The sequence below is a fragment of the Balaenoptera acutorostrata genome, chromosome 15 (genome assembly GCF_949987535.1).
Source record: "Balaenoptera acutorostrata chromosome 15, mBalAcu1.1, whole genome shotgun sequence".
Classification (NCBI taxonomy): Eukaryota; Metazoa; Chordata; class Mammalia; order Artiodactyla; family Balaenopteridae; genus Balaenoptera; species Balaenoptera acutorostrata.
The window spans coordinates 86736131-86880309 of record NC_080078.1 but is presented as its reverse complement, the minus strand read 5'-3'; the positions used below and the strand labels follow the sequence as shown (position 1 = coordinate 86880309).

At 46.5% G+C, this 144179-nt stretch overlaps 1 protein-coding gene across 1 annotated transcript; it reads left to right on the top strand.

The window, feature by feature from the left end:
• The first annotated feature begins 83417 nt into the window (after window positions 1-83417).
• Window positions 83418-143507, top strand: CDH26 (cadherin 26). The gene is given in 17 exon segments (XM_057529731.1): window positions 83418-83619; window positions 118701-118821; window positions 120373-120538; window positions 120736-120861; window positions 122451-122635; window positions 124228-124326; window positions 124328-124495; window positions 129209-129341; window positions 129343-129352; window positions 130631-130729; window positions 130732-130869; window positions 132146-132367; window positions 132950-132988; window positions 132991-133079; window positions 135952-136029; window positions 142270-142344; window positions 143274-143507. Coding segments are annotated over 17 exon segments (2184 nt in total).
• The last annotated feature ends 672 nt before the right edge of the window (window positions 143508-144179 follow it).

Below are 144179 nucleotides of genomic sequence, written 5' to 3'. Positions count from 1 at the left end.
TCACAATTTTTAAAGGTTATACTCCATTTATAGTTTGAAATATTGGCTATATTCCCCATGTTGTACAATATATCCTTTTAGCTTATTTTATACCTAATAGTTTGTACCACTTAATTCCCTACCCCTTATTACCCCTCCCCCTTCCCTCTCCCCACTGGTAACCACTAGTTTGTTCTCTGTATCTGTGTCTGCTTCTTTTTTGTTATATTCACTAATTTGCTGTATTTTTTAGATTCCACATATAAGTGACAGCATATAGTATTTTTCCCTCTCTGTCTCACTTATTTCACTCAGCATAATGCCCTCCAGATTCATCCATGTTGTTGCAAATGGCAGATTTTCATTCTTTTTTATGGCTGAGGAGTATCCCTTTGTGTATATACACTACATCTTCTTCATCCATTCATCTGTTGGTGGACACTTAGGTTGATTCCATATCTTGGAAATTGTAACTAATAACTACTATGAACATTGGAGTGCATGTATCTTTTCAAATTAGTGGGGGTTTTTTTTTTCAGGTATATATCCAAGGTAGAATTGCTGAAACATGGTAGTTCTATTTTTAGTTTTTTGAGAAACCTCCATACTCTTCTCCACAGTGGCTGCACCAATTTATCGATACGTTCCCACCAACAGTATAAGAGGGTTCCCTTTTATCCACATCCTTGCCAGTATTTGTTATTTGTGTTCTTTTTGATGACAGCCATTCTGACAGGTGTGAGGTGATACCTCATTGTGGGTTTGATTTGTCTTTCCCTGATGGTTAGCGATGTTGAGCATCTTTTCATGTGCCTGTTGGCCATCTGCATTTCCTCTCTGGAAAAATGTCTATTCAGTCTTTTGCCCATTTTTTAATCAGGTTGTTTGTTTCTTTGATGTTGAGTCTTATGAGCTACTTATGTATGTTGGATATTAACCCCTTATTGGTCATATCATTGGCAAATATTTTCTCCCATTCAGTAGGTTGTCTTTTGTCGATGTTTCCTTGGCTGTGCAAAAGCTTTTAAGTTTAATTAGGTCCCGTTTCTTTATTTTTGCTTTTATTTCCTTTGCTTTAGGAGACAGATCCAAAAAAACATTCCTGCGATTTATGTCAAAGAGTGTTCTGCCTATGTTTTCCTCTAGGAGTTTTATAGTATCTGGTCTTACATTTAGGTCTTTAATCCATTTTGAGTTTATTTTTATATACAGTGTTAGAGAATGTTCTAATCTCATTCTTTTATGTGTAGCTGTCCAGTTTTTAAAGGGCTAAGAACAACTAATAAATAACATCTTCTCAACCTAGAGTGTTCTGTACAGTTAAAACATACTTCAAAATTAAGAAACGTAAATACTTTTTTAGACAGACAAAAACAGAGAATTCATATCCAACAGATATTCACTATCAAAAAAATGCCAAAGGACATTGTTCAGGCTTATAGGAAATGATACCCACCCTTAGCTGTTTAAAACACAAATAATAAAGTATTGAAGGGTTTATAACATACATAGAAGTAAAATATATGACAATGCAAGCATGGAGTGTTGTGGGAATAGATGGAATTACATGGTTATAAGATATTCACATTGTTCATGAAGTAAAATATTGTTTGAAGTTGTCTGTGCTAACTTTAAGATGAATATTGTAATATCTAAAGCAACAGCTAAAATAAATACAAAAGATATAGCCAAAAAAAGAAAGGATAAAAAGAATACTATAAAAATATTCAGTTAAACCAAGAGAAGATAGGAAAGTAGTAAGAGAACAACAAAGAATAAATGCAGCAAATAGAAAAAAAAATGACGGAATAGTCAGCTTAAATCCAGCTATATTGACAACTGTATTAAAAGTTAGTAGACTAAACATTCTATGTAGAAGACAGAGATTGTCAAATTTCAGGGGAAAAAAATCAAGACACAACTGTATGCTGTTTACTAGAAACATTCAAAATGTAGACAAGTTGAAAGTAAATAGGTGGGAAAAAAAAAGGCAAAAAAATAACTTAAGAAAATTACATTAATATCTTTAAGACAAGTAATATTGTCTTTAAGAAAAAAATACTTTAAGACAAGTGATATTGCTGGAGACAATGAGGGCTATTTTATAATTATTCAAGTATCATTCATGAAGTAGATATAGCTATTCTAAATGTTATGCAAATAACAAGAGATTGAGAAAATGTAAGTAAAAATTGTCAGAGAGATGAGAGAAATCAACAAATCCAGTCTTAGTTGGAGATTATAACATTTCTCTCTCAGTAATTACTAGAAAAGTGAAGAACAAACCTATAAGAACATAAAACATTCACTCAACACTACCAATCACCTGGAGTATTCAGGTATACCTTGAGCGTTCACCAAGGTGAGCACCGATGGGCCATAAAAGCAAGTCGCATAAATTTCAAAGGACTGAAGCATACAGAATGTGTTCTCTGACCAAAATAGTGTGAGCTAATAAAACAATGACATCTAGAAAGTCCCAAAATGGTTGGACGTTAAGCAGAAGACCCCCAAATAATGCACGAGTCAAAGAATAAATCGTAGGGGAAAATAGAAAGCAGATTAATGGAATGATAAGGAAAACAAGCACCAAAATTATATGAATATAACACACATCAGTGGAGTAGAATGAAGGTCCAGAAATAGACCACTCTGTTGATTTTTTGAGAAAGGTACCAAGGCAATTCAGTGAGGAAAGGAAAGTGTTTTCAGTAAGTAATGCTGAAACAACTGTAGAGCTGTGTGTGGGGTGGAGTGGGGGAAAAATGAACCCTTGACCCCACCTTGTTCCATATGATGATAATAATAATAATAATAATACATTCTAGACCTAAAGGTAAAAGCCAGAACCATATAGCTTCTAGAAGAAACAATACTTTCACAACCGTGAGGTAGGTCAAGATTTTTAGGTAAAACAAAATGTGTAAAAAGCAAAAATTAAAAATAAAATAAATATTAAAAAGACAAATACACCAATTAAAATAGTGGGGAAATGACTTGAACAGACAATTCACAAAAGAGAATAAGTAAATGGCTAATAAGCACATGAAAGATGTTTAACATCATTAGTCATTAAGAAAATTCAGATTAAAACAAGATACAATTTCACATCCACTAGTAAGACTGAAGTTAAAATGACTGACAGTGCTCAATGTTGGCAAAAATGTGGAGCCACTGGAATGCTCATCCATTGCTTGTAGGCATGTAGAATAGTACTTTGAAGCACTTTTTGGCAGTTTTGTATAAAGTTAAATATACAACTCCTCTATAAGCCAGCAATTCTGCCCCTAGGTATTTACCCAAGAAAAGTGAAAATATGTGTCTAGAAAAAGACTTGTACAAGAATGTTCACAATGGCCTTAGTTATAATAGCCCATAACTGGAAACAATGCAAATGTTCATTAACAGCTGAATGGATGAACAAATAGCAGTATATTCAAAAAATGAAATGCTAATTGTCAGTAAAAAGGAATGAACTACTGCTAGTACAAAACAACACCAATGAATCACAAAAAAGTCAGACACAAAAAAATACATACTGTTTCCATTTATATGAGATCTAAGAATAAAGCTAAGCTAATCTATATTGACAGAAATCAGAAAGTTCTTGCCTTTTTTTTTTAAGTTTTTGTTTTTGATGTGGACCATTTTTAAAGTCTTTATTGAATTTGTTACAATACTGCTTCTGTTTTATGGTTTGGTTTTATGGCCAGCAGGCATGTGGGATCTTAGCTTCCCGACCAGGGATCAAACCCTCGCCCCCTGCATTGGAAGGCAAAGTCTTAACCACTGGACCACCAGGGAAGTCCCTGAAAGTTCTTGCCTTTTAAGGGATCAACTGGAGGTGATGAAAATGTTCCACATCATGTTTTGGGTGACGATTACATGAATGTATACGACTGACAAAATCATTGAGCTTAAGCTCTGTGCATATTATATTTATAAAGTAATCCTTGATTACAAAAATATTTTAAAATGTCTATCCCCTAGGTGCTAAGTGGAGAAAATTTAAGACAGATCGCAGAATTGATGGGAGGAGACAAGGTAGGAGACTGCTACAGTGGTTCAAACCATTCAGTAATGCAAACTCTGTGATACTCAGCTTTTCATCCTACTTACCACTGGGGATAAGTTCAACCTCTCTGATGAAAGCAAAGGAAAGGAAGTCCATCACTGCTAAAAAAGCAACCCTTCAAAAATTGAGGTCCACCTCTTTTCAGCCCCTTCCCAGGCAGTGATGCTCTAAGTGTGGCCACACCCTGTACTCCCTTTTTTCACATTACAACTGTTTGCTTAGCTTATCCCACTTGTGATCACTAGAACGTGCCCATCCTGCAATCCCCTCTTTGTAATTTTTTTCTTCTTCCAATGTCTTCCTTGAATTTGACAACTTACCATTCATTCTCTTTATACTCGTGAAACATAATGTATTTCCCACCTCTACTTTGGAGGGAGAGAGGAGGAGTGGTGAGGTCCCTGTCTCTGGGAGTTTTCAAGCAGAGACTGGATAATGATATGCCCAGGGAGTTAAAAACAGGGAGAGTGAGGCACTTAACAGGAGTCTAGACCAGCCAGCAGGGTCCTCATATGATCTATAATTCTAGGATAAGTCCTTGTTAAATGTTAACACAGCCTAGTAAATAAAAAATATGGGTTAATTTATACTTAATTTAATTAGCTAAATTTAATTTTACCCTGTATGCATTTTGTAGGACTAGAGGATAGAATTTCATGCATGTTCATTCTGTGCAAAAAATTCTACAATTTTCTTTGATCGTCTGCTAATTTTGCTGCTGTAACAATTAGCTGTTGCTCAGCTGTCCTAGCTTCCAGGCAGAATCTGATGCTGATTTTAATTACTTAATCCAAAACCAAGGCAAAGTGAAATACCCACTGAGTCCTATTCCAATTTGAGTTCATTTCGTGTGAAATCTATTGCTTACAGATTGGACTTTGCTCTTGGAATTAAGCATCACGCATTGTGGGGCATTTAAATATTAGTTTCCTTTTTTCTTCAATACTCCACTCACAGCCTTTCACAATTGTCATGATTAATTAGTTCAGCAATCACAGCATACTCTCTAACATCGTGGTCCCAGTGACCCTCTCCAATGGTCCTCTCGCGTAAGCCACACTACCCCCAGTGTGGGTTTCTAAGGACAGTTCGGTTCAGCTGAAAGTCCCTTTCAGTCCTCAAAACAAAGGCATCTGGGGCTCTTGGCTCTATCTTGTCAAGACAGCATGGTGGATGGTTCTTGCTTTATATCTTCCATCTTAGGTCCACTGTCTAACGCCACTTAAAGGATTGTTTTTAATCTTCTCAGGTAATTTAGATTAATGTAGACGTGAGAAGCAGAAACCAGACTTTATTTTACTTTTCGTTCTACCTACAGCCAAATCTAATGACCATGGGTGATGGTCTTGACTGGAGTTCAATACTAATCTGGCTTAATGGTTTTCTTTCATTTGCTTCACTTTTTAATTCAAGCTCTGGTTTAAAAATCAGAAAGAAAGTTTAGATGGCTTGATGCCATGGAGTTGCAGCATCATTCCGTCCCTGTCAGGAAAGAGAGTCTGTTTTCGCTTTGTTTTCCTTCCTGCTGGCCACATTATGCCAAGTGGGAGCCAATCATCAGACTCATTTCCTGAGCAAATTATGGCTAACAGGGAATAGGCGGCATGGAGAATTTTCGAAGATGTTCTGTTTTTGGATAACTTGCAAATATGCCCAAAGAAAGAGAGATCAAATTCTCCTCATTTTTTAAAACAAAAAGAAGTGGGAACACACATGGGTGATCTCATAATAAGTGTTTATACTGGTTTAGGAATCAAAGTGTCCTCCTAATTAATGTCAGAAGGATTGCCTTGATGTCAATTATCCAGATCATTGGAATCCCCCTAGAAGTCTACTTTTGGACTATGGCGGCTTTACAAAATTATTACCCTGGAAAGTCAAGCTAAGGGAAGAGAATGGATGTTTTCACTGTTCATGAAGTGAAGTCATACATCTAGTCAGTGAGTGCGCGTGCCTGCACCCACTGAATATTAAACATTTAGGGAGCCTGTTTAATCTCCATGATTGGGCACATCGTCCAGTGAAGCCAGGTAGAAAGTATTTGTCGACAATGGAGAGAGTGACTGAAACACATGCAATGGGTGTGTAAACGGGAGGATGTCCTGCAGCTCACCACAGCTTCTGAATGTCTGTTTTCAGTCTGTGAGTGAGCTGGGCGAACAGGGCCAAGTGTCTCAGCTCCCACACACAGGAGGCCAACTGATTTGGAGCATCTTCTCCCCAGAGCTGGCCACTGTGCTAAGAGAAAGCTGTTTAATTCAGAATTATCCTTGTGGTCATGAAGTTCAGGGCCTGGGGCGTGGCACCAGTTGGCCATTCTATAAACATTAAGTGCTTACATAATGTCCAGCCCAAGGAGAAGATGTGACCAAGGCCATAGTCCCCAGACCATCATTGCAGCAGAGTGAACAACTGTGGAGACTGCCGTCAGAGGTTGTGCTCTGGTTGATGCCCCAGACATTCTGGTATAAGGGGCCCGGTCCCCACTCCCTCCCATAGCAGGTTTCTGAACTTCCCACGCCACTTCCACTAAGAGCCTCACTCTCCAGCCCGATCTCTACCTCTCTGCTAGTTGCCATCTGGATTTTGTATGTTTTACCTCACTTCGTCCACACATCTTTCCTTTTCTTTCCTCTTGCTCATTGTATCTTTACCTGTTTCTTTCTCTCTAACTGTTTTTCTCTTTCTTTGTCTATTAATCATGAAACAGACCCTCAAAGCTCCCTCTTCACACAGAAAACTGAGAGTTTGAGCTGATTTGAATGTTCTCCTCCCAAAATGAGACAGAACTGTGGATGCCCTGATGCCCCGCCTACCGTTTCAGAGGGCTTCTGAGAAGATCTACCGAGATCATGTGGGCATTTGGAATATTGTCCAACCTTATGCAAATAAGGAAGTATTAACATTAAAATGATCTAAACTGGATTGACATTCTCAAATTATTATTTTTTTCAATAAGCATGTATTGCTCCCTATTTTAGCCTAGCACTGCTCTCCAGGGGCAGGGGAGGGGTCCTAGGAGATGAATGAAGCCAGGAAGAGCCACTGTCCTTGCCCTCCTGAGACCGATCTAGTCAGACCATAAGCAGAATACCCCGAGATTGTGATGGATGCCGTAAAGGAAGACACGAGGTGCTAGGATGAGGAAGATAGTGGGTACTTCATATCAGGTGGTCTCTTAGTCCACTCGGCTGCCATTCAAAATACCATAGACTGGGTGGCTTAAACAAAGCAAATTTATTTTCTCCTAGTTCTGGAGGTTTGAAGTCCAAGATCAGGGTGCCAGCGGGGTTGGTTCCTGGGTAGATCTCTCTTCCTGGCTCGTAGACAACCTCCTTCTCCCTGTATGTTCATGTGGCATTTCTTCGGTTTATGTGCATGGAGAGAGAAAGAGAGAAATCTCTCTTCCTCTTCTAAGGCCACCAGTCCTATCAGATTAGGACCCCATCCTTAAGACCTTATTTAACCTGAATCACTGAATTAGTCAGGATAAGAGTCAATAAGAGATAGATAAATAGATGCCCTAGTATATACAGATATGTAAAGAGATTTATGATAAGGAATTGACTCACATGATTACGGAGGCTGAGAAGTCCTGTAATCTTTCATCAGCAAGCTGGAGACCCAGGAGAGCCAGTGGTTAGTCCCAGTCCAAGTCCGATGGCCTGAGAATCCGTGGAGCCAGTGGTTTAAGTCCCAGTCTGAGTCCACGGGAGGGGGAAGACGATCTCCCAGCCCACTCAGAGAGAGCAAATTCTCCCTTTGTTTACAACAGTCCATAGCAGGTGGTCAAGAAAAGACTGTATGAGCAGGTGATATTTATGGTGAGACTTGGAGAATGGAAGGGACACTGTCATTTGAAACTCTGGGGAAAGCCCACTGCAGAGAGAGAAACAGTAGGCAAGCAGATGGAGAAAATGCTGGAGAAATTGGTTGTAGGGATTAACATCCAGTGATCTATTTCGGGTGTGAATTTGAGCTTCACGTGACATCCAAATGTATAGATCAGTTGAACAGTTAAACAGTTGAATAAAAGAGCAGAAAATTCAATTGTACGTCAAATTGTTTATTCCCTCCCAAAGCACATTCATCACAGATATCCAAGATAAATGTATGTGGCTTTCTCTGGCTGCCCCATCTGGGTCATTGCCATAATGCTTGGCTGGTGTAGAACAAGCCACCTTGGTGTGGGGGCAACATGGAGAACAAGCTGGCAGGCACACCTGGGCAACCAGGTGGAATGTCGGCACCAACGTTTGGGATTTTTTTTCAAGGCCGTGCACTTCACGTGGCTTACCAGAGGACATGTGTTTGGGGTTTCATTAGAGAACACAGTCAAAACAAAGTCTTCCTGTCTGGGAAGCCAGAGTCCTGGACAGGTGCTTCCTGGGCATCCCCAGTGGCCAGTTGTGCATCAGAAAATACTGCTGTCACCATCTGAGTCTGTTTCACTAAGTCCACAACACCTGGAATTGCCTCCTTTTTCTTCCTCAGACACCAGGTTTTTCATACCCTGTAATCCAGTCTGCCTCCTTACTGCACATAGCTGCTTAGGTAAATTAGCTGAAGACTCATCCCTCCCAGAGCATGATTCAGGGAGACCGGAGGGGAGGCTTCCAAACTCTATTAACGGTCTCACCCCTCACCTGGAGCAGGGGTTTCAGGAAGGGTCCGCCCCTTTCCTCTCTCAGTGTTGGACAGCCCCATGTTGAGGAAGCACCGATGTTGTGACAATAGATGGAATATAAACAGAACTCATCCAGATTTTAATTGCTTTATTCCTCTCAACCAAACAAAACATGCCTAAGCCTTAGCAGGCTGATAAGGGCCTCCAGGCACTGTCTTACAACTTGCACAACTTGTCAATTGTGGATTGCAGGCATTGGTGATCTTATGACTGTTCACGGCAAAGTCTCTATTATAGATCCAGGGATGAGGTTGCCATGAGGGGAAGGGAATGGGGAGGAGTGGAAAAAAATCCTTAGTATGTTCTTGATAATGTATCTTAATCTCCGTGTGTTGAGGAAATACACCAATTTTCAAACGTGTTTGCATCAATGTGTTTTAATACAGCATCTCTGGGAAGATGGAAACTAGTAGCTAGAAATACATCATTTAAATATATGGAAGTATCTGGGGCCTTTTTCATTACAGTGTTTCAAATATTTGACCCAGCAAGAAGTGATTTCCCCAGCTTCCTATGACCCTTGTCCCTTAATGCTCCCCACTAGTCTATTATGAATTAATTCCATCTCTCATTCACTATGCAAGTAATGGAGAAGTCATGCAGTGTTTTCTGGGAGAAAACCAGGAGTCTCTAGGTATTTGAAAAATGCTAAAAATTGGATATCTCTGAGCACATGGAATTATCATCTGAAAGAGATGATGGTTGATATATTTTGAGATACTCATGAAAGTGGGAATTTGCCCTTTAATTATAAAGAAGAGGGCTTCCCTGGTGGCGCAGTGGTTGAGAATCTGCCTGCCAATGCAGGGGACACAGGTTCGAGCCCTGGTCTGGGAAGATCCCACATGCCACGGAGCGGCTGGGCCCGTGAGCCACAATTGCTGAGCCTGCGTGTCTGGAGCCTGTGCTCCGCAACAAGAGAGGCCGCGATAGTGAGAGGCCCGCGCACCGCGATGAGAATGGCCCCCACTTGCCGCAACTGGAGAAAGCCCTCGCACAGAAACAAAGACCCAACACAGCCATAAATAAATAAATAAATAAATAAAATATTTTTTAAAAAAATGAAAAAAAAATTATAAAGAAGAGACTTCTCAAGTTTTTACATATAAAGACTTTGGAAGTCATCGCTTCAATCCTTCCAACAAGAAAAGATCTGGACAAACTGAAAATTAATGACTTTTCTTGGACCTGTCAGAGAACTGAGTTCCCAGGGTAAACCAGTGGTGGGGTTCGGGACACACCACCCAGAATCGGAATACAGCACCTTAGCATATTGAATATTTAAAGCTAAATGAATTTGAAGAAATGGCAGAAGCAGGAAGGTCACTCGGACCCCCTCCCTGCCTCGCCCTTCTCCCCTGGATCAGGTCAAAAAACCTTCATGAGTTCCCTCCCTATACCTGAGGAAAGGAGCATCCTTATCTCCAAAGACTAAGGACTTCGAGATGAATCCCAACAAACAGGCCTTGCTAAGTTTCCCCATTCCCTTACCTCATACCCCTTGACCCTTCAAATCCCTCCACAGCTGTCTGCCCTTCATCACACCTAGCACAAAGCTTCACAGGTCTGACTGTTTTTAGGGTCTTCATTTCCTTATGAAGGCTCCTATGTCATGAAAACATATATGAAATAAATGTGTATACTTGTCTCCTGTCAATCTTCCTTGATCAGTTTAATTTTCAGACTCAGTTGGGGACCCCAAGAGGGTCAAGGGTCTTCTTTTTCTTCTCCCACACCACCAGCCTGAAATCTGAAAAGGCAGATGAATCCTGAGAGACTCAGCTGAGCTCTGCTCACTGGGAGGCACACTTAAATGGCAATTTTGACAAATTGCTGTTAGCTGAATGTGTGCTAGCTTGAGAGTGAGAAACTCCTGGGTCTGCAGTCTCTGGTGGACTTTATCTCCAGGAACACTCCCTGCCAGGTTCTCATGGTGTAAATCCTAAAAAGGTCCCCTCCCAGTTCTCGCAGGGGGAGGGGAAGAATAATCCATGAAATACCCGAGGGTCATAACAAAGGTCCACTCTACAAGGGAAAGACACTGCCCCAGACTTATCCCCACTCGGATAAGCCCTTCTACCTTCCAGTGTCACCTGATAGAGAAGAAACAGGCACAGGGGCAGGCTTCAAGGAAGGGGTTGGGAATGCTGTAGCCAGAGAAGAAAGTACAGTAGAAACACTTCCTGAAGGTTACAGGCCAGACACACAGACCCACTAAAAGACTGGGATTTACCTGAAGACTGTAGGACACTCCCACCAGCCCCACATCTCCACAGTGCCAACAGGGCTCCAGTGTAATAGCTGGGTTACAGCTTCAGGAGCCACAAGACACAGGCGGTCCTTAAGGAGGATGACTTAGAGAAATTCAAAATCAAGAGAGCAGACAAAAATAAGGACAGTTAGAGAAATTTGCAGCCTTCCACATCTATGGCTACTGCAGACGTGAAACAACCTGACTGAGCCAGATGACATTAATCCTCACCCTAAAGCCTGTTTACCTGACTTCCTACTCCCAGTCTCTCTTACCTCAGATTATCAGGCCAGGAATTTAAAACAACTCTGGTTAATATGTTACAGTCTCTAACAGAAAAAGTAGACACCATGCAAGAGCAGATTGGCAATGTAAGCAGAGAGATGGAAACACTAAGAGAGGATCAAAAGGAAATACTAGAAATTTTAAAACTAAAAAAAAAAAAAGAAAAAAATGGAGAATGCCTTTGATGGATAGACCTGAGGAAGGAATCAGGGAACTTGAAAATACATTGATAGAAACTTCCCACACTGAAAAGAAAAAAAGAATGAACAAAAAAACCCCAGAATAGCTAAGAACTGTGGGAAAACATCAAAAGTTTTGACATATGCATTATTGGAATACCTGGAAAAGAGAACAGAGCAGAAGAATTTGAAGTAATAATGGCTAAGAACTTTCCAAAATAAATGACAAACACCAAACTGAGATACAGAGAATTGATAAATACCAAAAAATCCCTACACCTAGCCATAGACAAACAGAAAGTCTTGAAACAAAACAGAGCAGTAAGAGGAGGGAAAACAAGACAAAACCCTTACGTATAAAAGAGCAAGAGTAAGAGTCACAGTGGACTTCTCATCAGAAACCATGCTGGAAGAGAATGAAATGAAATGTCTAGTGTTAAAAGAAAAAGAAAAAACTTTCTATATCCAGAAAAATTGTCCTTCGGAAATAAAGGAGAAATAAGTCTCCCACAAACAAGAACGGAGTAAATCTGTCACCAATAGACCAGCCCCACAAGTAATGTTAAAAGTTATTCAGACAGAAGGAAGATGGAAGAGATCAGAAACGTGAATCTATGTGAAGAAAGGAAAAGCATCAAGAAGGAATCAATGAAAGTAAAATGTTCTATCTTTTTATTACATTGATCTGCAAAAGATGACTGTTAAAAGCAATAATGTGAACAGCGTGCTGGGTGATTGTGGCCCCTGGGGAAGTGAAGTGAATGCCAGGGATGATGTCACCGGAGTGTGAGGGAGGAACCGGACATAAGGAATCTGTGCTGTCTGTGGAGCGGGGCAGTGTCATTTGAAGGTGGACTTGGATTCAATAATTATCAAGGACAAGGGTTCCTGATGCTGTGAGTGGATGAACCAAGAAGGCAGAGTTATTCAGAGCTCAGCTCTGGAGCCAACGACACGTGAGTTCCCACCCCACTGTGCTACTCATCAACCACACCAGCTTAAAGAAGTTTTTACCCTCTTTTACCCTCAGATGCCTCATGTCAGAAATTTAGCTATCAATAGCTCCTTTATAAGGTTGCTCTGAAGACTGAGATAATGCAGGCTAAGTGGTTAGCAGAACACCTGGCACATGGTAAATTTTCTATGGATAGAAGCAGCAGCACTTCTCAAGTTGTGGTCCCCAGACCAGCAGCATCAGCATCACCTGGGAACATGTTAGAAATGCAAATTCTCAGCCCTCACCCCAGACCAAATGAATCAGAAACTCTGGGGGTGGGCCCAGTAATCTGTGGCTTAACAAGTTGTGCAGGTGATGCTGATTCTTGCTAAAGTACAAGAACCACTGCCTTAGAGGACTGAGAAATTACTAGTGATGCCAAACACTGACAAGGGCTTCCTAGCTTGGAAACCCTGATCCACGGACTTCCTTCAAATCAAGCTCTAACATCTCCAGGTAGTTCAGACAATAGTATTTTGAAACATGTGTGTTCTGGTCATTCTTGATCACCCTTTACTTTCTCAGATGCAGCTCAAAGTTTGGCACATAGTAGATTCCTAACAACTGCCTATCAAATGAGTGAATCAGTTAATATAATGAACACTGTACAGGCATCCCCAAGGATCACAGCTCCTTCCATCCACTTTGCTGACCCAGCAAGGAAGGGAGGGGATCCAGAGGCATCCTGTTTCAACCTACTCTGTGTGATGTCTCCTTCCTATGAACCTAGTGATGAGGATCATTGGTTTGACTCCCCAGCACAGGGCTGAGGGGATTTGACCCAGTCTCCTGTTTCAAACCAGGACTGAAAGGCCATGTGATTCACTTCGTTGATGATTCAGGGACAGAAGAAAACTAGAACTAAGTTTCCAGTTTTTCAGTTCTTGGTTCCACTCACAAGCTTCCAAATGTTGAGGTCTCATGATGGAATTATTTCCTCAATTCATAATTCTAGTTTATTCATTTCTGGTTTTGTCATAAAGTTCGATTGGGCCTCTGCTGTGTGCACGGTGCTGTGCTGGACAGTGTCAGGGGTTAAGAGAGAGCCTCTTCATCCCCATGCCCCTCCCCAGAGCTGGGTCTCTGGCAAGGGCAGAGAAAGGGCATAGGCAGCCTCGTGACGAAGCGGAGTGTGGAACAAATGTCTCCGGACAAAGGCACATGCGTGATGCTGGGACTGATTCACAGACAGGAAGGCTGTTCCAACAGCAGGAGGCCAGGGGCAGCTTCCTGCAGGAGCTGGGGAGGAGAGCAGCTGCCATGGGGGGTCTCCCTGGAGATACGATGCTTCTGCCCTCTTCAGGGGACTGGAATGTACCACCTGACTGTTCCACAAAGGAATGGAAGTTAAAGCAGGCAGCAGGTCCCTTTTGCCTATTAAACTAACATTAAAATGTATTTAGTGGAAATACCTAGTGCTGGCAACAGTGTAATGAAATTGGCATTCTTGTATATCTCTGGAAGCATCTGGTAAACCAGCAAATGGGAATAATAATAATAAATAATAATAATAATGAATTGGAAAGTATCAGTTAACACACCTGAGGAGCTATTATAAATTTTTGTATCATTGGGCTCTGCAATCAGACATGTGGAAATCTGTCCTAACGGATGTTGGTTTAAATAGAAAGGGAATGATATTCACCACTGCATTCGTCTGCAAACAAGTGGAATCAAAATAGATGTCAAATGGTTATGTAAATTGATTCTAATGATGCAGTGGTTAGTGGCCTTAAAAATATTTTTGCTAAAGAAATTCAGCCACCTGCAAATAAAAATCTTAAGATATGTTAAGTTAAAAATCATGACTCAAGGGCTTCCCTGGTGGCGCAGTGGTTGAGAGTCTGCCTGCCGATGCGGGGGACACGGGTTCGAGCCCTGGTCTGGGAAGATCCCACATGCCGCGGAGCAGCTGGGCCCGTGAGCCACAATTACTGAGCCTGCATATCTGGAGCCTGTGCTCCACGGCAAGAGAGGCCGTGATAGTTAGAGGCCCGTGCACCGCGATGAAGAGTGGCCCCCACTTGCCACAACTGGAGAAAGCCCTTGCACAGAAACGAAGACCCAACACAGCCAAAAATAAAATTAATTAAAAATCATGACTCAAATTTTACTAAGTATGTTTGCAAATATCTAATAAATAATAAACATTGGGGAAAAAATACCAGAAGGAATTACAGCAAAATAACAGTGCTCTCATTAAGATGGAGGATCGTGGCTGTTTATTCTTTATTTTCTCTAGTTTCTAAATGCTCTAAGATTTTATTATATATAATACTTAACAGAATAGGAAATACTAGAGCAAGAAAGAGGAGAGTGGAAGATCACCTTCTGGTTGAAGGGGGAATACAAATAGTCACAGGGTTTTCTCATTCCCAATTGCATTAGCCATTTTGAGACTATTTTCCTTCTTCCTTTTCTTGTGCTGAAAAATAGTCTCCAAGGGAACTGAAGCAGGGGGTATGGGTGAGGGGGGACTGTTTGACCAGATGTCAGTAAAGAAAAAAAAGTAACGGGACGGATTTCTGAAGTTTGCGCTTGAGACTGAATTGTAGCAAACAGAAACCTGGGCGTGTGGGTGGTGGGGCAGGGAAGCGCTCGCCCTGGGTTCACGCTTTTCCGGCCGCGTTCTGTTGAGCCCTCAACGTCTGACACTGTTGGAAGGGATGCCCCAATCTTCCCATTTCCATTTCAAACAGAAAAGCTCTTTTTATTTTCTGTACTCATGGTTTTTCCTTCCTCATATAATTTTGGTTGCTCAAAGCTTAGAGATATTCGAAAATGTCTACTTAATTTTATAACTAAACATAATATTCTCATTTACTTAGTAAGTATTTTAATATTTATTTTCCACTTACTTTAATAACTATTGTAATAAGAAATTATAGCTTGGAGTTAGATTAAGCAGTTTCTTTCTCTGTTAACTATCAGTATGTCATTAAAAGCTAGCTATACCTCACCACAGATTATAAGATCTAAGCACCTGCCATCCCATGAGCCTCCAGGCTCCACAATGCCAGGGACTCTCTCTGCCTTGGTCCCTGCTCTATGCCCAGAGTATCTTGCACATAGTAGGTGTTGAACAAAGTGTACTTTTGAAAGAGTGAATGCTGCCACCTGGTGGCAGCGTACCCACGTTTCATGCTTAGCATTTTGATTACTTAATGAAATTCATGAAAAATTGAATCAGAAAACCTAAGACATGAATCTTGGTGATAAGCATCTCATTTTCCTCATTTTGCTCTTTTGTTTCCCTGCTCAGCACAGACTGGAGACATGTAAGTTCACTCTGCTCCACACCTGCTCGCGCCGGTCCTCATGGCACACAGGTGCTGCTGCTCAGTGGGCAACAGGGCTTGGCCCTCTGGAGGAAAGACTCTTTTCTGCCGTCTTAGAACTCACTAGAGCACTGCATTCAGCAAATCCTGGTCCCGCCTGTCCCCAGGGCACTTGAGAGGTTATGTCTGTGACCATCAACTCCTCAGCGACTGCTGGTCTCCCCTCGCGCCGTCCCCCGTGTTTCTGCCCTGGCACCAGGTACCTGCAGGCACACTGGGCAGCGCCACTGAGTTAGCCTAGTCGGGGGGAAGGAGCATTCTCAAACGCGAGAGACAGCTGTTTGCTCGTGAACCAGAGAAGTGTTCAGTTGTTTAGGGCTGAGCAGTAGAGGATGCGGTCCTACGCTCTGTTGTGCCGCCTGATTGGTAGATTCGTGTGACGTCGCGCTGGGTTATGCAGCCACGGTGCTCTGGTTGGTAACGCTATGCTATCTTAATTCAGTTTATGTAATTATTTAAGTTTAATTTTTAGGGCTGCTGTCAAATATTAACATTGTGTTAGGTAGAGGACATAACTAATTGGGGCGCACATGCCCACACACGCCGAGGGCCTTGATTGCTTGTACAGTGCAGGGCAATTATTGTAACGAGAGCAGCGCTTAGTCTGGCAGGTACAGGTGACTCTGTCCCTGTGAAACCCGTTAAAGTGACAGTTGCTGGACTCTGAGCTCCTCAGGGATGTGGCCGTGCCGCCTTCACAGGCGTGACTCATTGATGGTGCTCAGTCAGTGCGGGTTGACTTGACTTGGAGCAGAACGGGGACAAAGGGAAGTCCAGGGTCTGAGAGATCACGTTTGCTGGGGTCCTAGCTCTTTCATTGCACTGCACCTCCCAGGCTGACCTCATGCACCAAGGAGAGGGTGTCTGCCTGCTTTGAGCACTGGGATTGCCTGCCTCCCAGGTCCCTCTCCAGGTGACTGCCACCTCCTGAGATCTCCATTCTTCTTCTGTGCAGTGGGGCTGCCGAGTCTGTTCTGCTGGGTTCAGAAGCCACTGAGGATAAAACATGTGAAGTGCCCGATGCCGTGTCTGGCAAACAGCAGACCCCCCGCACAGGCATATGGGCATTATCGTTTTCATCACTACAGTGAGAGCCAGGCTTATCTGCCACTTCTGGACGCAAACTCCACTCCATGTGCTAGACTGGGGGTCTCATTAAAGTTGTCCCTGGAGACTCGCGGCCCACACACTAACCCCTCACCCCAGAAAAGCCTCCCACTGTGTCTGTAAATTGTGACCACCCACCCACGCACTCTTCCATCCAGCCAATGTAGACCAGTGCCTACTGCCTATGAGGCACAGCAATCTAGTGAGAAAGGAAATGCACCTGCAAAATAAGTCTCTGTTCTAGATTCTTTAAGGAGGTTAAATAACCAAACATGCTGGGAGTTCAGTACAGAGAGAACCCGGAACCATGCCAACCATCACACTGTGTGTTAAAGGGAGAGTGCCAGACTCTGACCCCAAGTTTCTTTTTTTTTTTAAATATTGGATATACTCACTGTGCTATACAATATATCCTTGTTGCTTATTTATTTATTTGGCCATGCTGCGCAGCTTGTGGGATCTTAGTTCCCCGACCAGCGATCAAACCCAGGCCCACGGCAGTGAAAGTGCCGAGTCTTAACAACTGGACCATCAGGGAATTCCCCCGACCCCAAGTTTCTGATCCAGAAGGTCTGAGGTGCAGCCTGGAACATGCTGCATGTTCACAAGCAACTCAGCTATTTCTGATTCAGGTGTTCTGAGGACCAGGGCACGACTGTGAGCTCCTCATGAGCTGAAGCCACCCTAGAACTGATTCCATCACCCCACAAAGCAAGTGTGTGTACACAGCAGGTGCTCAACCTTTGATTTGTGGGATGGAGAGAAGGCATCATGAGGAAGCCTGGAAGGATGGAGCAGCTTCTGGAAGAGGAGTGGGGTGAGAGTGAGGAGCAGGGGAGAAACACGGGGCGTGGGCATTCCTGCTGGAAAAAGTTGGAGAGGGCTCAGAAATGCTGTCTCTGCTATGAAGAAGGATCCTTCAGAGGAAGCCAGGATTATAATGATCTCATTACTGGATTGGAACTTCCCAACCAATAAACCCGCCTCGGCCCCTGAGGACAAGGAGCACTACAGCTAACAGCTCTTATTGCACATTAAATATTAAACAAGATTTCCTCTTGGGCAATCATTTGTGGTCATTACCCTGCTCTGTCTACCACATCACAAAAACCCTCAAGCAAGCGAGAAACCTGGGTCTGGGAAAGAGCCTCTCAAGTTAAGCTCAGGGACACCTCCGCTCACCAGTGGCCAAACCCCAAATGAAGTTGGATCCAGGGTGTCTTCTGCAGTCTGGATGTCCTGCCTGAATTACTCCATGAGACCAGGGCCAGAGGAAATGACATCTGTGGACCCCAGGAAAGTAGTTGTCCCACTTTTGCCTCTAAAAAAAGCCCCAATGTCTTTTTCCCCAGGAGGGTGGGCTGGCCTCTGATTCCTCAGTGTCAGCATCGTCCAGCCCCTCATCCCCATCAGCAGGCATGCAGGCTCTCTGCCCTTCCTCCCTTGCTTGCTGGCTTCCTTGCTTCCTTCCTCTCACTCCTGGAGGCTGGGCATTCCTTTCTGTTCTGGCCACTTGACCCAGCTACAGATGCTTCCCACCTGGACAAGGGAAAGAGCCTCACTCGTGTGATGACCCCCAAGCCAACCCCCCACTCGCTTACCTTGCCCAAAGCAGTGCTTTGCCAACGAGTTGCCCTCAGCTGCCCAGGGGGCTCCATCCAGGGGTCCTAGGGGCCTCCGTTGACTCTGAACTCAGTGTGTCCCCTTTGTCACAGGGTACTCGTTGTTAGGTTTCAGATTGTTTTCCACTATTTTTTTGTAAAGTTCTATTTGAAGGCAGAACTCGGGGGCCAGCCTTTGAAAACTACCAGGATAAAACTCAACCCCCCTCACCTGGCAGTTAGAACCCCCAGAGCCTCACCACAACCCCCCACATGATCTGCCTCAGGATCAGCTGGTCACGCCATCCCCCAGCACACCTTGGCTCTCGTCCTACTGTGCCGGTACTCACATGACCCCATTCATCTGGTCCAAGTGACCTTTTGAAATGATGTGACAGACCAGGTCACCTCCCATACTAAATCACTCCAATATTTGGCCAGGTGACCAAGGTTCACATCATCAGTGATCAAGTCATGTTGACAGCATGCACCCTGTGATGAGAAGTGCACTTCATCGCTGCAGTTTTCTCCCCCAAAACTCATAACTTCAGTCCAACTATGAGAAAAATATCAGACAAATCCAAACTGAAGGACGTCCTACAAAACACCTAGCCACTGCTCCAAGAAACTGTCCAGGTCATCAAAAACAGGGGAAGTCTGTGACACCATCACAGCCCAGAAGAGCCTCGAGAGATGTGAGGCCTCCAAGTGCTCTGGTGTCCTGGATGGGGTCCCGTACCAGGAAAAGGACAATAGTGCAAAAGCAGTGATGAAATCTCAGTCAGACTTGAGTTTAACTGACAGCAATACTCCATGTTAGTTTCTTAATTGTAACAAATGCACCGGAGAAATGTAAGATGTTAGCAAAAGGCAAACCTGGGAAAGAGATATGAAGGAACTCTCTTTTATGTAAATTGAAGACATGTCTGTAAATCTAGAACTATTTATTCTACCCTGAGTAAAGGGTAGAATTAAGAGTTTATTTTAAAAGCCCTGCGATACCTTCCCAAGGCCCCTGGAACAAAGTTTAGCTCTTCACTGTGCCTTCTAAGCCCCACATCATTGCATCCTGCTCCGTCCCCCATCCTGGCACCTCGCCTGCCTTTTCTCTGCTCCTGGGCCCTGAGGCTCCTTTCTGCCTCGGGGCTTTGAAACATGCCCTCCTGGTGGGAAAGCACCACTCCTAGTCATCCCACCTGGCTTGACTCCTGCCTGGCTTTGGATGTTCCCTCTCTTGCAGTGACCTCACATTCTCTTTCATGACCTGATAATTTCCTCACGTGCTCCCCTCTCTGCTGACCTCTTTATTCTCTATCTGCCCTCACTGGAAGCCGAGACTAGGGCTCCCCAGTTCATAACTGCTTCCCCAAGTGCAAAGAACAACATCCAGCATAGGCAGGCAGCCTATGCTGCCTTCCTGAGTTAACAAAATCAGTTTATTTTATTTGCTCAACAAATATTTGGGAGTGGCAGGTATTGGCCAGGTACAGGGAACCTGGAGATGAATGAGGGAATGTTCCCTGCCTTCCAGGAGCTCATGGTCAAGCCCTTCTTCATGGCCTCAATGAATGTCCAGCGTTTAGGACCAAATGCCAACCCCATCTTTTCAACGGTGCCCTCCTGATTACCCATGCTTCATCCTTCCTGCTAGATGTTAGCGGCATGGCTCATTCTATATCAAAACTACTTTGTCTTTCTTAATCAGACCTAGAATAATTGTGGCCATTTTTATTCAGATTTCCCATGAATTAAATTATATCTATTAAAAATGGAGGGCTTCCCTGGTGGCGCAGTGGTTGAGAATCTGCCTGCTAATGCAGGGGACACGGGTTCGAGCCCTGGTCTGGGAAGATCCCACATGCCACGGAGCAGCTGGGCCCGTGAGCCACAGTTGCTGAGCCTGCGCGTCTGGAGCCTGTGCCCCGCAATGGGAGGGGCCGCGATAGAGAAAGGCCCGCGCACCGCGATGAAGAGTGGCCCCCGCTTGCCGCAACTGGAGAAAGCCCTCGCACGAACCGAAGACCCAATACAGACAAAAATAATAAATAAATAAATAAATAAATAAATAAGAAAATCCTTTAAAAAAAAAAATGGAAAATATACATGATAAAATTTAAATTTCTCATAATGTGATAACTCAGGAGACTTTATTATTTTTATGTATATAAGTAATCATTATGGAAAATAATTACAAATGCCCAAAGGGATAAGTGCTTTTAAACATATAATTAGCTGAGCTATTCCCACACACAGATTAGCACAGTTAAGCTTTGGGTCTTTTCCATTCCAGATGATGCCCTGCTTGTGTGTTATGTGATCCTCCACACAGAGCCTTGGTATTTTATAAATAAGCATGGATTCCTGCAGGATGCTGGTGTGAAACCCATGACGTCAGCGTAATGTACCTGGCAGAGTTTCCCACTGTAGTAAATGTAGACCCACAGCATCATTTTGAATGGCTAGATCCTGTCCAATTGTTTCAAACTGTGCAACATCACAGTTTATTTAAACAGTCTTTTTTTGTTGTTTTGGACATTTTGCTTGTTTCTGTTTGTTCACTATTATAAATAATACTTTAGTTAATGATCTTGCACATGTCTTTGCACACTTATCCAATTATTTTCTTAGGGTGAATTCATAAAAGTTGGATGCTGGACTAAGGAGTTTTTATTGTTGTGTTACGTCTTTTTTTGATTTATGTTGCTGCGTTACCTCCCAAGAAAACTATATAAATTTATATCCCCACTAGCCACACTATTATTTTCATACAAACGTTTTTTATTAAAATATCTAAGTAAGAAATGCAAACCATAAGATAATGCATTAAGGTAGCAGGATATAAAATTATCATATAATAACTTCATACATACAATTAATTCTTTACCTTTAACCTTTTATAAATGTTTTTATTTTGTCAAAATAACTTAAATTTAAATTATTTTAAATTTAAAATTCAGGCAGACCAACCAAGATCCCTCTGCAAGCAAGGTCATCAGATTGACTCAGGCACACATTGCGCAGGGTAGGTGCAAGCATGCCATGATTATTCATTCACCCGTCAAACAAATATCTACTGAAACCTTGATTCTGCTCAAGGAACTTGTTTTACAGCAGGAGAAATGAGTCATTGGGGCCTCTCTGGAGGTTTACTGTTTTTACTGCTTCCTCACCATATTTTCCTTATTAAACTTTTTCTTTGGAGATAATCGTAGATTTACATGCAGTTGTAAGAAATAATGCAGAGAGATCCCATGTAGCCTTTATTCATTTCCTCCAGGGGTAGATCTTGCAAAACTAAAGTGCAGTGTCACAGCCAGGAAATTGACACTGATACAATCCACCCACTTCATTCAGATCTCATCAGTTTCCTTGTACTTGTGAGTGTGTGTGTGTGTGTGTGTGTGTGTGTGTGTGTGTGTGGTTCTATACAGTGTTATCACACGTGCAGGTTCATGTATCCACCACCACAGTCAAGACAGAAAACAGATCTATCACAAGGATCCCTAGTGCTACTCTTCTGTAGCAAAACCTACCTCTCACCCCCAGTCCCTTCCCTAACACCTGGGAATCACTGATCTATTTCTATAACTTTGTCATTTCAAGAATGTTGTATAAATGGAATCACATGTACAAAAGTCTATAACCTTCGGGGATTGGCTTTTTTCACTTGTACATACAAGTTTGCGTGTATCCATGGTTTGTTCTTCTAGTTGCTGAGCAGTACTTCGTGGTTTGATGTACCAGAGTATGCTTAACCCTTCACCCACTAAAGGACACATGGGTTGCCTCCAGCTTGGGATTATTATGAATAAAGCTGCTATAAACATTCATGTGCAGGTTTTTGTATGAACATAAGTCTTCATTTTTCTGAGATGAATGCCCAAGAGAGCAACTGGTAGGTTGTAAGGTAATTGAACATTGAGTTGTTTTTTTTTTTAACAGCTTTATTGAGGTATAATTGATATATGATAAACTGTGCATATTTAAAGGGTATACCTTGACAAATAAATAAATATTCATGAAATCATTACCCCAGTCAAGATAATATCTATGACCCTCAAATGTTTTCTCATGTCCCTTTGTAATTGCACCCCAACCCACTTTTACCTTCAGGTAACCAATGATCTGCTCTCTGTCACAATAGTCTGCCTTTTTTTAGCATTTTATATAAACGAATCATACAGTATATAATCTTTTCTATTTGGCTTCTTTAACTCAACTTTGTGGTTTTAAGATTCATCTGTATTATAGTATATATCAAGAGTTTATGTATTTTGCTGCTGAGTAGTATTCTGTTGTATGAATATACCACTAACTGTGTTTGTTTAACCATTTAATCACCCTGTTTAACTCTATTGATAACATTTTGACCGTTTCCAGCTTAGAACTGTTACAAATAAAATTGCTATGAACATTTATGTAAAATACTTTGTATGGACATATGCCTTCATTTCTCTCCCTGGAAACGACATGGCTAGATCATATGGTATGCTAATGTGTAACTTTTCAAGAAATTGCCAAAATATTTTTCCAAAGTTATTGTAACCTTTCACATTCCCACTAATAGTACATTAGGGTACCAGTTCCTCCACATTCTCACAAACACTTGGTAGAGTCATTTTAATTCTTGGCCATTCTAATAGGTGTGCAGTGGTATCACATTGTAGGTTTTTTTTTTTTTTAACATCTCTACTGGAGTATAATTGCTTTACAATGTTATGTTAGATTCTGCTGTATAACAAAGCAGCTATATGTATACATATAAACCCATATCCTCTCCCTCTTGAATCTCCCTCCCACCCTCCCTATCCTACCCCTCTAGGTGGTCACAAAGCACCAACCTGATCTCCCTGTGCTATGCAGCTGCTTCCCACTAGCTATCTACTTTACATTTGGTAGTGTATATATGTCAGTGCTACTCTCTCACTTCGTCCCAGCTTACCCTTCCCCCTCCCTGTGTCCTCAAATCCATTCTCTACATCTGTGTCTTTATTCCTGTCCTGCCCCTAGGTTCATCAGAACCATTTTTTTTTACATTCCATATATATGCGTTAGCATATGGTATTTGTTTTTCTCTTTCTGACTTACTTCACTCTGTATGACAGACTCTAGGTCCATCCACCTCACTACAAATAACTCAATTTCATTTCTTTTTATGACTGAGTACTATTCCATTGTATATATGTGCCACATCTTCTTTATCCATTCATCTGTCGACGGACACGTAGGTTGCTTCCATGTCCTGGCTATTGTAAATAGAGCTGCAGTGAACATTGTGGTACGTGGCTCTTTTTGAATTATGGTTTTCTCCGGGTTTATGCCCAGTAGAGGGATTGCTGGGTCATATGGTAGCTCTAATTTTAGTTTTTTAAGGAACCTCCATAGTGTTCTCCATAGTGGCTATATCAATTTAAATTCCCACCAACAGTGCAAGAGGGTTCCATTTTCTCCACACCCTCTCCAGCATTTATTGTTTGCAGATTTTTTGATGATGGCCATTCTGACCCGTGTGAGGTGATACCTTATTGTGGTTTTGATTTGCATTTCTCTAATGATCAGTGATGTTGAGCATCCTTTCATGTGTTTGTTGGCAATCTGTATATCTTCTTTGGAGAAATGTCTGTTTAGGTCTTCTGCCCATTTTTGGATTGGGTTGCTTGTTTCTTTGATATTGAGCTGCATGAGCTGCTGGTATATTTTGGAGATTAATCCTTTGTCCGTTGATTCGTTAGCAAATATTTTCTCCCATTCTGAGGGTTGCCTTTTCGTCTTGTTTATGGTTTTCTTTGCTGTGCAAAAAACTTTTAAGTTTCATTAGGTGCCATTTGTTTATTTTTGGTTTTATTTCCATTCCTCTAGGAGATGGGTCAAAAAGGATCTTGCTGTGATGTATGTCATAGAGTGTTCTGCCTATGTTTTCCTCTAAGAGTTTTATAGTGTCTGGCCTTACATTTAGGTCTTTAATCCATTTTGAGTTTATTTTTGTGTATGGTGTTAGGAAGTGTTCTAATTTCATTCTTTGGCCTGTAGCTATCCAGTTTTCCCAGCACCACTTATTAAAGAGGCTGTCTTTTCTCCATTGTATATTCTTGCCTCCTTTGTCATAGATTAGGTGACCATAGGTGTGTGGGTTTATCTCTGGGCTTTCTATCCTGTACCATTGATATATATTTCTGTTTTTGTGCCAGTACCATAGTATCTTGATTCCTGTAGCTTTGTAGTATAGTCTGAAGTTAGGGAGCCTGATTCCTCCAGCTCCGTTTTTCTTTCTCAAGATTTCTTTGGCTATTCAGGGCCTTTTGTGTTTCCATACAAATTGTAAACTTTTTTGTTCTGTTCTGTGAAAAATGCCATTGGTGGTTTGAAAGGGAATGCATTGAATCTGTAGATTGCTTTGGGTAGTATAGTCATTTTCAAAATGTTGATTCTTCCAATCCAAGAGCATGGTATATCTCTCCATCTGTTTGTATCATCTTTAATTTCTTTCATCAGTGTCTTATAGTTTTCTGCATACAGGTCTTTTGTCTCCTTAGGTAGGTTTATTCCTAGGTATTTTATTCTTTCTGCTGCAATGGTAAATGGGAGTGTTTCCTTAATTTCTCTTTCAGATTTTTTGTCATTAGTGTATAGGAATGCAAGAGATTTCTGTGCATTAATTTTGTATCCTGCTACTTTCCCAAATTCATTGATTAGCTCTAGGAGTTTTCTGGTAGCATCTTTAGGATTCTCTATGTATAGTATCATGTCATCTGCAAACAGTGACAGTTTTACTTCTTCTTTTCCGATTTGGATTCCTTTTATTTCTTTTTCTTCTCTGATTGCTGTGGCTAAAACTTCCAAAACTATGTTGAATAATAGTGGTGAGAGTGGGCACCCTTGTCTTGTTCCTGATCTTAGAGGAAATGGTTTCAGTTTTTCACCATTGAGAATGATGTTGGCTGTGGGTTTGTCATATATGGCCTTTATTATGTTGAGGTAGGTTCCCTCTATGCCCACTTTCTGGAGAGTTTTTTTAATCATAAGCTGGTGTTGAATTTTGTCAAAAGCTTTTTCTGCATCTATTGAGATTATCATATGGATTTTATCCTTCAATTTGTTAATATGTTGTATCACATTGATTGATTTGCATATGTTGAAGAATCCTTGCATTCCTGGGATAAACCCCACTTGATCATAACATCTATGTTCATCAGTGATATTGACCTGTAGTTTTCTTTTTTTGTGACGTCGTTGTCTGGTTTTGGTATCGGGGTGATGGTGGCCTCGTAGAATGGGTTTGAGCGTGTTCTTTCCTCTGCTATATTTTGGAAGAGTTTGAGAAGGATAGGTGTTAGCTCTTCTCTAAATGTTTGATAGAATTCACCTGTGGAGCCATCTGATCCTGGGGTTTTTTTGTTGGAACATTTTTAATCACAGTTTCAATTTCAGTGCTTGTGATTGGTCTGTTCATATTTTCTATTTCTTCCTGGTTCAGTCTTGGAAGGTTGTACTTTTCTAAGAATTTGTCCATTTCTTCCAGGTTGTCCATTTTATTGGGATATAGTTGCTTGTAGTAGTCTCTCATGATCCTTTGTACTTCTACAGTGTCAGTTGTTACTTCTCCTTTTTCATTTCTAATTCTGTTGATTTGACTCTTCTCCCTCTTTTTCTTGAAGAGTCTCGCTAATGGCTTATCAATTTTGTTTATCTTCTCAAAGAACCAGCTTTTACTTTTATTGATCTTTGCTATGGTTTCCTTCATTTCTTTTTCATTTATTTCTGATCTGATCTTTATGATTTCTTTCCTTCTGCTAACTTTGGGGGTTTTTTGTTGTTGTTGTTGTTCTTCTTTCTCTAGTTGCTTTAGGTGTAAGGTTAGGTTGTTTATCTGAGATTTTTCTTGCTTCTTGAGGTAGGATTGTATTGCTATAAACTTCCCTCTTAGAACTGCTTTTGCTGCATCCCATAGGTTTTGGGTCATCGTGTTTTCATTGTCATTTGTTTCTAAGTATTTTTTGACTTCTTCAGTGATCTCTCAGTTATTTAGTAGCATATTGTTTAGCTTCCATGTGTTTGTATTTTTTACAGTCTTTTTCCTGTGATTTATTTCTAATCTCATAGCGTTGTGGTTGGAAAAGATATTTGATATAATTTCAATTTTCTTAAATTTACTGAGGCTTGATTTGTTACCCAAGATATGATCTATCCTGGAGAAGGTTCCCTGTGCACTTGAGAAGAAAGTGTATTCTGTTGTTTTTGGATGGAATGTCCTATAAATATCAATGAATTCTATCTGGTCTGTTGTGTCTTTTAAAGCTTGTGTTTCCTTATTTATTTTCATTTTGGATGATCTGTCCATTGATGAAAGTGGGGTGTTAAAGTCCCCCACTATTATTGTGTTACTGTCAATTTCCCCTTTCATGGCTGTTAACCATTTGCTTTATGTATTGAGGTTCTCCTATGTTGGGTGCATAAATATTTACAATTGTTATATCTTCTTCTTGGATTGATCCCTTGATCATTATGTAGTGTCCTTCTTTGTCTCTTGTAATAGTCTTTATTTTAAAGTCTATTTTGTCTGATATGAGTATTGCTACTCCATCTTTCTTTTGATTTCCATTTGCATGGAATATCTTTTTCCATCCTAGGTCTGAAGTGAGTCTCTTGTAGACAGCATATATACGGATCTTGTTTTTGTATCCATTCAGCCAGTCTATGTCTTTTGGTTGGAACAGTTAATCCATTTATATTTAAGGTAGTTATCGATATGTATGTTCCTATTACCATTTTCTTATTTGTTTTGGGTTTGTTTTTATAGGTCTTTTCCTTCTCTTATGTTTCCCGCCTAGAGAAGTTTCTTTAGCATTTGTTGTAAAGCTGGTTTGATGGTGCTGAATTCTCGTAACTCTTGCTTGTCTGTAAAGATTTTAATTTCCCCATCGAATCTGAATGAGATCCTTGCTGGGTAGAGTAATTTTGGTTGTAGGTTTTTCCCTTTCATCACTTTAAATATGTCCTGCCACTCCCTTGTGGCTTACAGAGTTTCTGCTGAAAGATCAGCTGTTAACCTTATGGGAATTCCCTTGTATGTTATTTGTTGCTTTTCCCTTGCTGCTTTTAATATTTTTTCTTTGTATTTAATTTTTGATAGTTTGATTAATGTGTGTCTTGACGTGTTTCTCCTTGGATTTATCCTGTATGGGACTCTCTGCGCTTCCTGGACTTGATTGACTATTTCCTTTCCCATGTCAGGGAAGTTTTTGACTATAATCTCTTCACATATTTTCTCAGACCCTTTCTTTTTCTCGTCTTCTTCTGGGACCCCTATAATTCGAACGTTTGTGTGTTTAATGTTGTCCCAGAAGTCTCTGAGACTGTTCTCAATTCTTTTCACTCTTTTTTCTTTATTCCGCTCCCTGGCAGTTATTTCCACTATTCTATCTTCCAGGTCACTTATCCATTCTTCTGCCTCAGTTATTCTGCTATTGATTCCTTCTAGAGTATTTTTAATTTCATTTATTGTGTTGTTCATCATTGTTTGTTTGCTCTTTAATTCTTCTAGGTTCTTGTTAAACGTTTCTTGTATTTTCTCCATTCTATTTCCGAGATTTTCAATCACCTTTACAATCATTACTCTGAATTCTTTTTCAGGTCGACTGCCTATTTCCTTTCATTTGTTTGGTCTGATGGGTTTTTACCTTGCTCCTTCATCTGCTGCGTATTTCTCTCTCTTCTCATTTTGTTTAACTTACTGTGTTTGGGGTCTCCTTTTCGCAGGCTGCAGGTTCGTAGTTCCTGTTATTTTTGGTGTCTGCCCCCAGTGAGTGAGATTGGTTCAGTGGCTTGTGTAGGCCTCCTGGTGTGGGGGACTGGTGCCTGTGTTCTGGTGGGTGAGGCTGGATCTTGTCCTTTTGGTGGGCAGGGCTGCATCCGGTGGTATGTTTTGGCGTGTCTGTGAACTTAGTATGACTTCAGGCAGCCGCTCTGCTAATGGATGGGGTTGTGTTCCTGTCTTGCTAGTTGTTTGGCGTGGGTCGTCCAGCGCTGGAGCTTGCTGGCCGTTGGGTGGAGCTGGGTCTTAGTGTTGAGACGGAGATCTCTGGGAGAGCTCTCGCCAATTGATATTACGTGAGGCCAGGAGGTCTCTGGTGGTCCAGTGTCCTGAACTCAGCTCTGCCACCTCGGAGGCTCAGGCCCGACACCTGGCTGGAGCACCGAGACCCTGCCAGCCACACAGCTCTGAAGAAAAGGAAGAAGAGAAAAACCCAGACAGAACCCTAGGACAAATGGTAAAAGCAAACCTAAACAGACAAAATCACACAAAGAAACATATACACACACCCTCACAAAAAAAAAAAAAGGAAGAGAGCGAAACCAATAATCAAATCAACCAATGATAACAAGCACTAAAAACTAAACTAAGATAAACATAAAACCAAAAACAAATCAGATGCAGAAAGCAAACCCCAAGTCTACAGTTGCTCCCAAAGTCCACCGCCTCAATTTTGGGATGATTCGTTGTCTATTCAGGTTTTCCACAGATGCAGGCTTTGTCAGGTTGATTGCAGGGATTTAATCCGCTGCTCCTGAAGCTGCTGGGAGAGATTTCCCTTTCTCTTCTTTGTTCGCACAGCTCCCGGGGTTCAGCTTTGGATTTGGCCCTGCCTCTGCGTGTAGGTCTCCTGAGGGTGTCTGTTCTTCACTCACACAGGAGGGGGTTAAAGTAGTGGCTGCTTAGGGCTCTCTTGCTCACTCAGGCCGGGGAGGTGGAGGAGTACGGTAGTCATAACTGGAATGCGGGGCAAGCCTGTGGCAGCAGAGGCCAGCATCACATTCCAGCAGCCTGAGGCACGCCATGTGTTCTCCCGGGGAAGTTGTCCCTGGATCACAGGACTCTGGCAGTAGCGGGCTGCACAGGCTTCTGGGGGATGTGGATAGTGACCTGTGCTTGCACACAGGCTTCTTGGTGGCAGCGGCAGCAGCATTAGTGGTCCGTGGCCATCTCTGGGGTGTGAGCTGACAGCCATGGCACATGTCTGTCTCTGGAGCTCACTAAGGCAGTGCTCTGCCATCTGTGGGCACGTGGAACAGGAAGCCCCTCTCCTCGCACACCCCGAAACAATGGTCTCTTTCCTCACCTGCAGGTCCAGACTTTTTCCCGGGCTCCATGCCAGCTAGCTGTGGTGCACTAACCCCCTTCAGGCTGTGTTCACACAGCCAACCCCAGTCCTCTCCCCGGGGTCTGACCTCCAAGTCCTGAGCCTCAGCTCCCAGCCCCTGCCTGCCCCGGTGGGTGAGCAGACAAGCGTCTCAGGCCAGTGAGTGCTGGTCGGCACCGATCCTCTGTGCAGGAATCTCTCTGCTTTGCCCTCCGCACCCCTGTTGCTGCACTTTCCTCCGTGGCTCCAAAGCTTCTCCCCTGCCCACCCCCCATCCCCGCCAGTGAAGGGGCTTCCTAGTGTGTGGAAACATTTCCTCCTTCACAGCTCCCTCCCAGAGGTGCAGGTCCAGTCCCTATTCTTTTGTCTCTGTTTTTTCTTTTTTCTTTTGCCCTACCCAGGTACGTGGGGAGTTTCTTGCCTTTTGGAAGGTCTGAGGTTTTCTGCCAGCGTTCAGTAGGTGTTCTGTAGGAGTTGTTCCACATGTGGATGTATTTTTGATGTATTTGTGGGGAGGAAGGTGATCTCCATGTCTTATTCCTCTGCCATATTGAGGGTCTCTCCCACACATTGAGTTTTATGAGAAACTGCCAAGCTGCTTTCCAGCACAGGTGAACCATTTTATGTTCCTGCCAACAACATAAGAGTGATCCAGTTTCTCTGCATCCTTGCCAGCATTTGGTGTTATCACTATTTTGTTTTTATTTTAGCCATTCTGATAGGTGTGTAGTGATACCTCACTGTGGTTTTAATTTACAGTTTCATTATGATTAATGATGTTGAATATCTTTTCATGTACTTATTTGCCACCTGTATATCCTTTCTGTAAACTATCTCTTCATATCTTTTGCCTGTTTTTGAGATGGACTGTTTGGGATTTTTTTACTGTTGAGTTTTGAGAATTCTTCATATATTCTAGGTACTAATCCTTTATCAGAAATAGAGTTTGTAAATATTTTCTCCCAGTCTGTACCTTGTCTTTTCATCCTTTTTACATGGGCTTTCACAGAGCAAAAGTTTTTTATTTTGATGAGGCCCAACATAACCAATTTTTTCTTTTATCAATTGTCCTTTTGGTGTCAAATCTAAGATCTGTTCACCTAGCCCCAGATGCCAAAGATTTCATTCTGTGGTTTGTTTCTAGAAGTTTTATGGTTTTAGTTTTACAGTAAGTCCGGGATCCATTTTGAGTTAATTTTGGTGCTAGGTGTGAGGTGCAGGTCGAGGTTCATTTTTTTGTGTTTTTCTTTTTTGGGGGGATTGCCTATGAATGCCCAGTTGCTCCACAACTGTTTGTTGAAAGACTGTCCTTCCTCCATTGAATTGCTTTTGTACCTTTGTCAAAAATCATTTGGGCATACTGAGTTCTCTATTCTTTTCCATTGATCTATCTCTCTGCCAGTGCTACTCTGACTGGATTCCTGTTGCTATATGGGAAGTCTTATTATCAGGTACTGTGAGGAATGGCTTTTTGAAGACTCAGTTACGGTGCCAGTGGAGACAGCATCTTGCCAGTTAAGGTCTGCACCTACAAGATGCCATTTAAGCTCTGGACCTGTTACTCATATATGGTGCTATTTCTCGCCTAGCCAGAATACAGGGGTCTGGGAACTAAGGGGCTGAGATACAAGTGGCTCCCCTCACTGACACACCTAACAATGCCCACACAACACCCCTCCCCCACTAGAAGTTGAGATTATGCGGTGATCATCTGAAAACTTCTCATGGTTCCCAAGGCAGAGAAGGGGCTTCCTGTGCTGGCTAAGGTCCCTGGACGGCTTATAGGAGAGCACTACGGCTGCTGCTGCACAGTGGGGCAGGGAGGAGGAGACTTGAAACCCAGGGACTCCCTAGGATACCTCTAGGACTTCCACATAGAAAGCCATGGCAAACTCAAACAGGCAAGACCCCTAAGAGTTCAGTCCCTCAGGAATGAAGTTTGGGGTGGAACTATAGTAGCTGCAGAGATGGCTGAGAACAGCAAGAACATGCAAGGGATGGCAAAGAAGGAATTTATAAATACCAAACAGGGCTTTGTGACCAGTTGTAGACATGAGGACACTGGTACCTATACACATGTTCCTGTTTGCTTTCCTATGTGTGTTTTTATATACATTAACCAATGTCTCTTTCCCTGCTCTCCCCACCCCCTATTATCTATAGAAGATGTACTGATTGTGGCTAAGCTAATAACTCAGACTTTAGGCCATAGTCTCTCTAAGGGTGAGTCTTACTGAACAAGGAGGATGACCATCAGTCAGAGATACATATTGTAACTGATGGGACTGTGGGTCTCTTTCCTTTGGGGTGAAGGTGAGCACTTCTCCTTTTGCATGAGGAAGCATGATGATGTTTTCACAATCGCTGTTTGGAAATTAAATGCAGGTAGAATGTGAGTTTGGATGCTGAGTGCCCACATGCCTGGACTGTGCCAGCTATGGTCTGTTGCCCTTCAGCACCACCCCATTCAGCTGTGCCATGTTATCTCAGGGGCTGGAAGCCTGGGAACTACGTTTTCCAGAATCCCTTTCAAGCAGAAATCCAGTGGAACCTGTGAGAGGGGCTTACTGAGATTTGGAAGACAAAAGATAAGCATCGATCAGTCTTTCTCCTGCATCAGCAGCAGGGGCTTCTAAATCTTCCGCCCCCTCCCCCCCCACACACCAGTCCATTGTCAGCCTCTTGCTCCAGGCTGCAGATTCAAGCAGGTTCCTCCAGTTTCCTGATTTCTGGACAGCAACCCCACCCCATGGCTTCTGCATGTTTCAACTATACCAGCAATGCCTTAAGCACCTAATTTTCCCTTTCTGCTGGAACTGTCTTGACTGGCACATGCCTCATGTGCCGGGCTGAGTGGAGGGGGAGGGACAATTCCAGGATGTTCCTCTCCTCTTGGAAAACCTCGCCTGCTTGGGAAGATGCTCGCATCTGTTTCACAGTCTGAAGTACATCAGGACAGATGCAGGCTGCAGATGTCCTAATGGGCATAGCGCTGGGTGCTAGTCAGTTTCATCACAGTTTTCTCACCCTCTTACAGCACAACAAAAGCAATAGAGCCAAAATGCTCTTAGAACTGTGACAGATGACTTTCAAAAGTGGTCTCACCTCTCCTGGCAGCCATTCGTGCTGCTTATGAACAGAATCTGCTGATTTGTGAAGCCAACACACCTAGCCTCACCTGGGCCGGGATCGCCCCCTGCCCTTTTTGTTCTCTCCCCACGTTTCTTTACTTCATTTTTGCTGGAGGTGGCACAAAGAAGCAGAAAATATTTAAGCTGCTGCTACACTGTTCATGTTTTTAATTTGACAAGAAAAACTTGTGCAATTGCATGGAACATTTATCTTATTTCTGCAGAATTTTGCTTTCCTCCATGAATAACAAATAGGCTCTGAAGGCAGCACCACCCCCAACCCCCAGGATAGAGCCCGGCCTACATGACCCTCATGCATCTGCACCCACAGCCTGTGCTCTTTCTCCTTCATTTTAGGTCGCCCCACGTAGCCCTGGTTGACCATTCACCAGCATGTGGCAGGCGCTGGTACGTCCTGAACCAGCAACCAATATACAGTATTTCTTCCTGGAACTAGGTCTCTCTGCGTCCTGAACACAAATAACTGGAAAGACATGTCAAAATGCAGGGAGAATGGGGACTATGTGACTCCAGAAGCAGTATAAACACACATTTAGACAAATCAGCCATCCTGCACACTAGAGAAATGCAGATGAGAGTATATGCAAATCTACTACCATCTCCCCTGTCTACCACCCATGGGATGAGGTGACTGTAGTCCCCACCTCCTCTGCTTTCTGAGGAATGCCACCCATTCCTCAAGGAGTTCTGTGAACAGCACCTTCTCTAAGGAATAATCTTCCAAATACTCCTGTCCATCCACTGATCGGTCGCCCTCACATCCAGCATTTTGTGGCCCACTTTTTCTTTGCTCTATAGAAGTCGAGTCTTATGTATGTACGTAAAATTACAAATAATCATGACAGCAGAAATAACAATAATGGCAATTTGATTTAGGGCCTGCTTAGGGCTGGGCACGATGCAGGTATGACCCGAAAATTCTCCTCTTCAACCCTCACAACACTGCTATGAGTGTGACGTGGCTACAGTCCCCATCTGACAAATGAAGAAACAGGCACTTGAAGGTCAGCCATGAACAGGGCTTGTAAAGAACTGAAGCAGGATTTGAACTCCTGACTTCAGAGCTCAGCCTTTTTACACTGAGCTAGAAAATGCATAGTAAGCGATGAAATGGGCAACATAAATAAGTAATTCTGTGCACTGAATTTTAGAACCTTTAAAATAAGTGAAACACAGTGTTGGAATCAGCAAGTGGGGCAAAGCATTCACAGTATTCTGCATTCAGCCTGTATCCTGATGAAATGTGCAATTAAAGCAAAGCAGTGATCTATATCAGGTTAAGCAGTGCCCAGAATGAGCTTCTACATTCCCCTACACTCTAACTTTGGAAATTCCAATTCAAGCCTTTCTACACCATAAATATTAAATGTGAGTTCTTAAGTTCCATCGAAAGACTTCTCAAATTCTCATCATTATTCTTCCAAATAACAACCAATGAGTAAGAACATAAAGTGGAGGAAATTTTATTTAGACTCGTTGAGAATGTGACCTATGTTATACAACCAAGCAAAATCTTAAGGAGAAATGTTTTACTGCCCATTTTTTTACTGATGTTTATCTAAGAAAGAATACAAAGATAAAACCTTTCCAATGATAAAACAACCGTGCTCTGAATTATTACTTCACAAAAATTTACCTTATACTCTTTTTTAAAACAAATTCAAGTATAGTTGATTTACAGTGTTGTGTTAGTTTCAGGTGTACAGCAAAGTGATTCAGAATACATATACGTATTTTTAAGATACTTTTCCGTAATAGGTTATTATAAGTTATTGAATATATCAATAGTTCCCTCTGCTATACAATAGGTCCGTATTGTTTATTTTTATTTTATATATAGTAGTGTGTATCTCTTAATCCCAAACCCCTAATTTATCCCTCCTCTTTCCCCTTTGGTAAGCATAAGTTTGTTTTCTATGTCTGCAAGTCTGTTTTTGTTTTGCTAAATAAGTTCATTTGTATCATTTTTCTTAAGTTCCACATATAAGCAATATCATATGATACTTGTCTTTCTGTGTCTTACTTCACTTAGTATGATCATCTCTAGGTCCATCTATGTTGCTGCAAGTGGCATTTCATTCTTTTTTATGGCTGAGTAGTATTCCAGTTGTGTGTGTGTGTGTGTGTGTGTGTGTGTGTGTGTGTATCACATCTTCTTTATCCATTTTCCTGTGGATGGACATTTACCTTATACTCTTTGTGGTTAAACAGTATTGGAACAATGTTGAAAAAGAAAAGAGGCAGTTGCTTAAAACATCTGAAAACTCAGACATTAGATTTATCTGGAGGTGATGCCACAGAAAGGAAAGTATTGGGAATATGTTACAACAACTCAATTTTCATCTAGGTAAACTTTACAGTAAACTTGCAAGCAAGTCTTCAAATTGTACCGACCAGTTAACAGGTTAGAAGTCTAAGAAATAAGCCCTATGACCTACAGCTAACCACCTGTTCCATCACACAGCAAGGGCCCGCCTTCAAACGAAGTGGATTTTAGAACTAGAAAACCAGCTTAGCAGGAAATGTTATGATGTCACACTTAGGGAACATCCAGAATGTGAACATCCATCTCAGGGAGGATGAAGGTGTTCATACTGAGCTGATCCCATTGTCTCTGAAGTTAGCATATAGTATCAGCTCAATATATATTTGCTAAATAAATGAACAGCCCAAGGGAGACGTAGGATGAATGCCAGTTCTGCTATTATTAATTGTGGGCCCTGGGACCGCTTCACCACCCCGAACCTTGGTTTTCTTATGTGTAAAATGATGGAACCAGCGTAACCACGGGTTAGCTGAGATGAGGGCTGCAAAGTGTGCATCGTAGTGCACCGCCTCAGTGCTTGGTAATAGGGAAGTGGTCCGAGCCCCCAATTTAACCAGGAAACAATGCAGTGTGTGTTTCATGTCAGGCTGCTTTACTGGGAAACTACTTAGTTTTCTACTCCTGGTTTCCTTTGTTGGCTTAAATCACTTCCTACCTAGAAGAGTAACACATTAGCCTTTAGAGGTCCAATAACTCAGATTCGTTTATACTCAGTAGGTATTTGAGAGTCTTCTCTGTACCTGGCAGGATGCTGTGCAAAGAAAGACAGCAAAGCAAGTGGAAAGTCCAGGGCGGTGGGGCTAACCACCTGGGTCCAAGTCCCCGATTCATCCTGGAGTCACGTACCCCCTGTGGCCTTAGTCTTCTAAACCACTCAGGAGGATGATGCCTTCTTCAGTGGGAGGACCACAGTGAATGAGGTGATGTCTGTGAGGCACCTTGAGGGGATCTGCCAAGAGCAGATGCTCAAGAAGAGAGAGCGTCTTTGTTATCAGAAGCAGCAGTGACAGGAATGGTGATGATGGTTGTATTCTGGAGAAGACTGCTCTAGGAGAGAAATAAGTGCTCAGCCAACTGAGTCATGAGGCAGGGTACAGCAGGGGCCCCAAGAGAAGTGAAGAGCAATAAGGGGTATCCCAGTGAAGAAGAGATGACATCCAGATGGAGAACCAGGAGGAAATCCACAGGGGCAAGGGGAACTGGAATATGGACCGGGGGTCAGGGCGAGAACTGGGAAGGCAGAGAGAGGACAAGGGCTGTCCAGGAAACGGAACATAAAGGGTAAAGGCAGGGGCATGGGGCCCACCAGCTAGCCTCCCGCTGTGTCACAAACCCAAGCACACTGACAGTTCATCACAGCCACCTCTTTCTCATGATTCTGTGGGCTGATGGATGGCTTGGACACAACTGGGTTTAGCTGGGATGCCTTGACTTCTCCCCCAACATGACACTTCATCCTAGACTTCTTCACAGCACGTTGATTGGTTTCAGGGCTCCAGGGAGAGAAGGGAAGCTGCAGGGTCTCCACCACATTCTGTTGGTCAAAACCAGTCGGGAGGCCAGTCCAGATACAAGGGGGTGATAAACGGGGATGGGCTGCAACACCACAATGCAAAGAGGCATGGATCCACCTGGGAGGAGTGTGTGGTCCTGTGTGGCAGTCGGCTGCCCAAAACACCCCCTACAAGGCCTGTTGTGTGGCACAGTTCAGGGAGCCTTTGAGAGGTGCTGCGTGGGACTGAGCTGGGCTTCCTGCATGTGCCCACGGCATGAGGACTACAGGCTGGGATAGAACGAGGCAAACCCGGTCCAGGCTGCTGCAGGAGTCCAAGCAAAGAATAAGGAGGGAGCCCAGAATTCCACTCTTGGGTATATACCCAACAGAAGTGCATGTGTACTTTCACCAAAAGAAATTTATAAGGATATTCATGCATAGAAGTATTACTCAAACTAGGCAAAATCTGGAGACAATCCAAATGCCCATCAGTAATAAAATGGATAAATAAATTTGGTATTTGCATACAATGCAATACTATATAGCAATTAAAAGGAAAGAAATGCTGCTGTAAGCAACAAGGATGGATCGCACAAACAAAGTGTTGAACAAAAGAAGCCACATGTAAAAGCAAATTTACTGCATTATTTCCTCTATACAAAGTTCAGAAACAGACAAAACTGATCTGGGGTGTTCCATGTTGGATGGGTTATCTTTGGGGAAGAGGGGTCTAGTGACTGGGAGGGGTCATCAGGGGGACTGCCATGTCTAATTCTTGACCCAGATGTGATTACATGCATGTGTTTACTTCATGAAAACTCATCAAGCTGTACAGTTATGGTTTATTTTTCTGAATGTGTACTTCAATTAAAAACCGAAATAAGTTCATTAAAAGATAAAAAGGAATGAGGGGCTAACCTAGGCTAGAAGCAGCAGCAATGCAAAGGAGGGGAGAATGACCTAGAAGGTACGGCCCCATTGCTTAGCATCTATCGCTTGTGTCTGAGAGAGGCGGGGAGTCAGCGAGGACACTGTGGCTTCCGGTAATCCTGGAAGACAGGGCTGGACCAGGCAGAGGAGCAGGAATACCTCAAGGCGCCGTGCCTCTGGGGAGGCTTGCAGAAGGTGACTTGAGAGAAAGGAGTAGTTACTCCAGGAGCATGTTGGGTTTATAGTTCCAGGTGTAGACATGGTAGTGAGCAGAGAGGACATTTTTCAGCCCTCTATGCGTGCACACACACGCGTACACACACACACACCTCACACATATGTGCCAGGTGCACACTCATGCACACACATCCATGTGAACACATTCGTGTCACTTGTACACACTCATGCATTCACACATGCATATACCCTCAAACACATGAGTCATTCAGTTACACACACACACTCATTCTCATACAAGTGTGCATACCCACGCATAAACATTCACATATGCACATATTCATGCATACACTTAAATGCATGCATGCATGTTTACACGAGTGTGTGTGTAAACACAGACACAAGATTGCATATGCACACACATACACACTTGATCATGCACACACAGATGGACACACATACACAAACATGCATATGCATACACTCATGTGCACATACACTCATGCACGTAGAAACACACAAACACACGGGGAGAGCTTGGCCTCTTTTCCAAGACCCTGTCCTGGGAAGTGTGTTAGTAAGTAAGCCCCTGAAACTAGGAAATAGCTCCATCCTGAATATCAAATATAAGGAGAAAACTCGTTGCCCCAGGTAAGCTCTAGCTGCTCTCTCTGGGGTCCTCTTCCTTATGTCCTGTCTCTTGAAACCCCCCCTGGCCTAGCCATTGTGTAGCTGACTTCATGCCCGGCCCCCCCATCCCCCTCATCAGAGTGACAAAGGAAGCCGTCAGCATGTGCTTGTCCTTATAGAGGACCAGGGACAGAAGCCCCTGGCTCATTCATTCATTCAGTGATGCTCCATGAAGACTCACTGGGCGGGACTTCCCTGGCGGCACAGTGGTTGAGAATCTGCCTGCCAGTGCAGGGGACCCAGGTTCGATCCCTGGTCTGGGAAGATCCCACATGCTGTGGAGCAACTAAGCCCATGCACCACAGCTACTGAGCCTGTGCTCTAGAGCCCTCGTGCCACAACTACTGAGCCCACGCGCCACAACTACTGAAGCCCACGCACTCTAGGGCCCGTGCTCCACAACAAGAAGCCATTGCAATGAGAAGCCCGTGCACCACAACAAAGAGCAGCCCCTGCTCACCACAACTAGAGAAAGCCCGCATGGCAACAAAGACCCAACGCAGGCAAAAAAAAAAAAAAAAAAAAACTCACTGGGTGAATGAGTAAACCTCAACAGCTACAAACAGAGCCTTTAAGGGGGATATGGAGAACCCCAGAATCAACTCAGCCCTCCTCAGGGTTCTGCTCTGGGCAGTTGCTGGGGCAACTCTGTGTGCTCCAAAGAGCCCTTTGGAGCTGGTCATCAGCCCGTTAGTTCCGTGAGTGGAAGCCCTCTTTCGGAAGGCAAACCACCTCCCTCTGTAAGCCGAGCTCCTTTTTCCAGCAGCAACCGGAGCAGAGACTCTCTGCTGGCATGTGGGCTGTAACCATGAATTATACATGTGCCTTGGAGCCCGTTTGACAGGGAACGTGGGAACCGCTGCACACAGGTTGCAGGCAGTGGGACTCGGGTGCTAATTACTCCTCACTGTCACTTAGCAGTACCGTCACATCTGCTGGGGGAAAAGGGGGCCTTTGCCTGTCTTCCTTGTGGAAGAGAAGAATGTAGGCAGACAAACAAGCCAGGATTCCACAAATCATGCAAAGCAGCAAGCTGAGCAAGGGAATCTATTTAATCTCAGGGAGGAAATGGTTTTCCAACAAATTGCCTCTAAGGACACTGGACTGACATTGAAAGGCAGGGAATGGGATGCACGGTGAGTGGCTTTGGAGTTAGACCGACTGGCGTTTAGTGCCTTTGGGCAAATGACTCTGGCCATCTAGCCTCACATGCGCATCTGTGAGAGGGTGAGATCAACAGGGCAGATACCCAACGTGCTCGTCACGTGGAGGTTATCTGAGAGAACGCAGTACTCAGAGGGCTCAGTCTTCTGCTGGGGGCTTCTAGCCTGCAGCGCCAGGTGCAGAGGGCACTGTGAATGGTCCACTTAGATCCCCTCTGGTCCCTCACGTCATTTCTGAGCAAGGCCCCTGCTCCCTTCCAGGTTTCGCTTGGCTCCTGAGCCCCATTGCCAGCACTTGCCAAGAGCGCAGGTGCCAGGAGTTCACGGCCATCAGGGCAGCCCTTAGCCGATGACTGACCACTGTGGGATGTGCGAGCCCCAATCTGAAAATCCCCCTACTTCCCCTGAGGGTCACCTCCACGGAACCCATGGGCCCTTGCCTGGCCTCTCCACTCCCCCACTGGAGGCTCCTGGGAGGGCTCCTAGGCACTCACCTGCTCCTGGCATGGGTTCTCACTGGCTTTCAGTAAGCTTGTGTTGCAGGCTTGAATCTTCCCAGTCACCCCTCCCACTTCAATAGGCAGTGAGGATCAGCCCCATGACATAACCACAGAGATAACACCTCTGGCTTGGTTTCCAGATCTTCCAAAGCACGCCCTAAACATCCACAATTTTTCCAATTACAAAGGCTGAGATTAGCTGTAGCCTCTTTGGGGAATGACCTGACCTTTATTACTATTCTGAATCTTTGCTCACCTTCCCCACTGCTCTGTAATCCAGCAGGGGGAAAAGACCAATTCCAGGCTTTTCTTTCAAAAATGTTCGTAGAATTTTACTTCTACTTATGAGCTAGGGAGAAGGGAGGTTTTTTGCTTCTTTTCTTCTCAAATAGTGTCCCAAGATTTCAACAGGAGGGTTCTAGGAATAGTGTTCCAGAAATGACATTAGGGTTATAAGAAATTGTTTTGGGGTTTTTATGAAAGCAAAGAGACAGGTTCAAATTTTTCTACTCTTTTTTTCATATGAGGAATTTATAAAATATTCTCTTCTCATAACAGCTCTCAAAGAAGGGAACCTGTTCCCACTAACCCCGAAGTTGGCATTCCTGGGGAATGAAATGGTAAAAGGGTTAGTTGCTTGCACCTGGATAAGAATAGCTCCACGATAGGCTTTCCATCCTCTGCAGTCATCACATCATCTCCAGCTGGATCTATATGGACCCAGGAAAACCAAGTCTTACAGGGGAAGAGCCATGCATTACCTTGGAACCAAGGTCATTTTTACAGGGTTCTTTGATCAGTGGTGTTATTTCTTAATACTTAATAAGCTTGGGAATGGACCCGGACCCCCTCTGACAGAGGCTGAAAATCTAAAGGTAAAAGAATACAGGCAAACACACCCCTGGAAGCAGCTCCGGGTAAACTCAGTCCTTGGAAAAGTTTGTGTGCATGGCACAGAGCATACTCTCCTCAGAGAATTCATTTAAAACAAAAAAAATGCTCCCGTCTCCCTGAAAACTCTTTCTTCCACTCTGGGAGTATTGAAGATAAAGCTATTTTCACAAGAGCACTGGAACAAAACGGAAAACAAATGTAACATAACTAATGACATTTTCCCAGGAGATGCCTAGTTTGAGTGTATTTCCATTTTAATGTAATTTTAAAGATCTTTATCAAAATTAGCCGCACATACTCTATTTTTAAATACATGTGCATTATTTAAAGTTTCCTTAAGAAGGAGGGAAATCCGCTCTGGTTTTGCTGCCTGTGGCTTTTCTCATCCGCCATTTGGTCGTATCTCATCTTCCCCTAGTCACATCTCCATTCTGCGCTCACGGAGCGTCATCTAGAAAATTTCACACGGGAACACTTTTCAACAGGACTTGGACAAGTTGCTGACTTTGATTCATTCCTTGTTTCCTTTAAAAGCATAATGTTGCTTTGCAATTCACCTCCCCCCTATCAAGGATGATGTTTACCTGAAGGCCTTTGAATGCATCTTGCTGGGATCAAAAGTAATTACTTGGCAAAGTTCATTTCCGACTACAGTGTCTTCTTTGCCACTGGATAAATATTTCATAAGCCTGGAACACAGAGGCTGTTTGTTTCTCATAGTTTTGCAACCTCTTTTTTTAATTAGCCCATATGCCTGTATTCTTTTTTCTTCCCTAGGTTTCTTCATATCTTCTTACAGAATAAGATACTTTTGAAACAAATCTAAGAAATTTCCCTGCAGAATACTAAAGAAGTCATTGCACAGGGGAACAAATGGGGAGCCCAGCATTCACATGGGGTAACACGTGCCGATAATTTATTCAGCATTCGTTCAAACCCACACATCCAAGCCCCGCCTTGGAAAGGCACTGGAAATGAATGTTTGCTCACATTGTTTCTGGGGACTCTGGTTATTAGTTAACGCGGAAACTTTTGAGATCTAAGACCAAGTTTTGGAGCGCATCATTAGAAAGACTCTCAAACTGCCTAAGACGGTAGGATATGCCACTTGCTGCCTGCCTGCCTGCCTGATGACAGGAATATTTGCAGTGGCAACCGATGTTTCTGCAAAATCCTGACTTCAGGTAAACAAGCTGGAGCAGCTGAGCTGGAACTGACGATAAGTTCTTACCCAGCTGGCAGAGGGCGGCGGCTTCAGTAAGAAAACTTGAGGGAGGAGGCAGCGTTGGGCATGCAGGGTGGGCAGGAGGCTCAGGTCACACGAGGCCTGCAAGGGGCATTTAGCATTTGGCTCCGGCGCCTGGATTGACTCGGGGACATCGCTGCCCTCCCTGTGCTCAGGTTTAGTGCATCTCAGTGAAAGTGCTCTGCCTTCCTGCAAGGAACCAGCTGGTGACCCAGACAAAGCTGGAGGGACTCTGGTCAGGAGAGGAAAGCAAACACCAGTGCCTAGCAACTCTTGGCTTGGTGCTGCATCTGAAGGGGCTTCCCTGGTGTTTTTCCTGTGACTAAGCCTGAGTCTCCAGCATTCCTGTCCACTCTATGTACCAGCCACCCAACAGCCTTCCCGGAAACTCCTCTGTTGCTTAAAATAGCAAAGTTGGTTTCTGTTGCTTGCTACCAAAGAACTCGAAATGATCCGGGGCTTATAACGGTCAACAGGAACCCAAGGTGGGAAACCAAGACCTCCCCTCCCCTGCCATGCATTAGCCCGCTTCCTTTGCACATTGAGGCAGGTCCACTGTCCAGACCCTCTGCAGCAGACGCAGCTCACGTGAGCTCTCGTATGACTACCCGTCATCCTCATGGTGCCCCTGGAAGGCATGAGTTCCTCTCCCCACTGACGGTGAGGAGACTGGGACTCGGCTGCATTAAGGTCACGGGACTAGCGAATGGGCGCTGAGGTTGACCAGGGTCTGTTTGACAACAAGGTCCAGCTGCTCCCCGCTCTCCAAGCCTTTCCAGCATTCAAGAGTAAACTGATTTTTTCTTTTGAAATAGTTCACTTCGATCTCTTCATTAACAGTTCCTACTCCTTGGAATTAATGGCAGAGTCATTTTGTCTTTTTCTCCACAGAAATCTTATTTGGAATCTCAAATTACCAAACAGACGAGGAGTGGAGCGGAAGGGCGGGAGCGGGGGCGGGGGGGGGGGGGTGGGGGGGGCGAGTTGCGCTGGTTGCCGTCTCCCTCCCCCGCCGCAGAACCCAGCAGTCAGACACGCAGTGCGGAAACCAGCACTCCGGGCAATTTGGCCTTTTCATTAATTCAAATAGGACCACACTCTCTGACCTCAATCTATTTCTAATCATAGGGTCTTAGGAAGCTTAGAGACACAGCAAACTTCACGAAGCCTCTCGGTGTTTCTCTCCTGTGTCAGCTCAAATACTCAATTTCAAGCTCCTATCTGACCTGTGTTCCTTAACTGAGAGCCGTTCATCTTCATGTTCAGGAAACTGCAAACTCAGTATAAATGTGCCATCCTCTGGTGTCTCTTAAATTCTGTCTGGAAGAATGCCACAGGGAAAAGGCTTTAGCATATCTCCTTAGGCAGGCGTTTGGGAGCTCAGAATTCACACGGAGATTAATGCGCCCGCTGTAAGTCACCATGAGGAGAGCTATAAATAGCGGGGTCTCGATCCACATGGTGGAGGATTTTCGGGTCTAACCACAATACTTTATAACACAGATCCCCACACAAGGGCAAGCATGAAAATGACTGCTCTGAGAGCCGATATTTTATGCATGAACTGGTTTCATTTCTGGAATCTGTAAGCTTTTAAGGCGTAAGAGTCATGGAATATTCCACAATTCATCCGAGTTATACCTAGAGGTTCATTTGGAGCACCCGTTAGCATAGTTCCGGGTCATAAATCCTGCTGGCTTCTGGAAGGCTACTTCCAAAGCACTGGGAGGCTTTGTTTCCTCATAGGTTGCACTTCTATTTGAAAATGAAGTCACTGCTTCTAAGTTGCATCTTCAGTAGGAAACTGAAGCAGCTCACTGGGTCTCTTCTCCTTCCCAAACCCAGGCTGCAACATCCACTCTTGTGTCTCCTCTCTCCCGAAAACACCAAGAGCCTTCTCTGGGCTGCTGTTCACTGCGTTCCCGAACCAAGCAAGGGCTGAGACCAGCCAGCCAGCACCCTGCGTTATCCATAATTTCATTCAGAGCAGACCCGTCACTTTCAGGAACTGAGCAAAGCATGATTCAAAGACAAAAGACAAGGACTGAAAGTCAAGGCTGTGTGTCGTAAGAGGGTTCAGTTAGATCAGGGTTTCTCAGCCGTGTAACCATCAATGTTTTAGACTGGGTCATTCTCTGTGGAGGGCTGTCCTGCATACTGTGGGACATTCAGCAGCACCCCTGGCCCCCACCCACTAGATGCCTGTACCACCCCAAGTATGACAACTGAAATGTCCCCAGACAGATGTCCCTGGGAGGAAATAATTCCTAGTTGAGAATCTCTGAGCCCCATGTTTATTTAGCTCCTAAATGACTGTAATGAAAGTAACCTTTCCTAAGCTGAGTTCCGAGGCCTGATATTCTGAGGACCAGAAGCAATCCTGCCAGCAAGCCTGACTTCCTCTGCAATTTCTTCAGCTCTCACATCTATTGCCCAAACCTAAAGTCCGCGACCAGAGGCATCTCAACCCATTTCTATCCAGAATCCCGCTTCTGGGCATGTATCCAAAAGAATTTGAAATGAGGATCTGAAGAGATATCTGCACCCCCATGTTGATTGCAGCACTGTTCACAGTAGCCAAGCCATGGAAACAACCTAAGGGTCCGTGGATGGACACATAGAGAAAATGTGGGGCATCCACACAATGGAATATTTTTCAGCCTTTAAAAAGAAGATCCTGCGGTATGCAACCACGGGGATGAATATGGAGGACATGATCCTCACTGAAATAAGCCAAAGACTGCATGATCCACTTCCATGAGGAATCTAGAACAGGCAAGACTCATAGAAGCAGAGAGTAGATTGGTGGTTGCCAGGGGCTGGAGCAGGGGAGAAGTGGGGAGTTGACGTTCAAGAGGCGTGAAGCTCAGTTATGCACGACGAGTAAGTTCTAGGGGTCTGCTGAGCAACACTGTGCCTGTGTTAGTACCAGTGGAAAGTCGAAAAGGGTAGATCTCATGGCAGGTATTCTTACCACAGTAATAAGGAAGGAAAGAAAGAGATGAACCATTCTGAGTTCTAGAAGGGGAACTTGACAGTGGAAATGTAGCCCTCAGGAATCGTCAACATCACAACCCCGGTGCCTACATCTCCCTGCCCGACTGTTTCTAAATGCACAGTCAGCTGTCCAGCCCGAAAGAAAAGGTTTATGTTGGGTTGTCACATGGATTCTTATGGCAATAACATTTGGAACCTTTTACTGGGACATAAACTGTAAGCTAAAATGTCACCAGATTTTATTAGACAATCTAAACTTAATTGCAAATAAGTTGATGTACTCGTAAAAGATGATGTAAGACTGCGATTCAGGCAGGCCTGTGGGGACCGGCCAGGAGCACAAGGCGATGACTAAGTGCTGACTTGTCCTCCACTCCAAAAGGCATCACCTGATTTCTGAAGTACAAAGAGGGAAGAATGATGTTGGCAGCAAGCAGCATTATTACTTAATAATAATAACACAGGGAACCAGAGGTTAAAAGAGGTTGGTGCAAACCATGTTCCAAGACCATTTTCTCCGGAATAAAATTTTCATAAAGAGCTCTAAGTCTTTTTTATGGCCAGTGAGAACATCATTGGGAAATTAATGATGGATCCAAATGATGAATCTGCTTTCACATGGAAGGGTTGGTTTTATGTAAATATGCTTTTATACCTCTAAGGCTGTGAATGAGAACAAGACAAGGATATATCCAGAAGGATCATTACTCCAAGCCAGGCCACCTATCCCACTGCCTGATTTCATCAAATTTATTGGAAATAAAAATATACATCAACAAAAACCTATTTTTCATGCAAAGGTTGGTAGTTTTCTATATTTTTTAAGATAAAATACATTTAATATTATGAAGACTCCATGGTTTGGGTCAGAATCTTATGTTTTTACCTTATGGCTTAGAAGGATTCACCCAGGATGATAACTGCGAGAAAGAAATGTCATGAATATCAAAACGCTCATCAATATACCAGGAAGGTCATTTTTCTTAATTATTGATCAATAGTTTAACAATCCGTTTTCAGAATGTGGCCGTGTCGGTCTCCCGTGGCTGCTGTAACCAAACGACTGTAAACCGGGGGCTTAAAACAACAGCATGGGACCCTCTCGCAGTTCTGGAGGTTGCGAGTCTGAAATCAAATGTTGGCAGTACCGCCATGCTCTCTCCAAAGTGCCTGGGAAGAATCCTTCCGTGCCTGTTCCGGCTTCTGGGCGTTGCTGGCGATCCTTGGCGTTGCTCAGCATGTGACTGTGTCTCTCCAGTCTTTGCCTTCGTCATCACAGGGCCTTCTTTCCTGTATGGCTGTCTCTGTGTCCAGATTTTCCTCTAACAAACACAGATGTCATTGTATTAGGATCCACCCTAGTCCAATACAACCTCATCTTAACTAATCATATGTGCAAAGACCCTCCTTCCAAATAGGTCACATTCTGAGGTTCCCAGTGGACATGAATTTCTAGGGGACACTATTCAACCTAGTAGAATGGTAAATAGAATCCCCAGACCCATTGTCACAAAATACTCCTTCACTGGAACATGTGAAGTCAGACCGTCCTTGTGGCCTGATAGGGCCCAGGGTGTCCCACCCTGCACCACCTCCCATGGCCCTGCATCTTTCCTATTAGTTAACATTACCTGATTTACTTAACGTTTTATTTTTTTATTCAACTGACTCACTTTCTTACTGAATGTATTTTTACAAGAAACTTGATATCTCCACCTTAATAAAAACAAACCTCCCTCACCTGCAGTATAAGATGATCTTAGAAATTGGTTCAAAGAAAGTCTGTGTTAGGCACCCAGTAGATGTTGCTGTCTGCCAAGGCTCCTGTCTTGGGGAGAAAGGCAGATTGGCAGGTGGGAGACCAGCTAGCACTCCAGGAGCCTTTCTGCTTCTGTGTTCAGGACTAACAGAGCTGGAAAGGCCAGGGCTGGCATGCACGTGGCTGGTCCCTTGTTGTCATGTCCCTGGGCCACCTGAAAGCATCTCCCAAACATGTCTGCACTTGGGACCCACTATCAGAATGACCACAACCATGCCGTAAAGGTAGATCGACCTGCGTCCACTTGAGCAACCTTGAGCTTCAGGTTTCTCCTCAGTCAATGGGATTTACTGTTACAGATCCAACAGCCAAACCTCTGGAAAGAGTGCCCCACCCCCGTCTCCATTCACCCTGTCACGCTCCCCTCCGTTCACTGCGGATTGGCCTGGACCCACCAGTCACCCACAGCAGCCCCTTGCTCAGGCCAACATGCTTCTCCTGACCTGATCCTTCTTGGCTGCAGAGGAGCAGGTGACTGGGTTAATGGAGCCTGTGGCTGGTCTCTCCTCTCAGCTGGGACCCTCAGCTCCTGGCTCCGCCCTGCCTCTGGGAGCTGCTGCTGGTCTCGTTCGGGGCCCATGCATATCACTGGTCTGTCCTCGGCCTCCCCACTCGCTGCACACGTTCTCAGAGTGATCGAGCTGCCCCGAGGCTGCCCCTCGCATCAGCAGGCATGCACCTCCAGGACCAAGCCTCCGGCCCTGGCTCTCTGGCTCTGGCATCATTCAGCCAATCACCTCTGCAGCCCTGCTTACCTGGGGGCTCCCCTTCTGGACGTGGCTTCCACTTCACTTCTCCAGGGAACCTGGCCGGTCCCCACTCTTCCCACCCGTGTGCTGCTTCCCACCCGCACTTCACTTCCTGTGAGAGAACTCAGCCTGCTTGTTTGTCATCTCCTGTTGACTTCACTTCAGATCCCTGCTCGCTGAGAACCCTTCTGGGGACAGCTGTAGCTCCTGTCCCAGCACAGTGCAGGCTCCAAGTGGCTGCTGCTTATTATTCATTCATTCATCCATTCATTCATTCATTTATTAAAAAATTGGTGAGCGTCTACTGTGTGGCAGGCCCTGAATTAGGTGCTAGAGATTCATAGTGAGTAAAAAAAGTGACTGTTTCTTCCGTCGGCTCCACTGGCATTTACGTTCATGGGAGGGAAGACAGACCACAAACGGATAAATATAAAATATGTCAGGTGGTGACAAGCACTATGAAATAAGCAAAAGGCAGGATGAGGGACAACAGGAGCGCGAGTCCTATTTAGACGCGGTGAGGAGAGGTTAACTGGCAGCCTGGGCATCGGTGGGAGAGGGAACAGCCATGTGGTTAGTTGCGGCAGGGGGTGGGTAGGACACTAAGGGAAGGGGGAAGGCAGGTTGTCAAGTTGCCGATGCAGCTGCAGCACAAGAGCAGTGGGGGAGGTCAGTGAGGTCTACAGGGAAGGTGGGCCGAGTCCCGTAGCGCCCGCCTTGGGCCAAGATCACCATCAAGGGATCCTTACATCCCACTCTCCCTCCTGAGCTCCTGAATGAGGAGCCGGAGGTCATCCATCTGTTAGCAAGGAAGGTTGGCAGCTCAGATAAGTGAGGCTCTAAGGGTGGGGATGGGGAGGCTAGGTGCCTTCAAGGCCACACCTCCAGACCGCACACACCTACCTGCAGCCCTCCTGGGCCTCCCAGGCGCCTGGTCAACCAACAACTCACCCACCTCTGCCAGTAGAGAAGGCGCTTCCACCAGACTCCAAGCAGATTAGCATAGAGAATTAAACCCTGGCTGCGTCTGTGGCCCATGGTATATGCTCTGCATTTGAAAGAAGGAAAGTTCAAGAAATAGAGCAAAACTTCAGAAGCCCATGGCCTACTGGTGGTGAGCAGCTCCTTGCTTCCTAGCCTCGGGGTACAATAAATTACCTATTTTGAAAGGTCTGTTTTCAGGCAGGTGAGGGATCTTGTCCTGTGGTCAGCAGCAGCATAAATTAGTGGCTTCTTTCAAGGGGGTTTATTTACTTAGCAAGTAAATTGGGATAGATCATCACTAAATTTTGCCAGTTGGCACATATGATATTTATGCACTTAATAGCTTCATTAAGGAGGTTTCCGGGAGTATATTACTGAGCAAGCCTATAGATCATTGGGCGATAAATTTAGAGCACTCTCCTTAGCATTTATCTAATTTGGCCATGGTTTTAATTAAGTGTTTCATCTAATGATTCCCATTTATGTTTAATAAAATTTATTGTATAAAAACAAGTTATCAAACCCCAATTTATTCACGTTCCTCCAACTGAGGTGGCCGCCCAAGAGCTGCAGGTGTTATTAGATGAAAATTTACATTTAGAGCCTCAGTGGCTCTGAAGGGGGCGCTGGTCAGAGGCATCTGACAAGCTGTCAGAGCCTGGACGTCACCTTCAAAGCCATTTGCCTTGAAGGGGAAGAAGATGCGGTGAAGTTGCCCCAGTGATTACAGAATGACATCATCTAAGCAGCTGCAGATCAAGGCTGTTTCTGGAAATGACTACAAAACTGCAGGCTGGTGGCACCTGTCCTGGGTGCCTCCGATCTTGCCTCAGGTTATCTGACAAGCATCCTCCAAACCGCACCCACCCTGCAAGTCCACAGCCCATGAAAGGCAATCTCACATTGTTCTTTAAATGTGAGGGCCCCGTGGGCCTGTGGGGCTCTGACCACAGCCCGCCCTCGTGACCCGAGCTCTCCCTCCAGACGCTGCCCCCTGTGTTCCCGGCTGACGGCCACAGCCAAGCCCCCAGCACCACACCCCTGTCTCCCCCATCTCTGGGATTGCTGAAGACCTTTCAAGGCCACACCCCTCCCGCAGGCAATCCACAACCAGTGACCAAGTGATGTGGGGTGCAGACCCCTGGCCCATGGCCCCAGCTTGGAATAACTGAAGGGCCATCTCTGCTCCGGAGCACCCCCCAACCACAGGGTGACTGAGGCCTTGGTACAGCTTCATCACAGCCCAAGGCCCCCCTCTGCCCAGTCTCACTGCCTCTGCTTCCTCAGAGGGGTGGATCCTGGGACCAGCCTCCAGTCAGCCATTTCAGAGTCCACTTCACGGAGATTCCGAAAGCGACAAGTCCTGTGGCCTCCTAACGCGCCTCTCGGTGTCCATGCTGGGCAAGCACGCTGCCCTCAAAGGCCTACACAAGAATGTTCACTGCAGCATTTTCTGTGAAATAGTGAAAAACATAAATCACCCTAAAGGCCCATGGAGGCTTTATAAAATGTGGAATAGCTCTACAGCACAAACTCTCCTGCAGTTAAAAAGGATGAGGTGGGTCTGCGTATGATTACGTGGAAAACTCTCCAAGCTGTGTTGAGTTTCAAAAAAAGTCAAAAGAGACATGATGCCTTTTATGTCAAAACAGAACAACACAATTTTAGACATTTGCTGTGGAGATATATAGATATCTAAATGCTTAGAACATTCTAGAAGAAGATACAGAACTGATAACAGCGATTACCTCTGAGAAGGGATGAGGTTGGAGAATGAGTGATGGGGAAAGGGAGGTGGGAAAGTTGGTCAGAAAGGACTTTAACCTCACCTGGAATGCTCCATTTTCTGTGTTTTTTTTTTCTTCTTACAAGAGAATATATTCACATATTGATAGCTGAAGTAAATATTAATCACTTTTTTGGAAGATGGCCATATAATATAATTTTCACTGAATTATATAGATGGAACCATTTATGAGGATGAAAAGGAAACACATCAGAAATACTCAGATGCCATTTAAGTGTCTGCTTTGCTCCTCAATTAGAGGAAACTAATTCAGTTACTTGTGAAAAGAAAGCAGACTAAGAAAATATGTCTAATCCACTACACCAAGCTGTTAATTTACAAGAATCTTCAAAAAGTTTTGCCTTAAACCTTGGGATTTTTCTTTTTGGAAACTTTCCATAACATTGGTGGTTTCTAAGAGCTGAATAAAGCTGGGGCCCATCAGTTTAGTTTTCTTATTCTTGTAACATGGTATTTTTTTTTCCTTTTAATTTGCGGCCACTTTTTAATACCAGTACAGTTGAGACAACTTATATTTAATATCACTGTGTCCATAAACTTGGTGCAAGGTACAGATTAATTTTCACAGCCTAAGGAGGCAGACTTCCATTGGAGAATAGCAGAACTGAAACACTGGTGGAGACCACCTAGCCTAGCCCCATTGTTTTATGTACAGGGCAAAGGATTAGAGACAGCAAGTGATAAAGTTCTTCAAGGAAAAATTAAGTTTAAATAATATTAATAATATTATTTAGCACAGACAATTGCAGTGGACATTTATATTTTGTCAACTCAGCTACATTCTCTCTGTTTTCTAAAAGCAGCCCCAATGATTGGCTACATGATTTGTAGGTCCCAGTGCAAAATGTAAATATGGGGTCCCTTGTTTTAACAGTTTTTAGGAACTTCAACATAATGACAGCAGAGCAGGAAACCAAGCACAGGGCACTTCTGAGCACGGGGCAGGCCCAGGCCGCACACTCATTCTCCTCCGTATGGTGTGGGCACCACACTGGCCACACCCAACCCTAGGGCTAGAGCACGTGACCCTGCGCTAAACCAGCCCCTGCATCACATTGCCCTGGCCACACTGAGTGGTTCTGGGGTGAGCATGTGAGCCAAATCAGAGTAGGAAACAGATCAGAGTGCTTTCTGGAAGTTCTATTCCTCTGATGTGGACCTTGGACCATGTAGCCCAGTTGTTGCTGGCAGCCTTCCTGTGACCATGAGGAGAGACCTGTCTTGGCAGTAAGGCGAACACACAGCAGACCACAGAGCTGAGCTAGGAGCCCGAGACAACCTGGCTCTGATCATACCTGTGAAGCCCTTACAGCAAACTTCCCTATTATCTGATCCAAAACGTTTCATTTGTTTAAACCATTTTGAGGTGGGTTTTCTGTCACTTCCACCCAAAAGCATCCTCTCTGGTATGAGTTCCCTCAGATTGTTAAGAGTGTACATTTTTCACAACCTTTTTGTGGAAAGCAATTTGGCAATGTCAATTAATATTTAAAATGTTCATGCCATGTGCCCCATGAATTCTATTTCTAGGAATGAATTTATCCTGAAGAAACTATCACCCAGTTATGCAAGGACATATTTTTTAAAATGGTCTTTGCAGCATGGTTTGTAATTGTGAAAAATTGGGAACACCTATGCTACCATCGATACCAGTACTAATTAAACTATGGTCATTTCATTTTTCCGAACAGCAGAGAAAAGTTGAAAAGAATGAGGTTGATATGAACTTCCCTAGAAAGGTATCCACAATTTGTTAAGTAAAAGAAGCAAGCTGTAGGAGAATGTTTTTGTTTGCTTTCAATTTTGTAAAATAATGATGAGGTACTACCACACACCTACTGAGAAAAACGTTGCTGGAGAATTTGGGGGATTAAATGGAAGGGATTTCACTTTACAGAATACATAAACATTCAAATTCTGCAGAAATTTAATGAGGATGTATTGCTTTTACACTGAAAAAAAAAAAAGGAAAGGCATTTGAAATTCCAAAGTGCATAATCTGGAGGTATTTGACCATAAGTAACTCTGTGACGCTAGCATTAAATAAACACCAAAGACCCATATCTATTTCTCTTTGTGCAGATTCTCCATGGAGTGAGGACTGACTCCAGAATGTTCAAGAATGCATGTGATGGCTATCCCTAGCACCAAGGATTCACATGCCCTGCTGATGTTAATGGTCCAGAGGGGTTGATTTCCTGTCTCAGGGTCCCTGGTGAACCGAGGTACCACTTTTCTTGCCTGTTTTCACATGATCACCATAATATGAATGTTTCTAAGACATAGAGGGTACCCCCTACCTTACTGAGCTTCCAATCCCTCATTCCTCAGTGAAGGTGTAGATGTTTACTGAGCATAATTTACTATTATGGTTCAAGCACTGAGGAAGCAGTGCTGAGTGTGTCGGTCACAGTTCTCTCCTCCTGGAGCCCAGTGGGCAAACAGCGGGGAGACAGATGTCAGGAGCAGTGGAGAGAGGCAGAGCTTTGTGGCCACCTGTGTGAGGCTCATGCAGCCCGTGGGACCACAGAGCCTTCTGGAAGGGAGGCATTTCCAGGCAAAGCCTGAGATGGGATGAGTCATCAGGGATATAGGTCCACCTAGCAGGGGGACCCGCACGTGTGAAATGAAGAAGAACCAAAAAGAAGGAACGGGACCTGGAGAAACTAGGTGAGCCCGTCTTGCCTGAGCGTGGGGAGTTAAGGAGACACGTGAGCCTCGACAGGAAGCACAGCCGGGTGGGCCTTACAAATGCCTCAACATCTTGTCATTTCTTGTAAGGAAAATGCAAAACCACTGGGAGGTTTAGGCCAGGAGTTTGTGCTTATACTTGTACCACAAAGGGACCCTCTGGCTGTAGTGATGGTAGTGGGTGGTAGGGGGACTGAGTTGGTCCAGGCAGGGATGATGGAGGCCAGAGTAGGGTTCTGGGTGGGAGAATCAGCCCAGCTTGGCAGTGGACTGGTTTGGGCTCGTGGGGAGACAGGCAGGAGGAGCCCAGCTCCCGTCTTTCGCTGCCGTCCCTGAAGATGGACAATCTTTGTTAGGCCCCACCTCTCACCTTACGTACTGTCTGCTCCCCAGCGAGGGGCGGTGGGACAGGTCAGAGGCAGGGTCAGCTACAGAACTTGCCATACCAGCGCAAAATGAAAATGTGGGCCCTTGTTCAAAAGGGTCTGAGAACCTCAAGCCAGGCCTCTCTGAGCACAGACACAGGAGGGCAGCCCCTGGTTCACTGCAAGGGTTAAGCAGCGGGAGGAATCGGCAACCCTGCAGGTTGCTTGGCGAGAACTAGCTCACAGAGACTGTGGATTGTCGGAGGAGGGGCAAGGTGTAAGGCGGGCCTCTGTGGTCCGCACACATGGTTTCCCCAAGCGCAGTGATGGCCTGAAGCGGTCGTGGGCAAGCTTTCTCCCACTTGAAAAGCGAGCCTCATCAATTTAAAAAAATGCTTAAAAGCTCTAGAAATGCCTTCCTTTCATGCAAGCAGTCCTGCTTCAGTTGCTTCAAGAGCCTCTCCACTCCCTGCCAGTCAAGCTACCGGGATAATTTGCATATCCATGAGCAGAAACTGCAGCCATTTCTCCCGTAAAACAATGGATCCATATATAAAGGCAGACCCTGCCTTTGCTTTTAATTATCGTTTTTAAAATCATCTCTATTCAGAGTGAATACCCTCCAGGACCTACATCTCATAGAAGGAAGCACAGGCCGGGAGTTCAAGGCTTGAAGGATTCTCTGACCAAGATACTAGATTGAATGGGGTTAGTGTTTTTACTGCAATTGTTATTTTTCTGTGAGTGCTTTGGTTACAGATATCCACAGGTTTTGAGTGATCTGCCCTAAACCTTTTTTACCCATAGCCCCTGTTTGTTTTCAAGTGTCGTTTGGTTTGGTTTGATTTTCAGTTCATGATTTCACACAACAGGAGGTTTTTCAGGACTGTATATGTAATGTTAGAGCAGAAACTCCTGTGTCTGAACTCCGGGGGCCCCTCGAAGTGATCAGGCCACCTGTGTCTGAACTCCGGGGGCCCCTCGAAGTGATCAGGCCACCTTCACAGGCCGTATGGTCTCCCCGTCTGCATAGGCAGCAGCTCAGCCCTCACCCTGTGCTCCTGCGGCTGCCAGGCCACAGCTCTGTCTGGGTGACTTTCCCTGGGTCTCAGGGCTGCCTGCCCTCCAGCAAGGAGACAGGACAAGCACAGGGTGAGGGAGGCTGCAGAGGTGTGTGCAGAGGGTCCATTCTCTGGGAGAATCCAGAGAGGGTGGGGCCGGAGACAGTGAGGAGGAGGGAAAAGTGACTCCAAGGAGACCGTTTGGGTCTTCAGACATCAAACTTCTGATCAGCATAGCAACAGACAACCATCACCAAAAAGGACAGATGGATCTTCGAACGCAGATGGTGTGTGTGTGTGTGTGTGTGTGTGTGTGTGTGTGTGTGTGTGGCGGGGGAGAGCAAGGGAGGGAGGGAGGAAGCACTCTGATTGTTAGGCTGTTTTATCTGCTTCCTCTCAACCATCAAACCTTTATCATCTCACCCCCTTCTGCCCACTGATTTCAAGCAGGGCTCCCCCGAAGGCTTCCCCATGCCCTACCCCCACCCCAGTCCTTCCACGACCTCTCCACGTGCCTCTCCCAGGGTTGTCATTGGAGTTGTTTATGGGGCAGCTGCATGGCTCGCCTCTAGGGGACACCATTCACACAGGACGCAGCCCAGCAGGTGTGCGGTGAGGGGGCCTTGGATCTGACCTCCCGTTACGAAAAGGAGCCAGACCTCCTCGGTTCTGAGTTAGTTCCCAGACCCCCATCCAGCACCTGGCACTGATGAAGTCCTCAGGAAATGAACGTCTGCTAGTTTCTATCATCAATAATGAATAACAGTAATAAGTAATCGAGCTGCCTTTACCCAGAGCTTATCTGGGCCGGGCGCTAAGCTGACGCTCACTCCCACCTGGGAGGTCAGGGTCACGGTACCAGCCTTGTGTCGAGATCCTGGCAGGAAGGCAGGGCCTGAGCTTTCAGTGGCAGAAGTCCTCCGTGTGTCGCACTGAGGTCGCTGCTGGTGGAGACCCGCTCCGCGTTCCCGGACATGGCTCTGCTCCTTCAGCTTCCTACGCTCCTGACCTAACCCTTCTGCTCCCCTCCCCCTGCCACCAACACTCAGCAGAAACCACCGCTAATTCCAAGAGTTTACTTTCAAAAGGATTTCATTTGGATTTACAAGAAGGTAACAGAAGCCCTTTGATCTCAACAAGGCATGTACTGTTTCATTCCATGGTTTATGAAACAATTTTAGACTAATTATTTCTGACAACTGGCAAATGTTTGTAAACTTCTTCAGTGAGGAAGCAGCACAATTATGTCTTCCTCTGACAAACAGAAAGGAGGTTTTCCTTTGTGCCATGTGGCTGATGTCTTTCCCCCAGGAGAATTCTGAAGCCTTGATCTTCTAAGGCTCCGATTTCCGCTGAGATACAGAATTAATCAAATCATCCTCCCAGCCTTCTGAGTTAAATTTAACTAAGCAGGTGAAAAGTGTCTGTGGTGGGAATCTTTCCCTGTGGGTTACATCTTTTGTCCTGTGGTCGTGATGGTCAGGGTCAGGCGCTGGCCTTCTTCCTGGCTCCGGCCCCACCACTCTCACGGCCCTTTGTGTCATTTCAATGTGTCTCTGCCGATAACTGTACGCTGGTGATAAACAGGCTCTCAATTCAATAGAACCTGGATTCTCAGTCAACTTCGCCATTAAAGAAAATTACCCCAAATCAGGACTATTTGCAATGTGACAGGAGCGATCCTGGGGCCTGTGGAAACCCCCAGATCCCTGGACATTATAAATTCAAAACCATAGAATTCCAGCGAGGTAAAGTGAGGCCCCAGGGCTCCATACAACAGAGAGACAGACTCTGGGCTGTCCCTCTGAGGCCCGGCTCACATTTTAATACCCTTTTGATTATTTACCATTGTTAATTCAAGTATATGCACCGCAGGCAGGTGGAAATATTGCAAAGTCAACCAGCCCTTAATCCCTAGCTAATCCCTGGTCAACTAACTATATCCTTCCTTTATTAAAAAAAAAAGAAAAGAAAAGAAAAGGAAAAAAAAAAAGAGAAAAGGCATTCTGAATCTTTTGTTGAAAACAAATTGCCAAGGTGAATAAAAGACCTTTTACTTCCCTTGAGACCAGTGCATTAACTTCCACAATCCGGTTGAATAAAAGAGATCACTCTCTGCTTCTCTCACATGTTTTTCCAGGGCACCAACAAAGTTCTTATTATTTTCAACATAAATCTGTTTTGCGATTTTTGAATGAAAAATTCCTTTTCGCCCCTTGGACTATATAAGAAGAAATTCTTAATACTCACCAATAGGGGTCAGCCACAAAAGCAGGCACCAAAAAGTGGAAACTTTGCCAAGCCGGATTCTTTTCCAAAAGAAAGCAAAGACAAACTTTGGATTTTTAATTTTTAAAATGTGACCAGAAGAAGCGGATGCAACAGGAATTTCTAACATCACCTAATCATGTTGCTTCCACTGGGGCAGGAGTGGCAATGTCTCAGGATGGGTTGACTTAGAAGGAAAAGAAGCCCACTCAAACTGGCTTAAAAGGGAGCTTATTCTGAGGAATCTTATGGAATCCAGGAACAAGGAAAAGGCCAGTCTCCAACAGGACAGGCAGGAAACAGGAGGCCCCTGGGACCTTGGGCAGCCCTGTCTGGGCACCTGGAACCCTTCCCGCCAGGCCAGGGCCCCACTGAGAGGAGCGAATGCAGTGCCCAAAGCCCCCCATCCGGTTGTTCCCCAGCCAAGTAATTCTGGGGCTAAGGACAATGCCTTTTAGTCCTCCCCGATGCAGTTACCTGACAATGTCACAGATTTCAGCCCATCTACACTATCCTTGGCTTCGTACTGCAGGGCAGGAAAAACTTTTCCTGTACCCTTCTTGGTTACTTCACTGTTCTAATAATCAAATTAACATAGGACAGATTAACAGGAGAAAAAACAAATTTAATTACATATGTATGGGGTACCCACAAGAATATGAGACCCACAGACAGGCAGTTGAGGCTTATGCACAATTCTGAGCTAAGGAGAAGGACATAAGGGGGTCTGGACTTCAAAGGGGAGGAAGACAATTCACAGGAAACTGGGAAAGCAAATGTTTGGTAAACAAATGTTTGCCACAGCAGGCGAGACAGTGGGACACAGAGAGGACTCTGATCTCCAGGCCCTGCCCCCCAGCTCCGCCAACCTACCGCATGTGCTCTGTAGTCCCCTCTGGTCAGAGCTCTCTTCCTGGACCAGGCCCTCTGTCTACATTCTTTTAGGCACTTAAGGGAGAGGTAAAAAGAAGTGAGCCTTACATTTCTTAAAAAGAATCAGCCCAAAAAAATCCTCATGGCAAAGAGACACATTTGGGGGTGGCAAATTTGGCTTCCCTACAGTATCTTCTCTGAAAATCTATAATTAATAAAACAATGTTAAGAACAAAACTATTACCCCCAATTTGTCAATGTCCATCAAAACTACAAGCTAATGTTCTCTTTGAGCTGGCAGTGCCTAGCACTGCTGCTTCCCGACTGGCTCACACACGTGTAGGCTGATGTAAGTGCAAGTTATCTCCAATTGCTCTGCATCCAGTATCACAAGATGAGAAGCAACTTAAGTGTCCATCAGTAGGGAATGGTTGATGACCAATAGCACATCCATACAATGAAATTCTATGCAGCAGAACAGAGTGAGGAAATACACAAATAGGGAAAGATGGCCAGGGTATATTATTATGCAAAGAGGGATGCAGAAGACAGGCCTGTATACAATGTACGCTACCACTGTGTGGAGAATGTCTACTCACACGAGGTGGTATTTGCATAGTCTTTGGACAGCTGCACCGAAGCGAGAGTCAGGGTGTCACATGGGTGGGAGCTGGGTGGTGGGAGACTGAGCTGGGGGGCAAGACTTTCGATATGCACCTTTTCATATACATTTCACTTTCAGCCAGGTGAGTGTATTACGTGCCAAAAATAAACAAATAAATGATATATTAAATGGAAGTAAGTTGCAAATTCCAAAGAACATTCACTCCTATAAATGGAAAAGCAGTACCACTTTCCTTAACTATACATAACCTTTAAAACAAATGAAACACAACCAGTGTTACTGAATTTTCGGTCTAGGTACCTGCAGAAGCAGCCACCCCAAGGCCCTCTCTCTGTGTCAGAAAGAAGGAGTAAGAGGTGTGAGTGGTGATCACCCAGCACCAGCCGAGGCTTATGTGACGCCACCAGGTCAACAAAGAGCTGAACAGAGTGACTTCCTCGCCGTGTGATTTATGTCATTTTATGCCATGTCTGTGAACCACTGACGATGATCCGATGTGCCTGAACGTCAGGAAACTCAAGCAGCCAGGAGCTGCTGGTTCCTTTCCCTAGAGGACAAGTTGCCTTAATGAACTGAGGCACCGACTTGGTCCTTGTGGCCACTTGTCTTTTCAGAACACTGTAGCAGTCGGACACGGCTCTTGAGCCGACTAACAAGTGGCACAGTCAATGCACAGCAGTTATTAAGGGTGCCACGGTTCCCCCTTCACCCTGCACCCTCTCCATGGTGAACACCAGAGCTGTCAACAGCTGGTTTGGGATGGTGTCTCGCTGACAGGTAAATAACTTATTTGATTTCCTAGGGGAAGTTAACAGTACATGCAATCAGTTGCATCCATCTGCATTCCACAGACAGCCGCCCTCCACCTGTCGGGGCCACAAGTCCGGGGCTGAAGCAAACAAGAGCCCAGACTTGGTGAGGGACAGAGCACCAGGGCTCCCTGGAGCCAGGGGTTAGATTTGGGTTTCAGAGGCCCTGCATGGGAGCCGCGTGGGGACCTGACTGCGAGGTGGTGTCCTGCCCGATGACAGCACAAGACATTTGACTAGCAGCTCTGTCTGCTCCCTTTGTTATTCACCTGAGTTGCTCCTGACGAGCAGCCCAGGGAGCACGTCCAACAAATGGAATATTCCACAGACCCTCACAACAAGGCTGCCAGGCTGGGGGACACTTGGTGAGTAAAGCAGTTGAAGGCTGAATTCTTCCCAGAAGTTTGATCTGCTGATACGTGGAACAGCGCAGGGAAGGCTCCAGCACGGCGTCACCAGGACACTTGGCTGCTTTGCGATTGCTCTGGCCTTCCCCAGGCTCCTTGTGTCTGTCCAGCCTGCAGGCTGGCTTCTGTGAGGGATGAGAGTCGTTGCAGGACCTGGGCTCCACGTGAATGAACACAGCGCACCATCTGGAGGGAGATGGAGCTTTTGTCTCCCCAAAGGCCCACCACAGCCCTGGGTGTCACTCAGGCTGGACTAACCAGGGGCGTCTCTCTACCCTTGGACGCTTGCTGCAGTCTTAGACTTTATCAAAACACACCCTGGAGTGTGTGGAAGCCATAATTCCAAGCCCACTCCCCACAGCACACACCCCTCACCAAAGATGAGAGAGTGAAACAACATTCACCACTGGAGGCAGCAGGTGTTTCACTGTAATTCAGATCACATCTTAACCACCAGTATCACCATCAGCAGTCACACTGACTCACCACGTGCTCCGCATGGGTGCATCACCTTGATGTCAGCCCATGGAAGGGCTTGCTGAGACTCCTGCAGCCCACTTGTGGCCGAGCTGGGATTTCAGCCCAGGTCCCATCTCCAGTGCCTGTTTCCATGACTTCTTTGCTATAATGACAACAATCCAGAGCACAGGAGTTTTTCCAAGTAATAAAGAGGTGTATTAAGACTGAGTTGCTCATAACAAAGATCCAACTCAAACGGGTTTCAGCAAATAAAATGGGAAAGGGGGGACTTATTGGCTCACAAATGAAAAGTCCAGTCCCAGATGGATGCAGATGCTCAAATGGGGACACTGGGAGCAGGCCTTCCTCCTTCTCTCAGCTGTGCTTTCGTGGGTGGTGGCTTTAGTCTCAGCACCCTGTGTTCACAGGGAGCTCCCTGCCTGCCCCCATCAGCTTAGCAACCCCAACCCGGCAGGAGAGCAGCCTCCAGATTCAGCCTGCTTGGACTGTCTTGGGTAACAAGCCCAGCCTTGAACCAATCACTGAGTCCAAAAGTGTAGAATATGTACATTTGCCAGAGCTGGTACTCCTGTGAGTACCATGTGGACGAACAGTAGAAGAGAGATACGCCCCCAGGAGAAAACGGAGGCTGGCCTTGCAGAACTGGGGAGTGGAGAACAGATGGAATAAGACAGCAGAGAGGGCTTGTCTGCACAGAGGGGAGGGTGAAGCCAGCTTCCTCTCTGGTGAAGCCAGGTTTCAGCAGCACAGTGCAGCCAGCAGGCTGTGGTCACCTGCCCTGCCCGTCCACCTGCCTGCCCTGGGCTGGCCCACTTCCTTCCTCTTCTCTCCCCTCAGCAGGCAGCCTGGGGCCCAAAGGAAGGGCCAGTTCTCAGCAAATACAGAAAATGGGTGGAGTTCTCCCACGTTACTCTGGACCACATTCTTGCACTCATTTGCACTGGTCTTCCCTTCCCTCTTCCAAGCTTGCTCTCAGGGAAAGCCCTGCCGTTAGTCATTCACACCTGAGTTCAATGGTTCCCAAACTTAAAGCATCTAGGAACCCCCTACATGAATTATACCAACTCCACGTACAACCTACGCCATTTTGTTTCATGTTTTTCTTCAAATTATCTCACTTTTCAAACTTAAATACACCTAGAAGTGAAACTTGCCACAAATAGAAAGCAATAATAAAACAGTAAATACCATGAAAACCAATGAAGATTATTAAGTTCTGCCTAGATACTGTGGCCTGTCCGACTCTGGGCCCCAAAATCCGTTCTCCCTGTTGAAGAAGGGGAGGAAACAGGACTGGAGGGCCGGTAAAGACGACTTGGGGCCCATCCACGGCGCTCTCTGATGCTCCCACAGAGACTGAATGGAAGTGAAGGGGGAGCTAGTCCTGTGTGCACCATTATCTAGTGCTGATCCCGAACATATCCCTGGTGCTCTGTGCTCCTCACTCACTGCCTGGAAAAGCCATCCCGGGACCTTAACTCTGCTCCTGGAATGAACGAGAACACTCCATAGGGAGCCATTTCTGGTCCAGGAAAAAAGCGATGTGCTGCACTCTTGGAAGCAAACCAGTCAATACCTGGCCTGCAGTTTATATAACGCACAAACCTTGGAGCCCTTAATCTGCACTCTGATGAGTCCCCCACCCCAAATCCAGACAGGGTCAGCCAGCGACCTCAGTGAATTAAGACGGAAGGTGGCCACCTCTCTCTTGGGAGTTTTAGAGCCCTTTCTCCTGCAGCTCCGTCACAAGTCACCACTGTTTATGGAAGAGCATGAAAACAATCAAGAGGATGGGAGTTGCCCCTCTGCCGTTAGAGGGAAATGGAGAGCAAGATCCTGAGGAAACAGGGTTTCCAGGGAAGGAGGGAAAATAAGCTACTGCATGTCTACACAGCAAAGTCGCATGGAGCCATCCCAAAGAATAATGTGAATCTATAGCTGTTAACACAGGAGATGTCCAAGGCAAAGAGAGGGCAAAGCAACCCTCTACGGCTTTATCACATTGAGTGATATTCAAACATAGACATATGTTTTATAAATATCATAATATAAAGACATTTATTGGCACTTAACTACATGCCAAGGTCTGTTTTGGGAATCCTATATGCCTTACTTAGCTCATCTCACCCTCAAAACTTCCCTGAGGGGCAGGTGTTATTTGTCCTACTTTACGTCATTGAGAATTGAGACTTGGTGAAGTTCAGTCAGTTGAAAAAGTTGTGGGGAACCTGAATCAGAAACCGTTCCAAGGCTCGAGTTGACACCTCTGACCCCTGGACCACAGTGTCTCCCACAAGGATGCCACAGTGTGCAGGAGAGAAGGATCTGGAAAATCATACACACTAAAACATCAACAGCCCTTACCTTCAGGGGGTTCAATAGAGAAGAAAGGACCTCTTTTTTCCCTTTTACTCTATATATTTCTGTGTCATTTGAAATTTAATTTACACAAACATATATAAGTTTGTATTTAAAACTGAACTGGGGTCCAGTTTCAGGAAAGATGGAGAAAGCACACTTTACCCTGTCTCTCCCAGGTTCTGTGCAGCTATGAAACCTAGACAAAATTGCATTTGAGAACTCTAAAAAGCACATAGTGGTAGGCAAATCCAGGAAGGAGAGCAGAATTTGAAGTACCTCAGAACTGGCAGTTAGCTTACTATCCTTTTCCTTCAGAATCCCCAGCCTCAGCACAGCCTGAGACCTGGAAGTGGGCATCAGGACACAGACAGAGAGGACTCTGGAGAAGGCCTTTGATTCTGGCTTAAAGAATGTACAGGGAACTCTTCAGACTCTGAAAGACTGCAGAAATCCTTCCCCCCCCCCATTTTTTCTTGTCTCCATTCTCTCAGCCCCCAAGCAAGCAACAGTGGCAGAATTAGGGGCACACAGGAGCCAAAATCCTGAGGGTGGGATTCTTCCTATCCAGTCTGTGGAGCTGTGGTACCAGGAGTGTGGGGTGAACCCCTGTTGCTTTTTATTCTCTTTGTCCTCCCACCACTTGGACCCAGGGCAGGCACAGTTACAGAAACATATGGCAGAGCAGGATAACTGAAATGCCAACATTCTGGATAGAGGGTGGAAAAGAAGATCTCCAGGGAGTCAGCAAGCCCCATGGAGATTTCCGAGAGAAGGAGCTGGGGAAGCAACCCTATAAGATGCTTGTGAATCCAAGTGGCACATAGGAGCACCTGATCCTAATCCTCATGCCAAGTAATCTGAGAGCTGATCTATTAGCCACTGGCCCCTGGGTGTCACACACAGGGCAGTTCTCAGAAGCAGGTAAAGACTCTGAAAACAGAGCTGATGATTGGGACTACAGCCCATAGGTGGGTTGGAACTTGTGGCTTGGACGTAAACAGTTCAAATGCCTGCTAAAACAAAAATGTCAACATTCTCCAAAAGTCTCCATAACCAAGACTTAGAGTCTCATAACATAATAGTCAAAATGTCCAGGATACAATCCAGAATGATTCAGCTTATGAAGAATGAGGAAAATCTTAACTTACCTGTGAAATGGTCATCAGCAGCACCAAAACCAAGATGGCGCAGATGTTGGAATTTATGACCAAAACTTTAAAAAAATTATTATACAAAGATGCTTCAAAAAAAGCAATAATAAACATTTAAAAGTGATTAATAAACGAGGAAATCTCAAAAAATAAATAGACAATGTAAAGAAGAACCAAATAGAATTTTTAGAACTGGAAATATACAACTAGAATTTTAAAACTCACTGAAAGAGCTCAAAAGCAGAATAAGAGATGACAGGAGGAAAAATCAGATAAATAAACAGAAGTTATCCAATGTGAACAACAGAGAGAAAAAAATGAGTTAAAAAATGAAAAGAGCCCCCAAGACCTATGGGACAATAGCAAAAGTTCTAGCCCTCATGTCATGGGAGTGCCAGAAGGAGAGGAGAAAGAATATAGGGCTGAAAAATTATTTGATAAATAATGGCTGAAAACTTCCCAAATTTGTCAAAAGATGTAAACCTACAGATTTAAGAAGCTTAGTAAGCCCCAAAAGAGATAAACCCAAAGAAATCCACACCCAGACGCATTGTAATCAAACCACTGAAACTAAAGTCACAGAAAAGAAATCTTGAAAAAGCCAGGGAAAAAACAGTCTATGACCCATAGGGGAACAATGGTCTGAATGGCTTCAGTTTTCTCATCAGAAACCACAGAGGCCAGAAGGAGGTGGCATACCATTTTTAAAGAGCTAAAAGGAAAGAACTGTCAACCCAGAATTCTATATCCAGAAAAAATAACTTTTAGGAACGAAGGCAAATTAAAGATGTTCTCAGATGAAGGAAAACTAAGAGAGTATACTGTGAGCAGATCTTCACTACAAGAAACGCTAATGGCGGTTCTTCAAACAGAAGGAAACTCAAAGAATCAGGAATGAAGGAAAAACAACAAAAATGGTAACCATCTGAGTAAATACAACAGACTATTCTTCCCTTGAGTTTAAAAAAAAATATGTTTAAGGTTTGGAAATAACTATTACAGCTTTGGATGGGTTTTCAGTGTATGTACATGTAATATATAAGACAACTATAACACAAAGGGGAGGGGAGTAAAGGGACTTATACAAATTTCTGAATTCTGAACACATCACTTTTTCAACAATGGCTCACAAAAATTACGAAGAAAATACATCTACAGCAGGCACCCTGTGCATTGTGCCACACCCCATGCTGGGCAACAGGGAGACTTTGAAGAACAAAATAGGTTGGTCTGTGAAGACTCTGAGATCCATCTGTGGACCAAATGCCTCCTGATTCAGGCCCCCTGGGGTCCGGAGAGAAATGGGCTTTGCTTCTCAGCTTCTCCTGGCATCTGCTTCTAAAAGCAAACTAGCAGAGCCCTGAAGGTCACAGTTAAAGCTGGAGGCCTGGGGCTCTTAATATACTTTCAATATGTTTGTTTGTTTTGCCAACTGTGCTTCATTTTTGCAGACTATTGATCAGAATGCCTCCCCATCTCACACACAGAATCACAGGTTGATTGATGAGCAGAAAATATATGGATATCCCCCCACACATACACACACAGCATGTTGGTGCCCGTTTATTGCTCTCATAAGCCAATATCACCAGCGTGCCAGTCTGGTCCTCAGGAGCCCTGGGACCAAAATGTTACACTCACAGCCAAAGCCCCCGCCTCCATCCCTCGGGAATTTTCTCCTCGCTGAGCTAGCAGCAGCAATAAATGATCTGATTTGCGATCTGTCCCTTTGCTCTTGGGACTGTAAATGCAGCTATAGTATATGAGGCAAAGGCCTGGGCTGCCCCCGGCCTCCCAAGCAAGCAGCTACCCAAGGCTGTAATTTCACTTTATCTCTCTCCCATTAAAAAGCAATTCAAAGTGAACCGAGGCGAATGAGGGCTGCCCGCAACTTCAGGAACCCTTGAACAGCACTTGCTGAAGGGCAGCTGGTGGACCACAGCCACCTGGTGCTAGAGGAATGAGAGAAAGGAAACTGTTTGCAGAACCACAAACTCGCAATAACAATAATACTAACAGCAGCTGCAGCAACAATAACGCTGCTATCTATGGACACTTGCAGGTGGCAGGCGCTGTATTGGGGGCCACAGGTACGTGACTCTGTTGGTCCTGTGAGACCAGTTTGCAGTGGAAGAATCTGAGAGAGGTGCAGTGAGGTCTCGTCAGGGAGCCAGGAGTTGAATTCGGCTCTGCCTGACTCTGAAGTCGGTGCTCAAAACTGCTAAGTGTTCCCACCTCCAGAACCTGCAGTGGTTAGCAGAGCCCCACCTTTGGATGCCTTTTTAAAACTGCATGAGAAGGCGCAGCTGGGGCTTTTCCTCAGCGAGCAGCTAGTAGCCACTCAGGGACAGGACCCAGGATTAGACCCGGCCTCCGAATCCCAGGTTCCTTCCACTAACTTGTGCTGCCCGGGACTCCAAGGCTCTCCCCGCATGTTCTGCTAAAGCAGTTCCCAAGGAATTCATACCCAGAGTGATGCCACAACAGATGGTGGCCACGCCGTGGGAAGGCGGGATTCCAGGGGCCAGGGAGCAGCTGCGGGCACAGAGGTGGGGAAGGGGTGGTGACGGGCAACATTGACAACCACGATTAAGACTCAAGAAGTGTTAGCACAATCGTCACCACATACTGGCGCAGATAAATCTCATGTTGCTACCAGAAGCAGAGGAGAATTTTTTTTAATCAGTAAGAATCCCCAAGAACAGTACAATTGAGAACACAGGCCCCGTGTCGGGGTTTATACACTAACTCCCTCAGCCTTCCACTCTGGCCCTGAGAAATTTACTCAGCTGAGACTGCATGTGCTTGTCTGTGAACCAAGGACAAGGAAAATAGCTATGCAGCCTGTTGGATGTTGTGCCGAGTCAATAAAAAATGTACATAAAATGCTTAACACAGTAAATGGGAATTAATAATTGGGCAATAAGTGTTAGCATAAGTAAATGCATTCTTTTTTTTTTTTTTTTTTTTTTTTTAAGACTATCCTTTATTTATTTATTTATTTTTGCTGTGTTGGGTCTTCGGTTCGTGCGAGGGCTTTCTCCAGTTGCGGCAAGCGGGGACCACTCTTCATTGCGGTGTGGGGACCGCTCTTCATCGCAGTGCGCGGGCCTCTCTCCATCGCGGCCCCTCCCGCTGCGGGGCACAGGCTCCAGACGCGCAGGCTCAGCAACCGTGGCCCACGGGCCCAGCCGCTCCGCGGCACGTGGGATCCTCCCAGACCAGGGCTCGAACCCGCGTCCCCCGCACCAGCAGGCAGACTCCCAACCACCGCGCCACCAGGGAAGCCCCAGTAAATGCATTCTTATTGATAGCAACAGCCCCATGCCTTTTAGCGGGCAGTGGGCACTTCCTCTGTTGGGAGCCTACTTTTTGTCAAAATGTGATGCTGGTCAAATCTAGCAGCCCTTTTGGCAACTTTTTGCACCTTTCCCCTCCCTCAAATCCAGGCTTGTTATACACACTCGTTGTCCTGCCCCTAAGGAAGGCAGCCCTAAATGAGTTAGTGCATTGTAAGACATGCCTTTCATCTTAAAGGGGAGGCTGAGAAGAGCAGTGGGGTGGGACATCCAGCACCACGACATCGGAGTCTTGCACGTATTCCTCACGTTTCAAAGCAGTTGACTCCAGGCCCGGAGGCACAGTCCACCTCTCAAATGACAGGGATGGAGCTGAGCTCCCCAGGAGGAAGCAGAAGATTTGGCCCAGGACCCATTGTAACTGATGCCATCTCATGTTCTTCTCACCTCATGCCATTGCCTGGGTGACTCCCACTACGTGTAAGGGAGGCTGTTAAAAGACTCTTTCTGTTCAAGCGATAAAATCCAACCCCTTTGAAAGAGGAAGTTATTGGCCTGCGTTCAGCAAAGTTTAGGAGATCTGTCTTCAGCACAGACCAAGCTCATATGATGATGTTGGGATGCTGGTCTGAAGCAGCTCCTGGTCCCCCTCGGTACGGAAGAGAGAGGCAGCTTCCCCTTAATTCAAGCAAAAGACTCAGAATTAAGTCTTATTGCTTCTGACTGGCTTCATTAAGTCACGTACCCTTCACTCCTTCATTGTTGCTAAGGAGGGTGTGGCTCTTTGATTGACAGGCCTGGGTCACATGAACACCATATGAATGGTTAATCAGGGTCCATTCAAGGAAACAGAAGCCAGCCTAGATCTTCCTGCATTCTAGATTCTGGGTAGGTTCAGCAAGAGGTGGGAGTGGCTTCCTGTGTTTCTCATCTCTGAGTTGCCTCCCGATTCCATTGACTTCTCTGCTCTTCCATCACTGGTGAAATAACCCTGAGGACAAAGAAGAAATGGAAGGAGGAGGTGGCATTGCCAGAACACAGATGCCAAGGCCATCCTGCTGAGGTTGAATTCATGGCTGGAGCTGGGAACAAGGCAGGGTGGCTGCCCAGTGGGAGCGAGGGCCAGTGCAGAGACCCCTCCCAAGGCTGCGAGAGAGCAGGGAAGCCCGGTTAGTTCTCTCCCTCCCTCCTTCCTCTCTTGCAGCTGTGTGTCCCCTTAGCTGACGTCAGCTGGCTGGGAAATGTAGTTCCTCGCGATGCGGGGAAGAGCAGGGAGGAGAAGGAGTGAATCTAAGGGCAGGCAGCAAATGGCCACACTGGCAGAGTGGTGGGTGGGTGGGTGGGTCCCAAAGCAAACGGGGGCCCAGCCTAGGCGAATGGAGGCAGGGGGCAGGGGCATGGCTCCTCCTCAGCGTCAGAAGGTAGTGGACCACTTTCAAAGCTCGTGCCCAAAATGCAGTTAACGAGATCCACAGTAAATCATCCCAGTCAACAACCAGTATCAGTGAAATTGGCAATATTTGTCTAGAACAAAGAGTTTTCTGGGGAAACACATTTCTAAAGTGCCACTTGGGAGGGAAGTGGCTTGAACCCGCCCCCAAAGCACGCGGTCAGCCCTGTTGTCCCTCGCCGTGACTTTGTGCGTGTCCCCACTAGGGTTCCATGTCTCCCCCCCCATCTCGTTGCCGGAGAGAATTGAGAGAATGATAGTAAAGAGGTTTTCAGATTCAGTGAAAATATCTTGTGGGTTACACGGCGCAATGCGCCATAAATATCACTCCGCTGCTGGTGCGCAGATGCCTGGCACGGGAACAGCCCGCAGCTTCACGGCCACGCAGGGGCGGCAGGAGGCCGTCCCCTCGAGGCCACGTCAGGGTGGCTATGACGGTTTCCATCATTGGCAGGTGGAGAAGTGGAAGCCCCACCCCACGTGGCCACTTCACGTCAGGGGAGGCTCGGGAAACCTGGGGACCCCTTGGTTCCCTTAAACCATCTGTTCATAACTGCAAGGGCCACAGGCACAGTATTTCTGGGAAATTCCATTCTGGTTAAGACCCCAAAGATGCACTTGATTTTCTGTATGACAAACACCCTACAAACAGGACTCGGACCCACCCTAGTCCTCATCAGAGAGACAGTGTTTCCCTAGCACTGAGCTCTGAAGCCAGCTAACTGTGGAAGGCGGGGTGCGTGGACCAGGCAGCGAGCCTGGATCCGAAGCCTTCCAGGAGTATTTCCCAAGTGGCCAGCTGGCAGGCCCTTGGGACAAATCTCAGGAGAACCTTGAGAGAGCTAGAAATAAATATGACACCGGCTGATGGGAGTGAAGGCCCCGTCGTGGACCCAGACGGAAAAGGAAGAATTAATGAAGCAGAGGGAGTGGCAACACCGGCATTTTAGGAAAATAACTGAGAAACAAATAGAATTTGTATCCAGGAGCAGCCTCAGCCCTTCGCTGAGCAGGTGGTGGTGGCCGGTGTGTACAGACTCATTCAGGCCGCTGGGGTCGCCAGGCCTGGAGAGGGCGCTGCGGTAGCCATTCTGTTACATGTGCGCGCGCACACACGCACTCGCACACCCCTGGCCTCCTCTCCACCTTGGCCAGAGCCTCCCCTGGGCCCTGGATGACACAGAGAGGAGAGAAAACAGCCACAGCCCGGCTCCCGGAACTGCAAACCTGCAGGAGGCCCCAGTGGCACAGTCTCCACAACCAGGCTGGCTGGACTCCGGGCCGCGGCTGTTTGCCCAGCTAGATGAGGGTTGCCTGTTGCCCACGTTCCTGCAGAACGGGGGAGGCTGAGGGCCTCCTGAGTGGGGTGACTGCACCACACGCTCACCTGTCTCTCCACGCAATCACCCCCAGAGGCAGACCACCGTACCTGCTGCCTGGCCGGGGGAGTGGCCGTGCCCAAGGCCCTGCCCTCCTCTGCTCCTGCTGTGTGACCCCAAAACAACACCCTGTAGTCAGCTTTAGGTCCGTCCTGCTCCCAGCTCCACCTCCTTTGGCCACGTGATGCGTGGTCCTCATACGCCAGAGTGGAGTTCTGCCGGTGGTCAGGACTGTGGCGCCCCAGCTTCTGAGCGCTTCCTCTCTACTCCCACAGCCCGCCTGTTCACTCCAGCCCCGAATTCACGAGTGTGCCTGCCAGGGCCTTGCACCCACTGCCGCCTCAGCTGTTTGCTCCTTCTGGTCCCCACGGGCCAGTTGAAATGCCACCTCCTCAGAGAGGCCCTCCCTGACCTGCCAGGAAAGTCAGACGCTGCCTGTCCCTCCCATGCATCTGCCATAGTGTGAAATTATTTATCTGTGGCATCTCCTAAGATCTGAAGTCTTTCTTTTGCTTTTCCATGAAATCTGAAGCAAGAACGGAGGAGGGACGAAAGTGACCTGCGGGGATGCTGTGAGCCTGGGTCTGGTGAGGGGCTCTCGGCTGCCCTGCACCCTCCGCCCCGCGGCCCGGGTGGGTGAGCAGGGGCCTGCCCCTCCGAGGAACTGCCAGGTGATCCGGGGAGGTGGGGGTGGGGTCGCCGAGCCACACTTTAACTAGACACATTCCAGCAGCCAAAGCAGACCTCCATGCTAGGCCTTCAGTTATCACGGCCATGGTGGGGACAGCTCCTGTCTGGGAAGGCACCGTGGGAGGGCAGGCAAGAGACCAAATGAGAGCAAGCCAGAGGCTGGGCCCCTGGAAGCTGGAGACATGAAAGGGAGGTGGCCTCCCCATCGGAGCCTCAAGGAGGACCACCTGCCAGGCCTCCTTCTAACCCAGCCTCACACACGTGAGTCAGGGAAGCGTGCTTTCCTCCCATTAAAACTGTTCTCTGTTCCAAGAGAGATGAAAAGGTGAGAGGATTGTGTGGGTTTAAAAATATAACTATTGCACAACAATGTGGATGTACTTATTGCCACAGAACTGTATGCTTAAAAATGGTTAAAATGGCAAATTTTATGTTATGTGCATTTTACCGTAATTTTTAAAAAAAACAGAAAATGAAAAGCCAAAATTGTAAGCATTTACCCAACCTTAAATGAGATGGAATGAAAATGTTAAAAAATATTACAGGTGATTTTTATTTTACTTATACAATAATGCGATTTCTAAATTTTCCATAAAAGTACTCTTTTAACATTAGAAAAGTTATAAACACACACTGGTTTTATAGACAGTTTCAGAATTCTTTATGACTTCATTAACAGCAAAATTCCGTGCAGAAACTATAAACCAATTGATAATGAAAAATTCTAAAAAATAAGAAACAAACTATCAGGAACCACTAATGTTGATTCAGCTCTCACCATGTAGCACTTTTCATTCTCTCACTCCCTCGTTCCATGCCTGTTATGAGCTAGTTCTAGGCATAGGGACACTACAGGGGCCGCAGTGAGGTCCAGGCCTCCCTGTGGGCAAGCAAACCCGATGGCAGAAAGTGTTACGCAGAGCTGTAATGCGCACTGAAGGGGCCAGGCGTGCCAGGGACAGGGTGGGGGGTATTCCCTTAGTTGTGGTGCCAGGGACATGCTCTCTAATGAGGTGGCATTTGAGCTGAGACCGCAGGGAAATAAAAAAACAACCATGAGGCTATGGGGGATGGGGGGATGGCAGACAGAGGGAACACCACGTGCCAAGGTCCTGAGGTAGGCACCGCAGGGCGGCAGGGGTGAGTGAGGAAGAGGCTGGAGGGAGAGGCAGGAGGGAGAGCACGTGGGCCTCGGGCCAGGCAGGGATGTGAGTTTCACCCTGTGACGTGGGAGGCCGTCGGCGCCTCAGGGCAGAGAGGTAGTTTAGAAAGCGGGATTCGGGCTGCTGCAGGAAATGGAATGAATGGGGGCATGATGGGCAACACGTCGTCGTTAATCTCACCCCACCCTCTCAGGAATCAACCTCGTGGAGATGACCACAGTCCCAAATGCCAAATCCCACAGCCCGTGGGCACAGAGCTAGCATCTGGGCCTTGACTGTCTGACCCAACACCCCACAGCCTCCCGGCGCCCACCTCCCCAGACAGGGCTGACAGCCTCACCTTGCTCCCCGGAGCCCCTGCTCACCAGGCAGGCTCACGCAGGAAAAGCAGTGAAATCCAGCTTTTGCCCTTTATGAAAACCTCAGCTGTCTGCATCCCTCATGCCTTATGCCTTCCTAATCCCAGCAGCCAAGCACACAGGGCTGAGGGTCGCCACACGGAGACGCCCCTGGAGAAGGTACTTACTTAGCAGTTCAGAGCAGGGGCTCTGGAGCCTGAAGACCTGGTTCAAGTCTCAACTCCATCACTTCCTATTAGGTGAACTTGGCCAAGACTGGAGATGAATTTGGGCCTTAAGTTCCTGGGCTGTAAAACATAGGAGAATACCTGCCATGCTGTTGGAGGACCACCCGAGATAATTACCATGAGCTCTTAGCTCGGTGCCTCAAAAAAGGAGAAGCTACAAATAAAGAAGAGCCACTTTCAATCTGATTAGACTCATCCTGGGATTAAACGTGCAACCATCCAGCGAAGTCCCGAAAGCCCTAATTTATTTAATCTCATCAGAAAACTCTGTAACAGCAAATATCCCAAGCACCTACTCGGCACCGTGCCATGCACCACAGGCTGGGTCACAGAAGTGACCTTCGGGACAGCAGAAAGGACAACAGCGTCTGCAGCTGTTCACCACTGATCCCATTTTATGACTCGAAACAAACCTTTTTTTTTTTTTTTTTTGGTTAGAGAGGTATTGTGAAAATGCATTATTATTACCCCCAGGCATCCAATTACATATATAAGTTGCATGTTCTAATTAAATTTTCCTAACGTCACATCTGCTTGGCCCACTGCTTATTAATTATTGAATAAAACTCTCGTGTTAAGCTGCCTCGCCTGCCTCACCCACCAGCCACTGTTCCGTCCCACCCCGCTCTCACCTGGCAGGCTGAGCCCTCGGGTGTCCCTGAGGATGGGTTCCCTTCGAGGACCCACTGTGGAGGCGTCCCCCTGTGACAGAGGGGGAGTCACAGGCAGAAGGAAAAGCGAGTGTAGCTGAATAAACACGATGGACCTGATCATTGCAACAGGACGACACTCTGAAGAACCGGCGGGCCCTCCCGAAGGGGCTTCCAGGCCTTTCTTCACCGTCAAGGCCCTCCCTGCCCCAGAAGAGGCTTGACTGCTCCACTGGAAGAGGGACTTCTGCCTGAGCCCCAGACACAGACATCCAGAGGCACCGGGCAGAGCAAATTTCCCAAGCCCCTGAAACCAGACTTTACAAGGCCCTGGTGCAGGAGGTGGGTGGGGAGAACCCACAGAGCAGCAGCAGAGAGCTCCGAGCTGCATCGCCACATCTTCCTTCAAGGCCATCGGAGCTGCAGCAACACCGAAGGCAGCCCGTCACCATCGCTCATCCTGCAGGGATGATCCCACTCGGGCCCGAGGCTCTGCCCATGCCCCCCTCCCCCCATGCAGTCTGCTTTGTGTGCTCAGCACCTAAGACAAGGTCCCAGGGCCCCTGTCAGGGCTTCGGGTGTGCTGACGACACTGGGGAGAAAGACACGCCACATCTTTGAGCCCAGTTTAGTCGCCAGTAACCCCCACATGGCCCAGGGACAGCACACTCAGCTTCAGGTACATCGCTTCCCCCACCCTGGGGTGGCGTTAAGGACCTGAGCTCACAGGTACCAGACCCCAGTGGGGGGACCCCGGGGCAGGTCCTCAGCCCCAGGGGCTTCTTCAGCTCCCAGATGCCAGTGGTCCCCGACCCTGGGCTGTCACTGAGCTCCAGGGAGAGCGCTCGGCTGCCCCTCACCATTGTCCAGTCCAGTGCAAAAGGACCCACAGGAGCCTTCCGGCAGCTCTCCAGGCCAGCCCCCTTTCCAGCCTTCTGCAGCAATCTCCATCTGTTTGTTGCAGCCGAGTCTCCACACAGACCCTCGCCAAGGAGGAGGGGATGTCCGCTTCCCCTTTGTTGAGTGGCTCCAGTTCACCTCTCCCCACAGGAATCGGGGCACCGTGCTCCTTCCAGGTTCCTAGCAGTTTTTGCTTTTGGCAAGAGAAGTCACTAAAACCTCCTTTTTCTAGAGAGGAGAGGCTTAGAGCTCCCAAATGAAAGCTTGGACACTTCCTGGGCTGGGAGAGAGGAGATACCAACCAAAAGACGAATTATTCTATGACACAAGGACCTCATCCAAGCCCCTGGTGGGCGATTCCCCTCCGTGTTTGCACACCTTTGATCAGCCAAGAATGTTTACAAACAGCCCCTGCTTCTGCCCCAGAGTGAACCTGGAATGCTTTGGGGGAACAACAATGGCTCCAACAGGAAACGTCCTGAGGGAGGATTCGTAATCATTTATTCATTGAGTCAAGAATGTCTTCCTGAGCAATGGGAATGCACCAGTGAACAAGAAGACAAGTCCTTCCCATGTGATGCTTTAGATGTGGTGGGGAGACTATCACTGGGTAAGCGGCAGCAGCAGCAGAAATGAATTCCAGGGTCTGGGGTACAAGTGAGTGCATCACCAGCCATTGCCTGCAGTCAGGGCTGAGAGGCCTGTGGTGTGGGGATTGGCGCACAGGCTGGGGAGCCAAGATGTATGCATTTGAATCCTGGCTCTTCTATTAAACATGTGGCCTTGGCAAGTTCGTTTACCTCTTGGTGCCTCAGTTTCCCCATCTGCAAACTGCAGACAGTATGTTTCAGCTATGCCATAGGGTTGCTGCAAGGATTAAACAAGTCAGTGTATATAAAGTGCTCTAGTGGGTCCCTGGGAGAGAGCAAGGGCTTTACAAGTGTCTGCCTTTCCTGTCACTCAGGGAAGTCCTCACTGAAGACAGGCTTCAGCTTGAAGATTGTCAAGCTGAGACCTGGCAGATGAGCAAGAGTTGGCCAGACAAGGAGCAGGGGAAAGATGCTCTGGGCAGAGGGAACAGCATGTGTGAAGGCTGGCTTCAAGGAGGCGCGGCATGTTGGAGACTGTGGATTTGGGAGGCGGGGAGCAGGATGGGAGATGGGGGTGAAGAAGTTGGTGAGAACCACAGCTCGCAGGGCCTTAGGTCATGTGAAGACCTTGAACTTTGACCCGAGGGGCCATGGGAGGTTTTAAGTAGGAGTTGACTAGATGTCTCTCTGGCTACTATGTGGAATATGGATTGACAGGGAAACCAATTAGATTTGCAGCTGGCATGGTCCAGAGAGTTGGTGGTGGAGATGGAGAGAAGTGTGAGGGTTCAGGTGATAGTGAGGGAATAGGAGAGGCACTGCTTGATGAATGAGTAGGTACCTGGTGCAAAGGAGACTGGAAATCAGAAATGATGCCAGGGCGTCATCCTGCTTGGGAGACTGGGCAGACAGTGATGCCGTTCATCAGGCTCCACATGAAACATCCTTGAAGGGGACATCACCTGTCCTGTCCTGGCCATATGACATGCAAAGGGAGAACCTGACAAGGTAGTCGGATAAGGAGATTTTGAACTTGAAGCAGTGGATAACTGAGCTGTTGAAACTCTAGGTGGAAAGGTTCTTTAAGTTTGGAATCAGCCATCACTGTGCCAACACCCGCTGGGTACCAAGCCTATGGAGGGCACCAGTTCCAGAGATGACTGAACATCAAGGGGTCACAATCTCCCTGGCCCCTCAGTCGTTCCCAGTCTGCCTTAACGGTGGAGAATATCTGAGGTTCTTGAGGAACTTGTTCACCAGAAACGAGCGGACTGAAGCCCCGAGCTTGCCTGGAGTGTGCCAAGACACTGTGTCCACTTCTTCATCATGACAGACAGATTCCATTAAAGCACCCACAGCCTCCCCACAAGAAGTAAAAGAGGATGATTATTAAAAATTACAAGTGCTGTCCTCCACACTCCATCTCCCAAACTTCATTTCACAATGGCTGCTGACATCAATAACGTCGGACAGGATAATCAAGTTTGCATAATGTAGCAGCTCCCCAAGGGTCCCTCTGCACAAACACCCCTCCCAGCATGAACTCTGGGAAACAGGCAGGCCTTCAAGTCCAGAGAAAAGGCCCTTAGACTGTGGGACACAAGAGTCCTTTACCACAGTACCCATGTGTGATTTTACAGACATAAGCTTCCGTCAGAATAGCTGGCTTCTCACCCCAATTTGACCCCTTCCTAGTAGGGGGACCACAGACAAATCATTTAATCATCCTGTGCCTCCATTTTCTCTTTAAAATGGAAATAACTCTTGAGGGATTCTGAAAGAACCTAGATGTTGGATGTCATATAACTGCTGAAAGAATAAACTTAAGGATACTTAAGTAGTTAAATAAGTTACTTTGTCGATTTATCTATTAACATGTCATTACCAACTTCTTATTTGAAAAATAGCTGATCTTTAGAAAAACAGAGCAACACAGAGTTGCTGGGCTCAGGTATAGCCTAACACGAATTCTAGATAAAATATTAAAAATTCAAAAATCAGTGACACATATGGGAAAATTAGGTTAAAATGATGAATAAAGTAAAACAACTTCTTGTTGCCTTTTGGTAAAATGTACTTATAAAATGTAATTTGCGATTTATTGCAGATAGGTTGAGCTCTATGTCACTGACATCCAAGTTAAGATATAGAACATAAAATGGAGCAATGAGGGGCTTCCCTGGTGGCGCAGTGGTTGAGAGTCTGCCTGCCAATGCAGGGCACACGGGTTCGAGCCCTGGTCTGGGAAGATCCCACATGCCGCGGAGCAACTGGGCCCGTGAGCCACAGCTACTGAGCCTGTGCATCTGGAGCCTGTGCTCCGCAACAAGAGAGGCTGCGACAGTGAGAGGCCCACGCACCGCGATGGAGAGCGGCCCCCGCTCGCCACAACTAGAGAAAGCCCTCACACAGAAATGAAGACCCAGCACAGCCAAAAATAAATTAATTAATTAATTTAAAAAAAAATGGGCTTCCCTGGTGGTGCAGTGGTTGAGAATCTGCCTGCTAATGCAGGGGACACAGGTTCGAGCCCTGGTCTGGGAAGATCCCACATGCCGCGGAGCAACTAGGCCCGTGAGCCACAACTACTGAGCCTGCGCGTCTGGAGCCTGTGCTCCGCAACAAGAGAGGCCACGATACTGAGAGGCCCGCGCACCGCGATGAAGAGTGGCCCCCGCTTGCCGCAACTAGAGAAAGCCCTCGCACAGAAATGAAGACCCAACACAGCCAAAAAATAAATTAATTAATTAATTTACAAAAAAAAGAGAGATCATATTCATGCACACACATTGTAAAAAAAAAAAATGGAGCAATGATGAGACACCCCGAATGAGCAGATCTCTGCAGAACTCAGTGTTTCCCCCAGTCAGGCCTGACACTCTGGGTGCTTTCCACCTCACTGACTTCCCTCCCCCTCCTCCCCGCTTTCCAGACCTGCCAAGTGTCACACTCCCTCCGTGCTCTTTATCTTAGTTTTCTTGAAGCAGAGGCTCTGAGGCTGGAGCGTGCATCAGAACCACCTGGAGGACTTGGCTTTCAGGTTCACAGCCTGCGCTTCTGACACGTTCCAGGTGACGCTGAGCTGCTGGTCCAGGCACCACAGGTTGAGAATCTCTGGGCTGAAACTGCTTCCTGCTGCTGCGGGCTCCTCGGCCTCTTGACCCTGGGATTCCCGCTCAGCCCCCCTTCCACCCGGGCCCTCCAGGTCCTGCCTCCTTTCCTCTTGTGTGGCATTTACTCTCGGGCTCCCCGCGTCACCTCACTCGGAGCTCGTGTCTTGCGGCCAAGGACAGCATCTGGTCCCCACGCCGCAGCATCTAGCACAGCATCCACGTGGATGGCCCGCATCAGATGGGTGGCGCCAGTGACATTCACGCAGCCTTCCTCCTCGAGGAGCCGGTGGGCTCTGAACTCCAGGCTTCCTGCCTCCAGCTGGTTCTCGGCACGGCTCCCCGGGGAAGCCATTTGCCCTCCCTGGGCCTCCGTTTCCTCATCTGCCAAAGGGGCACAATACCACTTACCTTAATCTCAGGACTATCAGATGTGGGGAAAGCACGGGGAATGCTCATAGCATGGATGAAGGGCCCGTCACTGTTACTTGTGGGTAATACAGTCTTCTCTCTGGGACGAGGCAGGCCAGATGCGCGCGCTCCTCCGGCTGTGCTGGGTTGAATCGTGAGGTAGAGCTGCTGCAGCTGGGCATGTTCCTCAGCGGGTGCAGGGCTGAGAGAGGCCAAGCAGGGCCACCGGAAGAGCCTGGTGTGCTGACTGGGAGCGCTGGTCTCCTGCACAGCGCAGAGTCACTTCAGCTTTTGAAAACCATAAGACAGGTGCAGTTACATTACAGCGTAGAATGAAAATGCTCCTAAGTCTTAAGGTACAGTGTGCAGATTTTAGCAGTTCCTTGGGCAGAGGCCCTGTCCCTACGGGGGCTGTTCCTTCGCTGCCCCACCCCCGCCCTAGGGCACCCTGCACAGAGCTGCACACAGGCCAGGGGCTCAGGCCTGGGAGAGGAGAACAGACTAGTGAAGCTGCTTTCCAAGCACTTCTCTTACCCTAACACAAATGCTTTTGCAACCCCTGTGCCCCAAGGCCATGTTTCACACTGAGGCAGGGCCTGGAGGCAGGAGTTGACACCAGGCAGCTCTCATCCTTGGAGGAAAAAAGCATTTGATTATTTGCGGCCAGAATGGTCCAGCCTTCACCTCCCTGGCCTTTTGCACTGGGACAAGGCCAGTCAGTTCTGTCTGCTCCTGCCGGCGGTGACTTGGTTTAATCACACAACTGCGTGTCCGGGAGAGCTCCCTGGCTGCCTTGATTACACACCCTCACCCCTGCCCGGCCTCGCACACGCTCCCCAGGTCACAGCCAGCCGACTTCACTCCATTTCAGATGAACTGCGGGAAGGGCTATGATGTGAGCTGCAGCCCAGTGTCTTGGAGAACGTCTTGTCTGAGCACAGCAGCTCTGTGAGCTCTGCTTGGCATGTCTTTGCTGCACCGAGTGGTTTCGGGTCCCGAGTGGTGGGAGCAGGGGGGCCTGGCCGGCTCCCTGCTCTTCTCACTGCTGTGTCCATCCACAGCTGGGCACGACCTCCCGGCCCCTCCGCATCACCATCCCCCGACGTGTGGGGTGGCTGGCGGGGAGCCGGGCCAGGGCTGGCTCCTCAGGCACCTGCTTCAAAAGCAGTGGCTTTCAGCCTTTTGAAGGGCCAGCACTGTAGTTTTCAGAATTGCAACCACAGTCTCCAAGGCAGGATTTCTCAACATTTGGGACTGGCTCACTTTCTGTTGGGGGGCTGCCCTGCGCACTGTGGGGTGTTCAGCAGCAGCCCTGGACTCTACTAGATGCCAGTAGCAGCTCCCCCACCCCATGTGACAACCGAAAATGCCTGCAGACATCGCCAAATGTCCCTGGAAGTTAAAACTGCCCGGCTGAGACTCATTCAGAGACAGCGAGGTGCAGAGCAGGGCCAGGCTGCTCAGTGGGTGAAGACTCAGTGGTCAACCCAAGGGATGCGTCAGAGCTTAGGCAAAGGAGGGAGCCTTTCCTGGGCCTTGCTCACCCCCAACCAAAAGCTCTTGCTGCACCCCAGGCCCATCCTCGGCTGCTCAGGGGGCCGTGGGGCAGAACAGGCCTCACCTGGGCCTCCGAGTCTCTGCATCGCTCGTTTCTGAGCACGATCCTCCGCTGCAGGCGGTCCTGAGACAGCTCCTGCCCCTCATCCCCACTGCTCTGCTTCCACGTCCCTCGCTCCCTCGTGTGAGAGCCCCGAGGCTCTTGGCTTAGGGGTCAGAGGGTTCCCTTAAAAGCAGGTGATGGATCTCGGCAGGTGCTTCTCTCTTCCATTGGCTGGAAGCTCTGATATTATTTCCTCCCTTTATTAGTGTATTTTTTAAGTTATTCAAATAATGAGATCAAAAATATGTAAAAATGTGTAAAAACTGGCACTCACCCTTCAGGAGGCACTCACCTATTCAGGTGATGGGCTTTTGATTAGGAAGCCATAAGGCCTAGACTTTTCCCACAATTATCATTTATAGATCAATTTAACTAACCTGTCCCAATTTACTGATTGCGCCTTCAGGTCCCTCTGTGCATGTATAGAATAGCTTCGTCTGACTTACAAAATTAAGAACAAGAAAGGCTGACCCTTAAGGACGGTGTGAGGACTTGGCCCAGACGGTCGCCTGTAAAAGCGGCCCATTCATTATGCAGTTACCTGCGAACGGCACAGGTATAATTGGCACATTTGACTTCATATTGTGCAGTCCTTTAAATATCTCTTCTGATGTGTTAAAATTAGCCTTTTCTTAAACCACAAAAAGAGAAAGAACGTCCTTTTTAAGCAAATGTGTAGAGAAAGCTCCCATTTGTCTGGATCAGTTGAAAGTGGTCCTGTCTAAAGACAGGGGTGTATAGCAGGTGACCTTTCAAGGCGGCATCCAGACTTAAGATGTTAGAATTCTCCCCTTTAGATTAAAAAAAAAGGTCTTTCTTGACACCTCAGAATGACTGTTATCACAATGGGAATTGGAGAGAAGGAAGGGCAGAGGAAGGGGAGAGAAGAGAGATGTGAAACAGCCATGGGGTCTAGGTTTTGAGTTAGGGTGCCAGGAATGGGAGGGGTGAGTAAATGGTTTATTGCACACAGAAAGGATACTATTTGACTTAACAGCCCTACCCCCCGGACCTGAAGCAGCTGCCTGTGGTCCCTCAGGTGCAAGGGAAGCAGGGACTTGAACCCACGTGTGTCTCACTCTGGCGCCAACCTCATGAAATTGTATTGCTACTGAGGTCCAGGGAAAATTGATCATGCTTGTTTTCTTCCATAAGTAAACAAAAGTCCCCCCAAAGACCTAGAGAACACATTTGAGACTATAAAAATAAAATTAAGCCCTTTGGGAATGCTCCCAGTCTTGAACTTCACCTGGTGTTATTGGTGGTGGAGGTGTCCACAGCTTCCCCTGCAGATACCAGGTCTGACCCTGACAGCCTGACTGCAGTGAGCTCTGGCCGAGAAGCTGCAGGCAGCTGTGGCCTCCAGAGCAAGGGTGGGCAGGGCGTGCAGAGGCAGGTGTGAGGCCACTGGCCTTGGGGCACATGGGTGGAAGGAGGCACTGAGAAGGGTTACAAAGAACACATTTTTCTGACTTCCTTGATATTTCAAGGGTAAGTGCTATACATACAGCAAAAAAAGAGACATGAAACAACTAGTACAAAGTTTTGATCATATATCATGGGACAAGAATAGAAGAGGCAAATATCCATGGATCTTACAGTTAATTGAACAAAGTCAAATGCCAGATTTGTCAGTTTTTGATTGTGAGACCTCATGCAAGTTACTTTAGCTTTCTAAGCCTCAGTTTACTCATCTGTAACATGGGGATGATTGGAATAGCATCAGTTCACTAGTGTGCTGTGCCGGATCGCTAGTAAACTGGTAATTGACAGAGCTGGCACTGGTGGACCCCGGGGTCAGAGACTGTGCTGTCTAATCCTAGTTCTGTCCCCTACGTGCTGTGACTCTTGTTTGGTCACTTCACTTACCTGAGCTCAGTGTTCTCATCTGGAAAAAAAGCAAAAATGAAAATAAAAAAGGTAGAGGCAGAGGGAGAACCACCTCCCAGGTTTGGCCTGGAGACACACAGATGATGGAGAGGAAGCTTCCCGACAAACTGGAAAATGGTGCAGAGTTAGAAGCAGGACTGCCAATGAGATATGACTGATCGGGGCTGAAAACCCTCAGACTTCCTCCTCCTGTACTGTCCATCCACGAAAGATGACCTTGCTTTTGCTAGCCCGAATTCTTCCCCGCCCCACAATGTGGAAATGGGGTTGAGGAGTCAGGATCCAGTGCAGGGACAATGAAGGGATTCTGGCTAGCTGGGAAAGTCCCAGGGTTCTCCTTTGTTATAAAGAATCTGGGTTTTAGGTAAACTTGGAGATGCTGCAGTGGCTGGAGAATCTACATAATGACAGGGGAGGCAGGAGAGGAGGAGAGGAAGAGAGGATTACTTTGGGGTATCAGGAGATTTATTTGGGGGTTTGGCAGGTGAGAAACATGAAGGGTATGAGGTGATGGGGAGAAAAGGAAATTTGGAGAAGGGATGCTTTGGTTTACTAATAGGATCCCCATTAATGTTTGTGGACAAGGAAGAAAAGATTGCAATTTATTTCTAATCATTTTTGGTTGTGGGATTTGCTTCTTTTAACGTGATTCCTTGCAAAGCCTGGGCCACACACGGCACTGGTTTGTGTTAGGGCATACTGCAGTAGTGTTCTGGACCATCCTCTGGGAAATGGCTTCTTCATCACGGGGATGGGCACTGCTTTATAGTTCATCAAGTATTTTTACAAGCATTTTCTCCTTTGAGTTTCTGCCGAGCACTATGAAAAAGGCACAGTGTGCATTTTTACATATGTGGATGCTTAGGGCTGTGCCCCTCACGAATATTAAGCTCTGGCCACTCACTAAATGTTAAGTTTTATTATTGCATTAATCTTTTCTTTTATTCATTTAAGGAATGTACATAAACATTCACTCTGTGCTACACACTGTGCTTGGCAAACAATCATGGTCAGGCATAGCTCCTGGAGGAAGCGATATTCAAAAAGACTCAGGAAGGATGGACGGGAATTATTTATGAGACGAATGACCTGGGGAGCGTGTGCGATGCCAGGCAGGGGTGAGGCTGTGTAGTCAAGGCAGCCAGGGAGCCCTCCCGGACACGCAGTTGTGTGATTAAACCAAGTCACCGCCGGCAGGAGCAGACAGAACTGACTGGCCTTGTCCCAGTGCAAAAGGCCAGGGAGGTGAAGGCTGGACCATTCTGGCCGCAAATAATCAAATGCTTTTTTCCTCCAAGGATGAGAGCTGCCTGGTGTCAACTCCTGCCTCCAGGCCCTGCCTCAGTGTGAAACATGGCCTTGGGGCACAGGGGTTGCAAAAGCATTTGTGTTAGGGTAAGAGAAGTGCTTGGAAAGCAGCTTCACTAGTCTGTTCTCCTCTCCCAGGCCTGAGCCCCTGGCCTGTGTGCAGCTCTGTGCAGGGCGCCCTAGGGCGGGGGTGGGGCAGCGAAGGAACAGCCCCTGTAGGGCCAGGGCCTCTGCCCAAGGAACTGCTAAATCTGCACACTGTACCTTAAGACTTAGGAGCATTTTCATTCTACGCTGTAATGTAACTGCACCTGTCATGGTTTTCAAAAGCTGAAGTGACTCTGCGCTGTGCAGGAGACCAGCGCTCCCAGTCAGCACACCAGGCTCTTCCGGTGGCCCTGCTTGGCCTCTCTCAGCCCTGTGCCCGCTGAGGAACATGCCCAGCTGCAGCAGCTCTACCTGACGATTCAACCCAGCACAGCTGGGGGAGCGCGCGCATCTGGCCTGCCTCGTTCCAGAGAGAAGACTGTATTCCCCACAGTTAACAGTGACGGGCCCTTCATCCATGCTATGAGCATTCCCCCTGCTTTCCCCACATCTGATAGTCCTGAGATTAAAGTAAGTGGTATTGTGCCCCTTTGGCAGATGAGGAAACGGAGGCCCAGGAAGGGCAAATGGCTTCCCCGGGGAGCCGTGCCGAGAACCAGCTGGAGGCAGGAAGCCTGGAGTTTAGAGCCCACCGGCTCCTCGAGGAGGAAGGCTGCGTGAATGTCACTCGCGCCACCCATCTGATGCGTGCCATCCACGTGGATGCTGTGCTAGATGCTGCGGCGTGGGGACCAGACGCTGTCCTTGGCCGCAAGACACGAGCTCCGAGTGAGGTGACGCGGGGAGCCCGAGAGTAAATGCCACACAAGAGGAAAGGAGGCAGGACCTGGAGGGGCCGGGTGGAAGGGGGGCTGAGCGGGAATCCCAGGGTCAAGAGGCCAGAAGCTGGCAGCAGCAGGAAGCAGTTTCAGCCCAGAGATTCTCAACCTGTGGTGCCTGGACCAGCAGCTCAGCGTCACCTGGAACGTGTCAGAAGCGCAGGCTGTGAACCTGAAAGCCAAGTCCTCCAGGTGGTTCTGATGCACGCTCCAGCCTCAGAGCCTCTGCTTCAGGAAAACTAAGATAAAGAGCACGGAGGGAGGGTGACACTTGGCAGGTCTGGAAAGCGGGGAGGAGGGGAAGGGGGTTACGGTGGTAGAGCCTGCTGCTTCTCTGTCCAACCAACAGACAGGATTTCTGCCTGCCTTATTCTTGGTGTTAGAACTCTGTGTTTGAGCATCAGTGTGCTTTGGAAGCGTTAATGAATCCTGCCTGGTCTAATCCAGCCTCTCCTGTTGATGGTTAAAGATCAAAAAAGGAAATCAGCTGGGGACTTCCAGGGAGGATTATGTGGATCTGTAGTGGGTTGAATGGTGACCTCCAGAAAGATATGTCCACACCTCAACCTCCAGAACCTGTAAATGTGACCTTATTTGGGCAAAAGGGTCTGGTCTTTACAGGTGTAATTAAGTTAATGATCTTGAGATGAGATCATTCTGGATTTTCCAGGCAGGCCCTAAATCCAATGGCACGTGTCCTTGTAAGAAACAGAGGAGAAGACACAGAGAAGCCATGTGAAGCCGAGGCAGAGACCGGGTGAGGCAGCCACAACCAAGGAAGGCCTGGAGCCTCCAGAGGCTGGAGAGCGGAGGAAGGACCCTCCCCAGAGCCTGCAGAGGAGCTCTGTCCTGCCCACACCTGGCTTGGAGATCTGGCCTCCAGACTGGAGAGAATATGTTTCTGGTGTTTTAAGTCAAATTGTGGCAGTTTGTTGCAGCAGCCCCGGGAAACTAATACACCACCTGCCTATGTACTCTGGGAACTATTTCCTTCCTACTGAACACTGCTGTCCTAAAATGTGCCTTGATTTATTCCTTTACTTGTTTACTTCCTGTGTTCCCACTGGAATGTGAGCACCGAAGGGCAGAGTCTGGCTCCAGATCTGGTGCCTCATAGGTGCTCTGCAAAGATGTGTTAAGTAAATGCACGGAAGAAAGTGGCATAACAAAGATTCAAACCCATCTTCTGACTTCAAGTAGATATTTTGTACTCTGCACATTAGCAAAGTTCCAAGATAGATGGAAGGTCACCCAGCAATAGTACAGCACCAGGTGCCTGGTGCGTGTTAAATAAAACCAGATGAAGCACATGTCACGGCTCCAAGCCATTGCGTAAAATGGGGCAGACCTGAATAATCGGCTCATTGAGCCTAAAGCGAGGTTTCTCAGTCTCGATACTGGTTATAGTTGGAGCAGGATCATTCTTTACTGGGGTGGGAGCTGTCCTCTCTGTGCCTTGTGGAGTGTTTAGCACCATCCTGGTGTCTCCCTACCAGATGCCAGAAGCACAGTCCTCACCACCCCCAAGCCAGGTGTGACAACCAAAAATGTCTCCAGACATTGCCAGATGTCCCTGGGATGCAGGAACCATTGCTCCACATTGAGAACCACTGACCTAAGGAATCTACACATGGACAAGTAAACTTGGCCTCCTCTGAAATCAGGGAACAAGAACCGCCCCCCCTCCCCCACAAGCCATAGACACTGACAGAAGTCCACCAGCTACAATCAGAACTGGATCACAGCAGGAGACTGCCAGGGGACACACATGATTTCAATTCACGGAGAAGCAAGAGGAGAAGTTGTGAAAGCTGGGCAAGGAGCAACAGGCCGCCAGGGAGAAGGAGGAACTGCTGTGCGTGGGCAGGACAGATGAGGGGGCAAAGCTACAGCCCCCTTATTGCCCTTATCCCGGTGGGACAGGTCCTGAAGAACAACCTGGGAATCAGCACCGCAAGTGGACGGAGCAGAGAGGTGACACGCACAGGCCCAGTGAGTGCCGGGCCCGCGCCCCCACTCCTCACGGGCTGCCGCTCCCACCCACGCCTGGACGTGACCTCAGTCCAGGGGCTTCATATCGAGGCAGGTGGTGCAGAGAATCTGGGGAGACAAGCGTAGAGCCACAGCGGGGATGATGCTGGTGGTGGGGGTGATGTCGCCTCGCGTTTACGGGATACCTGCTGCGTCCCGAGCACCGTGTTATCCAGGTCAGGGTACCCAGAGAATGTCAGTCATCACCATCCAGCCTCCATCTCCAGCTCTGAAAAGAGCATAAACAGGAGAAAGGATTAGAGACATAACAGGTGACTTTGGAAGACCTCTCTCAGCCCTTTCTCGAGAAACCAGGTAAAAATTAATAAAGGCAGCAGAGCATGTGGTAAAGCCATCAATGAAATGTGGTTACTATAACAAACACCGTATCCCACCGCTCAGCTTTAGGAGATGCCATGGTTGTTCTGTATTTACAGCAGACCTTTTTGCTTTAGTGAATAAAATAATACCAAGACATTTCAAGTACCATTTCTGTTCCTCTCTTTCCCTCCTCAGTGGAAACCGGATTCTTTAAAGTGATGAATATCCTTCCCTTTTGGTAATATATGTGCGTTCAAAAATCGTACGTAATATTGTTTCCTGTGTTACTTTTATGCAAATTGTATCTAAATGGACATGTTCTTTTTCACTTTCTTCTCCCTCCCCCTCATATTTTGTTTTTGAGAATTTTCCGGGTTGATATGGGAGATCTAATTCAATCACTTCAACTGCCACAGATTAGTCTGTTGCATAAATTACCTTATCCAATCCCCTATTAGAACATTTAGGTCATTTTCGATTTGTTAACCATAACAACACTGCAGTGAAAATTCTGGTACATGTCTCCTTGTGCACGTAAGAGCGTTTCTCTAGGCTACAGATACAGGAGTGTGTTGTGGGATTATAGGGTATAAATGTTTTCGACTTAACTAGGTATTAATAAATTACTTTCCAAAGTGGCTGAAACAATTTACACTATCAATAAGAGTAGGGCAGGAGTTGCTGCTTGCCAGAGTCTTATTTTCTCAAATCTTTAAGGAACTGATTATTCCTACACTATTTCAACAATTCCAGTGCATAGAGAAAGACAAAAATCACTTGACTGTTTTTATGAAGGCTGCATAACCTGGAAGCCAGGGCTGACATAGATCACCACAGAACAGGTGTTTCCTTTGAATCTCATTCTGTGACACAGCCATCTCACAGAGTGGACACTTCAACGCAGTAAGAAGTAATAAGCCCCCAATCAATGTTAGCTACTTTCACTATCACTAATGTTGATGGCCCTAAATTAAATTGTGCCACCTAAGTATGTCTCAGTGTTTGAGGTAATTTATTCCAATCTGTTCAAGTCATCCTCTTCTATGCCTAAACCCCTCAGGTTTGCTAAAGGACCACAGACAAAGGTTTCAGGTGGGTCCCGGGTTTAATCACACTCACATTTGGCAGGTTCCCCGCTGGCCTCCCTCTGGTGTGTGGTTGTACCCACAGCCCGTCCCCGCCCAGTAGGGCTGCGGCAACGCTGAGCAGCTATCAGGAGCCCAGCCTGGGAAGAGACTTTGGGAGGCACAAGAATGCTGAGAAGTCGGCCCTGCAGCTGGGTCTTGTGTTTGTTTATGGAGCGGTTATTACAGTAACATCTGGATGCCTTAGATGATACCGGGAAAAGCAAAGATTATGTTTGTTTAGCTGTCTGATGTATTTTAAGGGATGTAGCTTTTATTCTGCATGATTAGGAAGTAATTACCGGCTTAAACTTGATGCCTTCACTCAGAGTTGATTCCATGACTCTCTCTCCTAGTACAGGATGAGGAACGTGGTGGAATTCCTTTTATTAATAAATTACCATTGTCTACCCCCTGTTTTTAGCCTCAATGCAAACAGAGCTTTCTGTCCTTGTGTTGAATAATTGATCACTTAAGCTGACTTTTTCATGGGGCCCCACGAGTCTTGGGAAAGGCAAAATGAACAAGTTAGCCAGTGGCCTGACCCTCCAACAACCTGCACCCAAACAGTCCCAGCCACCGCCCACCAAGCAGAAGAGAATAAAAAAAAAAAGAACAGGGAAAAATACTAAACTCCCAAGAGTAGTGTAGGACCAGTGGGGTCCTCAGGATCGTGACTGGGTTAATCTGTGTTCGGGTCCCACCTCCTCCGTGCAGCCTCCGTTTCCATCTAAAATCAGTGCTCTCCTCACCTGCAAAGTGGAGCAGGTGACAGTACCAACCTCATCGTGCTATTGGGGGATCCAGGAAAGACATAAGACATAAGACATACATAAGACATGTATGTATGCACACATACATGCATGTACACATACACACATGAGCAATGGGGTTAAAGTGGGAACCACCTTCAGGACTGCTGTGAAGACTAAATGGCAGAGTGCACCCAAAGCACTTGGAATGTGGCCTGGCATATAACACAAGCTCAAAGAACAGTTATTGTTGTTATTATTATCAATGTTAGCTTGGTTTATACTTTTCACAAACCAAAATATGTCAAACTCTCACCCCTTCTTACTCTTTGGAATATACATGCTTGCTTTTTGCCAGAAAGACTCTTGCCAAGAAATGCTTTTGCTCTATGTATTTAGAAAACCCAGCCTAACCTATTCTTGGCTTTACACCAGAAGCCAAGCTGGCTCTATCTAAGACAGCACCCCAACCCTCCCCATAGGAAAGCCACTGCCCCTCACCAGACCACTGCCAGGTAACGCAGCTGAGGAGAAACTCCAAATGCCGGAAATAGATTCTCCCAATCTTCTGCATATAAAAAGGTTTTTAATTTTTTTTAACTGAATCTCATTAGTTTAAAACTCCGAAGTGTGATTCTGCTCCTTTCCCTGGCATTCTTTTTGAGATCAGGAAAAATGCAATTTTCCTCCTTGAGGAAAGCGGGATTACATGTGCACCGACTTTCTCTAGGTAACACAGCCTCAGCCCTATAATTAATATCCCCGCCATCCACAGCCTTATAATTAAACGTGACAGGCACAGGACGGGGAGGAAGTCACAGGAAGGCAGGAGGTAAATCACTGGGCTGGTTTCTGCCACCCATTTCCCAGGAGCCCACAAAGAGGGCGGGAGGCCGCACAGGGAACAGGAGTACCCCTGAAGCCAGCTGGAGGTCGCCTGCGCCCCCGCGATCATTTATTTTCCCCAGTGGTCTATTTTCCAAGGTGCTTCATGGAACATTAGGCAAGCAGAGCCTGATAATGGCTGCAGAGTCTCTGCCCACCTCCTAACATATACATTGCCCGCGGAAGACACAGCTACTCCATCACACAGGCCAGGGCCCATGCAAAAGGAAATGGAGGATTTGTCCCGAGTCCTTGCCTGCTGTTCAGCGTGACCATTAGTTTCTAGAAGAATACAGGCAGGGAAAATCTCAGGGAAGCTTCTGTGCTCGTTTCCGTGGGTGTGGTCCTCCCGCCCCCTATGGGACCTCTGGCTTATAGATCTTCTGTCTCCCCAGGTCCTCCCATTCGTGCTCACCCAGCATCCCGCCTGCCCCCTCTGTTTCCCGGACCTTCCGCAGTAAGTTGGAGCCATATGGCTGGATGGGGCAAATAGACCAGGAACAGAAGTGGCACATGGGGCTGCCATGCTGTGAAAACCGTGCATCTCCTTCTTCTCTTGACTCCTCTTCTTTAGCAAACTTTGCAGAATGTTAGGTCGGGATGAAGCGGCTACGTGGTGGCAGAACCCCCTTTAGCTGGAGTGTGGCGAGCAGAGGTCCCCACCCATCAGCACTGGGTAAGCCCTGTGGTCAAGAAAGAACCCTTTCTGAGGTAAGCCACCGAGGGTGTCAGGGTTATCGCCTGCCACACTCCTATTGCCACTCGAACTGAAATAAGCACCTACTATGTGCCAGGCACTGGATGGAACATTCAACAGCATAGTAGAAAAGACAGGAAAAACAAACAAACACATGTTAAGAAGCCTGATCAATTCTGTGAAGGACACAAACAGGATTATGTCCTGGACAATAGTAGGGGTAACCTGTCTATCTATTTTGCTCAAGGAAGGCCTCTCTGAAGAGGGACATTAGGGCGAGATGATAAAATTCAAGAAACCAGCCCTGCCAAGTGTGGGAGGGAGGGCAGGGCATTGCAGCAGTGGAACATCTTATGCAAAGGCCCTGCGGTAGAAGAGAGTGTGGGACTCGCTAAGGAACAGAAAGGGAGCCAGTGTGGCTGCGAATTGGTACAGGCGTGGACCAAGTGAGGTGGAGGATACAGGCGGGGACACATCACAGGGGCTCCTGTTTCTCCCAGTGATAAGAGAGTCCATTGGAGGATTTTCAACAAAAGAGACATGATCTGATTGACTTTTAAAAGGAGCACCCTGGCGGCTGTGAGGAGGAAAGGCTGCATGGAGGCAAGAGAAGCAGCAGGGAGATGAGAGGGAGCCAGTGGGCGTCACCCCTGTGGGAGGTGACAGTGGCTCAGGGCAGTGGCCGGGAGAAGGGAAAAGGGTCAGACGTGAGAAAGTTGTCACGGCCAATTAATCAGGTGCCGCCAGTTCTCTAGGCATTTCTGCCCTGCGCCCCACATCCAGATGTTCACAGCTCCATTTGCTGAGGTCCCCGGCCCCTGCCAGCAGCAGCTCGTGGCTTCCAGCCTGGTCCCCTCAGAGGGCACTATGCCTTGACCCTAAGGAAAAACTGGAGGCCCTTGGAGCCAGGGGAGAGCGTCCTGAGAGACAAGAAGGCGTCTCACGTGGCTGCTGTATCACAGCACAGGCCGGGCGACCCTGGCTTTCAAGCTGCGCCCTTCCAGACACAGATCTTAATGTGCCCTGCGCCCAGCACTTAACTCTTTCTCCACCGTCCCTTTGTTCCCTTTGGTTTGAATGTTGGCAAATGGCCTCCTGCGAGTTCTCTCCTTTCAAGCAGATGTCCTCTGCCCGGAACGTGTGCTCTGCTCCTTGAGAAAGTCACTCTGAAATGCGATTCTGCCTCTGAACTTCCTGCAAAAACTTGTTAAACATGCAGATTCCAGGCACCCATTGCACACCCACCAAATCAGACCACTCAGGAAGGGCCCCAGGCAGCTCCTGTTCCTAACAGCCCCTCGGGTGACTTCAAGGAGCAGCCAGTTTAGAAAACCACTGAACTGACGTGTCGGAGTGCAAAGGTGCCTCCTTTTCCCTTCCCTGAACTTGTACTGAGGGACTGCAGCGCGACCTGGCGCGCACGACCCGGAGTTAGCTCTGACTTCACAGGTTGCGGGGGGGGTGGTCCCCATGAGAGCCCCTCCCTTCAGATGCCAGCCCAGTGCTCCCGGGTCCCCAGGCCACCTGTGCTTCTAACCCACTGGCTACAGATTTGGGCTCCCACAACCTCCCTGGGTTCAGTAACTTGCCAGGAGGACCCTAGAACTCAGGAGACCGTTATACTTAGGATTAGCATTGTTACGAAGGACACAAGTGACAAGGAGCCAGATGAAGAGGTGCTTAGGGCCAGGCCTGGAAAGGTCCCAAACACAGAGCTTCTGTGCTGTCTCCCCTTGGAATCAGGGCTCGTCTCGTCCCCCTTCTAGCAGATGGATGTATATCACCACCCAGGAAACTCACCTGCACCTGGGGTCCAGAGCTTTCACTGTAGGCAGGATGTCTGGATCATTGGCTGCACCACTGAACCCAGCCTCTAGCCCCCTCCCCTCCCCCAGTGTGTGATATCACAGAGGTCTAAGCCCCAGCCCTCTTGACCACATGATTGATCTTTCTAGCAGCCCCATCCTGATTTATTTCATTAGCATAAACCCAGGTCTGGTCCAAGGGGCCCCCATGAATAGCAAAGATACTGCTATCACCCAGGAAATTCTAAAGATTTAGAAGTTTCCTCTCAGAAACCAGGGATAAAGGCCAGACAAATCCTTTACTGTATTGCAGGGACGTCTGTACTGTACAAGTGCTGGCCACTGAAGGATTCTGAGCTTCAACAGAACCAGTGGGATGCAGCTCCTAGGCACAGGAGACCCTGTTCTCCTTGTCAGAGGCCCAAGGTGCCAGGAATAAAAGACACTATTGGGTCTGGCCATTAATCATGGGGTGTTGCTTGCTATGGAGATAAAGGAGTTGAACTGGGAGAGAATTTGGAGAACATTCTGGAAGGAGCCTATAGGAGGGCTATGTGAGTCTCTGGGAAAGCCAGGGTGCCTGAAGGGCAGGCCGGGTTCTGTGGTCTCCATGTCTCTCCAGGACCACAGGGAGGCAGAGCTTGAAGGCGGGCGAGAGGAGGACTGGACGTATCCGGCACAGGGACCACTATCTGCCCTCAAGCGCTGTGTCCACTTCCAGGCCCTGAGTTTCCATAGCAACTCCAGGCCCTCACCCTCCCGGCCCCACTGCTTCAGGCTTTAAATGGGCAAGTGAAGGAGAGAGGATAAAATTTGGCTTTTCGTTGACTAGGACCAGGATCCAAGAATTAAATTGCTCCTATTTAAGACCGTTCTCTCCCAGCCCTGTGAGAAGAGGTAATTTCACAAATTAGCCAAGAACCCTGAATAAGTTAACGCCTCTGTGGCAGGAGTACGGCTCCGTCCACTGCAGAAGGCTTGGGCCCGCACATTCACCATGCTTTCTGCCGCCCTTTCCCTCGGGGCCTGTTCAGATCACTCCAGCTTCTCTCCAAGGAGCCAGCTAGGTCTGCTGGATGCTGCCAGCTCCAAAGAGCAGTCAGCATTCAAAGTAGCAACTTGGGCCAGGAAACATGGAAAGGGGGAATTCTGTGTGGGTGACTAATGGATCCAGCATAGAGCCACTACCCAGTCACAGCCGCCACTTTAAAATTAATTTCCAGGTGACAATAGCCGTGTGACTATAGACAGCTCAGCGCAGAGATGGCCAGTCAGGCTCACTCCCAGAGGCCTGGTCAGCGATTTCCAAAGCATCCACTCCGCAGTTCCTGATTCCTCCACGAAAGCCTGGCTCTTTCCTCCCACCTCCCAGTCCCAGGACAGAATCTGGGGGGAGAGGTGAGGGTGCCGCCCTGACCCATTGCCGATGGCAGGCCCTTCTCCCCGCTCTGCCTCCAGGCCCCCAGGTGAGTAAATTAGGTAAACCTATTTGAGTTCATTTGAGGCTGGCAGGTTTTCCTGGTCAGCCCGACCTCCACAAACACCTCCACAATAAGATTTCTATTAGGGAAAAATGGCTTCAGAGTTTTAAGCGTGTTTCCTGCCCCAAGTGCCATGGTTTTAATTAACAGTATCACCAAGTGGCTCTCCCTGGCAGATGGCAGCAGTGGAGGCCCGGGGAGGCCCGAGGAGGAAAGAGCAGAGCAGCTTCTGTTTGCGTGAATCCTGCCAGCACAGAAGCTGCATCTCAGGGTAGAGTGACGGCAAAGTGAGCTTTCAGGCCACAAGCATATTCCGGCGGAATCCGGGGCTGTTTCGGCTGCCAGGCGCAGCGGGCTCGCACAGTCCACGCCACGGTGACAGGCAGGGCTGAGGGCATCCCCGGTTTGCTGCAGGAAGGGCTGCGGTGAAATCCCAGCTGCAGCTGGCATACGGGCGGCCAAGCTGCACATTGGCACAACAGACCCCCCTGGGACTCCCAGGCCCCGACGTGAGTGCCAGCCTTGAGAAAATCAATCAGCTGCAGCTCTAATTACAGGCTCAGCTCACCCCACGACTGGCACCATGAGAGGCAGGGCTCTGCATCCCGGCCTGGCAGAGCCCTCAGTTGGACCAGCGTCCAGCTGCAGCGTGGCTGCAAAGTGCCCTTCCCTGCCGTAGTGGCGGGGAGCCACTACCAGACAACTCGCAGGGGAGCCCTAAGAGAGCATTTTCATCAGCTGCTCGCCCGGCAGCGTTCTTTGAGGCACTTACTAATTTTCTTGTTAATAACAAAAAGAGGCAAGGATTCATTGTGTCAACCCCTGTTCTCCCCCTGACTCTCAGTCTGTTTGGCTTCGGCCAATCGTGTGAGAACGACCCCCGACCAGCAGTGCAGATCAAGTAAAATGCAGGCAACCCTCATTATCCATATATTATCAATTCCTGGAAATGCTTTGCAGAGCAAATTTTCATTGGAAGCTCATATCCCATTAGGTGAAATGGGAAAAAACAATAACACATTCCCAGACCGTCCAAAAACCCCCAACCAATTTTCCAGATATCACTAAAACACTCCGAAAGACCTATATAACAACACACTAAGGATTTTTGCATAATGCAAGTATGTAAAACACCTACTTTCTAATTAGTCCACACCGAATGAACTCATGGAGGGGAATTTTACATGCAGTATTTAACTGCACTGAACAGAATCAGATTCGAAATCTATTTTCCTTCTACACTGCAAGGGGCAGGTATAAAACATAACCCCACAAATGCAGACACACATTGAAGATAGGCTCTCCCTAAGTTAGAGCGCGGTTGGGAGTGCCCCCAGCACCCTGCAGGAGCAAGCAGGGCGCCACCAAGGGCTCAGCCCGGGGCCGGGAGGTGGGGGGATAACACACACACCTGCCTGCACAGCCTGTGTATGAGGCCTGATGGGAGGAGAGCCGGGGTGCACCTGCAGCGCTCGCCCGGCCTGCACCCGGCCCGCATCCGGCCTGACACCCACGCCGTGCTTTCCACTGCACACCCTCACAGATCCATCTCAGGGACGTTTTATTCTGCGAATGAATTTGGGGGAGATTTTGACAAGTCATTAAGGTGACTATTCAAGTCATGGAAGTTTGGGTGGCGAGGTGCTCAGTACTTGGTCTCGTCTCCCCAAAGTTACTTGAGCAATAACTGTGTGTCACAGGGACGACTCTGACCACGGGGGGAGGGACCAGCCTTCCTCTTCCCCTTACCTGCTCAAGAAAATGGCCCCTCTGCTGTTTTCCCCTTCCACCTCATCCCCACGCCAGCCCAGGCTGGTGTGACATCACCAGGAGGAGGGACAAGGCAGGAAGAAAACGTGGAGCAGGAAGCAGGACAAGGACCCCTGAGGATGACTCAGCCAGAGAGTTTGGGAAAGAGGAAGTCTCTGGAAAAGGCACCGGTGAGAGAGCGTGGGGGAGGAGAAAGCCAAGAGAGGGGTTTAAGGTGTGGAGAGAAATAATAACTGGATCTTTTGAAAGTTCTTTGAGAAATTCACATTGGGAATTCACTCACCTTGAGGGCTTTTGGTGGCTGGATTGTGCTTCCCTAAGTGGGACACTGATTTGAGACAGGACAGGTAGGGCCCCAAGTTCCGTTGGAAAGTTTGTTTCAGTTTTTCCTCAAATCCACTTTTTTGTGCAGCAGCATCCAGTTTTTAAGGGGGCCATGTGCGCCCCCAGGAAGTCTCATGTTCGAAGTGTGCCCCTTAAGGCACGGGCCAGAGTCACAATGCCTGGTCACCTGCAGCAGGGGCACCTGTGCTTCCCGGGTACAGGGACCTGCAGCCCTTTCCCTTTGGATGCTGCGGCCGTCTCTCCACTGGGAACATGTGCCACGTGCATCTTCTCATCGAAGATGCACTGTCACCCTGTCCCGTTGCAGATGAGAACTAAGCCCAGAGCGGGCAGGCAGCTCCCCAAAGGCCCTGCTGACCTCAGTGAACCGGGTTTGGACCCAGGCTGGATGATTTATGTAGGTATATATCTACATTGTTTATATATGCATCCGTATGTGTGCATAGCTATGTGTACATGTAGGTATACACATATCTGGGAGTATATGTGTATCCATGTGTACATGTAGGCATAGGTATATATGTACGTGTACATGCATGTGTGTCTGTGTATGCATATATACATGCCTATATGTGTGTGTCCACGTGTGTATGTATCTATGTGTGTATATTTGTATGTCCATGCGTAGGTCTATGTGTGTATGTGTAAGTATATATATGTGTGTCTATATGTATGGATGCGTGCTTATAGGTACTTCTCTGTGCATGTCCAGAGCGGAGCTGTAAGATCCCCACAGACAGGAGGCAGGTGTTCCATGGCCGTGTCCCCAGAACACATTCTCCAAGGACCCCTCAGTTACTACCTGCTGGTCTCACTTCTGGGTCCCCACCCCGCCCTCCCCTGGGCCCCATTCTGGGACTCCCAACCCTCAGCCCTGCTACACGGGTCCCACTTTCCCCAGAGGCTGCCAGGACCCCCGGCTGCTTCCCTGGCCACGTCAGGCGACTGCAGGAAGACACGATGGGCAAGGCCTTGAGGGGAGGCCTGGAAACTGGCAGAAACGAAGGCCCCTGGAAGGAAGTGAAATCCCCTCTCACTTAACAGCCTAATAAGGATTTGAACCAGAGTCTGCGAGGAATTGTCAGTTTAACTGTTTTCTCAGCTGTGGAGACCACGTCTCAGCTTTAAAGCACCGGGAGAGGAACGTGTCAAGCTGGAGGAGGGAGGATGGAGGCCTCTGGCGCCGGCTCCGCCTGGCCTGAGCACCCCCAAGAGGCCCCAGGAAACTGCTCCGGGCTCCCTAGACCTGGGGCTGAAAGGGGGGATGGTGGAGAGGCGAGAGCCAGATGTGCAGGTGAGGGAGGGGGCAGCCACCCACAGGAGACCGCTGGAAATGATGTCAGCAAGACACAGCGAGGAGCCGCCTGAAGACTTGAAGATATTTCCAGATGCCTGGGCAGCCTGATCCACTGGAGGGAGGGGCCAGCGGAATGAGAGGGTCTGCGAGGGTCACAACCGGGTCCTCAGGGAACTGCACAGAACCGGTCAGGTTGGACCATTTGGACAATTTCACATTCTCTGCAGGTGGAATTCCACCCCTGACCCGCCCTGCAGGTGCCTGGGCCCCTGCCACCCCGTCCTCCCCTCCCCTCCCCTCCCCTCCCCTCCCCGCAGTGTACACTGCTCGGCCACACTGGCCTCCTCTCTGGCCTTGAACACCCAAGCCCATCCCGCCTCCAGGGTCAGGCCAGCCGCCCCCTCTGCCTGGGAGCCCTCCCAGCTCCCCGGGCGGCGGCTCCTTCTGGCCACTCAGGTCTCGGCCTCCCTTCCCTGACCACCCTCCCTAAAGCTGTGCCTCAAATAAATCCCACCCGACACCCTCTTCCCCTTCCCTAATCTGGTTTTCTTTCTTGCGCCTTGCACGATCCCACTTTATCTTAACTCCTTGCTAGTGATTTTCTTTCCCTCCTCCTGGAATGTGAGCTTCCTGGCGGGCATGGACCTGGTGTGTGCTGATCGTGCTGCATTCCAGACCCTGGAAGAGGCCCAGGCACACAGTGGAGGCCCATAAATCCTTGTTGATGAGTGAATGATCAACCACAGCAGCGGGACTGGCCTCATGGAAACATTGTCAAGAACCCCCTATTTAAAGGCAGCATCTCTCTGAGCCTTGGTGCACCAGTAGGAATGTCCTCTGCGGTCAAGGAGCAGAGAGGACGGCCAGTCCTCTCAGCAAGGGGCCGACTTTTGGGAGCAAGTGGGCATCAGTGCCCACTGGGAGTACACGGGAGCACTGGGGTCCTTGGTACCGGCCACAAAGCCAATGCTGAGTTTGTTTAGAATCCTGCTCAGGATGAAGGATGGCTCTCACACTGGAGATCTCTTAATACAACAAGCAAACACCAGGGGATTTTTCTAAGGCAGCTGCTGCCAGCAGGCGGGGCAGAGGCTCCCTTTCCTGGCTTGCTTCTGCCATCTGCTGGCCACTCACTGACATGCCTCGGAGAAGAAGGGTTTATTTTCCAGTCTCACACAAGCTTTTGTCTCCTTCTAGGAAGAAGTCGTTGCCAGTTTTATCCCTCCCTTGGCAGGAGCCGCCTGGCTGACCCATCCCTTGAGTAGGGCAGGTTCTAGGCCACAGGTGGGTTGGGGAAAGTCACTGGCCCTGCAGCTATGACTTTTCCCCATTTCACATATTAACTCTGTTATCAACCTCAAGCCTGTGAGTCAGGGGCACTATTACAGATGCAGGCGTTAGGGCACAGAGAGTTAAGTAAGCCGCTCAGAGCTGCACAGCACAGGGGGTGGAGCCAAGCAGTAAGGCACCTGAGGACACGTTCTACCAACAACTGTGCAAATGGCCCAGATGCCCTCCCCCTCCTGCTCCATGGGGCCCCAGGGGAGCACCAAAGAAAGAGGGATGTGGGCAGAGTGGAGGACGGAGGAGAGGAGTCCTGCAGTTCATCCTCTCGGAGGCCTAGAGAAGCCTCCATCTTCTGATTTGGAAAATGGGAGCATTGAACTACATGATTTCAAGGTTCCATCCAGGGTTCTCTGGGCAGGCTAGAGAGACAGAGGTATAATGGTTAGAGCCCAGGCTCTCTGGTCAGAAAGACCCATGGTAAAGACCAGACACTTCCACTCACTAGCTCTGTGAACAGGAGGGAAGTTGTGTGTAATCTCTAAGCCCCAGCTTCTCCTCTCCTACCTGTTAATGAGGATAAAAATGAGGCCAGTTGCAAAGCTGTTAGCACTGTGATGGCTCAGAGTAAGTGCTTAATAAACATCACCTGTCATTACAACGCTATGAAAGGCTCTGAGAAGTCCCGCAGGAAAGCCCACTGCTCAGCTTTAGCTTAGCCTCTCCCCAGCCCAGCTGCCTGCAGAACCATCGCAGAACCCTGCAAGATGCATTGTTGCACAGAGTGCATTTGCCCTCATCAGTTTACCTTGCTTCCTGAGAGCCATGAGAGCCTCAGGCCCCACCGAGAGCAGAATCAGGGTGGGAACCCCGGCCCCTTGACTCCGAGCTCTATGCTCTTTCTTGCTTTTACAACATCTCTCTACCCCAAAAGCAGTTCTCACAACCAATAAACAAAAGAATTAGGAGCCATTCTCCCAGGCTCCCAAAACTAAATATTTCACGTTTGGATTCTGCAGCGCTTATTTGTCAGCTTTACAGACCACAGGCAATTAAAGAGTCCAAGCCCAGGAAGCCTGTTGTTAATAATTCTGTCATTATTCTCAATTTTCAGCACCACCACACATGAAACACACATTTCCAATTTCTTTAAAGGTGCTAAATGGCTTTTGCACTGTGTCGTGAAAGTTTACCATCAGCCAAATGGCTGCAAAGCGGACCCGTGGTCTCCAGGCCCCGGGCTGTGATAACTACTGGTTTGGCCTGACCCACTGGGGCGACACCCTTTCTCTGTTTCATTCTCAGGATGGGCGACCTGGACCACGGCAGCCGTCAGGCACACTCAGCCTTGCTGGGCGTCGCTGTTCACCAGGATTTCACAAGGCCCAGAGCACAGGATGTGAACAGGAAACCGCTCCTTCCTGCTGGGGCAACACCCCAGAAATGGATGGAGAAAGCCGGTGACCAGCCTCTCTGTTGGGGTCGGAGTCGAGAGGAGGGAAGTGAGTCGGCATCTGAGGCAGTGTCTGCAGAGAGAGCGAGTAGGAGGGCGAGTTCAAGGGGCCAGGCTGCAGAGCTGCATTTCCTTTTCAGGGCGAGGAAGCCTTGAACCAGAAATCAGAGCTTTTAGGAGTGGTGAGGAGGCCTGGATGTAGACGGCGGGCGACCCCTGCCCTGATGCTGTGATGGCAACCAGCTCCAGGTGACGGCTGCCTGCCTGCATCTTACGCCCACCAGCCAGCCTTCAGAGCTCTTTCCTACAGTGACTCTTCTCCTGAGACCCCCGTGGGCCGCCCCCGTTAGTAAAACGGGACACGACACGGAGAGGCCAGGAGCTTGAGACGAGGCCCTGAGGATGCCGGGGGGCTCTCCCCACACGGGCGAGTCACGATGTCCCTTTTGCGTGATGCTGCGAAGAGTGAACGTGGTGACCTCACCGAGTGGGGCATCTCAGAGGAGAGTGGAGGGGTGGGCAGGTGAAGGGAGCAGATAAGTGGGAAGGGGTGACCCAGCAGGGGGAGAAGTTGTGACGAAGGACGCCCTGTGCCAGGAAGGGCCAGGGTACGTCTGAAGGACAGAATGACTGACAAGGCATGGGGCGTCAGGGGCCACATGGAGGGGCCTGGTGGGCAGGGCCACGGGCGGGGCAGCATGGAGGGTTTTGAACAGTGTGCTGTGAAGAGAACATGGTGGCCTCACCTAGTCAGTGGGGGGCGTGGGGGGTGAGAGCCCCACCTCCACAGGGAGAAGCCCAGAGCATCTGTGTTCACAGAATGTTCTACAGGACATTGGGCTCCACAAGCCTGCCCCAGAAGCCACCTGTTGGGGAGAGGATGGGGGACCTCAGGGACTGGTGGAATTCCCCCTAAACACACACACACACATGCATTCATACACACATACACACACACACATAGACCATCTAGAGCAGCCCAGCTGGGGCTTGTGTGTCTCATGCCAAAGGCTTCATCTAGTTACAGGATCTCTGAGCTCCCATCCAGCACAAACATTTCATAACTGGGTCCATTTAGTGTGGTGATTAGCATGCAATGACTCGTCAATAAATGCTCACCAAGAGGTACTGATGAGACAGAGATAGGATAAGACATTTAACAGCAAGCAAAACATCCAGGAGACACAGCCAGCACCCTCCTCACCTCCCCCCAGACTCAGAGAAAATCAGGTTTACAAAGCTTCTTGGTTTGAAACGACCAAGGACCCTCACAAAGCAACACTGGCCTCCCTGTGGACATTCGTACAGATGGGACACAGGGGCACGTACTGATGATATAACCCAGCAGTTCTGCATGCCTGAAGCAAAGGTAAATATTTCTTCCTAATTTTTCTGACTATAGAAGTAATATATTCTCTAGGCATAAAATTTAGGGTTTATAGAAGCATATGGAGAAGAAACCCAGCCGTTGAGCAGTAACCACTATAAATAGTTTGCTCTCTTTCTTCCTAGCCATCTATGCTCAGACATTTTATTTTTGCAAAAAATGGGAATAATATAAAAAAAAATTCTGATTTTTCTTCAAATTTTTATTTTTAGTATTTTAGCATAATAATAATATATTTAACACTTTTAATGGCAGTGTATTATTCCATTTACCTGGATATACCATAATGGACCCCCATTGTTCGGTTTAAGGTGCTTCCAAGTTTTCATGTACGTAGTTTGGGGAAAGTTCTCCTTCCAACAATGGCAGGCTAGGGTCTCTGAACCAATCCTCTCATTTAAAAAATAACAAAATCTGGGACTTCCCTGGTGGCGCAGTGGTTAAGAATCCACCTGCCAATGCAGGGGAAGCGGGTTCGAGCCCTGGTCAGGGAAGATCCCACATGCTGCGGAGCAACTAAGCCCCATGCACCACAACTACTGAGCTTGTGCTCTAGATCCCTCACATGGCAACTGCTGAGCCCGCATGCCACAACTCCTGAAGCCCACGCACCTAGAGCCCATGCTCCACAACAAGAGAAGACACCGCAATGAGAAGCCTGCGCACCGCAACGAAGAGTAGCCCCCGCTCGCCGCAACTAGAGAAAGCCTGTGCACAGCAACAAAGACCCAGTGCAGCCAAAAATAAAATAAATAAAACATGAGAAGAAATGAAAGAAATAGAAAATTTTAAAAATAATAAAATCTGGACAAAAATTTTAAAATACCTGTTTGAAGATATCAAGGAGTTAACAGATTAGTGAGAATGAGGGGCCAAAATCTGAGCCCATGAGACAGGAAACCAAATATTTGAATGAATGAATGAATAAATGGATGAATGAGTGAGTCAATGAATGAACAAATGAATGAATGAATGAATGAGTGAATGAACAATCTGACAAGGAAGGAGCAAATGGGTCGAACCTGCAGGGCCTTTTGGCAGAAAGCGGCAGCCGCTCGGGCTCCATCTCTGTCTCTCAGCAGCCGACCCGTCACTCATCTTGCTCTCCTGGAAGCTGTGCGTGCAGAGAACAGCGCTTGTTTGTGCTGTTCTGGGTGTGTTTGCGTTTAGGATCATGAAGTTTACTCAATTAAGAAATAGAGTGGAAAGGAGGCCTCTGCTTGACAGACAAAACAAAGCAAGGAGAGGGGAGAGGGTCTAGGGCAGCTTCCTCCTGCTCTCAACTTTAAAGAAATAACCACTTTCCCTGCATCCTTTTGGGTGGCAGTGAGTTTCCTGGCCACATCTCTTTTCCTACAAGAACTGCACTATAAGTCTGTGTGTACATGTTTACAGCTAACCTTGTGGAGCGTTACGTGAATTTATTTAATCCTCACAACAAGCCTGGGAGGTAGGAACTGCTGTTGCCATATTATAGAGATGGGAATGCTAAGACCAGAGAGGTGATGTGACTTGCTCATGGTCACACAGCCACAGGTGGCAGAGCCTGGATTTAAACCCTGGCAGCCTATGCCCTTGATCACCAGAAGCCTCAGAAACCAATGTGATGATTTCTAAAGAAATTCAGCACATGTCTGCCAAATTGAATCAGCCTGCTATTTCCAGGGACTGTAAGTGCCTTGGGTTTAATTTAATGAAACCTATTATTGGAAAAGATACACCAAGATATTCATTTCTTAAATGATGGGAATAAGGCTGCAATTATATGGTGGTGTTTTGAATCGGGGTTGGCCCCTCTGTGAAGAGAATGGCTGAGATGAATGGCAGCTTGGAGGCTGCAGGGGGCTTGGGGTCCTGGAGGGTGTGCAGGTCTATTGGTGTCACACCGGGAAGGGAGTGCCAGAACCGCCCCTCACCAAGGGCTCAGGAAGCTGAGCTAAAAGGCTCCCTAAGATCCCTTCTTGCTCGAAAATGATGTGACCAACTCAGGCCGTCTCTCCGGGGGCTTCTTGCTACCTGTGTGGGGTGGCAGACAGCCCACATGGCATTGAGCTGGCACCCACTTCTTCAGGCTTGGGGGCCAGTGTTAGTCTCCCTTCCTGCCCCTTGTATCATTGCTGTCATTCATTTCACTTATACATAAGCACACAAAAGGTTATGTAGAGAGATACACATACTTGAATACATTGTTGCTATTATTTTTTTTAATAAACTTATTTTCTAGATCAATTAATAATAAAAATAAAAGTTTTTATTTTACCTTCACCTCTGCCTTGATACTCTTCTTTCTTTATATAGATCTGAGTTTCTGACCTACATTATTGTCCTTCTCTCTAAAGAACTTCTTTTAACATTTCTTGCAAGGCAGGTATACTGGCAACAGATTCCCTCAATTTCTGTTTGAGAAAGTCTTTATTTCCTCTTCACTTTTGAAAGGTAATTTCACAGGGAACAGAATTGTAGATTGGTGGGTTTTTTCCTCTGAACACTTTAAATCTTTCACTTCACTCTAGTGCTTGCACAGTTTTTCAGAAGTTGGATGTAATTCTTATCTTTGCTCCTCTATAGGTATTGTGTTTTTTTCCTTTGGCTTCTTTCAGGATTTTGTCTTTATCTTTGATTTTTCTGTAGTTTGAAAATGATAAGGCTAGATGTAGTTTTAGGGGCATTTCACTGTGTTCAATGTTCTCTGAGTTTCCTGGATCTGTAGTTTGTTACCTAAAACTAATTTGGGAAACTCTCAGTCATCGTTGTTTTAAATATTTCTTCTGTTTCTTTCTGTCTTTCTTCTCCTTCTGGAATTCCCATTACGTGTGTGTTACACCTTTGGTAATAGCCCCACAGTTCTTGGCTATACTGTTCTTTGTTTTTTTTTAAATCTTTTGTTCTCTTTGCTTTTAACTTTGGCTGGTTTCTGTTGAGAGATCCTCAAGCTCAGGGATTCTTTTCTCAGCCATATCCAATCTACTAACAAGCCTGTCAAAGGCATTCTTCATTTCTCTTAGTGTTTTTGATCTCTAGCGTTTCATTTTGGTTCTTTCTTAGAATTTCTCTCCACTTACATTGCCCATTTGTTCTTATGTGCGGTTTACGTTATCCATTAGATCCCTTAGCATCTTAATCATAGTTGTTTTCAGTTCCTGGTTTGATAATTCCAGTATCCCTGCCATATCTGAATCTGGTTCTGATACTTTCTCTGTCTTTTTAAATTGTGTTTTTTGTCTTCTGGCATGCCTTGTAATTTTTTATTGATAAGTGAATATGATGTACCGGGCCGGTAAAAGGAAATGCTCTAAGTAGGCCTTTGGTAAAATGGTGAGGAGTTGGGGGAGGGGAAGGGTCCTTTTGCCTATATTCAGGTCTCAGTCTTTTAATGAGCCTGTGCCTCTGGGCTGTGAACTTCACAAGTGTTTCTGATTTTTTTTCTTCCCCTTAGGTGGGACAGAATGGCTGTTGTGAGCTGGGAGTTGGGCATTTCCCTTCCTCCAGGTCAGTTAGGGGCTGGTAAATCCCCAAGAGGTTAGATTCTGGTTAACTGGTTTCTCCTGAGGGCAGACCTGATTAAGAACTGAAAGCTCTGGTGTATTTCAAAATGGTTCCTTTTTCCCTCCCCTGCTGGAAGCCAGAGTGAATCCACGACCCCCACCCCTCGCCCCGCCCATGCTCATTGCGGAAACCTGGCCAAGCTCCTCCAGGTAAAACTCACACAAGTGTCAGGGCCCTGACACAGGGTACTCCTGGAGTTTCTCTCTCCCAGGTTTTTCACACTGAGCTTCAGCAAATCACCAGAGTTCAGATTTCCCGACCCCAGTACTGGCCTCTGCGGAAGTTTCTGCTCAAGTAAGTTGTGTTTCTCTCTATTTGCCTGTCAGTATCTCCAGTTTGGGGGGCAGCAGTTTGCCCCGTGACCTCACTTCTCTGACAGATCGAAGAAGAGCTGGTGCTTTTTCAGTTTGTTCAGCTTTTTATCTGTTCTTAGGATGGAGTGGCATCTTTCAGCTTCTTACATGCTGGGCCAGAAACCAGAAGTCTCTAATTATATTTTTCACATCATATTTTTATGGTTTCCTCCCATTCATGGCAAGTGTTATTAGTTTTCCATTTAGAAGATGTTTTTCCATTTGGAAGGTTTACTTTTTAAGTACATTTATTTTAAGGGGAAAAAAAATGACTGTTGTATTTTTTAATGAAGAAAATAACAGGACCAGCGTTACACAAACAGCAAAGATCTTGAAGGTGGTATTTGAACGACAGAAGTTGGGGAGGCCGGAGATAATGGATGTAACGCAGCAGGAACACAGTAAGTGTGCTGTAAAGCAGAGCTGTTGTCATTATTATCATTAGCCCTGGTTAGCTGGCCCAGTGTGAGCGAAGGAGCCGGCTTGTGCTAACCCGCTTCCAGCCACCACCCTCTGGAAAAAGAGATTGGCTCTGAGGGCAATGGGGATAACTACACAGGGGACCTGAGCCACTGTGCCTGGTGGTGATTCATTGCCTTCTCTCCATGAAGCTTCCAAACAACCCCTGCTGATGGTTGTAATCAAACCCCTCAACTTGGGCTTCCCTCCAGCCACAAAAAATAATGCCCCTTATGGCTCAAACAGATGCTCCTTGGGTTTTAGACCACGAGCAAATTAACGGACTAATTCATCCCCACTCCTCTAAGAACAATATTTCAACCCTGTCAATAGCCACAAACTCCCCACTGGCAGACAAGACCACCCACTGCTCAAGAGACCCCAGGAGGCAGATGACATCCTTTGCCTGTGATTGTTCAGTGGAGTCCTGGGGTGCCAGACCCTGAGATGGGACAGTAGGCCTCAATCATCCTCAGCCCCATCTCCAGGGTGGGACTTCTCACCTGACAGGCTCAGTCCCAGCCAGTTAAGCCCTTAGCCATGTCAGCCACTAGCAGGAGCTAGAGACAGCATTCAGAACACACCTGGACAGGGGGTCAACACAGGCTGGTTCTCATGATACGTGAAAACAAAATGGTTTTATTTACATGAAGACAAAAATGAGTGAGGTAGAAGCCAGCAATGTGAAGTATGGCTTGGACTGCGGCTGAAGGATAACCATTCCCTGATCCAAAATGTCAACATCCCTGCCCATCGTGCTCCTAAGAGAGCTGTGTGCCTGTGAGTCATGAAAGCATCTCTTCATTATTATTTTTAAATGTCCAGGAGTCACTATCTCAATTATATGAGGACACCATTGAAGTGACGAATGGACAGGAAGATAAGAACAAAGCTGAGGTCCTGGCTATGTACTGAGAGAAATATGGAATCTGGGTGAGAGAAAGGAAAGCATGGGAGGAGGGTGGAGAAAGGGAGTAGAAAGGAGGAGAAAGGAAGGAAAAAAAGAGGAAAGAAGGACAGAGATAAAGTATTATCAGTACCCTTTGGATTAGAAGTGACAAAATTGGATTAACAGGAAGTAGGGGGATATTGAGTCATGGAATGGAGAAATCAAAAGATGCATAGGCTTCAGGCAAAGCTGGATGCAGGAGTCGAAACAGTGTGTCAGCACCCAGCCTCTCTCCATCTCTCAAATCTGCCACATGTCCAGTAGGCACCATGGGGCAATGCTGGCCACCACCCACTCCATGGCTCCATCACCCCGCAGCCCAGGGACCCAGGGAAGGAGAGAAACCCAGCATCTCTATCAACCCTTTCAAAAGACTCCCATTGGCTTGCTTGGGTCACGTGCTCACCCCTGGACCAATCACTGGGTCCTGGAACAATGGGACACTCTGATTGGCCAGGTTGGGGCCAACCAGGTTAACAGTCCCACCAGAAACCTGCAGAGAAGAGGAGGGAGGTTCCCAGAAGGAAAGTGTTAGACAAGACAGAAAAGGAAGAGGGGGAAACTAAAATTTCCTGGACACTTACTCTGTCCAGTTTAATCCTCTTCATAAGCCCACCAGGTAAGGCATTTTTACCCCCATTTTCTTGGTGAGAACATTAAAGCAATGTCACACCTCGCCACCTTCAGTTTTGCAGACATATCAGGTGCTAGGATGGAACAGTTGTGGATGGATGGATTCATGAGGCCCCAACACTCCACCACACTACTCAGGAATAGTCCTGTTCATGGGCTCCCCGGGCTGCTGGCCAGTCAGTCAGGCGGTGTCCTGTGCTTGAATGCAGCCCTTGGAATCTTCAAGGGATCTTTGTTACTAAGGATTCACTCACCAGGAAAAAATACCTTCTGAGCCCTACCATATGCCAGGCACTGTGCTAGGTGCTGGAGACACACAGGTGAGTAAGAGACAGTCCCAGCCCTTGGGGAAAGGCAGGCAATCTGGAATGTTGGAAACAAACATTTGTAAAAATATCCTTAAGAGGCAAATCTGGGAAGGCCTTAACTGTGGGGAACCCTCCACAAATTTAGTTAATCCAGGAAGTCAAATTTTTTGGATAGCAAAGACCTTACCTCTTTAGGAATAAATATGGGAAGGTGGGGAGGGGTTTCTTTGTTATGGCTTTAGCTTTCTAGGGTGGAAGTATTTCTTAACTGCAGCACACATGTTTCCTGAATACCTGGACAGCAACCCTCCAGCCCCTAGAACCACCCTCTCCTTCACCATCCAGTTTCAGTAACCCAAGCCTCGACATCACACATTTCTCTGGTGAATTCAGTCCTCTCCAGAATACTTTTGAGGATTCTAAGAAATTGGGGAGGAGGGCTTATACTTTCTGACAGTCACCTAACCTTTACTCTTGCTTCTGTCCAGGACCCTTAATGTCTTTGTCGTCGTTGGGGCCCATGCACTGCTGCATTTTGCCCCAAACTTGAACACGGTCTCTTTTTCTTTACCCAGTACACCACCCCACCAAGGCTCAGGCAGAGATAATGGACATGAAATTGCAAAATGGTTTGGAGTAGGAGGAATATGACAAAGGCATACGATACCGCAAAACAGAAAACAGCTGAAAACCGGATGTCAGAGGATACCGGCATGGTAAGCCAGCCTCATCCTATCACAGGAGCCCCTAACTGCTCTCTCCCCAACCCCCCACACACGGGGTCCTGTTTACCCAGATCCTCCAACCCCACTTCCCTGGTGTCCCATGCCCCACCTCGAATCTTCTGTCTCTGGGGCCTCCCCAAAGAATTGCGTTTAGGAGCCACTGCTCAGAGGACCAGGAAGTGTAAGCTACAGTGGGGAACATTGCCATCCCAGAGAGTGAAAAACATTTCTAATTGGAACATGGGAGACTCACATTTATCTTATTCTTCAGAATAACGTGGCCAAGATGTCCCCATTCCAGGCAACACCCTGTACTTGGCTTCTCGTGACAAATAAACCCAACAAAGAGTTTTCTCAGGCAGTGAATTTTCCTTCCACTTTCTAATGCAGCCAGCATAGATTATGTGCAGTTTTTAAGGAGGACCATCTCCTGGTCCTGTTCCACTCTCAGAGCAGATCGCTGTGGCTCTCCACTTCTACACTGGGAGAAGTTTGGAAGACCGCGGGCCAGCCTTTTTTTGAGGGAGGCTACCCAAGAAGCTGCTAATCCCCTTGATCTTGGTCACAAGTCTGTCATCTTCTAGGTTGTTCTTCTTGGCAGAGAATCAAAATGGGCTAAATTTTAAAACCACTTTCCCTTTGGTGTCCAATAACTTGTGGGTTTGGTAGAACCTCTTCAGAAACCAGTAGGGGTAATTTGTTTTCTCTCTCTTCTGCTATTCAAACATGACTCTGAAGTCTGGCCCCAAAGTAGAGATAAAACTCAAGTGTGTGTTATGCTTTGGACCCGGAGGGATGTGGCTGGGTAAATTGTGGGTCCTTGTCCTGACGCATGCTATAACCTTGAAATAACCAGATTGCCACTGCAGGAAGAGAAAACTCAAGACAGTAATTTTGGAGATTAAACACAGTAAACTGTCCTGCCCTTGCCGTGGAGGAGAAGGGTTCCCCGGAGTGGGGGCCGTGTTCCCATTCCCCACAAAGTCAGCTTCTGGGTGGCCACAGACATTGTGCTTTCAGGGAATGAAATCAGACGTCTTCTTCAGTCGGGGCTCTGCCCCTGGATGGGAGAACAGCCTACTGGGGAGTCTTCCCACATTCGGTTACAAAATTGAAATGGTGTTGTTTTCCAACAGCTGTTACTGTGCTGGCCAAACCCCTTCCTCCCTCAAGTCAGTTGGGTTTCTTAGCTTTTCAGTCACTTTCAGCAGTTCCAACAACTTTACTTGGCTTCTGAAGATTCCGTCCTATTCCTTGTAAACTTTCATTTTCCTAAAGAAATCAAAGCTCACCCCACTGGGGCTGATGCTAGGACCTCTGTTCTCGCAGCTCATCTTCCTGGGACACTGCCCTGCCCCCTGGGAAGAGTTGGGAAGCCTGCCTGACCCCATTCCCCATCTTCAGTGTGCATCGGACTTTCCAGGAGGGCTTGTTAAAGTACTGACTGCCGGGCCCCAATTCAGTGGGTCTGGGGATGGGGCCTAGGAATTTGCATCACTAACAACTTCCCAGGTCACACTGATGCTGCTGTCCAGGGACCACGGGGAAAAGCTATGTCAGTAGCTCTAAACTAGCTCTGTGGCTTTTAGACTTTAAGAAATATAATGTGAGCCCTGTAATATAAAATTTTCTAATAGCTGTATATTTTACTACAATTCAAATGTTTTCTAATAGCCACATTTTAAGAAGTAAAAGGAAATAATGAAATTAAATTTTAAATATGCTTTATTTATCCCAATATACCTGGTACATCTCAAATATATCATTTCAACATGTGACCAGTAAAAAAGTGACTAATGAAATCTTTTCCCTTCTTTTATACTAAGTCTTCAAAAATCAAGGGTGTGTTTTGACTGCAGCACAGCTCAGTCAGTTCTCACATACCAGGTGCTCAGGAACCATCTACCATCCCGTGGCTACCTTTCTGCAGTTCCAGGACCTCCCCTTGAAAACTCAGAGGCTGCTCTTGCAGAAAGCCCTCCTTGCACCCCTCCTGCCTTGAACCACTTCCCCCAGCGCCTCAGTGTGAACCCACTTTCTCTAATCTAGTGCTGGCCGCACACTGGAATCAGTCGAGGAGCTTTAAAACATCCTGATGCTGGGACCCTCCCCCTCCCCATGTTCTGATTTCAGTGGTCTGCGCTGCAGCCTGAGCAAGGAGATCACGTTAACTCTCTCCAGGTGATTCTGACACCCAGCTCTAACCGTCTGGGGAAGCTCCCCCCCTCCCCAGCAGGACTGTTAGCGCCTAAAGACTCTACCACCCCAAACCTGACCTGGCCCCCACAGCATCAGCGCCACCTGGAATGTCGTTAGGAATTCAAAATCTCCAAATCCCATCCCAACCTGCCGTGTTAGAACCAGTGTTTTAATAAGATCACCAGCGATTCCTAAGTACAGTGAAGTCTGAGAAGCACTGCCTGAAGGAAGCGGCTTCTATTCCTCTTCTGTTCCCTCCACCTTGGGGTGGGCACGGGGGGAGGCCCCTGGAGCTCCCGGGAAGGGAGATGGAGGTTGTGCACGGGCTACTTGACTAGAGGCTGCGTGTCGGATTCCAGCCCAGCGCTTACACCTGCTGCTCTGTAGCTGCGGAACTTGCTTCCCCTCTCAGAGCCACAACTCCCACAGCCATAAAATGAGGGAAATGGGCACGGTCAGAAGGATAAAATTCCAACCAGCAAAAGCATTTTGTTTGGTTAACAGTTTTCAAAAACCGAATTTATTTCTAATTTTTTTTTTAAAAAAAGGAAATTTGACCTAAAATCTCAAAATTCTAGTTTGTCCTGAAAAATTAGGAGATCTGGCATCCCCAGGCCCATGTTTCCTACTTTCCTGTTTGATTCTCTAATGATGGTTAATTTCCCCATTAGAATGGAAGTTCTAAGAAGGGAGAGACCCTGCCTTATTTGCTTTTATTACCCCAGAGTCAAGAATTGGCCTCTGCACATAGTAGATTCTCAATTAATTATGTTGGATGAGTGAATGAGAACAGCAAAATGTAGTGTCAGACTTCCAGAGTGTTGAGGGTTGAACTGTGTCTTCCAAAAGGATATGTTCAACTCCTAACCCTGGTACCAGTGAATGTGACCTTATTTGAGTCTTTGCAGATGTGATCAAATTAAGATGAGGTTATACCAGATTGGGGTGGGTCTTAGTCCAGTAACCAGCATCCTTGTATGGGGAGGGAGATTTGGACACAGAGAAAAAGACACAGACGAGAAGGCCATGGGAAGCTGGCGACAGAGATTGGAGCAACGTGTCTACAAGCCAAGAAACACCAAGGATCGCTGACACCACCGGAAGTAAGGAGAGAGACCTGGAGCAGATTCTCCCTCAGAGCCCCCAGAATGAACCAGCCCTACAGACACCTTGGTTTTGGTTCTGGCCCCCAGAACTGTAAGAGAATACATTCCTGTCATAGGTACCCAGTTTGTTGCAGCAGCCGTAGGAAACTAACCCACAGGGGTTAACGTACTAGTTAGGAAGATTTGAAACAGGCTGATGAGGATTACCAGCCATGGAAGTGGGATAAGCAGAGTGTCACAGGCACAGTACACAAACTGAGTGTTCTAGCTTAACCATCTGCTTCTGTAAGAATGCTTATAATGGCTTTTTGGCTGTCCATAAGGAGAGGATGTTATTAAAAATTAAGTAACCCTAACATATTGGCAAAAAGACAGTTCTAGTAGCACTGCTTTACCCTTGAAGATAGCAAAGGAGTCACTAAAACTGACTAAAACCTTTAAAAACTTGTGTACGGAAGGTGGCAGTGGCGGGGGAAGCTAATTTCCTGTTAATCCCATAAGAAATCTACAAGAAAGCAGTAGCACCAGTCAAGAATTGCTGAAAAATCGAAGACAGAGTTGGAGAGGGGAAAAGTCTTCTTTCTGTGTAGGAATCTTATCTATTTATATCAAAATATGCTCAATTTCATAAGATACAAATACACTCAAGAAAATCACCTTTTTATCTTCCTTGTAACAATTATTTGTGGATCTTTATCTCAACACAGTCATCTTTACCTACTTATAACCTATGCATAGATGTGATTGTGTTTGGCATTTAAGATGTTTCTATATGCTCATTCGTGTCTACGAGTAAAGATCTTGTACATGTAATTTCAAGTAGCCATCATGTCAATGCCCTGTGGTGTGTTTATCCAAGGATAAAAGTGTCAAGGCTATAACAAAAGGCTGAAAGCCCCTTACAAGTGCAGAAAATATCCATGACATTTCCTTTTTCCATTGTGATTCTGAGTTCCCCAGAAATTCTTAGCATCTTGCCAAAGAATAAATAGCACATAGGCCTCTCAGGCATCTTACAGAACTAAAGGTCTCAGATGTAGCTTTTAGGATAATAAATGGAATATAGAATAATAAACATAAAACAAACATATGGTTCCTGTTTTTAAGTGGAAGGATTACAGTTGGCACAGATTTAGAGCCAGAAGTCAGGGTGATTAAGGAGCAGAGCATTGCAGCACAGTCATAAATTATGGAGGAGCACGTGAAAATGCTGCTTTTGAGAAAGCCAATTTGCTTGCACAAAAATGTAAAAATGTATGTTGGAGTCCCTGAAGCAGATGAGTTCAGTACTAGCAGCCTCACCGCATCCTTTGTCTCTTAGGGAGAGAGGAGAGAGCTGAACAGGAGTAGACCCAGGGCCCAGGCCAGCATCTTATGATGCCGAGTGGGACCACTGTGGTGGCTGCCGATGAGAGGGCAGCAAGTCTGCTGGGAAAGAGGCCCAAGGAGGCACATACAGCAAAGTAAAGGAGACCGTGTGAGCAGTGAGGAAAAGGGGGGTGGGAAGATGGCTGCCTGAAGCTGCCGAGGCCCTAAGACACCTGTCTGCTGAAGCAGCCTGCTCTGGACTCTGGGGCCACAGAGGGAAGAGACGACTGGCTGGTGGCACAGTCAAGTTGACACCTACCGGGACTTGAATCTGGGCTGCTCTGCTTCCAGGCTCAGAGCCTGCCAGCCAGGGAACCTCTCCTATGGTGCAGAGCGGGGTGACAAGGGGTTCTCCCTCCAGGACTTGTGAAAGAAGAAAGGAGTTGATCTATGCAAGGGCTCAGCCAGTCCCCGGGTGAGTCCTCCCTCCCTGGGCTTCACTGAAGCTTCTTCTCTGGGAATAAACCCCGTACTTACTCAACATCCCCAAGCAGGGCTCTGTACCTGGCAACCAGAGGCCCCTTGAGGGACCAACATTCCCATTGTAAGGGGTCATCTGCCTTGAGAGCTCCTCAGTGCTTCTTCTGCCTGTCTGTGGACTCCCTGAAATCTTTTCAGCCTTCAACAAATAAAATCGCTATTTATCCTAGAGCAATGAGAGATTCAGCAGCAAGTCAAAGTAGACTGACTATATATATATATATATATATATATATATATATATATATATAGTTGCCCATGCATTATTTTACAAGTAGGGACCCTTTTTAAATTTTAATAGATTTTATTTCTTAGAGCCATTTTAGTGTTACATAAAAATAGATTGGAGAGTACAGAGTTCCTATATACCCCCTCACTTTCCCACTCATCCCACAGTTCCCTCTATTATTAACATCTTGCATTAGTGGAGTACACTTGTTACAATCGATGGGCTAATATCATACATTATTATTAACTAAAACCCATAGTTTACATGGGGATTCACTCTTTGTTTTGTACATTCTGTGGGTTTTGACGGTGTTTCGTGACTTGTATCCACCCTGCTAGTATCATAGCTTCATTGACCTAAACTTCCTCTGTGCTCCATCTATTCATTCCTTCCTCCCCTCTGAGCCCTCGGCAACCCCTGATCCTTGTACTGTCTGCATAGTTTTGCCTTTTCTAGAGTGCCATATAGTTGGAATCATGCAGTCTGTAGCCTTTTCAGGTTGCCTTCTTTCACTTAGCCATGTGCACTGATGCTTCCTTCATGTCTGTACTTTTTTTTTCCCCTAATAAATTTATTTATTTATTTTTGGCTGTGTTGGGTCTTCGTTGCTGCGCGCGGGCTTTCTCTAGTTGCCGCAAGTGGGGGCGACTCTTTGTTGCAGCGCGTGGGCTTCTTACTGTGGTGGCTTCTCTTGTTGCGGAGCACGGGCTCTAGGCGCACGGGCTTCAGTAGTTGTGGCATGTGGGCTCAGTAGTTGTGGCTCATGGGCTCTAGAGCACAGGCTCAGTAGTTGTGGTGCATGGGCTTAGTTGCTCTGCAGCATGTGGGATCTTCCCAGACCAGGAATCGAACCTGTGTCCCCTGCATTGGCAGGAGGACTCTCAACCACTGTGCCACCAGGGAAGCCCCCTCCATATCTTTTCATTGCTGAATAATATTCCACTGGGGAATACTGTGGATGGACCACTGTTTGTTTATCCCTCCACCTACCCAAGGACATCTTGGTTGCTTCCAAGTTTTGATGATTATGAATAAAGCTGCTTTAAACATCTGTGTGCAGGTTTTTGTGTGGACATAAGTTTTCAACTCCTTTGCATAAATGCCATTGCACAGGATTGTTGGATCATATGGTAAGAGTAAGTTTAGTTTTGTAAGAAACTGCCAAACTGTCTTCCAAAGTGGCTGCACCACTTTGCATTCCCACCATCAATGAACAAGAATTCCTGTTGCTTATCTTACTTTTTAGGTGTAAAATTAATAAAGACTTATTATGGAATTTTAAATTCCATAAGATTTTATTTATTTATTTACTTTAACGGAATAGTCATTAAAAACCTCTCCCTCACCCCCAACTTTCCACTCTGGTCTGATTCCACAGAAGTGATCACCTTACATCTATGTCTTTCCAAGCATTTTTACTATATGCTGTCAGCATACATAAGCTCAAAATTTATTACAATTCTATGAAAATTAAGGATTCAATTTAAACATTTTGACCTAGTGCAAGAACAATAATTTCTCTTCACAGTTTCGAAATCGGCCTGCACTGACATGACAGGTACATTTGTGATACTAGAGAACTGCTCACATGGAGGAACAGGGTCATTGTTGGCTCCCTCCGATGTGGTCACTGAGTCCTTAGCTGTTTCCTCTGCCCTAAAGGTAAATGACTAAGACAATGGTGCCTCTTCCCTTAAAACCTTGGTCTTCAAGAGCTGGTCATTGGTGCTGATGCAGTCTCATGGTCCATCCCCCCAGATGAACCACTTGAAGAAGATGCTCTCAGAAGTGGACTTAAGATTGTTGCCTTTGCTTATATATTTTTATATCTAATATTTTGTGTGTCCTTACAGCTTCACATAATCATTTGCAAAAAATATGGTAATGACAGGGTGTAACTGGCTTTCAAGGAATCAGAATGACCTGAGGAGTCCCACTGGCATCTCAGCTTTCATTGCACACTGGAACACAGGCACACAGGCACACACGCACGCACACCGATTTTAGCATCTGCTCAGAGCAGAATGATGGGAGGATCTTTGCAGCAGGGATCACGTGAGAAGCACTTGTTCTCTCAAGATGCTTCAGTTGCTTACATCTTCAGCAGTTCGAGAGAATGCCCTTTCCTGCAAGCAAACATTAGTCAGTGCTGGGTGGTATTGTTATTTGCGGAGAAACAGAATCAAGGCTTTTGTTGTGGTTCAGGCAGCCTTTTTGTTTGTTTTCACATGTAATAGCTGTTTTGTATAAGTAGGTGATGATGCATTTCCTGAATCTCTTAGAGGCGTGTTTTGGCTGAAGCAGAATGATGAACGTGGACATGGCCCACAATCTTTCTGCTTTTGGCGGTCATTCTGTTACGGCGCACAAATCAGGGACATAAACAAAGCCTTGTGCAATCATGACTCCTTAATCAACGGAGGCTTCACCACATTTCTCCTTTGTCAATGGCAAATGTGTAGGTTATTGCCTTTCTGCTTTTTCATTCCATAAATACTTCTTCAATCCAATTCACTATGAGGTGAGTTTTGCAAGACTCCAAAATCTCCCAAGAAGCTAGCAAAGCAGAAACTTTTACACCATCACACTGTCAGATTTAGAAAGACTTCTGGTTATTTCCTTACACCCAAGCCTCTGATGCAGAAAATAAAAGAATCACATTTACATCACCCAGCATTTTGTGTAAGCAGAATATAATTCAGGAAAAAAGTTTTTTGGTAACATGCTTTCAACAAGGAACTTGAGACCTAGGAGTCATGGCATGGGCAAATCTCAAAAATCCCTTATTGCCAAATACAAACATGATTGGTTGTCCGTAAACAATCATTTTGCAAGCTTTTATTGACCTGCTAGCCTCTATAGAATCAAAATATGCATATAAAATCTGGGTTTGAAGTTTGAATGATGAGAGGAAAATGCATTTTGATTTATTGTGTTTTCACTACCATTCAGTTCAAAATATTTTCTGATTTCCAATGTGATTTCTTCTTTGACCCATATATTATTTAGAAGTGCTTTGCTTAACTTCCAAACATTTGGGGTTGTAAATTATCTTTCTTAATGATTTCTAGCTTAATATACTCTATATGGTGGTAATTTTTTGAAATTAGTTGAGACTTGCTTTATATCCTAGCATATGATTAATTTTGGTAAAGAGTCAATGTTCTCTTGAAATGAATGTGTATATTGCAGTGTTGGATAGATTGTTCTATTTATGGCATCAATCACATCAAGTCAGTTAATTATGTTGTTTAAATACTTGATATCCTTACTGATTACCTGTTTTTATCTGCTTGTTCTATCTGAGAGGAATGTGTTAAAATCTCTGCTTGCCATTTTAGTTTTGTTAATCTTATCTGTTTATATTTTGAGGCTATGTTATCGGGTGCATGCAGATTTAGAATTGCTATATCATATCTTCCTCATAGATTGAGCCTTTTATGATTTTTAAATGTCCCCATTGATGACTAGTAAGACTTCTTGCCTTAAAGTTTGGTATCTGTAGCTAGATAACTAGATGAGATTCTTTTGGATAGTCTTTGAAAATCAGTCTATCTATCTATCTATCTATCTGTCTTCAAAGACTAACCAAAAGAAGATAATATATAGAGAAGGCCATATATATAGAGGATATATATATATATCCTTTCAACTTTTTCATATTTTTATATTTAAGGTGTATCTCCTTATAAGAAGCACATAGTTATGTTTTTGTCTGACTAGTTTTGTTTTTTAATTAAAACATTTAGTATTTTACATTTAATATACCAAGCTACAGAATAGTTCCATTACCCCTGAAATTTCTTTATGCCTCTCCTTTATAATCAAACCCTCCCCTAACCCTTAACCCCTGAAAGCCAGTGATCTGTTCCCTGTCCCTACATTTTTACCTTGTTTAGAAGGTAAAATGGAATCACACGGAATGTCACTTTTTAATAAATTTATTTATTTATTTTTATTTATTTATTTTTGGCTGCGTTGGGTCTTCATTGCTGTGCACGGGTTTTCTCTAGTTGCGGCGAGCGGGGGCTTCTCATTGCAGTGGCTTCTCTTGTTGTAGAACACGGGCTCTAGGAGCACAGGCTTCAGTAGTTGTGGCGCACAGGCTTAGTTGCTCCACAGCATGTGGGATCTTCCCGGACCAGGGATTGAACCCGTGTTCCCTGCATTGGCAGGTGGATTCTTAACCACTGCGCCACCAGGGAAGGCAATGTCACTTTTTAAATCTGGATTTTTCACTTGGCATAATGCATCTGATATTCATCCATATTGTTGCATGCAGCAATAGTTTCTATGTTGTTTTGTTTTGTTTTGCTGATTAGTATTTCTTTTACAGATGTACCACAATTTACCGACTCATCATTTGATGGACACTTGAGTACTTTCCAATTTTTGGCAAATTTTCACAAAGCTGCTAAAAGCATACAGATTTTCATGTGAACGTAAGTTTTTATTTCTTTTGGGTAAATATCTAGGAGTGGGCTTGTTGGATCACATGAAAAGCATATGTTAACATTATCAGAAACTCCTAAACTATTTTTCAGAATGACTGAGCTATTTTGCATTCTCACTAACAATATGTAAGAATTCCAATTGCTCTGCATCTTTGTCAGGTTTTTTATTTTAGCCATTCTAATAGTTGTGTAGAGGTATCGCATTGGGGTTTTAATTTGGATTTCTCTAATGACAAATGATGCATTATTTGCCATCTGTATAGCTTCTTTGGAAAAGTGTCTGATCAAATCCTTTGCCTATTTTTAACATATGGAAATAAATTTTAAAGTTACTACACAAAACTAATTGTATTTCTATATACCAGCTATGAATGATTGGAAATCAGTATTTTTAAAACAATATCATTTACAATATCACCAAACAAATGAGGTGCTTTGGTATAAAGTTAAAATACTTAGGTATAAATCTAAAATATGTGCAGGATGTGTTTACTCAAAACTTTTATAAAACACTGATGAAAGAAATCAAAGATGACTTAATTGAATGAAAAGATGTAGTGTGTTTATGAATTGAAAGATTGACTATTAAGATGACAATTCTCTCAAATTTAAATTCAGTGCAAGCCTATTCAAAAGATTAGCAGAATTTTTATAGACATCCATAAGCTGATCCCAAGATTTATACGGGAAGGCAGTCAACTTTTGGTTTTATTGACGTTATTGATTTTGCTGTTTTCAATCTTATTGATATATGCTTTTATCTTTATTGCTTTTTTCTGTTTAAGATTAATTTGCTCCTTTTTTAAAGTTTCTTAAGAAACTAATGACGGAAGCTTAAATTATTGATTTGAGACCTTCTAAAAGGAAAGACTTTTCACATACATGTTTGAGATGAATTGACCTTCCTTATTCAAGTACACAAGTAACAGCAGTGACTGTTTAAGAATCCACTGTATGTCAATGGCTGTCATAGTTACTTTATTTATTTATTTATTTATTTATTTATTTATTCATTGGCCACACCACACGGCTTTCAGGATCTTAGTTCCCTGACCAAGGATCGAACCAAGGCCCATGGCAGTGAAAGCGCCGAGTCCTAACCACTGGACCACCAGGGAATTCCCAGTCCTGGTTACTTTAAATGTTCACTTTCCCAAAAGCTTTTAAGTGTCTGCTCTCTGCGATGTTTCACCAATATTCATTAGTGTGTTCATTTCTCATCAGAAGACTGATAGGATGTAGGAACTGAGATTTATAACAACTTGCCTATGTTGTCGCAAGTGGAGAAATTGAGATTTGAACCTAATAATAACGAATGAAGTATTTTTTCAAGTCAGTGCATTGATTTGTTCTACAGATGCTGGTTGAGCACCTGGTCTGTGCCAGCACTGTGCTCAATCCCTGGGGCCACAGGGTGAATGAGAGCCTGTGATCCCTGCCCTCAGGAACTTTCAGTCTGTGAGGATACAGATGCAGGACACAATTACACCAACAGGTATGGGGTTAGTGTCATCTAATCAATAGTTTGTACAACATTAATGTGGTTCTCTGCTTCCTAGGTTTATTTTGATGTTGCGAATCGCTTAATAGGACAAATTGTAGATAAATCCTTGATTTACAACATCAGGATCAGCGATGTGAATGATCATGCACCCCAGTTCCCTGAGAAGGAATTTAACATCAGTGTGAAGGAGAACCACACTGCAGGTGTGCACGGTGGAGCCTCGGGGCTTCCTGTCCTCTCTGTTCCATGAAGGTTTTCCTGCTTGCATAGTGACAGGGCACTTGGTCCTAGCTGTCTTCAGGGAGACTTTTCCCTGTTCACATCCCAAAGGTTGCAGGGTGTGGATTAGAGCAAAATGCTTTGAGGTCTGCAAGCCTCATTTTGTATTGGCAATGAAATGATGTGAAAATTGTCAGTTGGAAGAGCTGATACATAAATATCAATCTAAAATAAAGCCAAATGAATGAGGGAAGAAGCAGCAGAGGTGCGTGGTAGGATCCTGAATATCTCTGCGAATTTCTCATCTGTAAAATGGCAGCAAGATGGCATCTAAAATTTCAGAGCTATGAATCTGTGAGTCTTTAAATCCAAACCACCCTCACTAAAATGTGCATCTGTTTTAATAACACAAAAGCATTACTTATTTTGCAAAACAGTCTCTAGGAAATTTGGAAAATTCCAAGAAACAAAAAGATTGAAATGGAAAGCATCTCTAATACTACCAATTAGAGGTAAGTACAATTGTTTTAGTTTATATTCTTTCAATATTTTTCTTTGCATTTTATATGTGTGTGTGTATATACCCATGGTATGTTATATTTATATATGTGTATATATTCACAGATTTATACATATAATTACAAATGTGTATTCATATATCTACATGCTTTTTTTCATCCTTATCATAGTACAAAATGTATATGTATATATCAAATATTTATAAATATATGGGCATGATTTTTTATATGTGCATATTTATGAATTTTCTCTTTAAAAATGCAATTTTGCTGTTTGTAACCTAGCAGTATTCTCCTACAGCATCCTGTTGTGTCCTATTTTATTTTATGGTATGCTTTAAGGTTTTTCACCAAACTTTTTGCCACCTTTTGCTGTTTTTATAAACCATGCTTCAGTGAACATATCTGAGCTAAATGTGTGGGCCATTCAAGCATTTACGAAGCACAAATTCAGACAGGTAGAATTTTTGGTTCAAACTGCACACACAACTTAAGTGTTGCAATTTATCCGTCTCCCAGCAACATATGGGAGGGGTCAGTGTACCGTTCATCTCTGATTATTAAGTGCTTGAATACACAATAGCTTTCTTGGCCATTTTTATTTCTTTTATCAGTTGCTTGTTCTTTGTCCATTTCTGCTGGTGTGATTGTCACTTTTCTACTTATATATTAACAATGTGTATGTCTCTATCTGCCAATATGTATTTCAAATATGTTTTCCTGGTTTATCATTTCCTTTTAAATTTTGTTTATAGTTTCTTTTTGCCACACTTTTAAAAATCTATGTACCAGTTTTGTCCTTTAAGCCTGCTACATTTGCAATCATGAAGAAAGTGCTTCTTGACCGTATGACTATTTATCCCTCTTTATTTTGTCCAGTATGTCTATAGCTTGACTTTGTATGTAAGTATTTAATCCACTCTGCCATATGCCTCAATGCCATTTAGCAAAGAGTCATCCTCCTACTGGTTTGATAGGCTGCCTTTGGCCGACAGTAACAATTTAAAAAATTCTGTCCAAGTCAACCTATTCTTCAGATGTTAACAGTGGATTTAGATCAAGAAAATACTCCAAATTCTCATGTCCCTTACTTCCTTGTTTCCCAAACACCGTTACTGAGAAAAAGTGCTTTCTGGATTGACCGTATTAGTGGAGAAATACGACTGTCAGGGTGCTTAGATTATGCGGTTATGCGCACTTTATTGTTTTGGAAAAATGAAATGGGTTCTCGCTCTCTGAGCCCCAGACTTAGGGTTTACGTTTGCAGTGAGAAACCCTCTGTGGCTACACTGGCTACTGAAATTGCTAAAATGGAATATTTCTGTATTAACGTTCCCCTTTCCTGTGTCTGAAGGGCTTGACTCTCCTTTTCCTCTCCACTTAGACTGCTCCTCGGCTCGCATTACTAATCAGAACGGAGGATTGTGGAGGACCACCGTTGTCATTCACGGCCACGGTTCACATACGTGTGCGAGACGGTGACAACCACATGCCACGTTCAGCCGGGACAGTGTAAGGCGCCTGCGCGGCCTCGGCTTCTAAGTCCCCACACGGATGGCCTCCACGTCCTAGGCTTGGTTTTGCTGAGGGAATTCCCCATATCACCCAAGATGTGTGCAGTACTCCAAAATAACGTAAATTAGAATCAAGATGTCAACTGTATTGATAGAGAACCAGTTAATAACAGTCACGTGAGCTTACATTTTTACTATTTTGTGCCAGAAACTGTGTTCAGAGCATTTACATGGATCCTTAGGTTCTTACTGGTTGGAGCTGCTGCGTGATTTCCATTCTGCAGGTAAGAGAACCGAGGCTCGGGGAGGACAGAGGATCCCTGCTCCATCCACGTCAGGGGTTCTCAGTTTCCACACTGTTGACATTTGGGGCTGGGGGAAGGGTACGGGGGAGGGGAGGGGAGGCTGCCCAGTGAATTGTAGGGTGCTGAGCAGCATACCTGACCTCTGCCCGCTGGATGCCAGTAGCACCCCCGGTTGTGACAACTGAAAATATCTGCAGACCTTGCAGAACTGGCCCTGGGTGAGAAGTCTGGGCCTGAGCTTTGCACACAATGTTCAGAGCTCTGAAATAGGAAAGATGGGCAGGTGGGTTCGGGCCTGGCTTTTCCCAGCTCACCTGATTTATATATATTGGGTTCCACACAGGATTTCACATGCTACTAGGTCCTCAGGCTTGAAGAAAGTGTTGGCACCCACTGTTCCCATCAGTTTGGAAACACCATACCACTTAAAATACGGAAGATTGCTAAGAGAGAAAATAAAAACCAGTCATGATCTACTTTCAATTTCTTAATTTTTCATTCTTCCATATGAGCTCCCTGGTGATGGGATTTTTGCTGTCTTGTTCACAGCACCTAAACCAGGATCTGGTACACAGTAGCCTTTGTTGAATAAATAAATGCTACAATTATTTTTTTAAACTGTCATTTAAAAAAATTAATTGTATAGACCAAAGTTGAAATGTTTTCAATGAAAGCACCTCGCCTAACAGTATATAATAACTGAAACATATTTATTATCTTTGAGTCTTGTTTCAAAATCCTTCTCTGGCTTAGTAAAAAGCTGTTCTCCCAAAAGTAGGGCTGGAAAAAATATACACTGTTATTTTGATGTGCTCATCTAGAGAAATTATCTTGTCACCAAAAGTGTTGATTAAGGAGCTATTTGAAAAACCTATTATATGTTAGAAAAATGATCATCTTAATTGAAATAATCATAAGAGCTCTATTTTAGGAGAAGAGTTAGATTTTTTTAGGCAGCATAAACTAAGGTATGTATTATTACTTTAAAAATTCTTTAAAAAGTAGTGCATCACGTTGAATTGAAGGGTGCTTTTAAAGTTACTCAGCTATTCAGTTATTCAGACACCAAGTCACAGGGAGCAGGGAGGAGATGTTTGTTACTGATGCTCGTTCTGCTGTAACAGGCAGAGTTTCAGATCCTTAGGGGTCAAGTTCAATCACAAGAGAAATATCCAGGTTGTTGTCTCCAAGGCCTATGTTTTCTTTCTTCTTTCTTTTTTTTCTTTTTCAATTGCGTTTCTTTTTCTCCATGACACTGAAATGATGATTGCTTCTGTCAGTATAACATTTAGATAGTGGAAGGCCGAGCCAGCCAGGGCATGTTATGTCTTGAGGTCCAAGATGGTGATTCTCCATTTACGTCAGCATGGAGAGTGAAGTTCAATATATTAAATGGCAATGAAGAGGGACATTTTGACATTTTGACTGATCCTGAGACCAATGAAGGGATTTTAAATGTTATCAAGGTAAATGCATCCGCAGGTAGCTGTGGATGTTGCAGCCCTTTCTGTAGGATTCCTGACAATGAAATAGGCGCCAACAGTGGTGATGATCCATGTTCCGACCCCCATGGCCAGTGAGGAAGGCAGGGCTGCACAATGATTTCTGCCATGGACCCTCAGCCCTTTTGCCTTCATGGCTCCTCCCACCAAAATTATACATATCAATATTAAAGATTTTTTTTAATTTTTTAAATTAATTTATCTTTGGCTGCGCTTGGTCTTCGTTGCTGCGTGCGGGCTTTCTCTAGTTGCGGTGAGCAGGGGCTACTCTTCGTTGCGGTGCGTGGGCTTCTCATTGCAGCGGCTTCTCTTGTTGCAGAGCATGGGCTCTAGGCACGGGCTGCAGTAGTTGTGGCACGCAGGCTCAGTAGTTGTGGCATGCGGGCTCTAGAGCACAGGCTCAGTAGTTGTGGCGCACAGGCTTAGTTGCTCCGTGGCATGTGGACCAGGGCATGTTTGAGCCCTTCCCGGACCAGGGCTGAAACGCATGTCCCCTGCATTGGCAGACGGACTCCTAACCACTGTGCCACCAGGGAAGTCCCTTAAAGATTATTTTTGATATGACATTACTCCAACATTAAATTTTTTTGTTTTAGACAAAATTTAATAGATTTATATAGTCCCTAACATTTTTTTTTCCTGTTGTGATAAAAGCACTTAAAATATTTTCTCTAACCCTATGAGTTCATTGTTTTTCCTCCTGGGTTTGAAAGAAATTAGAACATTTGCACGGACCCGTAAAAATATTGTGGGCTCCTGGCAGTTTGCCTGCTGTGCCTAGTGGAGAGTTGGCCCTGCAGTAAAGTATTATTATCTCATTTACTGATAAGGAAACCGAAGCCCAGAGAGGTTGGGTTGTTTTCAGGAAGTCACACAGCTGGAATAGCAGTTCAAACTGGGGCAGTCTGACTCCAGTGCCTTTAGTCTTAATTGCTCTCAGTAGACCCTAGAATGACCAGTGCCTCTGGTGCAGTGCAGGTGAGTCAACCTGGGGGTCAGATTCAAAGGCAGACCTGAGTTAGTAGGTCTAGGGTGGGGCCCGTTTCTGCCTGTCAGTGTAACAAGCTCCCAGGTGATGCCGACGGGCCACATCCACCCTGTGAATAGCAAGGCTCTGTGGATTCTCTACACCGGATGCCTGGGGCTGAATTTCCCAAATATTCCAAGTCTTTCAATCCTTTTAAGTCACTGACCACTTTGTACCCTGAATAGCTATGATCATTAATATCTGTATTTCCCTAAGCTCCCCTAATTTTTTTGCAGTAGAGTTGTCACATTAATGTTTTATTAGGTTATGGTTTTTGTTGCATTTTTCATTACCCTCTGATGGATGGTGGCTCTTTTCAACCAGGAGAGGGGAGGGGAAAAAAAGAACTCCATAAATGATCTGAAAATGGGCTGACGACTGTCTTTTGATCGTTATCAAAGACGATGTAAATAATAAATGAAGCACAAAAGCCACAGGCGCTGGGTTTGCAGTGGCACGCGTGCTGAGCAGGCTTCCTCTGGCCAGCAGAGCCGCGGGTGCTAATGCAATCTTCTCTCTGCGGCGGCCGCCTTTGGACTGTGAGACTCAGCCAGTGCCGAGCCTGGTCGTGGCCGTGGAGAACGAGGGGCCGCTCTTCTCCTGCGAAGGGGGCGGCTGCAGAGGCCCCGCAGGCTGCGGCCAGCACCACCGTGAGTGTGCGGGTGGCCAGCGTCAACGACCCGCCCGCCTTCCATCCCGGGACCTTCATTGTCAGTGAAGTCAACGGCGCTGGGCCTGGGACTCAGGTGGGAATTTTTAATGCTACGGATCCGGACAGAACTGCCAGCCAGATAAGGTGGGGAGACAGGAGCGGGACGGGTGGCGGGTTATGCAGAATTAGCCACATGCCCCAGAGGATTCCTGTTGGAAATTAGCTCCTTTCATGTGCTCCTGAGGACGACTCCATTCCAGTTATGAAAATACCAGAAGCCACCCCAGAAGACACCTTCCCCAGGTTCAATGCCTTCTTGTTTCTATAGCGGTCTCTGACCCCCAAAGGTGGAATCCACTTGTCCATTTCCTTTGCATTTAGCACAAAATTCTTTTACAGTTTTTTCTTGTATTAAAAGAATGTGTTATGTATTTCTAGTTCCCCTTTATCAAAGGTTCTAAACTGGCAGCCCTCTGGCTTCTGGGCAACAGAAGTGTTTTCTTTTTCATTGTGGTAAAATGTATGTCAAGTTTACCACTGTCAGCATTTTCAGGTGTGTAGTTCGGGAATATTAAGTACATTCAGATTGTACTTCACAGTATACCCTCACTACTGTCCAGCTGCAAAATCTTTCCATCCGTCTCTTTCCATCTTCCTAAACTAAAACTCTGCCCCCAGAAAGAAATAACTTCCCATTCCCCCCACCCCCCAGGACCTGGCACTACATTCAACGTTCTGTCTCTATGAATGTGACTGCTCTAATTATGTCATATAAATGGGATCACACAGGATTTGTCCTTTTGTGATGGCATATTTCACTTAGCATAATGTCCTCAAGTTTTACCCATGTTCTAGCATGTGCCCCAGAATTTCCTTCCTTTTAAAGCTGAGTAATATTCCATTATATGTATATACCACACTTTATCTATTCATCCCTTGATGGACACTTGGGTTGCTTAGTGTTTTGTTTTTAAAAACAAAGTTTCCATAATCCCCAAGAAGGTGGCAGAGTGGGAAGCACCAGGAGTCTCTCTCCCCATCCAGACAATTGCGCTGGCAGAATCTGTCTGATGTACCTATTTTGGAACTCAGGAATCTGTTGAAGGCTTGCACCTTCCAGGGGAAGGCAGACTGTAAACTGTGGTTAATTTTGGTCCATTTCAGCTCTTAGCACAGTACCTTCCCCAGCGGCTACCCTTCCCCACCTCCAGCCCCACGGAAGGCAGCTGTGCACGTGTCCCTGGAATCGTGCACACTGCTTGTGGGAGTCGGGGTGGGCAAAAAATTAACAGAAGTTAATTCCCTTCTTATCAGTAATTACTTTATATATATAAAGATTAAACTCTTCAATCGAAGGACAGAGATTGGTAGAATGGATAAAAACACATGATCTGACCCTATGTTGTCTTTAAGAGGCTTTCTTGAGATCCAAAGACACAAACAGGTAACCTAACACCATATACAAAAATTAACTCAAAATGGATCAAGGACCTAAATGTAATACCTAAAATAAGACAACTCTTAGAAGAAAACATAGGACAAAAGCTTCACAACACTGAATTTGGCAACGATTTCTTGGGTATGACACCAACGGCATGGATAACAAAAGAAAAGATAGTCAAATCAGACTTCATGAAAATGGAAACATTTTGTGCACCAAAAGACACTATCCACAGAGTACAAAGCCAGAATGGGAGAAAATATTGGCAAGTCATATATCTGATAGGGAATTAATATCCAGAAAATACAGAGAACTTCCAAAACTCAACAAGAACAAGAACAAAAACAAAACCCGTGATTCAAAAATGGGCAAAAAACTTGAATAGACATGTCTCCAAAGAAGATATACAAGTGGCCAATAAGCACATGAAAGATGCTCAACATCACTAATCATCAGGGAAATGCAAATCAAAACTACAGTGAGATACCACTTCATACCCAGGAGAATGGCTACCATAAGAAAAACAGAAAACAACTGTTAGGGAGAACGTGAAGCAATTGATACCCTTGTGCACCACTGATGAGAATGTAAAATGGTACAGCCTCTGTGAAAAGCAGTATGGCAGTTCCTCAAAAATTAAAAATAGAATTATCGTATGAGCCAGCAATTCCACTTCTGGGTATATACCCAAAAGAACTGAAAACAGGGTCTCAAAGAGTTATTTGTACACCCACATTGATAGCAGCATTATTCACAATAGTTAAAACATGGAAGCAACCCAAGGGTCCACTGATGGATGAATGGTTAAGCAAAGTGTTCTCTATACGTGCAATGGAGTATTATTCAGCCTTCAAAAGGAAGGGAATTCTGCAACATGCTACAACATGGATGAACCTTAAGGATATTGTGCTAAGTGAAATGTGCCCATCACAGAAAGACAAATTCTGTGTGATTCCACTTATAGGAGGTACTTAGAGTAGTCAAAAGTCATAAAGACAGAAAATATAATGCCAATTTCTAGGGGCTGGCAGGAGGGGAAATGGAGAGTTATTGTTTAATAGGTACAGAGCTTCAGTTTTACAAGATTAAAAGAGCTATGGGAATGGATGGTGGTAATGGTTGCACAACAATGTGAATTATTTAATACCACTGAAATGCACACTTAAAAATGGTTAAGGTGGTAAATTTTATGTTATGTGTATTTCACTGTAATAAAAAAAGAAAAAAATAATAAAGCTGCCATCATTTAAATATCAAGAGATTAAGCTAACAACCCGAATTATCTGGATGTTCTTGAAAAAGAGGAAGATTCGGCATCACTGGGTCTGTGTCCCACGAGGTCACGATCATCTGGGGCATAGAGAGGGTCCTGCATCATGTCCTTTCCACCTCTCACTCAGTGGTTGGCCCCAATCCCCATCTGACCAGTTCGCTCATTTCTGCCACCTGCTCGGACCCTCGCGGGCACGAGAGTTTGAGATTCTTCCTTAGAGCAATGCTTCTCAACTTAACCATTGAGAAGGACCACATTTTGCTTCTTTTAATTTCCAATTCACTCTGGAGTAATAATTTTATAAAATATTAAAAAATAAATTACAAAAAATGATTATGTGCTTGGGGGTCACAGTAATGCCACTAACTATAAAAAAAACCCCAACACTTGCTCTGCTATTGTCTAGCAATAGCTTCTGCTATTGTCTCATTGTGGGCAGCTAACCAAGAGCTCCAGAGCAGCACAGGTCCACGCAGGTGCATGCTGAGTTGGAATAAGAATCACCTGGAGGGCCTGTTAAAATGCCCTTTGCTGGGCCTCACCCTTGTGGTTTCTGATTATGAGGTCTGGGGTGGGGACTGAGATTTGCATTTCTAGCAAGTTCCAAGGTGATGCTGCTGGTCCCTGGACCTTGCTTTGGGAACACCCATGTAGAGCCTGTATCTGATTCAGTGCTGTATTCCCATCCCTACAGTATGGTTGGTCCCTTTAAAAACCATGACCTGTCAACTATCAGAGAGATAGTTACTGACCTTTTCCAAAGCCTTTACACAACATGAAAGAGAAGACGCGGAAACTCCCTTTCTCTGGCCCTTTGGTGGGAGCTGCACCTTTTCTGTGTTTGCCTGTGGGTACAGGCCTTTCCTTCTGCAGGTCCTTTAGGAGGAACAATAGCTGTGCTTGGCATCCCGGCTTGGTTCCAATGGCTGCCTTCTTTTTTTTTTTTTTAAGGGTTTTTCTTTTTTTATACATTTATTTATTTTATTTATTTATTTTTGGCTGTGCTGGGTCTTCGTTGCTGTGCGCGGGCTTTCACTAGTTGCGGTGAGTGGGGGCTACTCTTCATTGGGGTGCTCGGGCTTCTCATTGCGGTAGCTTCTCTTGTTGCGGAGCACGGGCTCTAGGCGTGTGGGCTTCAGTAGTTGTGGCTCGCGGGCTCAGTAGTTGTGGTGCGCGGGCTTAGTTGCTCTGCGGCATGTGGGATCTTCCCGGACCAGGTCTCGAACCCGTGTGCCCTGCATTGGCAGGAGGATTCTTAACCACTGTGCCACCAGGGAAGCCCCCGGATGGCTGCCTTCTGATTCCAACAGGTCTTGGGGAATTCCGGAAGGCTAGGTGTGCCCACCCATTAAAATGGCATCAGGTGTGCACAGGTGAGGGAGGATGTAGACGACCACGTTGCCTGACTGGATTGCCCACGTTTGAATCCTTTGGGCTCCAGGGTAATAAAGTCCTGTGCTTCTCTGCAAGGGCAGGCTGGTTTTAACATTAAACCACCAGCACCTGCAGGCAACTGAAGATTGGCTGTTTTCCAGGACGAAATGTTTTCCCTAAGGTGGACAGAGTTACGTGCAGCCTGACAAGGAAAGGGCTCTTCCTGTTCAGTGAACACCGATTTAACACTGTAGCCTGGCCTCAGATCCCTGGGCCTTCGTCAGATTCGTGAACACTCCTAACTTCCTAAATTCACGATAGGAATTGTGTCTGCTGTGATATATTTGGATTTGTCTCTCTTTTTTTTTTTTTTTTAGAGGAAAGCTCATTGCTGCTTTATTTATTTATTTATTTATTTATTTATTTATTTATTTATTTATTTATGGCTGTGTTGGGTCTTCGTTTCTGTGCGAGGGCTTTCTCTAGTTGTGGCAAGCGGGGGGCCACTCCTCATCGCAGTGCGCGGGCCTCTCACTATCGCGGCCTCTCTTGTTGCGGAGCACAGGCTCCAGACGCGCAGGCTCAGTAATTGTGGCTCACGGGCCCAGTTGCTCCGCGGCATGTGGGATCTTCCCAGACCAGGGCTCGAACCCGTGTCCCCTGCATTGGCAGGCAGATTCTCAACCACTGCGCCACCAGGGAAGCCCGGATTTGTCTCTCTTGATGTAACATGTTAATTTTTTAAATTGCATGTGTTTTCTTCTACAAGATACGAACTGGCTTATGATCCGGCAGATTGGGTCAGTGTAGATGAGCTCTCAGGGGCGGTAATCACCAGGAAGCAAACTGACCCCGAATCCCCTCATGTGAGTGACAGCTTTTACATGATCATCGCTCGTACTTGTTGATGATGGTAAGGGTTGACCCAAAATTGTCAGGGGAGTGGGGATGTGTTTTCTTGCTTCTTGAGGGAAAATGACGTGGGTGAGTGTCTTCAGAACACTGGGGAAAATATAAAATAAACCTTTTTATTACTGTGCATCCATACTGGTGATTATTTTTGATGATAATTCTTGAAATAGCAAACTAGGGGGCTCTGCCATGGAAAGAGGGGCAGCATTCATTCAGAGACGATGAACCTGATTAGGGCGCTGCCACCGTCCCAGCATCTTTTTCATCTGTTCATAAGACAACTCTCTAGCTCTTTGTCAAAGCCAACTGCATATGATAAACATTAGCATAGTTTCCCTGTACTTGGACCAGCTTATAAGCTCATGTAAACGTGACCATACAGGACAAATTTGTTATAAACCAAGATGCGTGGTCTCATGAGCATGTTTTAACACTTTTCTCTATAATCTCCCAAGGCTGGATTTCTAAACCTACCAAAGCATAAAGCTGAATAAATAAAAAATTTCAAATAACTGTAGTGATTGTATTTAAGGAAAATCTGTAAATTAAAACCCAGGTTCCCAGGGCTATGTCGTTGTATATCCCATTTGTATAATTAACAGTAGAATGTTGGTTAGGGAGATACCAAATCTGTGTTCCTAATTGGTCTTAGGTGAGGAGGGCTCCATGATTCTGTTATGGATGGTTTCACGCATGGCACTTTTTTCAGTGGAATGGCTTTAAAAAATTAAGCTTTTATTTTGAGATAATTGTAGACTCACATGCAGTTTTTAGAAATAACGTAGTGGGATCCTGAGTACCCGTTGCCCAGTGTCCCCCAGTGGTACCACCTTGCGAAACCCTAGTGCAGGCTCACGACCAGGATTACAAGATGCAGCACCAGTCCAGGTGCAGACTTTTTCATCACCACGTCACACCCATCCCCCCTCCCCGCCCCCCCGCCCCCCCTGACTCCCGACCCCCAGCCTCCTGCCTTAACACCTTGCATGACTGATGTTTTAATCTACTCGATGATTCTACATTCTACCTCGTTCTACAAATGATGGGAAGGGGCACGTGTTTTGTTAACTTATCCTGCCCAGATATTCTGAATTTTCAAAAAAGCAAGAAAACAGATTGAGCCCCTGCAGGAAAGCTTATGACTTCGAAAGGGAAACGGCCTCAGTGTTTCCGTGGAGTGGTTCTTTTCCCAGGGGCTGAGAACGCTAATTTCCCAGGGGTCTGTGTGCATGGCGCAGCCTCTTTAATCAGCAACCCTCCTGGAATCTCCCCGCCACAGGTGTCCCGCCGCGGACGGGGACGGGGACCATCCTGCTCTTCCTGTGAGACACCAACGACAACGCGCCCGCCCTCCACCCACGGCCTCGATACCTGGAGGTCTGGAGCCTGCAGGAGGCAAGCCCCTCCCCATCGAGGCGGAGGATGGGGACCAGGAGCCCTACTCCGACCCGTTCACCTTCAAAGTGGACAATACCTGGGGAAACACAGAAGACACGTGGAAACTGGGGGGAAATCATGGTGAGTATTCGCATTGGTCGGGGAAAAAGGATGGAAAAAGACAGAAACCTGACTTCCACAGACTTAAGCAAAAGAGGAATGTGTTAGCTATGTAACCGGGAAAGAGGCCAAGTGAGCCTGTGTCCCAGCAGAGCTGGGGGCTCCGAGGACTTCCTGGAGAAGGCAGCTCCGGACCTTGGCCCTGCCTTTCTCTGGGTCCTCTCGTCTTCAGGCAGGCTCTCCTCTGGAGGTGGCAGGGTAGCAGCTGGGAGTCCCTGGGACTCATCCTGGCACCTGGCAGGAAGGTGTACCTCACTGCAAGGCTTGACTTACCTGTCCTGCTCAACATCGTGGGTGGGGAGGGCAGATGTGCTGATTGGCTGGTTCTGAGCCCACACCTGGATCTGGCTGGGATCTGGGCTTAGCCTCTCTTGACCCACACGGGCTGAGAGTTCAGGAAGTGTGGGCTGCCCTAAAGGAAAGTTGGGGTGCTTTTACCAGGAGGAACCACTGGCATCCAGTGTCAACATCCTCCTTTGTGCTTCTATTAACTGGTCTCTAGGATGTAACCTGTTTTTTAGTTGAAACCGTGAGTCCATGTTTACAGTTCCCAGACCCAGAGTGTGCCGTAAAGCATTGAAACTTACCCCAAAAGAGGTCTGGGCTTCCGGGAGGTGATCTGCAAGCCCTCGGAATACCCTGCCTGATAAAAGTGTCTCTGCTTACCTAGGGGAGGGGATCTTGTGTCCATCAATAGGAACAGTGTGATTTAGGGTGTGGCCTTTGGGTCATGTAAGCGTGTGGGTGTCAGTTAATCAGCCATGTGGGTGGCTAACCAGTTTTACAAGACCAAGTTCTGATAAAGACCCTGGACACAGGGCTCGGCGAGCTTCCCTGGTTGGCAGTATTCCATGCATCTTGTCACTCATGGATGCCGGGAGGTAACGTGGTCCTGACTCCATGGGCAGGAGAACTGGAAATTCTGCGTTTGATACTTTTCTAAACTCTGCCCCATGTACTTCCTCCCTTGACTGATTTGAATCCATATCCTTTCAGTGTAATAAACCCTAGCCATGCGTATACAGTTTTCAGCCAGTCCTGAGTCCTTCTAGAGAACTATCAGCCGGAGGGTGTTCTTGGGAACCCCTGCACTTGCAGCTGGTGTCCGAGTGAGGGTGCTTCTGGCGACCCTAACTTCATGCAGAGCCTTGGCACATGGGAGGCACCTAGGAAATACCCACCGAGCAGCTGAACAAATGCACAAGTCAATGCCGCTAAGGTCCCTCTCCCTCTGCAGGTCACTCAGTGGAACTTTTAATGCTGAGAAGCCTCCCACGTGGTGACTACTTGGTGCCGCTTTTCATCGGAGACAAACAGGGACTCTCCCAGAAGCAGACTGTCCATGTGAGGGTCTGTTCCTGTCCCGGTGGGTTCACATGTGCAGAGCCCTCCGTCGCGGGAGCCGGGCTCCTCCAGGGGGTGCTGGCCTCTCTCTGTGCAGCGTTCATAGCTCTGGCAGGTCAGCAGATACAGGAGCTCTCCTGGGAATGCGGCTCCTCTCCCCAGGCTGTGAGCCAGGGGCATGAGTCCTCGGGGGTGGGGAGCAGATGATGGCCGAGGTCAGCGGGATGCCTTTGGGAATAACCCCTAGGCTCGTCAGAGTCCCAGACTCAGATCAGAGGTTGCCACCCTGGTCAGAAGTGCTGCCTGCCTGGCAAAGGCAGCTTCTACTTAGTACACAGCAACTTACAGCCATGGAACCTAGAGATGGACACTGTCTAAGGGAGACTGTATGGTTTATAATAGCTGAGGGCAGCAATGAACACAAGCTCCCAGGGTTGGCAAAGGCTAACAAGGAAGCTCAATTTTCAAGGAAATAATAAAATATTACTGGTCACACGGTATTCATCAGTTCAACAAATAGTTATCTCGCACCTGCTCGTGCCCCAAGCTGTGCTAAGTGCTGTGGCGACAAAGATGATGAAGGTGCACTTGACCCCTGAGTTCATGGCTGAGTTACAAGTTAGCAGCACAGGATCCTGTTGGAACCTCTGATCTAGATGAGCTGGTGCACCTCGTTTCCGCCTTTCTCTCATCACAGCCGCTCTGCTTTTCCTGCTGAGATGCTATTTTGTGTCTGAAGCCAGAGGCAGGGACGCTCTATCCCACGTGAGGAAGGCATCCAGACCCTGATCACGTGGAACGACGAGAGCGGAGCCGCCCCTGTCCTGGTAGTGGAACGCAGTGCTTGTGTTTCATGTTGATGCGAGTTAGGCACGGCCGTACTGTTCTCACTCACGGTCCTTTCTCATTTCACCATCTCACCATATTTGAGTAGCAAATGGGAAAGAAAGTCCTGTGAAAATTGTCCAACCCCACTAAATTGATTTATTGTTTTAGGGCATTGGTTCTCAACTGGGGACGATTTTGCCCCCCCATTCCCCCACCCCCACCCCCAGGGGACAGTGGGCAGTGTGGAGGCATTTTGGTGGTCACGACTCAATTGGGAGTGCAGTGGGGGGTGATGCTTTTGGCGTCTGGCGGGTAGAAGCCGGGGAGGCTGCTGAACACCCTGCCGGACACAGGACGGTCCCCACAACACAGAAGTCACCAGCCCGAGTGTCAGCAGTGCCAAGGCTGAGAAACCTTGTTTAGGAAAAATGACTTTTGCCAGGTGGAGTTTCTCTACACGGAAAACATGCTATGCTCCCTAATTAAGTGAGCCCACGCTGGCTTCTTGGCCGTGGTGTGGGGTGAAGTAGGCAGAACCCACGCATGCAGCCTTTCCAGCAGAGGTAGAGCAGAGAGTCCACTGGCCCTGAGGGGACAGCCCTGGGCCCGTGTCACGGTGGGCGAGTCATTTCCATGCATCCTCAGCTGTGAGCCAGGGAGGGTGAAACCAGCCTCACAAGTCGGTTCCGGGTCAAGGAAGACGAAGCCCATGACAGCCCCTCACAAGCCTCCAACACAAGGTGGAGTCAGCCAGCGACTGCTGGGTTTTCATACCTGCCGCTTCCGATCCTGGCCCTGCCTTGGCTTCATCGCCCTCGTCACCAGCTGGGCCATGAGATACAAGCACGGTGAGCGCTCCTGTCTGTCTTCACTTCACTCTGAACTAAGGCTGGTTGATCCGAAAGGCGAAAGCCAAGAAATGTCAAAAGGGAACACTGTCTTTCACGCAGAAGATTCAGGTTGCCTCATCTGCTGTTGTCTGAGATCTCTACCCTCTGTTTTCTCCTGAAAGGAAGAGACTTAGTGAGATGATTTTGGGAAAAGAGAATCCAGTTAACTTTGGTCCCTGGCTTGGATAAATAGGGAGATATTCTAAAAGATGATTGGTGGTTGGAGAAGCTGGTGGTTGACCAAGACTCCTAGGGTTCTTCCCACATTTTCTCTCCTCTGTTGGCGCAAAGGAAGGGGAAGTAAGAGCCTTGGACCACGTTGAGGATGCACATACCTGTAAGTCCATGTCTGTGCAGGTCGGCATCCAGCCCTCCCTGTCGTGGGGACAGGAAGGCAGAGGCACGGTCCAAACTATCTAGATAGTTGGATTCCCAGAAGGAATGCCCCCTGCCCCCAGCTATGAGAATAGCAGCTACCTGTTTTGATTTGTTTGTGTAATTTGAAGAAGGAAACCATCCTGACAAACAACAGTGCTTTGTGGGACAGATAGAATCCCCTGCCTCAGGCAGTTCTGCTCTGCTCTGATGCGCAACCATCCAGGAAAATGGGAAGAGCTCCTGAGCCAAGGGGCTGTGCTTAGCCCCCCACTTGGTGGGTGGAGCTGAGGCTGCCCAGCTGGAAGGAGGCCCGTGGGGAGGGCATCTCCCCAGGCACTGGCTGAGGGCACTGCCAAGGTGGGAGAGGTGCTGGTGATGCCTGTTCTTGTTGGCCGGCTGCTTAGTGGTTGTCTTTTTGGGAAGGAAGAGCAGCTACAGAAGCAGAGTGTGTGGAAGGGAAGCTTGGTCATTGCAGGGCTAGGCCAGGCAGGTTGGAGGGGGTCTGGTGGCACTGACCAAGGGCCGGCTGTCAGAGGGACAAGAGCACCCAATCCAGGACAAGGGGCCTCTAGCTCATCTTGTCCCAGAAGATGTCCTTCCTCTCCTCTGCTACTCACAGCCCAGGACACACCCCCATTCCTGCCACAGTATCTTAGGGCTCTGAGAACGGGGATCCAACAAACCTGGGTTTAGGTTCCCAAACTGTGTCTTATCAGATACAGAATCTAACCAATCCTTGACTTTCATATATAAAGTGAACTCAATGATGTTCTTTTTCTCTCAGGCTTATTGGACAATTTAATCAAATAGCACATGTAAATTAGTAATTACTGGTACACAGTAAACAGTGGCTGCTACTACTAGTATTATTAACAGTAATTACCAATTATGTCTTTGTAGCCATTGGTAAATAAGGCTACCCCAAAGTGTCCACGCTTCTCCGTTATCCATCTCCGTTAGCCTGAATATACCAGCCTGCATTCACACACCGGGGACATTGTACACTCCTGGGAAGACTCCTTCATCCCGGATGCCATCACTGATTCCACCAGCCTTGTCCTATTCTGCCGCTGGACGTCCCCAGTCAAGAGGGTCTGCAAGATAGCATAGGGGCCTGCCCTCTCTGTGGGGAAGCTGGTGAGCTCTTAGAAAAAGAAATCCAGCACCCATCAACTTTGGAGTCCCTCAGTGAATATTTGTTGAATGAGGAATGGATAAGGCGGCACACAGCACTGCCCAACTGTGGTGACCCCAAGAGCCTTCACTGTGAGTCTTAGAAGAGGATGAGAACAGGCTTTTAGATACCGAGGTCCTAGTGAAACAAGGCTTTTGGTTTTGTCGGTTGGTTTTTGTTTTTACCATCACTTTATGTGAAACACTAAACAACAAGAAACTCCACTTCCTAGCCAGCAATTACAAAAGCATCCCCTCCCCAAGTATGTCCTCTTGCTTTATAGGGCAGGTGTCTTTTCCAGAGTCTGGATGCTTTCTGTGATGGCATAGAACAACGCATCTGGGGGAGATGATACTCCTTGCTGTCTGCATTTATTACCGCCATCTGTAATTTCAGCTCCTGTCATATTTCTTTCCCTGTGTCCCACAGGAAAGGTCATACGTCAGGGATCAGATGTCAGCCCTGTCCATCAACACAGCCGAGGCGGGCGCCAAGCTGGGAGCTAAGGTAAGTGTGGCTCATTTGCTGCTTGGGTTGAAACAGAGGGGTGGCTTTGCTGATGGTCCCCCTGGTGGGGGACACCCTGGCTGCTCTCCCAACCCCCAACCCAGGATGATCCCCTGCAGGCCCGACCCACACCTGCCTCCACCCCAGCCCCACCTGCAAAGGCCCCGTGATTCTGCTCAACCTCACATGCCTTCGCCTCCCAGCTCAAGTGTCAGATGACTCAGGGCCCACTCCAGTCTGTCCAGTGCTACCATTACAACTTTTTGCCACATGCATATGCCACTTGCACTAGTGTATTAAAAAATTTTTTTTCTTTAAATGGACTTGCATACAAATGAAATACACTTCTTTAAATAGGAAATTTTATATTTCAACTGTAAATGAAAAACCAGTCTTGCTTGTATAAAGAACAGGTAAGTGGAATGCAGACACAATAGAAATAGAACCCAGTAATTCCAGGTAGAAAATGTGGAAGGAGAGAGAGAGCCAAGCCAGGCTGGCACCCGATGGAGACTTTCTCCTTGTTGTCATTAGGAGTATGGAAGAGGAATTAGAAAGGGATTAATTTTCTTGCTGTGCAATTCAATGTCATTTAAAACCCTGTTCCCAAACTGGCTGAACCTTCCCTTCTCTAAGAGGACGATGATCCCACTTGGAAAAAGAGTGAGTTGACCCAGGGCTGCCGTCATTTATTGGGCAGGTGCCTGGCTGGGGTGAGCAGGTCCAGGCACAGAGGGCATCTGCCCACCAATCTACGCTCCCAGGGGAAGGGAGTGCAGAGACTCCTGGGGGGCTGGCGGGGGCCTCTCTTTCTTTAACTGGTCTGTAAGCTTCCGGCGGCCAGAGCATTGCTCCTGGTAAGCACATTAAGAGCTCTGATCCACTGACCATGCCCTGGGGTTTGCACTCTGCAAGCTTAATCCCACTGCATTTTCACCAGACCCGTGCAGGAGGGTATCTTGCTGCCCCATCTGCAAGGGAGGACACCAAGGCCTGTGGCTTCTATTTCTTGGAGTGTCTCTGGGTTCCCTTTATGATGTCCTGCAAATAGTAAGTGCACCTGTGGTGGCTGGTTGAGTCGACAGCCATTCACATACTTTCCCTAAGTGAAGTTGTCACTTATGACTTACCAGGTAACCTGATGTTTTAAAATCTGTGACAAGACATGAACTATCTTAAAACTGTTGCTAAGGACCATTGCCTGCTTTATTTTCTTTGACATTTTATTGCATGATTGAAGGGCTTATATTAAAATAATAGAAACCCAAAGCAAAAATTGTCCACACTCCTATCCCTAAATCTAAGCAATTTCATTTGTCTGTGTTACCTTCTAGATCTTGTCCATGGGCATATTCAATTGTCAGGTGTCTATAACGTCATCGGTAGAATGTTAGAATCTACATCTTCAAATCACATTGGGGCATGCAGTTCCATTTCACTATAGTCCTTTTTCCTTGCTTCTCTCCACCTTTCCTTTTCTACTCCCACTCCGCCACCACCACCTCCATCATAATGCCAGTTTTATTTGCATATGAGTATCTGAGCAGGGAAAGGTGTGCCTTCGTTTTCAACTGGAGGGAGACGTGTTGTCTTTGGAGTTTCCCTGAGCGTTTTCCCCCAGGATTTAGGGGAAATGCTGCCATCTTTGCCAAGTGCATCAGACCAAGTCCACTTTGTGCTGGGGACTCTGGTGAGTTCCACAAGCTCACTCCCTCCTGCTGGGACTTCACTGATGACTGACAGCTGGTTCCCTTGCGAGGCGGCCCTTCTAGAAGATTCTGTGATATGGGTAGAACAAACACATAGTCAGTGAAAACCTTCTCATCTGTCTACCTAGTTATTGTGATCGTTGGTTGTTACTGAGTTGGTATTTGATAGTGCTGATCAAATATGACACTTCTCAGAACAGCCACAGATAGATACATTTCCCTGTGTCCATCTCTTATAGAGATCATCTATAAGATCAAGAGCAATGGCCTTGGCCCTGGGCAAATTCCAGCCCAGTGATTCCATACCTCCTGCCAAATTGAACCCCAACTCCCCTTTATATATTCCATGTACAAATTCTACAACTATGGCTTTGCTTTTTTTTTTTTTTGGATTTTCTTATTTATTTATTTATTTATTTATTTATTTATTTATTTATTATTTTTGGCTGTGTTGGGTCTTCGGTTCGTGCGAGGGCTTTCTCCAGTTGCGGCAAGCGGGGGCCACTCTTCATCGCGGTGCGGGGACCGCTCTTCATCGCGGTGCGCGGGCCTTTCTCTATCGCGGCCCCTCCCGTCGCGGGGCACAGGCTCCAGACGCGCAGGCTCAGCAATTGTGGCTCACGGGCCCAGCTGCTCCGTGGCATGTGGGATCTTCCCAGACCAGGGCTCGAACCCGTGTCCCCTGCATTAGCAGGCAGATTCTCAACCACTGCGCCACCAGGGAAGCCCTGGCTTTGCTTTTTAACATGACTTTTCAGCCTCACAAGAAGTTGTAAAAATAGTTCAGAGAGTTTCTGTGTACCTTTCACACAGCTCCCCCCAGGAATAACACTGTATATAACCATAGTATGCTATCAAAACCAGAAAACTGACTGTGGTACAACACTATTAACACAGGTCTCAAACACAGACCTTATTTGGACTTCACTAGTAAAACTAGATATTATCTTAACAAAAAATTTACTTTTCTGACAAGAACTAAACGAGGTTCTCAAGGTCCAAAGAGCCCCAGTTTTTATGATGGAAACTTCTAAAAAATAATTCAAGATCTCTATAATTCATTATCTTTTCTCAGGCTGAGTTTGCGCCAAGATTAAAAATGTGCTCTTCTTTTTTGCGCAAACGTGGTGCCGTGAATCCTTGAAAGGGCTTGTGTGTGACAGGTGTGTCCCTCTGGTCCGGGAGGGGCCAGCTTCACAGGCGTGGAACCCGGTCAGTCCCACAGGGCCCTGTGCTCAGAAAGGCCCTGTGCTTGGTTAGTGCTCTACCGTCACCATCTTGAAATTCTTCATATCTGGACAAGGGGCTCACATTTTTATTTTGCACCGGGTCCTGCAAATTATGTAGCCAGTCCTGAGTCTTAGGGGTTGCGTGCGTCTCATTCACAGACTTTGAGGCCATGCTCATGGCACAAAATGAGTCTTATGGGGATTTTGTGGACCCAAGATGGGGCTTGAAAATCTTATATTCTCATGCTCCATCCCCACAAAGCAACTATAAAACTCACCCATGGATTTCTGCTATGAACACCTACACGCCATCGTTAGAATTATTATACCTTTAGTGCAGAAGCAAAAGGCAATATAATTACACGAATTTCTGGCTATGTGTTTGTATCCTTGGGTAATTTATATGAAACCAATAAACACTTCATTCTTTTTACTTGAATTAATTAATTTTTCATTTTTTAAAAAATTTAAGGGTTGTGGCATGTTTTTTGATCCAAGAAGTGTGAGAAACAAATACCCTCCTCCTGTAAGTACAGATGAAGATGTTATCATGAAAAGAGTTTACCTTACTGTCCTGATAGCCATGGGAAACCCTGAAAATGGGAAACTGGGAAGGGAGGAGGTGAGAAAAAACATACCCAACCAACATCCAAATAAGCCAAAAGAAGTGAATGTGGGAAACAGATGAGAAGTAAATAAAGTACCTACAACTAGACTTGAAAGCATCAGAGTTTTTCAGTCCCTGGCAAATTTCTTTTGCTGCTGAGAAGCTAAGAACTTGGTGAAGGCCTGAATCTTCTTTTGCTTTGATTCTTTACAGATTTATGGAAGTTTTGAGCTAAGGGGGCCATAGAGGCCATCTAGTCTATCTTTTCCCTAAACCTTACTAGCAGCGGGATCCTTCCTTACAAAGAATGCCATTACAAATAAAACAGAAAAGAGTTGTTTTTTATTAGTACCAATTTTGAAGTACATTAACGTTTATAACATATACCTATTACCAAAGCAACAAATAAAAATAGTGATTCGGTTGAAAACAACAAGAAAGAAGTTAGATATTGTGGAGGAAGTTTGCAAAATTTTACCTTAGCACCTAATTCATTGCCTCACATTGTTGAAATTAGTTCTTAAAGTATCAAGAAAATTTCAATTTATGCCAATAAGCAGTTTCAAATATTTTTTAGGGAGCTCAATTTATCATATCAGGTTCTCTTTGATTCAGCAAACAAGAGACAAAAAGCGTCATTCAAGTTTCATAAAAGCAAATTATAAAATTTTTGCTTTTATTAACATGTTGGGGGGACTCAGTTTAAAAGATGTAAACCCTTCTCCATTATATTAGAAAAATAACATTAAATATTATTATTATTATTATTATTATTTTTTAAGATTTATTTTTTTTTTATTGATTAATTGATTGATTGATTGCTATGTTGGGTCTTCGTTTCTGTGCTAGGGCTTTCTCCAGTTGTGGCAAGCGGGGGCCACTCTTCATCACGGTGCGCGGGCCTCTCACTGTCACGGCCTCTCTTGTTGCGGAGAACAGGCTCCAGACGCGCAGGCTCAGTAATTGTGGCTCACGGGCCCAGCCGCTCTGCGGCATGTGGGATCTTCCCAGACCAGGGCTCGAACCCGTGTCCCCTGCATTAGCAGGCAGATTCTCAACCACTGCGCCACCAGGGAAGCCCTAAATATTATTATTAAAATAATTTTCCCTAAAATGAAATTCAAATCCTCTTGCCGAAGTATCTTTGAGAACTCATAGGTCCTGGGGACACAGCTGAAGCCAGGGTCTTAGTGCAGAGAGGCCGGGTGAAGGGAAATGGTGCTCTAGGCCAGAGTGGACACACACGGGGCAAAATGCAGCAAAATGCAGCATGTGGTAGGACCTAAAATTGGCTCAAGGCAAAATCGACCCCGAGTTTGGAGACCGGCACAGCCTCTTCCACTGCCCAGGAAGGACCGTGGTGTCTGACCCATGAGCACATTGGAAGAAGGACCTATGTCTCCGGGATCGTCCTCTTAGAGGCCCACGGGAGCCGGAGGGTGGCTGACTGAGGGCACAGCATCTCTGGGCAGCAGGTCCCCAGGGCTGTTTGTAAGGGTCACCCCTTGCTCTCTCTTTGGCTAAGTGTGTTTAGTTCAATTCACAATGGTGTGGTGTGCTGTGTTTATGTATATAGATAGGTATGTGTACAGATAGGGGTGTGTGTGTGTGTGTGTGTGTGTGTATCCTCATGGACATGTAAAATTATTCCAAGCTTTACAGTTTTTTTACATACATCTTCTGGAGTGCACTAAGTACCCCTAAACCCAGGGGTTATCAGAAGTCACTTCAGCCGTAAAGCCATCAGTGTTTTAGAAACACAAATCGCATCATGTCACTCTCCAGTTTAAACCTTCCCAACGGCTGGCCATTGTCCTGTGATAGTCCGCAGCCCTGAAGCCTAAGGCCGTGTGGTGGCCTCTGTCCTCCACCTGCAGGTCTGAGCTCCCTCCAGCCTCCAGGCCTCTGCTGGCCCTTCCTTCTCCCTGGCCCCTCTGCTCCTGTCTCCTGGTCCTTCTCCTCCTGAGAGGTCCCCAGGCGCAGGCTGGGTGAGGTCTCTCTTGCACCTTCCACGGTCATCACTGTGCTTCTCTCACCCTGGGTGCTGGCCCCGTGCCTGCCTGAGCCCGAGAGTGAGGCTGCCTTGCCTTACCCTGTGCGGGCCTGACTTACATGATGCAGTTGGGGAATCTGCGGGTTCCCAGGCAGCCCCCACATGGGGCACGCTGAGTCCATCTCCTCACTGCTCTAGCCCACTCCTCCGCCAGTACCCCAAGACCCAGGTCCATGAGCACTTCCCCGGTGAATGAGTGGAGGGTGGCACACCCACTACCACACACGAGGTGAGGCTGACCCAGCAAGGGCAGGAAGAGGAGAAATTAGAACCTGGGGAAGAGCCATGCGGTCGGGGGAGCAGGAAGTGGGATGAGGTTCCCTGTGGGAATCAACTGTTTGCTAAATCTCGTTTGTGGAATGGTCCCAAACCCCACTGGCCAGGCTTGCTCAGCTCAATTCTTCCCTAGAAGCCAAGGCGTTGAAGGGTCTATCAGTCAAAACTGGCAGGGCCTGCCCTCTCTCCCACCACACACGTAGGTGACATCTGATCAAACTGCCCTTGGCCTGCTGTCCCTCAAGGAGAGCTCTGAGAACCCTCCGCCCAGTGGTGGCCCCTGTCTGCTGGCCAGAAGAGGCCATCAACTTGGTGGGGAGCTGTGAGTCCTTGGTGGTGTTAGGACTCTGCTTCTTTGCTTTGTAGGTTTACCTGGATACTGTGGTGCCCAAAGGACCCATGGAAGTGAGGGTACGAGTGATGGCAGGGATGCTGAGTCAGGTAGGAAGGCCTCCCCTTGGTGGTGAGTGGGTTCTGCTTCCCCATCTGGCCCCACACTGACCTGGGGCCACTTCCTCCTAATCACCGTGTCAGTCAGCTCGGCTGCATAACAAAATACCACAGACAGGCAGCTTAAACAGCAGACTATTTTTCTCACAGTTCTGGAAGCTGGAGGTCTGAGATCAGGGCACCATCAGAGTTTGGGGGGACACAATTCAGTCCATAGCAAGTGCTTTCATGGGAATCCTCATTCCAGGGGCATTTCTGCAGATCAGCACAGCCTTAGACAACAGTGAATGGTCTCTTTCTGTGAAATTATGAAAGATGTGGGTTGACTGTGCTGGAGGGAATTATTGGACAATAACATTGTCTCTCCTGGAAGGTTCCTCAACACAGCCACCCCTCTATTCTTGGGCAAATTAAACAGTGATTTGGGAGTTGGGGCAAACGCACGGGTAGTTTACATGGAAGGGTCCAGAGCAGGTGCTGTGGAGAGACGCTCTCTGTGTATGCCTGCCCCCACCCCATGCAGGGAGGGACGCACACAGAGGCTGCAGGTGCTGCCTCCGACCCTAAGGAGCCCCATACGTTGCAGGAAAGTTGGGGCTCAGACCTGTGAGATAATAAGTGCAAAGGAATAGATCAATGCTTGGTGGGCGTCATCTGCCAAGAGTTACTTTCCTTGGCAAACTCGTGGGTGATCATCACTGCGTACCAGGCCCTGTCCTAAGGAATCGAAAGGTATTAACTCAGTTCTTGCATCAGCCCACCAGGGCAGGTTCTATTATTTTCCTTATTATAAAATGAGGAAACTCAGGGACAAAGGAATGAGGTACGTCATTCAAGACCAGTCTGTAGAAACATCTGCGACAGTGGGGACAAGGCCCTGCCCACCATGGCACTTACCTTCTCTCGTGGCTCCCCGGCAGCAGCTCGGTGGTGCTGACGTCCCCAAGGGAGACCCTGGTTACCCACCTCACGTCTACGCAGAGGAGGGCAAGTGTGAGCGAGCAGAGACCCGCAGTTCTCTCGCCTTCTCCGAACATGACCTGTTGCCCGACTTGCTGGACTCTTTGGGGCCAAAGGCTGCTCCACTCGAAGCAATATATTCTGAGTCAGGTTTTCAGTTCTTAAAAACTGCATATTTTGGTGAATTGGAATAACTCACGAAGGGGAAATCACTTCTAGAATGTTTCTTCCTTCCTTTTTTAAAAAATTACCTTCTAGTTCTTGAATGAGGTTAAACTGAGTCTGGATTAAATGCTTGGACATTCGCAGACCAGACATCTTGAACCAAAGTGAAACAGCAGGTTATACTTTTTAAAAATTCGATTTGTCAGGCAGATTTTCTAGAGAAACTTGAATTGTGTAATTCCTTGCTTCCGCTCATGGAAGCAGCTCATGGCTGCTCATAGCCCAACTCTGAGGGTAAATAAAATATAATCCACTGATTACCCCAGCTATTTGGGAAAAACTGGGGAAACAGATTTTTTAAGTGCTTATTTAAATTTCTATAATTATGATTCTGCTTCAGTTTAAGTGAAAAATAAGTAAATAGGGAAATGTTTTCTAGAACATTTGTGATCAGTATTTTTAGTGATTTTTTTTAAAAAAATAAATATTAAGCCCTTTGTACTTTTTGAGTAGATAAATAGATAAAATATTTTATCATGAGAGAAATGATTATACTTAAAATTTATGAGCAGTACATACTAAAAAAACCAAACTGACATAATTTAACTTGCATGTATTATGTAAGTAAAATAACTTAGGAGCCTTTGAGTGAATAAATTCTGATTAAATTTTATCTATGCACAAAACCACAAACTTTAATT